The 118,987-nt window shown below is 35.3% G+C and overlaps 8 protein-coding genes across 9 annotated transcripts in view; 3 read left to right on the top strand and 5 right to left on the bottom strand.

Annotated features, from left to right (window-relative positions):
* Positions 1-2,776, bottom strand: part of LOC136802744 (E3 ubiquitin-protein ligase XIAP-like) — a gene marked incomplete in the record, with an annotated part of 7,095 nt that extends 4,319 nt beyond the window's left edge. Inside the window, 1 exon segment of the mRNA XM_067059502.1 lies at positions 2,260-2,776. Coding sequence (XP_066915603.1) covers positions 2,260-2,705 — 446 coding nt within the window.
* Positions 2,777-21,640: 18,864 nt separating this feature from the next.
* LOC136802736 (uncharacterized) lies at positions 21,641-27,346 on the top strand. The gene is made up of 4 exons (XM_067059486.1): positions 21,641-21,837; positions 24,130-24,990; positions 25,103-25,321; positions 25,716-27,346. Exons 1-4 carry the CDS (start codon positions 21,834-21,836, stop codon positions 27,344-27,346), a joined length of 2,715 nt encoding a protein of 904 aa, XP_066915587.1. The 5' UTR covers positions 21,641-21,833.
* A 28-nt stretch (positions 27,347-27,374) lies between these two features.
* On the top strand, positions 27,375-30,767 carry LOC136802737 (uncharacterized). Its single transcript, XM_067059487.1, has 4 exons — positions 27,375-28,267; positions 28,627-29,153; positions 29,795-29,985; positions 30,283-30,767. Exons 1-4 carry the CDS (start codon positions 27,375-27,377, stop codon positions 30,568-30,570), a joined length of 1,899 nt encoding a protein of 632 aa, XP_066915588.1. The 3' UTR covers positions 30,571-30,767.
* Positions 30,768-33,203: 2,436 nt separating this feature from the next.
* On the top strand, positions 33,204-36,381 carry LOC136802735 (uncharacterized). The gene has a single exon (XM_067059485.1). The coding sequence runs from the start codon at positions 33,365-33,367 to the stop codon at positions 36,089-36,091; it is 2,727 nt and encodes a 908-aa protein (XP_066915586.1). The 5' UTR covers positions 33,204-33,364; the 3' UTR covers positions 36,092-36,381.
* A 15,330-nt stretch (positions 36,382-51,711) lies between these two features.
* Positions 51,712-55,309, bottom strand: LOC136802746 (Krueppel-like factor 6). The gene is made up of 2 exons (XM_067059504.1): positions 55,125-55,309; positions 51,712-54,303 (listed from the first exon to the last, which is right to left on the bottom strand). The coding sequence occupies exons 1-2, from the start codon at positions 55,245-55,247 to the stop codon at positions 53,305-53,307; spliced, it is 1,122 nt and encodes a 373-aa protein (XP_066915605.1). The 5' UTR covers positions 55,248-55,309; the 3' UTR covers positions 51,712-53,304.
* A 2,124-nt stretch (positions 55,310-57,433) lies between these two features.
* On the bottom strand, positions 57,434-83,981 carry LOC136802734 (importin subunit beta-1-like). The gene is made up of 19 exons (XM_067059484.1): positions 83,828-83,981; positions 77,265-77,323; positions 76,583-76,765; positions 76,181-76,381; positions 75,297-75,373; positions 74,748-74,823; positions 74,408-74,467; positions 73,297-73,383; positions 72,719-73,103; positions 72,446-72,498; positions 69,701-69,892; positions 69,278-69,408; positions 68,840-69,059; positions 68,114-68,255; positions 67,696-67,886; positions 67,129-67,272; positions 66,699-66,807; positions 65,830-66,127; positions 57,434-58,081 (listed from the first exon to the last, which is right to left on the bottom strand). The coding sequence occupies exons 1-18, from the start codon at positions 83,868-83,870 to the stop codon at positions 65,853-65,855; spliced, it is 2,628 nt and encodes an 875-aa protein (XP_066915585.1). The 5' UTR covers positions 83,871-83,981; the 3' UTR covers positions 57,434-58,081; positions 65,830-65,852.
* Positions 83,982-85,159: 1,178 nt separating this feature from the next.
* LOC136802743 (catenin beta-1-like) lies at positions 85,160-117,182 on the bottom strand. 2 transcript variants are annotated; one of them, XM_067059501.1, is made up of 14 exons: positions 117,032-117,182; positions 92,611-92,657; positions 91,898-91,938; positions 91,675-91,742; positions 91,057-91,166; positions 90,628-90,844; positions 90,054-90,455; positions 89,659-89,879; positions 88,632-88,813; positions 88,211-88,438; positions 87,710-88,040; positions 87,279-87,436; positions 86,790-87,056; positions 85,160-86,344 (listed from the first exon to the last, which is right to left on the bottom strand). In XM_067059501.1, the coding sequence occupies exons 2-14, from the start codon at positions 92,624-92,626 to the stop codon at positions 86,150-86,152; spliced, it is 2,436 nt and encodes an 811-aa protein (XP_066915602.1). In that variant the 5' UTR covers positions 92,627-92,657; positions 117,032-117,182; the 3' UTR covers positions 85,160-86,149. The 2 variants fall into 2 exon arrangements, with proteins under 2 accessions (XP_066915602.1, XP_066915601.1); XM_067059500.1 differs by lacking the exon at positions 117,032-117,182 and adding an exon at positions 95,975-96,116.
* LOC136802810 (uncharacterized) lies at positions 105,012-110,033 on the bottom strand. Its single transcript, XM_067059575.1, has 9 exons — positions 109,956-110,033; positions 109,572-109,684; positions 108,772-108,813; positions 107,898-107,963; positions 107,414-107,479; positions 106,947-107,012; positions 106,151-106,231; positions 105,359-105,494; positions 105,012-105,029 (listed from the first exon to the last, which is right to left on the bottom strand). Exons 2-9 carry the CDS (start codon positions 109,586-109,588, stop codon positions 105,012-105,014), a joined length of 492 nt encoding a protein of 163 aa, XP_066915676.1. The 5' UTR covers positions 109,589-109,684; positions 109,956-110,033.
* Positions 117,183-118,987: the final 1,805 nt, after the last annotated feature.

The following is a 118,987-nucleotide window of genomic DNA, read 5'->3' as shown; positions in this document are numbered from 1 at the left end:
GATGTTTGAAATGGTTTTATATGGATGAAATTGCTTGAGAATTATGTTTTTGATAATCCTTTGTGTTTTCCAAACATTTTCCTCTGCATTGACATTGATTAGAGTTAACCTGTCATCACTGACCTGTGACCTGTGACCTGCGACCTGTGACCTGTGACCTGCGTTTTACACTAACCGCAAAAACGAAGCATTTTTAAAGTCTTTTAAAACTTTGTTTTTACCTGCTTTTTGGTTGTTGTTGTGAGCGAAAATGAATATCTGAAATGATTTAACACCATTTAATTACTTCCTATTCTATTCAAAACATAAAAAACAATTTTAAGGATATATAAGGCCTATAAACTCAACTATAACTCATCTATATTTCTTGTTTGGGGGAAGCGGACATTGCTCCACATCAGTATCTATTTTTTTACCACAAGCGGTTAATTAGCGTAAAAAGGTACTCAAAACGTGAGACAGGCGTATTCGATGAGTAAAAATTTCTCATAATTTGCAAAGTAAGAGTGCGATACAACAAAAGTGGAATATTGTATAGAATAACTCAGATAGCGATGAAATGAAAAATGATAAACGCGAGATGCAAGGAAAATAAACTTTCCAAAATCCGGACTTGTAACAACTCGGCTTCAAATTTTTGACCTACTTGGCAAAATTCCTAAATACGCCACTGTTCTCCATAAATTCTGCTAAATTTCCCTCTACGTAAGTTATAAGTTTTGGAAAAATTACTAGAATTGAGTAAAACATAAGCATGGTGAAAAAATTTAATCATTTTCAAATCTTGTAACAAGATTTTTAATATTTCATTATTTGAAAGAAAATGTTTTTTGGAGAAATTTGTTGTTTGTCAGTGCTGCTTTACCATAACTTTATTTCTGCTCAAAACTGTAATTTTATCATAGGGATAACAAAGGGATAACCAGGTAGATATTCACAAAAGTTTGTTGCACATTTTGTTGCACTTCCAATACGTACAACATTGTGTCAGTGTCGTGTAGTAGTCTCTGGTAGTGCAACATCCATATATTTTTGATAAAGAACCTTTGACTTGTGAGTCCTGGAAAATTAAAAAGTCTTATGTTTGAATGTCAGTAAATAATTGTTAGGGTACTGTACCTGGGTTATCCCTTTGATTACCACATGTAAACCTAGGAAAAAGAAAGCTGAAATGAAAGAAAAAAAAACTCACAGTCCATAGTGTTTGCGATCTGAATACTCCATTCCTAAAATTGAATGAGTTATGAATAGGAAAAGATAACAAATCAACAAGTTCTGATAACTGATGTTACAAAGATTTTCCATCTTCTCTTGCCTCTCAAATCAAAACAAAAGACAACCAAAAATGAGCCAACGAATTTTACATATGCAGAGAACCATGAAGAAAAGCCACATATATATACACAAAGAAGAGACTCATCAAATAAGAAACAAGAAACAAAACATCTATTCAAATAAAAATTTCCACTAGAAGTCAGCCATTTTTCTTCCAATCACTCACTCCTCAAAAAATCAAAACAACACGATCTGCGACTTTGACGGAAGTTTTCATTTCTCATTTCACGAATTTCTCAAAGTTCATTCATTTCTACAACGCCGAAATCTGGAGTTGTAAGATTGGGGCTTCAGCTTAGCCGTTTTTTCCTTCCTGGGGTTTCGCTCCAGTCGGGCTTTCAGCCCTTGCCGACGACAAAATTTCTTCCTACGCTTACCTAACTCCTACGCTCACTTTTCCCGCGTGATATCGTTCCAGCCCGACTGGCGTGCCAGTCTATTAAAATGCTAGATCCTATCCATCGGCACGAACTTTAAAAAGTTAAAATTTTGCTTCACTTTTTTTAGCTGGAGAAAGCTTAAAGTTGCCTATCTAGCCCTTCGGGCTTTACAGATATCTGTGGTTCGAATCCCAAGCACTTCCAGGCAAGTTGTTAGGGAAAAATGGTGATAGACTCTCTACCATCTCTCATATATCATCCTCTCTCAATCCAACTGATAATCGAAGTATCGATTGACGTCAAATGAACTTGGTAAAGCTCAAATTGCAGATGTAGTACGATAAACTCAGTATACACTTTGAAGTACTTCACTGGAATTTAAAGTGGATTGAAAATGAGATTTGAAATCACAAATTTTCATCAATTTGTCATTAGCATCATGCTTTTTCAAGTCTCACTGTTTTTGAATGATTAAATTATTAAACATTACCTTAGATTAATGCAGATATCATCCATCTTTTCAGCAAGGGCATCAACTGACTTGAGTTCAGTATTGGCAGATGATTCAGTAGTAGTGGAAACAGGCAAGGGTAGATCTGATCGACGCTGAACCAAACCACGCTCAGGAATCCAGTCATATAAAAATCCCTCTCTTTCAAAATCTTCAATTGATTTTATAGCTTTCGAATTATCCAAATCGACATCTCTATTGAATTTGGCTAAAAATGGGCAATATTTGTTTGACAAGAAATGACGGTCCCTTGGTATTTCATGATCCTCCCAATTCGATTCCATGACGCCACATTTAAAACAAAATACAAGGTCTCTTTCTCCTGTATATACAAAACCAGCCTCAACTAAGTCTTTGATGTAAAAAACTGAATCAGCTGGCCATGGTTTCTCATTGAAAGAACGTAACCGTTCTTCATATTTCTCGTAATCAGGAAGTTTCTCCTCCATTGAAATCGAAGTTTTCTCTTGGCCATCCATTATAATTTTCCTCCCTGAATAACTTTACTGTTCTTTTAAGATTGTATTCTATTTTGGATGTTATATTGCGGTTTTCTGTAAATAAAAGAGGCCGATGATATATTATAATTGACAATACATCAAAATTATTAAACAGTAAGTTAAAAAAATCGAAATGGTTCATATTGAATTGCCATGAAAAAAAACATCAGAAGTTCAATAAAATGACTTACAATCTTAAATAATCTAGTACACCTCTATTATGTGAGATCATCCAAGCCCAACCCCGATACCTTTTTACACAGAGGTATTGAATTTATATAATCCTTAGAAAATTAATTATACGGATTTTTTAAAGCAAGTTTTCAGGACAGAAGATATAAAGTTCTGTATAAAAAGTGATCAGTTTTCAGTAAAATCGACATTTTTTGAAAGTTTTCTGCTATATACTATGTCTAACAGTCTTGGGCAAATTGAAGCTTTTATTTTTAAAAAACATGAAATTTGGACGAAAGCTGCAAATTTTTTTTTCAATTCTGCTGAAATAAGCTAAAAAATTAGTGTGCGAAAAAATATTTGATGACATAAAGCACTTTATCCCTTATTTCTCAAAAAATAAATTAACTTTGTTAACACGCATTTCTGAAATCTACATCCTTATACGCTTCTTTTGACGTATAAATGACCCTGCCAAAGGCTCCCAGTCTTTCGCACCAAACTTATGTCCTTTTTGAAAATGCCAAAAGTTACACCTGCATATAGTCACACAAGCATCGAAATGACGAGCATAGTTTTAGTTTTTGCATCTTAAAATTGATTAATTTTCAATTTTTAGCCTGTAATGTAAATAATCCAAAAATGCATCGCAAATTGCAAAAACCGATACACTAATTCGATGTCTGTCAAACAATTTGTGGTAATGTTTTTGTTGCTTATTTTTTGGAGTCAAAATGGTATCTTGATTAGCAAAAGAATTTGTTAAAATATTCAAAAAAGTATTGGACATTGTAGCGAGTATTGATTTTTTATTGGAGATCCATAAATTCCAGAAAAAATTCCACCTTGTAATTCCACTGTTGTGTAATCCCCACTCTTCCATAGTTATTGGGTAGAACGTGACAGTCTTTTGAATAAGAACCGTAGATTTGCCTATTATCAACACATAGTTCTACGCTGGTCTTCAAAACAAAAAGTCAAAGACAAAGAAATACTGTAGTTTCATGTAATGTCGACATACCTTGTCCAATTCCGCCATAGCAACTATCTGGTCTGCAAAGTAGTTACAAGTAGTTAGAGTGATTTTTTATAGTTAGTTGCTATGAAGGAATTAGACTAGGTATGTCGGCATTACACAAAGTTACGGTACATACCAAAGTTACCAACCAACAGTATAGACTTAAACTCGTATATCAAGATTACGGAATTTCGAGTATGGGCCGATTTTACTTTCGTTTTGAGTGGTTTCATTATCGATTTCAAGCCAACATCTTGGCAACGAGGTGCTCGCCAATGAAGTATAAGCCCGAAGGGCTAGAAGTCAATCTCTTTGGTAGAATTTGAAGCCAACAAATCCTACCAAAGTTGCGCGGCCTTGAGCGACCCGCCTGGTTTTTACACAAATGACAGATTGAAACTAAAATTTACCGCTTAATTTCGAAAAATATATCACTCGAAAACAAAGGAATTGCTAGATTCAATCCGTCATCAAAAATACGGCGCATATTTTAAGGCTTCAATTTTTCTTGCCTGAGAAAGGTTAGAGATTGACCTCTAGCCCTTCGGGCTTGAAACTCAATGTGCTCGCCCATAGTTACATATAGGGGTTCGTGCAAAAAACTAAACATAGAAAATTTTCCAAATCCCCCATTTCGATTAATGCAATGAAGAATGAAACTTTTTATGTTTCACTTTTTTGCACCTATTTTTCAAAATGAAAATATTTAAGATTTTAAGTTCTTCTTTTATTGAATGATTTTTTACGGCACTTTGTTGGCAATCTAACTCTCGCATCAAATTCCCACTTTCTTCAGTAAATTGAAGATGAGTAAAAACCTAAGCCACAGATCAGGGATTGAAGCAAATATATGAAGGGTGGGATTTTACAGCCGCCCCGTGCAAGGCACTGAAAGGCCACAGTCATTTGGCTAGTCTTACCTCTTTTAACTTTTCCTTCACAACAATACAATGCTGACAAGTTGACACAACACATGTGTACATGTACCGTCAACTGCTCCAACTTGGGACTATCTTACGAAACATGGGACGGCCATTCCACCACCATTTCACCGAACCTCCAAAGTCATTTGATTTGAGTTTAATGAACCGCGTATTGAAAAATACACGATTTCTCTTTCGCACCGAGTAGGCTTTTAAATCGAAATATGAAAAATTTCCGTAGTGAAACAACACACGCGAATGTGAGTGTTTGACGTCACTCGCGCGGCAAGTTACACACTCGCTATTTGTTAATCCCATTGGGCGGTAGGCGGTTAGGCAGCCGGCGTTCTCTAATTCTCCATTCGGCATCCGGTCATTTTGAATGAAAACAAAAGTTAAAAAGGGCGCGCTATCAGCGAAAGTTATCGTGACATGTTATGACCGAAAGTATGATTGATAAACTTGGTGGAGTTATCAAAGCAAATTTGTTGTCAAAGAGATTTACAGTAAGTGAAAATGCAGGCCAGATAGTCCCATGTTGCGTACACTCGTCCCAAGTTGGAGCAGTTGACGGTACATTGACAAGTAATCCCTGAGAGAAATTTTTATAGAAATCTGCAACAAAAACGAAAGTGGTCTCTTCTACTGATTGCTTCCCAGCGCTCCTTCGCAGCTGTTTATCAAATTTCCACCAATGAGGTTGCTGCATTTCAAACAGCCCTTCTTTTTGGCACCCGTGGCCTCTCAGTGCCTGTTATGTTCTAACTTGACTTGATTGGCAATTACTAGCTGGATTAAAATGAATGAAAACAGTAGTCAGCCATTAGGCTTTCATGGTGCTATTGCTGTAAGTCAAAAAGCCACCGATATAAAATTACGGCGCCGATATTAAAGTTCACAAAGTTTCCGGCGACCGACTGATCAAAACAAAGATGGTAGACAAGCTACCAGTGTGGACAGGACATCTCTCCTCAAGTGCTTTTTAAGGACTCATGCAAAATGAAAAAACTAAGTGTCCACGTAAACCAGGGGAGACAAAAATGACTCAAAGAAAACCCTGAGCAAAAATGAAAGAGAATGAACGCTCACTGAAAAATATATACAATGTCAAACAAATGCTAAAAATGCAAATCCGGTTCAAACCAGTAATTCAGTTCACGTTAAAGTTCATATTGTTCTAAATGTTTTGGGATTTTGATGTTCCGTCTCGGTCTACCCTCTTCTTCCTCAAGGTCATAAGGGACAGTGGATGCTTCGGAGTCATCGGATGAATCAGATTCAGTTTCAGAGTCTGTTTGTAGATCAGGTAGAAGGGTGAATGACGGAGTTGCTACTGAGGTGATGGGCGATTCCCTGACTTTGACTTCACTTGGTGGAGCGCTTTGGACAACAGATTTCTGACGTACGGCTTGACATGGGTGATGTGACGTGTGATGGTGCGCTTTTCGTTTTGTAGCTCGACACTGAACGGGAGTGCTCTTGTGACAGTTTATGGCATTGGTTCGAAATACGGTTCAGACTTGTTTGATCGGTTGAAGACTTTTACCAGAACTTGGTCTCCTTTGTTGTAGACGTGCTTGTTGGTGGTACGTTTGTTGTCTTACGATCTCATTTTAAGCTTGTATTCTTGATCTTTGCTTCGGGCTGCTTGATTTTGAGTAGATGAGGGTGTGATGCTTGGGATGTCGTTCTTCATTTTGTGCTTAAAGAGTAGATCGGCTGGTGATGTCTGTGTTCCGCAGTGTGGTCAAGCTCTTTTCTCCTATATTTACGTTCTGCTGATGCATAGCGAAGAATCTTTCCGGTGGAGGCGTTAAAACGTTCAACTTCACCATTTGCTTGGGGCCAGTATGGTGTGACGGCGTGATGGTCGATGCCGTGCTTCTTCAGGAACTGTTTGAATTCTGTGGAGATGAATTGGCTGCCATTGTCTGAGATGATGCGTTGCGGGTAGCCAAATAACGAAAAGGTTTTGGTCAACTTCTTGATGATTTCAGCGGTTGTGGCTGATCGATTTAGGTTGAGAACTACTGGGTATCTTGAATGGTAATCGAGAAGGACAAGAAGGTTTTCACCAGATGGTAATGGACCTTTGATGTCGATACCAATGGTTTCCCATGGTTGTTTTGGCATTTTGGTTGTTTGAATGGGAGTTGAGGATTTCTTGGGTGGTGCAATGATTTGGCATGCGTGGCAGGACGAAATGAACTTCTCAATGTCGGTTGGAGTAGGCTTTTGGTTTTAACGATACCAAGATGTTGTTTGTGAGCAAGTTGAAGGATGTCGTTCCTTATGGATGATGGTATGACAATGGTGTGATCCTTCAGTAGGATGTCCTGATGGAGTGATAGATTGTGGCGCAGTTGATGAAAGGGTTTCAGATTTTTGGTCCAACTGTTGGTTTGGATGCTTTTGATAACTTGAGCAAGAATAGGGTCGTCCTTGGTTGCTTTGGCGATTTCATCAAGGCGCCTTTGGGTATTGCGTGGTTGACTTTGTTGTTTCGTGGTCGACAACCATGTTGACATACTCTGGACGATCTTCTTCGGTTGGTGACAGAGGATTTCGAGATAGGGTGTCTGCAGCGTTGTTGCAGCCAAGTTGGTAGGTGATTGTATACCGGTAGGCTTGCATACGTAGGAGCCATCTTTGAATGCGTGGTGGTGAAGATGACTTGTTTGACAACATTGAGGTTAGAGGTTTGTGATCTGTTACGATTTCAACGTCCCGATCCGCAATGTAGTAGTGGAAGTGTTGAAGTGACCATGCACAGGCAAGTGCTTTTCTCTCGGTTTGGCTATAGCGGCTTTCCACTGGTGTTAAAGAGCGAGATCCATAAGCGACAACTTTGGATTCACCATCTGGTTGGGTTTGCGATAAGATTGCTCCAATACCGACTGGACTTGCATCGACTGTGATTTGGGTATGAGCGTACATGTTTTTGAAAAGTTTCGAAGGCGCTGCTTATACCAAAAAAAAGTCTCTTGTAGTGATAGACTCCTTTGTGAATTGCAAATGCAGTGACGTGACGACTACTCTTGTGCAACCTGAGAGATGGTATCCTTCTCCGAGGTCAATTTTGGAGAAGACCTTTGCATCGTGAAGTTCGGGAAGTATTTCTTCGAATTTGGGTATGACGTGTCTTTCACGGATTATGGCTTTGTTTGCTTGCCGCATGTCTAGACATAATCTGATTTGAGATGGATCTTTCTTCGGGACAACAACATAGGGATTGAGCCAGGATGTAGGTTCATTGGTAGGTACTTCCTCGATAATGTCAGAGTCTAATAGACGTTGGATCTCTTCATCAACTCGTTGACGTGTATGCCATGGGACTCGCCGGATTGGTTGCTGCACTGGTGTCATATCTTGGTTCATATGGAGCTTGACCTGAACGTTGGTCATACATCCAAATCCTTTAAAGATATCTGAATGCTTATCAAGAATGTTTGTAGTGGGAGTGACAGGTTTGTCTACTTTATTTACTACTTCTGATGGCGGTTGCATGTGTGGAGGTGGTCCAACCCGGAGAAGGTCAAGTTGCTCTGCGGTTTGGCCGCTTAGAAGTGATCCACCACGACCTTTGACAACTACGAACATTGCTTTGACTGATGAGTTCTGACTGGGTGTTGATGCGTTTGCAGTAAACTTTCCAACTGTGTTGAGTGGGTTGCTGGCTTGAAATGTGAAGATACGAATGTTCGTCTGATCAAGATGCGACTCGGAACGCATTGCCTTGAAGGTGGGTTCATCTAGGATGTTGACTGAGGCTCCTGAGTCGATTAGGATATTTACTGTGTGTCCATCGATGTTGATTGGAAATAGTGGTGGTTTCAGTTTTGGTGGATTATCGATATGAAACACATAATCGTCATCTGAGTTGGAATCTTCCTCGTCTGGCTTGGTTGATTTTTCTCTTGGTTCGACACATCTTTTCGAAATGTCCAATCTTTCCACATGTGCTACATTTGACGTTTTTCGATCTCCTGCATTCCGACGATTTATGGTTCTTGTATCCACAACGACCACATTTGACTTGTTAATTTTTGTTGTCTTGCTGCTGACGTTGTTGTTGATTTTTTTGAGGTGGTTGTTGACTTTTGTTGAATCGAGGAGCGTTTTTCTTAGGACAGACGTAATTTGCGCTGGCGGTACCATCTTGATGCATTGTCGTTTCGATTTGTTTTGACTGGTGTGAGGCTAACTCGATTGATTGCCCAATAACTTTCTGAAGTGTGAGGTCTTTCTCTTGAAGAAACTTGGTTCGGTGTTTCGAGGATCTGCAGGATGCAATTACCTGGTTTCGGATTTGATTGTCTGTAGATTCCCCTATTCACAGTGAGTGGTAAGTTTTCTCAGTCTAGTAATATATTGTTCAATACTCTCTTGGGGCTCTTGTTTTGCATTGTGAAATACTGATCTCTCATATGGTACGTTTTTCTTTACAGAGAAATGAGAGTCAAGGGCTGCTATAGCCTGATCAAAAGTGTCACCTTGATTCGGTAGAGTTTCAAATATTTTCTGTGATGCGGTGCCCATTAGGTGGAGAAGAAGTGATTTTTTCGATTGTCGTCGTTGACTGCAGCAGCTGCTACGAAGAAGGTGAAGGATTTCTCCCATTTCTCCCATCTTGATGCAACGGTGTTCTGATTTCCCATTGGGTCGAACAGTTGAACTGCAGGAATGTTCAGACCAGCCATGTCGGAATGAACTATGAGGTTTATGATGAGTGTTTATAAAGTCAGTTTGTGTAGTTTTGGTCTTGTTTCACCATAAACTATTGATACTGTTGTGGCAGTGGAGCCTTTTTAAATTTTCGTCGCCATATGTTATGTTCAAGTTAGATACTTTTATACCGGTGGCTTTTTTACTTACAGCAATAGCACCATGAAAGCCTAATGGCTGACTACTGTTTTCATTCATTTTAATCCAGCTAGTACTTGCCAATCAAATCAAGTCAGAACATAACAGTGCCTCGCACGACAGGCAGCTGTAAAATCACACCCTTCATATATTTGTTTCAATTTGTGATCCGTGGCTTAGGTTTTTACTCATCTTCAATTTACTGAAGAAAGCGGGAATTTGATGCGAGAGTTAGATTGTCAACAAAGTGCCGTAAAAAATCATTGAACAAAAGAAGAACTTAAAATCTTAAATATTTTAATTTTGAAGAATAGGTGCAAAAAAGTGAAACAAAGAAAAGTTTCATTTTTCATTGCTTTAATCGAAATAGGGGATTTGGAAAATTTTCTATGTTTAGTTTTTTGCACAAAGCCCTGTTGCTAAGATGTTGGCTTGAAATCGAAAATGAAACCACTCAAAACAGAAGTAAAATCTGCCTGTACTCAAAATCCCGTAATCTTGATATACGAGTTTAAGTCTATACTGACGGTACATTTTCCTCTCTCGTCTTGGAAATTTTGAATTTTGTTGAAAACTTTTTCCCTTGGAAAATCCATGTCATTCGCCCCCTGTTACAGACAATTTTGGAATGGCCTCCCTGGCCACTAACCAAAACATTTAGTTTCCATCAGTGATTCTGATCTTCTTATCAGGGGATGTCAATTGAAGCGATCGAAGCGATCGAAGCAATTGAAGTCAATCGAAGTTGATTGAAGTCGATCGAAGTGATTGGTCGAATCAATTGAAGTCGATTGAAGTGATTGGTCGAATCAATCGAAGTCAATCGAAGTGATTGTCGAATCGATCAAAGTCGGTCAAACCTTTAAAAAAATGTAAATCTTCGATCGATTTCGATTGACTTCGCTCGACTACGATTGACTTCGATCGATTTCGATTGACTTCGCTTGACTACGATTGACTACGATCGACTTCGATTGACTTTGATCGACTACGATTGACTTCGATCGACTTCGATTGACTTTGATCGACTACGAATGACTTCGAGCGATCGACTGCATCGATATTAAACGATCACTTTCGATCAGAGAGAATCAAACCCACAAAAACTAAGCACTTCACGGTGCGAGGGTATGAGATTGGCGTTATTTGCAGAACTAACTTTTGCGGTTATTCCGCAAAATTCTTTCTTTTTCCCTGTTTTTCCTGGGATTTTTAAGCATTTTTAACTAACAAACACTGGTGTAAAATCCAAGAATATGACCGCAATTATTGACTGCAAACCTCTTTTCTTAGGATGCTTAGGGCTGATGGATTTAAGAAAAAATTTAAAATGAAATTTTTCCGCACCTATTTTCCTACATTCATCTCCACACTTCCACACTTTCATGAAAAGTAAATATTAATAAAAACAATCTAACAAAGATCGAAATTACAAATAAGTGAATGAATAAAATGAGTGAAATCAAAGGAAATCAATATTGAAAAATATTTTTTGGAAACATTGTGATTGTGAAAGAACTTTTCATCAATCAACTGTTACTTTGTAATCCAAGATTCAGTTTTGTGAATAAGAAAATATAATTAAAAGTTATTTTTTCTAAAGATTTTTAACAAGTTCTATCAATTCTCTTTTTCGTGCACTTTTCCTGTATTTTACGTTGTTTTCATCAAGAAAATCCTGTAGCATTTTCACAGTCATTCCACCGCCTGGACCAGCTCTCTTCGGTGCAACATATTTCTTTGGAAGTTCCCAAATTTTCCTTTCCTCTACGTTACGAGATGCTTTTTCAGAAGATAATTTTAACAACACAGATGATATCGGTACAGTATCATATTTCCTTTGTGATGTCTCATCACGATGTCGAAATATGACGATGTACGATGATTTTTTATCTTCCTTGTATGTCAATACAGCAAATGTTGATTTGATTCCATATTTCTTCATGATCCGTTCAACCTTGCCATACACGTATGGCTGTTGATCATGTTGTGCCATTGGTGGAACATATGCACAAAAATCTCTGATGGTGAAAAGCTATTGGGCTATTTTTCGCTATTTTTTGTGTGATGACAAATTTTAGCGATTTTCGTGATGCGTGATGGAGAAAATTTTTTTGCGTGATGGCGTGATTAGGGATGCTGCTGGGGGGGGGCCTCCTAAAGGTTGGTCTCCACTAGCGCGCACTGCTATCTCAACTTTGGCTTCAATCATTTTTGCTTTGAGAAAAATGCAGCGTGCGCTTGCTTTTCAAGCGAGTGATCGTTACGTCAGATCACGCCAATGGAATTGCTTCATATTTCTTTTGATCAATAGCGTGGAAGCTTTGCTCAAAGAAGAGCTATCGCAGCGCGCGCAAGTGGAGACCAACCTTAAGGCACAAAGACACAATGTGGGTGAAATTATTTGCCACATGCAAGTTACAAGTTACAAGTTAAATTTGATTGTCGAATCGATCGAAGTCAATCAAAGTCGATCATAACCAGACGGTGTCAATCTAACGAATCGAACGCCGAATCAATCGAACGCAATTGAACGCAATCGAATAATTGCAATTCGATTGTCGAACGCAATCGAATGGCAATCGAATATTACCCAGGATTTGCTGTTCGATTGCTTCGATTACGTTCGATTGTATTCGATTACGTTCGATTGATTCAATTGTATTAGATTTTATTCGCTTTAGTATGGTACTTAAGCGCTCGGCCGCCCATGCTAAGAAGCTCTAACAGAGTGATCCAATTTAATTTAATCACAATCAAACTCATCGTACATAATCGTAGTCGAACGATATCGAAGATTAATCCAATTTAATTGACAATCAATCGAACCAATCGAACATAGACAACAATCAATCGAACCAATCTAACCTTACTCGAACGCAATCGAATATTACCCAGGAATCGGCCGTTCGATTGAGATTCAATTACGTTCGACAATCGAATCGCAATTATTCGATCGCATTCGATTGCGTTCGATTGGTTCGATTGCGATTTTTGTTCGAAGTTGTTCGATTGACACCCTCTGGTCATAAAGAGGAAAAAGAATGTAAATCTTCGATCGACTTCGATCGACAATTACTTCGATCGACAATCACTTCGATCGACTTCGATTGATTCGACCGATCACTTCGATCGACTTCGATTGACTTCGATCGATTCGACAATCGAATTTTTCGTTTGACATCCCCTGGTCTTTTATTTTCCAATCTTAAAAGAGTGTATAGCAGAAATTAGAGATGAGATGAGGGATGTCGACATTCAACATTACTAATGTCATTAGACCAACTTACGGTAAACAAATTATTAGACTAAATACATTGGCATTGAAAATACTTACCTAAAATCCCTGAGATCAAAACTGGAAAAATTCTTACTTTGCTTAGATCCGAAACAGGAACTCAAAACTAAAAACGTCATCTAACCCATTTTCACGTTGTCTTTCAAAACCGAAAGTACATAAACTTGTTTTTCGATTCCGTTTTCCCCGCTTTCGAACGCGGTAAAAATCGGGAAATAACCCGGACACTAGAATAAAAATTTAGAAAAGTAGCCTGGTAACAAATGAAATGAATAAATGAATAACAAATGACAGAATGAATAAATTTAGCAGAATTAGCAGAATTAGCAAACATGGTAGAGAGAAAACAAGTTGTTATCTATTTGGCCTTGCTGATGGTTGATGTTATCTGGTTTGTATAGTAACAAAAGACGACCCTGCCGGTGCACCCGACAGTCGGGTGCTGTCGGGTGTTTTGTCGGGTGCTGAAATTTCTAAATTTGCGAAAACACCCGAAAATTAGTGCACCCGACAGTCGGGTGCTTAAATTCTTAACTTAGTGAGAACACCCGACGATCAACACCCGACACCGCCTTATTTACATTTGGCGGCTTTAACGCCCGATACTGTTTACCGCCATCTTCGGATGCCGTGGTGGGCGTCAGTCAAATTATATGTATCTGATCGGCCCTTATAGGCGCTATTTTTTCGTCACTGCTGGTGTAAATCGGATCAGTGATCAGAACTATCTGGGGTTTTGACTTTAGCAGACGATTTATGATTCTGATGGAGCTCTCTCATCCATGAAGCAATTGTATCGCGTCCATCAGTAAAGTTAAATAGTGCGAATGCATGTGACTCTGGGGACGAGTTTGGGCGCAACCTCTCGTCCCGTGTATCCTAGGTTTTTTTACGTTACTGATCGATAGAAACGCCATTTACCTGACATTAACCCTTTACCCTCGGGAGCCAACCTCTCATGTCAACTAAATATCTATCATCATTCTTTTTATTTAGAGTCACAAACAGAGAATGAATCAAATATAGCGAAACAGGTAATCAATTAGATATTTACATTTTAGTGTGGTGAACTGTAATTAGCCGTTATCGTAAAAGATTTGTCGTGTCTTTGTTTCGATTCTGTACATTGATCATATCAATGTTTCGATATTCTTAAGTTCGAGGCTGCACTCGATGGTCAATCTATTTCTCCGTGTTTAGGTTTGAGGCATGACATTCCACTCGCTTTTTCTCTCTTTCGTTTTAGTCTTACATTCTGATTACAAAACACGCTGACGTGTTCTGGTTTATCCAGGTAAGACGTATATTACCTTTAATATCATAATATAAATGGCTCGATCTCATCTGATATTTAGTTTCATGATGACGTAATTTCTATGGCGTTCTAAATGGTCTTTGTAGATACGTGATTCCGCATTAAAAGCTAGTTGTAAGTTTACTAACGACGTACGTAAGTGCGTGGAGAGAGGAATGACTTTTTTCAAATTGGTTAATCTAAGGATACTTCTAAGAATATTTTATCGGGCTTTTATAATCTCAAACATGATGGATACTAAAGCTGTGGATAGACAAGAGATTTAAAATAGAGGGCGGTAGTCTATTAGTTAATCTTTCTACTTTCTATCTCCTTCAGGAAGAAAACAGAGGAAATGCATTGTTGGATCTATTGATGATCAAATGGCCTTATAATTTATAATTTTACATATTTTTAATTGTATGTATTTCAAAGATTGTTTGTAAGACCATGTTCAGACGTTACGGTTCCGTATTGTTCCGAAAAGAAACGGTTCTGTGAGAACGTGTGAACGCCAAAATTTGAAAACGTTACATACCAAGCAAAACAGATCAAAACGGTTTTGTTCAACTGTTTTCATCGGAACGGAACTGCTCCGTTTTCTTGCTCCGAAACGTTTCGAAACCAATATGAACACTCTCAATCCGTAACGGAAACTAACTATACCGGAACGATATGACATGAAACTGTAACGTCTGAACTGGTTTGAACATGGTCTAAATTATTGTTAATCAATAAAAAAAGGTTGTTCCAGTTTCTTCTTTTGAGCAACACGCACGTTGTCCCCAGCCATCCAAACATTTTGTATGTACGCAATGGTTACTTGTACAAGAATGGTGGTGGTACACTAAATAGATTGAACAAAAAATTCGGCATATAGTGTGTCGTTACAAAACGAAAACCCAGGCAATATATAGCGTCCAGTTGACAAAGTTACTCACTCAGCTCAGACAAATTGAACGTTACTTAAAAATTTAAAGACACACGATTTTCAGGTAGGTAAAAGTGGGAAAACCTACCTAGATAACTTTAATACCCCAGAGCAGAATAGTTTTCTACTGGGCACTTTGAAAGCCTACCTTAGTGAAGTTTGCGTTGATAATGACTCATTGATGAAACATCTCTATTTGTCTTCGTCGTTTCGTCGTTTTTTACCGTCGTTTATCACCCATAAATAAAAAGAGAAAAAAGAAAAAAGCGTTAATCCGTTAACTTCTCCCAAGAACATCAAAGCCCGAGAACCGGAACTCACATTGTTTGACCCACCAAAGAATTGGTCTGACGAGAAAGGTCGGTCTCCACTTGCATGCGCATGAGTAATTAGAGTATTTCGTCAAAAATGCCGCGCACCCAACTACAGGCGGGGCGTCGGGCGGTAGCAAAAAGAACCCGTTTTTTCGCCCTCGGGAAATCGCTACCCGCCCGTTACATGTCGGGTGTTGTTAAAAGCGCCCAAGATGTAGCACCCGACAAAGTGCACCCGACTGTCGGGTGTTGAAATTTCTAACTTCGAACACCCGACAAAAGCACCCGACTGTCGGGTGCACCGGCAGGGTCGTAACAAAAGAGGAAGTGTTTTTAATGGCAGACAAATTACTCTCAAAGGAAATTTGAATGCTGTTGCAAGTTAAGTCCGTGTTGCAAGTTATGGCCGTTTACGGTACTATTCTTTTGATAGAATTATGCTACAAGTGGCAATACAGACAAATTTTGTAGGACACGTTTTTGTTGGAATACTCCTGATTTTGTGAACCTGTTCATCAAAGATCAACCGATGGGACATGATACGATGCTGTTACAAAGCTTGGCCAATTTTTGAATATAAACTAAATCTTAGACTGTGTTGTGTATAATCATCAAGATTTCGTGAATGGGCTATCCGTTGAAAAAAACATATTTTATAGACAGTCAACGATGAAAAATTATGGATTATGTACGGATAAATTTGCTCTCACAACAGCTGCGTTAAGACTTTATAAAACAAATAATTGTGGTTTTTTCTTACAATAATTTACTTCTGAATAGCATTACTCAAACTTATTCTTCCTTTTAGTTGAATTTCAAATTAATTTCAAATATATCATCAAATTTTTTACACCATTGTTCTCCTAATAAAATAGATCTTATTTTTTATATTTTTTAATGAGCTAAAAGCAGTATTTAGCAATTCATGTTAATAAAACTCTGTCCATCTACAGTAACAAAACAATAACATACTGATGTATAATTAGCAAAAATGTTCTGATATTATTTATCTTTGCTTTGATGCATGGAAATTTCCAATGGAAAATACCTAGAAAAAAGGGAATCAGAACAATTCTTTAGGAGACTCCTTTTGTTTGATTCGATCCTGTTTTCTTTGATATGATTATATAGAAAGACCCCAGTCACAGCATTGTTTTTTTAGATGTGAACAATCAGGCGATGAAGAATGGAGGACTTTTGATAAGCTAAAAAAGAGAAATATTTAGGTTTTGTGTAGTAACATCCATGATAGATTTAGTTCTAAGTGGAAAATTATATTTTGACTGTTTGAGGATGAGTTTCAATCGAATTTTTAAAGGTTTGTTTACTTTTTGTGTAGACACGACGAGGGAGTGCTGGAGGAATCACCCTAGGGGGCTTGTTTTGCTCAGTCTCAGTCGGGTACAACTCGATAAAAGTCCGAGATCGTAGCTTACGGCTTTCCGAAATGATTCTCTAGTTGAGGCCGACTGCACCCCCGCCATTAGATATGCTCCGCTTACAAAATGGCGTCGTGAACTCCGAAATGGCGTATGCTTTGCCTATTTCCAAGAATTTCCTAGATAAGTGATACCGAATTGTCAATCAAGCGGACTGCTGAAAATCCGTATAGAGTGTAAACGATGTTCTTTTTTTTTATTCAGCCCTGAAAACCTGGAAAAACTGGCCGAACATTGTACTCTAGGCGCTGGGGAAACTTTCGTATGCAAATCACTGCGTACAGTTGGAACCTTTTGATTCGTGTTATGTATGGTCTAAAGTTTCTAAAAATGTTGGTCCCGTTCCCGAGGGCGGTGGCACCAACCCTGGAAACGCCCTTTTGGGCGTAAAAATCGTTGCTTGGGTGGTTCCGCCAAAAGTGGTCATATTATATACCAATCGACGCGAAATTTTATACTAATTTAAAAAAAGGTTAACCTTATGGGCAAAAAGATCAAGTGTTCAAAAGTTATAAGCATTTGAAATATCAAAGGTAAACGTGTCAGGCAAACATGTTGTGAAAAAATATTTTATTAAAATAATAATTAAATAAGTGTTTACAAATTTTTTTCTATATACAACTTTGTTCGAACTATATACTTACTTATGTCTAATTACGTGTAGGCATATCATAGAATTCTTTTTATTAGGTCAATTTCAGTTCAAGTTAAAGCTTTTATTGGCTTTTTAGATATCCTCATTCGTGGAATTGAAAATTTCAAAATTTTGCAGTTATTAAAGAATTACATTACGAAGTTCTTATCTTAGCCTTTGAAATATTTTGTAAAAATGTTTTGAAATACTCAAAGTACTCAGTTAAGTCAATAAATAAACAAGGTAATTTTTAAATAAAGAATAATATTGGTTGACTAGTTTTCAAAAGTAAAATCACCTGACATAAGGATTTTTGCAAGAGTCAGACTTACAGTTACAGTATTTGCAACACGACAATTGATGTTTTCGGCAGGAGCAGACTGTTTCCTTTGCACACTTAACACATTTACATGGCATAGGAAAGTCTTTTGGTAAAATATCAGTGACTATTTGAGGAATAATATCCTCACAATCAACATCTTCCTCCTCCATCTTGTACCAAAAGTTTAACGGGTCGATATCCATCTCTGCCAAAAAAGGAGCATGCAACCTGATAAATGCTTGCAGGAACGTCAATTTGATGTGACAGTAGATACTGGAAGATGTTGAGGGCAGCCTTTCAAGGTTTATCTCAGTAGCCTTTTTGTAGTAAACAAAATTTCGAAGGCTATCGAACGTCTTGAAGTTAACATCTTTGGAGACACACCGAATCAGAAAATCCTCCGCGTCTTCGAGCACACGTTGATTAATAATCTCAGACTGACCGAAGGCAATTAAACCAGAGAAGTTTCCCGTTGAAGCCATGTTTAATGCAGACGTCTTAGTGCCAACTTTGCTTTGCTCTCGCAACCTGAAATCAATGAATAAAATGTTTAATAAACGTTTCATTTAGATTAGAAGACTTAAGTTTTGACGGAGAATAGCAACAAATTCAATACGAAAAAAAAACAAATTATAGTTTGCAAAATTCAAGCTAGACATACTCATTCTTTGTTGTCTGTTGTTATCATCCTCTGGTGAATGTGAAACATCATTCGGTCATCAGCTTCTTCATGATTGCACTTTAAGGACTCGATATCAAGTGACGAGTTGACGGAGATACTTTTATGTAAGCGGTGACGTTTTCTTCGCCGGCTCCACCTAAATAAACAGGTGTGTCGTTTATATAATTTTCTTGCACCCACTTGATAAAAGCTTGTTGGAACCGCATCTTATTCTCGGAAGATGACCAAAATCGATCCATGTCAACAGGGAGGTGTTGTTTCACGTTTATTATGTGGTCTTTGGAATTTTGTCAAATAGCTTCACAACTTTTTTCTGTAAACGTTCTTTGACAAATTTGCAGTATGCTGCCTCCTCGCCCTTTAATAAAAAATAAATAATGTCGTACCTGAAGGTATTATGATAGACGAAGGGTACTAGGGTATTTAAAATATTCTATAAGAGTATTTTATATGAAATGAGGCGAGGTAAAACGATTTAAAGAATAATTGATACCTTTTTGACACATGTCAACAGAAATGAAGATAACTCGGCTTCAAGAGTAGCACCGGTTGCAAGGTTTCTTATTGATTTCAACTCGAGATCAAAAGGATTGCCACGACTGTTTCACTTTTCTTGGTGGAGAACTCGTGATGTAATGAATATTCATCTTCCTCATTAACGCCGGAAAATTTTCGAAGCAAATTGGAGTGGTTGGACTTTTCGTGCTTTATCAGATCCCATTTACATACTTCATTTCGTCTCTTTATACCAATTATTCCGGATGAACTTTTGGCTTGTTTGTTGTATTGTGATTCCAACGCTTGATCCATGGGTACTGCACTGGCTTTGCGGTTTGATAGTTTTGCAACAAAACCACCCTGAACGAAATCTTCATGAATTAGTGGAACTTTGGTGGCATGAGTTAGACTGTCTTCGAAATAAATAGGCAAACAACGTTTGTAATTTGTGCGGTCGAATGCAAACACAAGTGGTATTGCACGTTATACGGCGGAAAGTTCTTCTTCCAGTGCTTTATCAGATCCCATTTACATACTTCATTTCGTCTCTTTATACCAATTATTCCGGATGAACTTTTGGCTTGTTTGTTGTATTGTGATTCCAACGCTTGATCCATGGGTACTGCACTGGCTTTGAGGTTTGATAGTTTTGCAACAAAACCACCCTGAACGAAATCTTCATGAATTAGTGGAACTTTGGTGGCATGAGTTAGACTGTCTTCGAAATAGATAGGCAAACAACGTTTGTAATTTGAACGGTCGAATGCAAACACAAGTATGGTATTGCACGTTATACGGCGGAAAGTTCTTCTTCCAGTTTCCTTCTCGATGGGATCGCTTAAGGTCACGTAAAGCTGGGTAGATGGTGCTGAGAAAGGTATTCCAAAGAGCAAACTGATGGCTACTTTGTGTACCATTGGATTGGAAGGTTTCAAACTCTTTCGAGGATGCTTCAACTTCAACTTTCCATCTTTCTTGCAAAACTAAAGTCTGTCCAGATATAATTGGCAGTGGAAACAAGAATGCCTGTAACTTTTGATAGTCAAATATAATTATGGAATTTTTATTTGCTTGTTTCAGAGAATCAAAAGCGCTATATTTGAATGTATTTTTGGTTGAAAAATTCGCGATTTTTAGCGGTTAAATTTGCGATTGTAAAAATTGAGCTTTTTTTCTACTAATGCTATAAGGTTCATTTTTACACCAGTGGTAGTTCAGCCTTAGGTTAAGAATTTTTTTAAATTTCAAGGCGAACAGAAAAGTCCTTCGGAAGATATGGGACCCGAAATACCCCTTGGTAACACTTTTCTGTGAAATATCGTATCTCCAACTTGTTACTAAAAACGGGGGTTATGTTATCTTTTTTGAACAGTGCAATTAAAAGTTGGAAAGTGTTGGTGCATTGGTATTATTGGTATCATTGATTATTTCGAAACTAAGTGAAATCACAGTATAATTGTTTTTATTGAAAAGATAAGCATGAACTTATATTGCCTTTGCTATTTTTAAGGTATTAAAGAACTTTGCTAATTCCCAAAACACTAAACACAGTTTGGCTATGAGGTCAATAAAGAGATCGTAAAATGTGTTATGATCGAACAATTGTTTTATCATGTCACTACCCCCGTATTAGTAATAAGTTGGAGATTTGATATTTCACAGAAAAGTGCTACCAAGGGGTATTTCGGGTCCCATATCTTCTGAAGGACTTTTTTGTTCGCCTTGAAATTTAACAAACTTCTAAACCTAAGGTTGAACTACCACTGGTGTAAAAATGAACGTTATAGCATAGGTAGAAAAAAAGCTTAATTTTTGCAATCGCAAATTTAACCGCTAAAAATCGCAAATTTTTCAACCAAAAATACATTCAAATATAGCGCTTTTGATTCTATGAAACAAGCAAAAAAAATTTCCATAATTATATTTGACTATCAAAAGTTACAGGCATTCTTGTTTCCACTGCCAATTATATCTGGACAGACTAGTTAATACTACACAAAATTCAAATTCCTCTTCAGCGTAAAGAGACATTTCCATTCATTAAGAAAAAGAAAATTTTAGATAAAAAGATCAATGGTTCAATTATGATTCAAATAAATAATTCAATTGTCGTGAAATAAATAGAAACAAAAAAGTGTTAAGAAAAAGGTGTTAATCTATAATATCTGCTCTTTTGAGTCATTAATGACGTTTAAATGGCTAATACGAGTAGATAATGCTATAAACTACCCTTCCACATTCAAACGTTAATAACTTTTGAGAACTTGATTTTTTTGCCCATAACGTTAACCTTTTTTTAAATCAGTATAAAATTTTGCGTCGATTGGTATATAATATGACCACTTTTGGTGGAACCACCCAAGCAACGATTCTTTACGCCCAAAAGGGCGTTTCCAGGGTTGGTGCCACCGCCCTCGGGAACGGGACCAAAATTTTTAGAAACTTTAGACCATACATAACACGAATCAAAAGGTTTCAACTGTACGCAATGATTTGCATACGAAAGTTTCCCCAGCGCCTGGAGTATTGCAAAAAACGTCTACAAATTTGATTCTGTGTAGTTGATGATGTGTTACCTTTACTGTTTCATCTCATAAATCACAAGAAAACTAAGTTAGTTTATTATCATATTAGCTACATTGATTGTATTGAAAGAGAAGTCATTTTGGAAAAATGTGATACATGATAATTGGAAATTTTGCAAGGAAAAATCAAAAATGAGTAAGTATGGATTATTTTTAAACATTTTAGACTGAAAATAATCAGAAATATAAGGAATTGCTATAAGCCATATAAGGAACTGTTCAGGCTGAGAATAAGAAACAAGTTATGAAACAGTAAGAGAGGGCCCCAAGCGGTTTTCGTGATGATATGATAGGGACTTTTTTACAGCGTGATTAGGCGGCAATCACAAATATCTTCGTTTCATGTCACCTGACCAACTTTCGAAAATTGAGTAGAATTGAGTCGATGAGTCGGTAAATTTGTCTGACTTTTTCTGTCAATGACCTTTTCTTCGTTCAAAAATTTTATTATTGCCGATTTTTTGCGAGCGACTTCTAGCGCATTCGCAGCATTTTGACTTTGTTTATCATTACATGCGCCATAGACCTTTTTTCAAAGAGGCCACCCTGTTGAATAATTATGTAGTCCAGCAGAAAAACAATGATAAAACCATGCATATTTATTACAATATGCATGATACAGTAATTATGCATGGCTCTATCATTGTTTTTATGGCTGGACTACATAATTATTCAACAGGACGTCCTCTTTGAAAAAAGGTCTATTTTGGGGTCGGAGGTCACAGTGTTCAAATGTCATAATTTTAAACCACCCATTACACGCGGTTGTTTTGGCTGCTGGCTGGCTGGCAGTTTCGTTCAAGAATGCACTCCAAAAATGGATGGAAAAATGGAAACGACCGACTGACCAACCGACCGACCTTTTTAGACCCAACAAGGACGCGAAATGAAGATATTTGTGATTGCCGCCTTATGTGATTTGGTAATTTTTTCTTCAGGATTGTGTGATGAGAGGTCAAAACGTGATTGTGATTTGAAAGATTTTTGAGCCGTGATACGCGATTTGGACTTTTTCAGAAGGATGCGTAATTGATTGTCAATTTGTTTTGCTGATTTGGGTGATCATGATTGAAGACATAGAATTGTGTCATATCGTGATCAGAGCTACCACTAGGGGGGGCTCATAAGGAACTCCAAGCTCAGAGCCAAGTTAACGCTCCTAAAATAAGGATCTAGTTTTTTTGAAAATTTCAAAATTTAATGTTTGCGAAAATCTGAAAGTAAAACCCTTGCATAAAATTTGGATTTATGTTTTTTTTGTCAAAACCACTACACGTTTTTTTTTTATATAAGGAACACGTTTATAAGGAACTCGAGGCTGAAAATGGTCCAAGAAATAAGGAATTGTTAAGGAACTGCTCAGGCTGAGAATAAGAGAACAGGTTTTAAGGAATAGTAAGAGATGTTTATCCAAACTTAGCAGCTATGTAAATAAGGAACTCTATAAGAGACTTTGAGGCTGAAATTCTCTGTTAAAATAAAGAACTCCAGGCTCAGCAGGGCTCAGAGCAAAGTTTTAAAAAAAACGTGTACTAGGAAAATGAAAGAAACTTGCTCAAAAAGAGCCTGATTTGCAAAATTTTATCCTTGCAGTTTAATTTTAATATTCTTGCAGATTCTTGTGCTCTCAAAATCAAGTCCCACAAAATTACTGTAAAGTATTTTTGAAAAATTGTAAAATAAATCAGGTGCTTCTTCGAAAATGATGAACTTATTTTTTTTTAAATGAACACCCAGCTTAAAAGGCCTTTTGCAAAAGTTTATGCTTACAATATATTCTTAACAAAATAGATATATAAATATATTTCTTCGGCTGGTTCCGTGGTTTTTACGTTTTAGTTTATTTTATATTATTGCGCGCGTTTTATACTTTCAATAAACACATCTTTTTACTATCTTTTATCTGTGGTGGTGTCTAATTAACACTGCTTGGTCTACTTCATGACTTCTTGTAAGCAAATTTTTCGTTTGTCTTGAAATTATCTTTCTTTTGATATATAATACTTGTATATTTGAACAACTTCTTTTTCGGATTGATTTTCTGTGAATGTTCATTCTAGATTTTTGTTGTATTTGTATTGTCTTTTTGTTTTGTGGGTTTTTGTCTTTATTGTTTCCATTTTGAGTAGTTGAAGGTTTTATACTTCTAGACTATATATATGTAAAACTTCTAACCTAAAAATAAAATGTAAGGTTTATGGCACTTTTTAGTCTGTAAAAGCCTTGTAACTCCTAGCTCTTACCTAAAACACTTATTTTAAGGCAAAAAGAAGTGATTGCCCCATTTGCCGCCAAAATTAGTTGCTTGAGATAATTTTACAAAATTAATGAAAATCTTAACTATTGTGGTTCACAACTATTTTTCAATTTACAATTAAAGTGAGTCTTTCAAAATGCAAAAGTTAACTTTCTTTTAATTTTCTTTTAGGTTTTATCAAGTCTTTTGAGAAACTTAGTGTCAAATCCTCAAGCAATGTTGGTACTTTTGATTTTATGAAAGTGAAAAGCACATCAAAGAACCTACTTACAAACAAAAATGAAGAAATTGTTCAGGTTAAACAGAAAATTGAGGACATCAAGGATGAAGCATTTGGAATTTCTGTACCTGTTTATAAAGCCAATGAATTGATGCAAGAAATTGAAGCTGAGAAGGCCTTGTTGAAAGAATTGCAGTCTCAATATGATGTTTATGAAAAATTCGTGGATAAAGTGTTAGATGATTGTCTGTTAACTGGAGATTTGACTGAACTTCAACAATCCTTTAAACTTGAGAGCAAACGTTTTGAAGCTTCCCTTCCAATATATGCAAAGAAAAACGAGATAATAGAAACAGTGGATAAATGGCCTGTCACAATCTTAACAGCTGAGACAGGGTCAGGCAAGAGCACTCAAGTTGTGCAGTATCTTCAACAAAGTCATCCAGATGCAACTATTGTTTGTACACAGCCAAGAAAAGTTGCTGCAATGAGTTTAGCCAATCGTGTTTCTGAAGAGCTAGAAACTGACGTAGGAGACTTGGTTGGTTATTGTGTTGGTGCAAGAGCTGATTGTGGACCAGGAACCAGAATTGTTTATATGACTGATCACATGCTACTCAACGAATGTTTAAATGATCCCAACTTGTCCAAATATGAGTATGTCATTGTGGATGAGGCGCATGAAAGAAGTATCTCAACTGATCTACTCATGGCAATGATTAAAAAAGCAATTGTCAAACGTCGTGGAAATTTAAAATTGGTCATTTCATCTGCAACTATTGATCCAACTATCTTCAGCGACTACTTTCTTGGTAAGTTGGTCATCCTTTTAACAACATAAACAAATAACATGCTCATATGGTTTTTCACTAAAGAAAGTTCCACACAACAAATAAAATTTACATTTCCTTTATGTTTAAACAGGTTTTTCCAAGAGACTTCATGTATCAGGCCGTACATACCCAGTGGAAGCCCTATATGAGAAGGTGACAATCGGTATGAATTATCTGCAAGTATCTGTCACGAAAGCAAAAGAACTTCACAAGAATGAAGATTTAGATGGAGATGTTTTGGTGTTCTTGACAACTCCAGCTGAAACTGAACGTGCTCAAGAATTAATGAATGCTGATCCCATAATGTCAGGTAAACACAATGTAGCCAAGTTTAAAACTAATGGGCTATTTTATAATATTTTGAGAGCTCTGGCGTCGAAAAGGACACTTCCTTGAAGGAGTAACAAGGGAACTGTTACTTTCAATTCCTAGTATCGTTTTGTTAAACTTTTTTAGAATTTAGACTTTGTCTCAACTTACTTTTATGTTTAAGTAGGTAGTAAGTTTGCGACTGCAGTCGAGGGCGACCCGAAGACTCCCTTTTCGCTACCTTACCCGGTATGGGAGGATGCCACTCCTTTCCCTGGATTTTTCCACTTAGCCTTGATCCGTCTGGCATGAGAATCTTTGATATGACCCAAATGGGAGTTTATTTTCGGTTTAGTTCTTTAATGGTCAATATGACAAGAATTCTTTTATTGCAGCCGGTGTACAGTGTTTGGTTTTGCATGGTCGTTTACAACCCGAGGATCAACAACTTGTTTTCAAGCCAACCCGAAAAGGAAAAAGAAAAATTGTATTTGCAACAAACAGTGCTGAAACTTCTATAACAATCCCAAACATCAAATATGTTATCGATAGTGGAATGGTGAAAGAGAAGCATTACGATCGTGAGAAAAACGCAAGTCTCCTGACAGTTAGACCTGTTAATAAAAGCTCAGCTGAGCAACGTATGGGGCGAGCTGGTAGAACACAACCAGGAAAGTGCTACAGACTTTATACTGAGGAGGAATACCGTGAAATGCAAGATGAAATGTTACCAGAAATTCTTAGAGAAAACCTTGGTCTTGCAATGTTAAAGTTATATGAATTTGATATTGGAGATCCGTTCAAATACGATTTTGTTCAAGCACCGCCAGAGCAAGCTTTGATGCTAGCAAAACAAGAGTTGAAAGATCTTGGAGCTATCAAAGGTAATCGCCTGACAAATTTTGGCAAAATGATGGCCAAATTAGATATTGAGCCCAAACTTGGCAAGTTTGTTTCACTTTGCATTGAAGAAGGTTATGGGTACGATGCAATGGTGATCGCAGCTGTTTGCTCCATCGGTGGCAGTGTATTCTTTCGCGTCGGTACTGAAGATGTTAAACAGCTTTCTGATCGTTTGAAAACAAGATTCTGTGACATTGATGGTGACCTGTATACATATTTAGAGGTGTATAAGGAATGGTCTGAAGCTCCTGAGACTCAAAAGAACTCTTGGTGCGTAGCAAACAGTATGAATGCAAAATCCCTTCGTTTCACCAGAGATCTTATCAATGATATGGTGAAAAATGTGAAACCCCTTGGTCATGCCATTGTCAAACGTTTTCACGATCTTGAAGAAGTCAAAGAGATTGTACCAAAGTATCTAACCCAATGTTTTCCAGCTTCTCTGGCATACTATTCAGGTCATCCAAGAGGGGGTTATTATATTACTGGTTACGAGCCAGAACGTTTCTACATGCATCCATCAGCTGCATTATCCTTCTTGAATCGATATCCGAAATGGATTCTCTTTACAGAGATTCTAACCACCAGTAGAACCTACTTGATCAATACAATCGATATACCAGAATGGTTGGCCAACAGAGTTAACACTAAATCTGTTCAATGCTGTAAACAATGGATTGTCGGAAGAGAAATGTCTAAAGCTCTTGGCTTTGGAAAGGTACATTGCCATATCGAAAAGAAATTGCAATCAGATATCAGTCAAAACATCTACATTGATTTTGACTCCAACAATGGCAAAGTGTCTTTATTCTGCACACCTGAATTCAAGTATGAAGCAGTTTCTGTTTTATCCAAAGTTATTGATTTCGAACGAAAATGTCTGGCTAATCGACCACTGGAGATTCCTCTTTCTGACCATAATACAACTTGCGTCGTGATTGGTCAAGGTGGTGCTTGCTCAACTCTCTTGTATTCAGGCGAATTCTCTGGTTTGCTAATCAGAGGACTTGCAGAAGATGTCGAAAGAAATCACGTTGAGGATGCTTTAAAAGTCTTTGGTAAAGTTGTCGATGTTGTGAAAATTCTTCAAGTCCTATTGGTGGGGCAAGATTATATTCGCTGAACCTCAAAGTGCTGTTAATGCTTTGAGAATGTGGAAACAAAGGTTAAATCTAGATCCAGAGTTTGACAAAGCTTACTTCAAGGCTGCGTTTAACCAGAATATCTCTCAATCAGGCTCTGGTAATCAATCGTGTGGCTTGAAAGCCACTTGGACCAGACGACCAGCAAAGGGCGATTTCGCATTCGTTCAGTTCCAGAATCAAACAATGTTTGATGAAATACGTGGAACTTCCAAATACATCGCTGGCAAACATTACACTTTCAAAAGAAGCCCACGAGAACCTCTCAGTGTCAAAATGATAGGCATAAGTCAACATGCGAGTCAAGAGGAGCTCAAATTGAGCATTGAAAACCAATTTCCTCATATTGTTGTAACTAAATGCATCATTCCAAGGCAACCACCGGTACCTGTGGAAAATCAAGCTGAAATGGATATCAAGAAACGCCAACTGATCAACCTTATCCGAAGATCTGTGGATGATGCAAAGACTTTTCGAGTGGAAATGAAGCCTGTAGCCGCTGAACAGGAGGTCGACTACGAGGCTAAAATCTGGTTTACAAATGCACGCGATTGTCATGCTGTTTTGAATAGTAATGTAGCTATGGGTTTAGCTAATGTACGGTTTACACCAGAGCTGAAATCAACACCAATACATCTGCCTGTCACAGTCTATTTTTACGTCAAAACGGAGCTTGAGGATTACTTTAAACGAATGAGAAATGTGAAGATGAAAGAAAACAACTCCAAGAGAAATAACACTGTTGAGATTGTTATCGAAGCAAAGAAAATTGAAGATTTGAGAGATGCGAGCCGATTCCTCCATACTCTTGCGAAAGGTGAACAAGTCCAATGCAGCGAACGCCAGTTCCGTTACTTCATGACACCATTGGGACGTGAATTCATTCAAGGATTAAAATTAAGGTACACTTTCTTTTTATAATATAATTAACTCCAATTCTCGGGCTGTGGTTGCTTAGTATTCTAGCTCATTTTCTAAAAAATTACTTCGACCACCCCTGATATTATACCATATTTATGCTTATTGGGACAAGGGCTATTGTTGCCATGCTTAGATTATCTAAAAAGCTTTTACTTTACGAGAATTTTCAGGGCTCGAGCCTTAGCAGCCTGGTAACCTATAAAAAAATGTGTACGTTAGTTTGTTTTAAAATGTTGAATGCGACTGCTTGTCCATTGGTCAACCTCAGCATATATATTTGCAATGTTGTCGTTGTTTAACAATATTACTTATTGAAAAAAATTAATTTCATTTTTGTCAGATACACGTGTGATATCAGAATCGAACCACGTCAACGTGCCATCGTCATCTTTGGTTTGGCCAAAGAACGAAAACAGTTGAAAGAAGAGGTCGAAAAAGAGAAGCTAGCCCACGATACAAATGATGAAATATGGATTGAAAATTTCAATCAAAAACCCATTGGATTTATCAAACATCTGATTAAAAAATACGGAATCTCCTTGGATCGACTTTACAGAGAATCAAAGATCAGCTATATCAATATCAATTTTCTTCGCCATGCAGTCGAATTCCATGGCTCCAAAGAAAGTATTATAAAATGCCAAGAAGCTGTGAGAGAGCTAACTGACAAGATACAAAGCAGAACTGTAGACAGACAGAAAGTGGACGATTCTGGTCAGTGTCCAATTTGTTTTGACGTATTGGAAACAAAAAGTCACCAATTGGAGATTTGCTCTCATTCGTATTGTATTGAATGTTTTTCTGGTATGTGTCAACATGCAATCAAGAATAAAGATTTACCATTGAGCTGTGCACATGAGGATTGTGGTGAGTGTGTAATGTATTTATTCTTTACACTTATTGCAATGTTGCCGAGAAACTTTTGGCGAATAACATGGTAAATTTGTCCTTTTTTGCCCAAAAGTGGATTATTTTAGACGAAAAAAACTCGGATGTTTATGAAAAATTAATTTTGTCGAGAAGTTATTTTTGCGAGGCAATAGTCCTTTAATTCTGGGCAACCATAAAATAAGTTCTCTCAAATATTTATTACAAATTCGTTAGGTTGCATGACTCCGTCAATTGATAAGTGTGAAGATAATTCCTGTATGTGAATAAGGTTAGGCTAGGCTGAATTCTCAGCACTCATTTTCTAAATTGTGAAATGTTTTGTATCCTTTGTATGACCAATCTCGTGTCTCATTTGTAAATGTTATACATATTATACATGTTTTTTATAAGCATTACGCTTATAAGCACATATCTAGACTTAGATATGGCAAAAATTTAAGTACATGCTAAGCATCACCTGAGCCTACGTTCTCTGATTTTGGCCGTTTTTGGCTGGGATTCTACGATTTTTAGAATTCCCCCACTTTTCAGCCTTGTCAAGCCCTCAACCTAAGCATCTCCGAGCCTGTTTTCGAATTTGTGTATGCTTATATAAAAAAAAACATTGTTCATTTCAGACGAGAAGATCAGTATTCATGACATGACAGCTTATCTTGATGCTAAAGACATTGTTCCTGTTGCTATAGAACGGTTTGTTGCAGACAACCCAAAGAAATACAAATATTGTATCACTCCAGATTGTATCAACGTGTATCGAGTTAGTGAATTCGCTGATCCTGAGGACGCATTTCATTGTCTCATGTGTCAGGTTTGTTTCCGTATTTCAGACTTCTGCGTATTATTCTGACAGTGAAACAATCTCTTTTGTTAAATTCCTGAAAAAAAGATTGAAAGGTTTAAAGTTGTTGAAGCTTTCTTTAAGCGTTACAGAGTATGTTTTTAAGTCAAGGATGATCCTTTGATCTTTCCCCATCATACCTAACAGAATTTTAACTTTAGTATTGTTAGTTCGGCAAGCAAGTAGTCATTTCTCCTTTTCACACCAGTGCTATCATTATATTGTCTCATCGTATTCTATATGGATGCATTTTCTTTGATTATTCAGGTCCAGATTTGCACATACTGCCACAAAGAATACCACGCTGGTTTGACTTGTCGTTTTGAAAGCCGACGGAAAGACGACAATTTACGAGAATGGTTAGCCGAAGATAAACAAAAACGAGGATTGTGTCCGGGTTGCTCGGCACCTATCGAGCGTTTTGATGGATGCATGCATATCCAGTGTTTGAGTTGTCGTAAGCACGTTTGCTGGAGATGCAAAACAGCTGTTTTTGCTAGTTCTAATGAATGTTATGATCACATGTCGCGTTGTGGTGCTGGAGGATTTCATTAAAGACAAGGTTGTATCTGTCATCGATAAACAATTATGGTTTTGTTTTTGTAGTCAGGGCTTCCCCTGCTTTTAGTAGACATTCGCTTTAAGAGTGCACTAATGTTTGTTTTTCTTTTCATTTTCAAATCAATTCTTCAGATCTAACAAATCATATACCGTTGAAAAGATAATTCAGAGTACTTTAATTTTCTAAAACTTTTTATCCCTGTAATGCTAGAAACTCCATTTTTGGTATAGTTTACTTTAAAGCCTCCTGAATTTTAGATGTACAATAATTTTTAACATAGATTTAATACATAGAAAGTTATAGGTCTTAGAAAGTTTCCCAAAGGAGTGAAAAAACAATGTTTTCCGACTCCAACGATCTATTTTCTAGAGACTCTAGCCTTCGGTGCAAGAATTTTAAAGGAAAAATCGGAAGCCTTTAAAGTACCTCTTTACCAAAAATGAAGTTTTTATCACGAAAGGATAAACAGTTTTTTATTATCTAATTTCATATTCATTTTCTAAAATTATTTTATTCATTTTTGTCTGAAATTAAAGTGCTCTGAATAATCTTTACAACGGTATTTAATATGGTAGGAAAATGAAGTATTTGCTGAAAATTTGCAAGTAAAACAAAGATTAGTGCACACTTAAAGCAGATGGACTTTAGTAGACTTTTTCCATATAAATTTGGGTAATTTATCAGAACGATACTCTGAATTCCCAAACGTCTTGTTTTCAAGAAAACCTTTTCAGCCATTTTCCAAGGGGTAAAAAATCACCCCCTATTTTATGTATTTTTACTAGAATCTTAACACCCAACCCCTGCTTATTTTTCCCTGAATACAGTAACATATATGGTTTTTTGTTGTAGCTTTTATTGCATTTGAATTGTGATTTTAAGGGTAGTGACAGCAGCGTAGTGGCAGGGGGAGACTTCCCTGTAACATATTTTTAAGGGGATGCCGAAAGATAAATGAGACGCTCCTTTGCCATTTAAACCCTTAAACTAGCAGTTTTCAGTATTTTTCCCTAAGTTATTTTTCCTAAATATGGGGTTACCAAGATACTAACTTGCCTCTCTAGTTTGCCCAAATTTTGCTACTGGAAAGTGGCTGAATGGTTATTTTGTGTTGCCAAGTTTTTGTGTTAACTATTAAAGTGGACTGACTTTTCTTACGCAGTGTAAGGGTATGAAAGTGGCGTTTCTTACTGAACTTATTTCGGTTGACACCCACTTTTTGCCGAGATTTTTTCATTTTTCCAATGGTTTATAAGATTATGTTCAGACGTTACGGTTTCGTATAGCTAGTTTTTGGTTTAATGATTGGTTTCGAAACGTTTTAAATCAAGAAAAGGGAACAGTTCCCTTCAAATGAAAATAGAAGAGCGCATTGTTTTGATACATTTTTCTTCGTAACGTTTTCTTTTTCGACGTTTCAAATTTTTGGTGCCCGCACAGTGTTTTGAAACCGTTTCGTTTGGAACCTTAATGTCTGAGCTAATAAGTTAAAGATTTGAATTAAAGTTACTTTTAACCTTATTTGCTAATTGCCTCAAATTGAAGTCAAGTCAAGTGGCGAAATTAAGTTTTTCTGTTCGCTAAAGTATAAAAAAGCTGCTTTGAATTCTTGTAACGTTTTGTAAATTTTATGTATTTATCAGATTTCAATTTATTTTCTTGAGATGTTCTGTATGTTTTGATAAAGTACTTTTTTGAATCAAATTGTAGTTTGATAAGGATATAATATAATTTATAAATTTAAAATCTCGAGTCATTGATCGAAACAAATGAATTCCAGTCCGGGGGAGGGTCGAGGTACATTACTCTTTACAACGTCATAAGGGTAAACCGTAGAGAACCTGGAAAATTACAAGAATTAAAATCAAAATGTTTGCGAATTGGCTGTTAGAAAGGCTGTTATGCAGAAATAATTGTATGCTAGTGGTTTAGAAATTGTTTTTCAATTTTAGATACCGACTTTTAAGCATGTTGTGATCAGCAATGTGTTTGGAATTTTTGTTCCAGGAGAAGAAAAAACAATGAACAAAAACTGACCCGCATTTCAAATGAATACAAATCGTCGTGTCATGACTATTAATTCAATATAAAGGTAAGAATCTGTTTTTCATTTTTCAACGAAACGAAGTTTTTATTTCACCTTTTTAATGGAATAAATTTTCGCGGGAATTAAATTTTGCGGACTAGGCGGATTAGGGTGTCATACGCGAAATTAAGTCCCAATGGAAATTTTGAATCCCATATGTGACTCGTACTAAGAAAAGGAATGCGTACGAAATGGTATGTATCATACTGCACTAATATTCCATTTGAAATGTCTCTTTTCAGTCGGTGAATATGTGCCATACCCTACAAAATCACAGCTTTATACATGTATGATAGGTTGAGTATGGAACATTTCTTAGTGCCCTTTTCTCTCAGTCCATGAATAGGTGACAAACTCTACAACAACTCAGCATTATATGATAGGTTGAATATGGAAGCACACGTCAATAAACATCACATCCGATTCAAATACAAGAAGATAGATATGATTTGAAGCGACAAACCTGTCAAGTAATCAATAAGATGAAGTAAATAATTGATCCCTGCATGCAACTCGGCAGGGTTTGAAGTGAAGAAATTTATTTCGATATTTATAGCGTTCATATGTTTTAAAGTGATAACAACTTTACTTTCAACCGATGTGACCTCTCATTTTGATATTTTTGAAAAAATATTTGTTAGAGGCTGTTGTTGTTGCGCGAGGAAGCAGAACTCAAATTCAATAAATTACAGATTTTAAAGATGTCTTCAAGAATGAAAATCTTACTCTGTTGTTATCTATTCATTGTAACGTCTGTTCAAGCTCAATCGAATTGGTGGGGAAACTCCAAGGAGGCGGAGAGGAACAATACAACCATACCAGTCAAAAACCCTTTCCCGTTAGCAGACTTCCTAGAAATAACTAACATATCGAGATTACTGAGTTGGAAAGGACTTCAATGTCAATCCAAGATCAATCCTTATGATTGTGAATGTCAACGAAGTTGTCAAAACACTGGATCTTGTTGTATTGATTACCTATGGAATCACAATGAAGCTCCAATAACAAATACGTCATCCTTGGAGAGTGCCAAAGCTTACCAAAAGATTTTAGATTCGTCCATCAAAGAAATGTCCTGTCTACCATTTTTTCCTTTCTCGACAGTAATCAAACAGCATTTCATAATGGTATCTGGATGTTCTGAATCCGCAACAGCTACCGATAAACAGAAATGTATCAACAGTGAGGGTAACCCACAAAACGAACAAATCCCAGTCCTTGGCAAAGACCAGTATCTCTATAAAAATGAACATTGCGCGAAATGCAATGGAATCCTGGTTTACAAATATGAAAAGATCGAAATATTTTGCGACGAGTCTCTTGTAGATACCAAATCAACGGACTTTAAAAGCAAAACAATTTTTGAACTCTTGGAACAATACCCGAAAGGGTGTTCAATTAAACCTTCTCTAGGCTTACAGAGCGATATCATAGAATGTCAACTGGATTTTTGCCCACCTGTTTATGCATCTTATTGCAGTATAATTGCCGCACGGTTCCATCCAGTTTCTGGAATTTTTAGTGACTCCGTTAAAAACGTATATTGTTTTAAATGTAATGGTGGCTTGGTAGGTCCAAACGCTGAAGTGGATGCTACCTTTGAAACATATGTTCATGGAGGAGGTTGGTCAAAAACTGTCGATATGAATGAGTTAATGAATAAGAAAAGTGACCAATGTCTATCCGATGAAGTGAGATCTAGTTATGGTGACTGTATCCCAATGCTATGTGGGTTTGGGTACGAATTACTGAATCGACAATGTGTCAAAACCATATCTGGTAGAAACATATCCAATAGCTTGATTAACATTTCTACAGCATCTAACGATACTACTTTTGTTCAAAAGTGTTTACCGCAGATCCATCAAAGCCTTGCTCTCTACATTTTCTTTAACTCAACATTCATAGAATATGTTTCAGCGGAAAGATACGTGAAAGATGTTTTTGAGAAACATCAAATTACTGGAGATACAATGTTCATACTACAAGACAGCGGATTTGTCATTCAATCTCCTGTCATCACAACAAATTTATCATTGCTTTCCATTCAAAAGGAAGTATTTACCTACTTTGGAATCTCAAAGATTGTTCTAACACCTTCGATACATAATCTCCCGTTCGTTAACACTTTAGACTTATCCAAATATTTTGAGGGCGGTTCGAAATTGTGTGCGTTCACTTCCAAGCAATCAATACCACGACCAGACACACCTTGCGAAATCCTTGGAACGGATAGTAAGCTAATTCTTGAGATATACAGGAATGGTTCGATGAAAGAAAAAATTGACAAATGTCATTTTTATTATCTTGATTCAAGCTGTTTCAGACAAGAGCTGAAGTATAAAGACTTCTCAGTAGAAAATTCATCAAAGGTACTGACAATAACGACTGAAGATGATACGGTAGTTTCTTATTCACCAGATAAATATGCTCCGAATCCCATAACAAACGGATTTGAAATATGCATTCCGAATGGCACTGAATCGTCAAAAAGCAAATACCCTTGGCAGGAAACAATCAACGATGCGAGTTACATTATATCTCTTATCGGAACCATCGCTAGTATTGTTTCACATTCGATTTTCATCAATTTATTCTATCTCGTTCGACCCCTTCGAAACACAGGTGGGTTGTATGTTTTAGTGCTAGTTATCTTCCTGCTAGCGAGTGATTTGATTTTCATTATCAGCATCAATCTAACTCTAAATACTGGAGCTTGCAAATGTTTCGGTATCTTACTGTACGAAACTTTATTACTTGTATGCTGCTGGACCATTGTTGTGGCCTTTGATATGACTTTGAAATTCACCAGCTCCTTTGGCAAAGGATCGAGTGATGACCCACAAAAGACGTTGCGAAAAAGGATTTTGATAATGTTACTTTTATGCACTGGTTTAACATTGTTAGTTGTGACCCTCAATGAGACTGATGTGTTAGACTTTGCTTTTGAACAAAATTGCTGGATCGGAAATTCGGTGTTAAGAATCGGATTTTATTTTGTACCGATCGTAATATCATACACTCTCTGCATCGTGGACCTTGCGATTCTTATCTACAGTATTTACAAGGCTAAACAAAGCTCAAAGAATGCTTTGGGAGATTCGAAATCAAGAGATATTAGTTTACTTTACATGGCAATCAAACTCATCATTATTTTGGGTATAACTGAAATTCTTGGGTTGATACAAATCAAGGACTCTGATCTGGATGAGAGTGAAGCTGTCTTTAATTCAGTTTTTGGTATATTTTACGATATCACAAGATCATTGCGTGGAGTTTTAATATTTGTCGTCTACATGCTCAACGAAAAGACATTGAAGCTGATTAAGAATGAACTGAAGAAAAGAAGAAAAAGAGAAATACCTTATAGAGTAACATATACTGCTGATACAACACATTCTAATATAACGACTGAAAGCCATTCTTAACCTTCTCAGCTTCTGGTGGTTCCAATGGATTCTGACGAAGGAAAGTCTCAAAACGAGACATTTTACGCTTTTTAAAATAATTTTAGGAAATCATAGTTTACTTATTTCTCGACAGTTAGAAAATTGTTAATCATTTTTTTTTTCGATTTGGATTGAATAAAGTTTTGCGAGAAACCTAAAATAATAGACATAACTTTGTTCCACGATTTGTCGTTTGATGAGATAATGGGTCACCTGTCCCAGAGGGTCAAAGTGATCAAAAACCGCGTAATGTGATAAGGATAGGCTTGCGGACGTTGTGAAAGTTAAATAAACGTTGAAATAACGTTGTATGCCAGCTGGGAAAACTACTTAATGGTCAAATCGTAGCTATTTTATATTATTATATACCTGTAGGCAAAAACAGCCATTGAATAATTCCTGATATACCATGGCTATTATACCACGGTAGAATTTTTTTTTCAAATTTTGCATTCAAAGTTTGATTTTTTGTCGTTTTTGTTGTATCAAAGAAATTCATTAAAATAAATCTATTGTCAATTTCATGAACACATTTTATGACTCAAAGTCATTAAAAAATTAAAAAATAAAAACATTCGAACGTTCGATTATATGGGAGTGTTTTATGTGAAACGTTTAACAATTGACATATATAATGTTTCGTTTTTGCCTCTAGGTATATAATAAAACATATATTCAATAGGTTTTCGTTGGTTATTGGATTTATTAACCCTCGGTGATGTATATTCAACTCGGCTTCGCCTCGTTGAATATTACATCACCTCGGGTTAATAAATCTCAATAACCAACTTTTACCCATTGAATATCTGCTTAATAATCCTACCAGGCCAAGTAGCCTTACGAGCCAGGTGGGGCAAGAATAATGGACTTGAGCCTAATGCACTTCGCACTTAAATAGGGGCATTAGTAACTAACTGGCAAGATTCTTTTGGAGCTTACGGACGATTTTAGCTCATCTTCTATCGATACAATTAGCTGATATAAGGCGTGCATGATATCATTATAAATCAAGCGACAGTACTAAATTGATTGGTAGAGTTACAGTACCTAGGTTACCTTCATGATTGAAATATAATAATTCTGACAAGATTTAATTTAGCGAGCCAAAAAATCGAGAAATTCTTTGGATTTATTTTCGCGAATCAGCGTTTTGAAAATTTTCACGAGTTACCCAAAAATCAGTGGAAATCGCCCTGAAAACATCGATCTTTGTCACAAATATCGGTATTTTTAGCAGAAGAATCTGATTTCAAAAATTCCCCCGAATCAGCGATTACACGCGATTTCGCGGGTTTTATTTTCGCGAAAGAGGCAGAAATTCGTGAAAACACGAAATTAACTCTCGCGCGAAAATGAATCCGAATAAAGTAGCAATCTCCGAGCAGGATTTCATTACAACGTAAACTTCGTGAAGAGGATCGGCAGGATTTATTTCATAAGTAGAAAATTCAGAAAAATGCAGATAAAATACATTTATTTGTTCCTTCTCACAAAACAGAAATAACTGTGCTTGTTGATTAGAAAGGATTTATCTGAGTAGAACTTTATACTCCCCTTTAAGTCACTCAATTTGAATGAGAATTTTTAAGCAATAATGATTGGGAAATATGCTGATTATGAATTATTCATTATATATGATTTCAAGCTATTCCATTATTTCTAATCCATAATACGAACAATGATGACGTCGTTACAAAAACATGTTTCTTTATAACTGTAAAGCTTGTCGCTATAACAAATTTGTAAAGATTAAAATCAGCAAGAGAAACTGAGATCTAGAAAAAAAACTAGAAAAAAAGCGAAAAATCGAGCTAGCATTCTCAAAGGGCTCACAAGCCATGACATCGCCTGAAACGAGACTCTCAGTTATATTTTTTCTTTTATCATACATAAGAACAAGTTAGATGGGCACCCTGGACCACGAAAATGGGGAAAAGTTCGTAAAAACACGTCAGTGTGGGGATTTTTAATCAGTAATTTTCATTCATACTTTTAGGGAAAATTAATCATTTTGGTAAATTACTTTTAAGACCTGTTTTGACAAATTATCTGGGCAGGAAAAATCCCTCCATGATGATATCACCAAGACTTCTTCAAGGTAAAACTGATCACAAATCTGAGTGAAAATCTAAATCCATGTAGGTCGATTCCGGGAGGAGCGACTGTGTACGGCCCAAAATTAGGCCTTCGAAATCAGACCCTTTCAGTGCAAAGAACATTCAGCGAAATTTGAGTAAATCTAGGCGCAAAATCGATCCTTACAGTACATTCTCTTGAAATGTTTTGTCCATTTTAAGTTGAGTCTATATAACTCGAACACACACGGAGAACACAAATTTGTTCGAGTTATGGAAATTTTGAGATTTGGAGTAAGGTTTTTGAGGCATTAGCGAGGTTAAGCACGGGTTTATTTTGACTGTAAAGTGCGATACCGTAGGCCTGTACATAACTTGCCAAAGCAAACCATGCAAGTGAAATCTTATGTACAGGCCTAGGGTATCGCATTGAACGGTCTTAATGAACACTTGCTTAACCTCGCTATTGTTAACTGAAGTGGCGAGAAAACTTGTTCGATTTGAGGAGAAATTCGAGTTATAAAGGTTCGAGTTAAAATAAAATGTCTTCACTGTATTATAATAGTCAGATCTTTTAGAAAATAGTTTGTATGTATTCTTAACTGAAGGGTCTAACAAAACATTTACACATCGAGATGGACAAACATTCCATGGGATTTGCGTGTATATTTGAACTTGCAATACGGAACCTAAACTAAACAAAAGATTTCTTTAGTTCTTTACGTTTTTGACGCCATTTTAAATTCCAGGATACACACAAAGAGAGAAGCAAGAGTAATCTAAGAGGAATTTGGCGCGACAGAATTTGTTTGTAGCATAGCAAATTTTATAGGTTGTTATCTCAATCACGCATGCAGAGCTAATTGCACCATAGTCTGAATCGCAGACCTCTACAAAACCCCAGATACTATAAGGAGCATGAATTCGTTAGTGGATGCCAGCAGCCTACTTGCACCAACGATGGACACGATACAAATCTTTCACTTTTAGCATAAAAGTGCGTTATGGTTGATGAAGACTTACAAAACGACCAGTAGCATTTAACCTGCAATAAAGTTATACTTATATCTCTGTACTCTTAGGTTCCAAATAAACGGGGGGGTTGGAAAATTTTCTAGATTTTAATAAATGGGGGGGGACCTAATTGCCGGGGGGGTTGGAAATTGTACTTCTGAAACCCAAAAATAAGGTAAAAATAGGCTAAAATCAAGCTATTTAGAGCAAAATAAGGGGCCTTCTCTTTGACAGCTGAAAATATTCTTAGAGATTAATAAGGTCCAGGGGGGTTGGAAAATTTTCGAAAAATTAACAAGCGGGGGGGGGGGGGCGTTTATTTAGAACCTAAGAGTACACGATATGCGATGAACTGTTCTTAATTTGAAAAACAATATATACACACCCCTGTTTCAGCCCCGGTGAAACTTTTCGGTCGAAAAATCCAGTGAAGATGGTTTTAGAGTGCAATTTTTTACATTGAACTTTGGATGGGGTGAAATCAAAGTCAATTTCCCAGTGGGGCTAAAATTTTAGGGTATTTTTCCCAACGGGGACGAAATTTAGGCAAAGTTTTCCAGTGATGATGGGGTATTTTACATTTTACCAGTAAAATGGGAACCGTCTTCACATTTTCTCCAACTTTATATCACTCTCATTCTTAAAACTTTGTGATTGCTACGAAGTTGGCTGATTGTTTTCTCATCAAATCCGACTTACATCAAATGGGAGGGGGCCATTCCTTGTTTGGAGAAAAAGCATTCAAAACCGCATGGACAATTTTTACAATGTTTCGGCCAATGTTTTGAAATGGTATTTCATGCCCTTTACTCTTTAAATGCGAGAAAACCATACTTTACACTACTGAGAGAGTAACCCTTGAAAATTCTCCAAAATATTTAGCAACACTTGTTATTTGAGGGGGTTAATCTAAAGAATCCTACATTTTCTAATAAAGATAAAATTAATGACAAATTCCACCGTCCATATTGCAGTCAGGCAGAGTTCGGCGGGACCGGCTAAATAGTCAGGCAAAGTTCCCCGGTGGGACCAACTGATCAGTCCATTCCCCAGTCAGGCCGATTTAGATTCATCAATTTACCTTTATTCGCTAAAAAAATACTGTTCTACATTAGACCAACAAGCGTGCTTATAAAGAGTTCTTATTAAAAGATAAATTGCCGCAGGAGAGTGGTTCGAAAAGTTGTATTCAGCGAACGTTAGTGAGCCCATTATCTATTATTCTGATGGCGTATTGGCTGCCGCCCACGAAAAAGTTCTAAAGGGGCGGACCAATTAAAATATGCCCGACTTTTAGAGTAAGGCGTGTCGTCGCATATTTCCACATCTGGTACCAGATAAGTGAGTTAATTGCAAGAATAAGTTGCAATGAAATACAACGACGTGGTTTACTAGTTTAACATTAGCAGTAACAAAAAAACATCGTGAAAGTCAGAAGGAATGCACATTCCAATAAGGACACTAATAGATAAATTGAATCACAGTATAGTAAGAAGGCAAATGTTTTGGCAAAAACTTGTATCTTTTAAACAGGACACTTTACTGATGACGTAAATCCAAATGCTGCGAATAAATATACCCTAAAAATAGAGACACGATAATAAGCTGTGTAAGTGAATACAAATACACCCCTGTGTCACAGACCCGGTGGACACCCCACCCCGGTGGAAAAATAGGCCAAAAAATCGTCCCCGGTGGAAAAAATAACCTACAATTTCAACCCCACTGCAAAATTGCTCTATGATTTTATCCCCATTGAAAACTGAATGTTAAAAATTGCACTCCAAAACCATCCCCACTAGAATTTTCGAGCTGGAAACAATAGATTTTCTATCCCCATTGGCATTTTGATAGAAATTTTCATCCCCACTGAAGGAAAAAGTTCTACCGGGGCACTGAGACAGGGGTGTACAAATGCAAGCATTCTCTCACGCAAAATCTATGCATTCACAAAAAATAGCTGGTTTATGTATCTACCCTTTTGAGGACGGCGGAGTTACTAAGACGATTGTGAACAACCCGCGATTTTTACCCACAAAATCAAGGACAGCAAAAGTGTTTATTTTACTGCCGTTCTCAGTCAGTCAAGATGCAGACAAATCAAAAACTAAACGTCGTCTCCGTCGCAGGTAAGCCCCATACATAAACTCGCTGTCCGACATTAAGAAACCAAAAGTGTAGGCCAATTCGAATACATATTTTTTTTTATAAGCATATAAAAATCCGAAAACAGGTTCAGAGATGCTTAGGTCGAAAGCTTAATAAGGCTGAAAAAATGCTTGAGGGATGCTTATATCCTAATACTTAATACTGCTTATATGCTGCTATACTACTATAATACTGATTATATCCATACTACAAAGTAACTTATACTTTTTTCATAGGCTCGAGGTGATGCTTAGCATATGCTTAATTTTTCCCCATATCTAAGCCTAGATATGCTTACAAGTGCAATGCTTATAAAAAAACATGTATCCAATCAGAAAGTTATGCCCGGTTGTCCTTTTTGATAAATATTCGTTGCGTTAGCAGGCCAAGTTCCACGAATACGAATTTGAATCTTCGGAGTGTTGAAAATCTTTCTGATTTTCAGAGTTCTAGTTTATTAAACTGACTTATCGATCAGTAGATATCAAAAGTGCTTTTATATCGACTGGAAATACTCAAAATCCTGAATGATTGTAAGAATGATCTCCTAAAGGAAACATTCTATGATAGTTTAGCTCTATCAACTATCAACAATTTTTCTAACTATTAAAGATTCACAACGGGTGAAAAGCTTAGTAGCATAGTAAACGGATTGTAGAAAAAATATCATTGATAGTAAAATTACTGGTCTACTCATAAAAAGAAAATGTTGGAAAGCTTCAAGAAGCTTGTTTGCAGAGAAAACATAATCAAGCTGAGTCATTCACACAGAAAAAATAAATCACAATTTAACCATAGTCACAAACAAAAACGTCTAGTATATTATTCTTACAGATTTTACCTGTCTACGGGCTTTTAGCTCGCTAATCCTCTTTAGTACTAGGTTGTTGTCTCGTTCTACCTTGTCGACAATGTTGCATTCTCGATGACTTGTGATATTTACTTTTTTTAAATGTTCTTTCAAGTTAAAAATCACTTTAAATTCCAACGTAGGATAATGATTTACAGGCCTTACAGCTTTAGTTTAAACTAAATTTCTACGCGCTCAGTAATATGTTTTTGTTTTTTACGTTTAGTACCAATATAACATTCCTAATATTTCATCCCGAACAATGAAATCACACTCTCATTCGGGATAAACCAAAAATTTGACTCTAATGCATTCGAAAAATTCAAAAATTGGAAAGCATAACATTTTCATCCCTGTTGAAATTCTGATATCTCGAAGTCTCATTACTCGACAAATGACGGTTTAGACTAACTTAAAAACTAAAGAATCGTGGAATTATCTAATCATAATGATTGTGTCGTTCTTTGTGAGATTGTTTGTGCTGGATAGTCGTTATTATGAAGTATGAATAATTATGAACTTATAACTGTTTGAGCCTCCATAAAGACTGGAGTCGTTTATAATACATGTAATACAGTAGTAGAATCCCGGACAATTCCCCGACCGACAATTCTCCGACCGGACAATTCCCCGACCGGACAATTCCCCGACCGGACAATTCCCCGACCGGACAATTCCCCGACAGACAACTCCCCGAACGGACAACTCCCCGAACGGACAATTCCCCGACCGGACATTTCTCCGACAGACTATTCCCCGAACGGACGATTCCCCGAACGGACAATTCCCCGGACAATTAGGCGCTATATGATAATACAATTAATTGTTACGGGATTTAGTTTGTATAAACTAAAATTTGTTCCCTCCATTACTTTTTGCTTTATTTCTACTTTGTCTGTATTAGTTGTCTAGCTTGCTAGACTAGCCTTCATAAGCCAACCCTGTCTGTGAAAATTTGGTCTAAAGTTTACGCACCTAAAAGATAAATAAGCAATCGGTATAAGGAACTTGTACGCCTTCTGATCGTTCTCGTTCTCGTTCCCGGCGTGGCGCCAACGATAAACCCCGCAGTAAGTGGCTGATAGGGGAACGTGATTTTGGAGGTGGAAAGGCCGAAATAAATGAAGCTAAGGAGTCAGTCGCCAACATAGTTTGCGATGCAGGGACATATTTCGGAGATTGACGGCCCATGATCCCCCAGGCTCTTGAATACGCAAGCTAACCGTTCTGATTTTCAAATAATCATTAAAGCAATTATGAAATGCCTATGCTTGCAACGAGATTAAAGGCAGGGTTCCACCTTCGCGCGAAAATGAGACTTTTTATCAGTCGTTTTTGCGTTTTTGCGTTTTACGTCATTTAAAAAGTTTCGAGCAAAAAAATTAAGGTTGAAAGAAGTAAAAAACCGTTACGTCAGATTTGCCCAATTGAATTGCTTCATTTTTCTACCGACCAAACCTTACAAAAACGTTAAAAGGTCTTCGCTCATTTCAGTTCACGCGACAGTGGAGACCGGCCTTAAAAGTCGATGTCGATATATATTGAAGTATGACATAAGACCACTAGTCTGGAAATCTAAGCTCTAAACCGTTAACTACTCGGCGTTAATCTGACCCTTTTTTACAAATTTTCTCAAAGGGAATAACGGAGCTTGTGCGATTAAAACATTACTTTAGCGGGATTTTGTTTGTTGAATATTTAACGAGTCAGACAGTTGTTCAGACTAAATAATCTCAATTTCAAAGAATTTTCCAAAAAAAGGAAGATTATGACTGAGATAAAGAGCGTAAAGAGTTATAGCTTTATCATTCAAAACATTTGTCATCGAACAGGACAGAAGCGTAACATTTGTACCCTAAAACAATTGTTTTTGTAAGAGCGAGTCTCATAACAGATCATCCATTCTGCGTATACCATACTCATCTAAAGTCTCTAAAGGGCCTCTAAAGGGATGAGGTGAATGTAAAGATTTGACCTGGTTGTCCAGCCAAAAACAATCGAAACCACTTATTACAAAAGTCTCAGAATAAATGAATTTTAAAGGTTTTGTTTTTAAATAAGAGTGATAACGTTCGCTTACTCATCAATTTTAATTTACAAGCTTTTTCACATTGAATCGATACGGATGTGGAGCAAGATTGATCAGAAAGAGGAAAAGAAAAACATTTTTTGCTTATTTAAGCATAATATAACAATAGGCAGACACTGTCCTGATATGAAATATGTGTCTTATATGAAACAGGAACACTTATGTAAAAATAAAACCTTTAAGAACAGTGGAATAATATTCAGCATAAAAAACGCGAAAAATATTGCGATTCCTCATAATGGGAAATTCTTTTGTGATATATTCTTTTCATCCCTCCCCTGAATTTCTGAATGGAGTTTCGGGAATTGCTCAGTTCATTGAATTATAGAGAAATCGCTCATCAGTTCATTGAATAAATAGAGTAATCGCCTGAATAAAGGGGAATTCGTGTAAAAAAAAACAACCGTCTAGCCTCTTTGTTTTTCATACGTGATAACAAACCAGTGATAAATATTTATCAGTTAACGGATTTTGATAAGCCATATTGTTTTCTTCTATACACATTCATCCCTTTCCCGTTAAAATCTTTTCTAAATCCTCGAACTCAATGGAGATCTGGATTCTCAAATGAAAAAATTCGAAAGAAGAACGTATACTCTATTTCCGTTAACAGAACACTGAAAAACTCAAATAAATATCACAGGGACGAAATTTTCGCGGAGTCTTTGACAAATCCGCGAAGTTATTCCGCGAAAGACGAAAATTTTCAGGGCATAATGGGCTTTATCGTGGACAAAAAAGGCTTAAATTATCTTAAATCGAATCTAGAGATAGTGATGCCCAAATTACTATAAACAAAAGAAAAGCCCAGCCTCACAAAATACGTCAATATTACCGTAAGTTAGTCTAATGTCGACACCCCTTTTCTAATTTCGATATTTCTTTAGAGAAGGTCAGAATCACTGGAAGATAAAATTTATTTTGTTCTCTGATCGCTAAACAAAGCAATATAATATCCATCATCAATTCTGACCTTCTATTATCCCAAACTCTAAAGAAGGGAAACTCACAAAAAATCTGGTATTTTTACTAAAAAATTAAGCTCCCACAAACGCTACCATCATCTTCTGCCACCAAGATCACCAACAATGGATGAGGATCCACCCAGTGATATATCATCCATTGAAATAACATCAACAGAGACTCCACCAAAGTGTACAACTGCAAATTGCTTCGTTCCAGACGAAGCAAACACCCTTAAATGCTCCATGGTAAAATGTTCTCGTTTAGTTCATTTCAAATGCTCTAAACTACCAGCATACCAAGTTCAAATACACTTAAACAATCAAACTCTGAAACGCAACAAAGCAACCTTCATCTGCTCAAACTGTGTAGACATCTCAAAGGATATAGAATCATTATGTATGGACAGCGACCAAGAAAATTTGAAAAATATCATAAACGAGCGTGATCGAACGATCAAAGAATACAAAAAGAAAAAGGCTGAGCTTAATCAAAAAGTGAAAACTCTTAAAACAAAGAATAAGAGCCTAGAAAACGAGTCGTACACTGTAGATGACTTCGAAAAAAAAATTAAAGAACAAATCGACACCCTAGGAGAAAGTATCAAAACTTCGATCCTTCAAGAAATCCAGTCATCACTAACGAAAGTAGAGGATCAGGTGACTGAAGTCAAAACCTATGCTAGTGCTACCAAAGCGTCCACTCCGAATGGCTTAAAAACAATCGTGAAAGAAGCTAGGTATGAAGAAATGAAAGAGAAGCGTGATCATGATAATCGATCGAAAAATATCATCATTCATGAAGTAACTGAAAACACGCCTGAACAAACAGAAATCACTGACAGAGCCTTTGTTGATACCCTAATTGAAACGATCAAAATACCAAAACCAAACATGAGGGCCATCTCAAGAATCGGTACTCAAGCCACCGATAAAAAACGACCAATTAAAGTTGTGCTTGGTACAGAAAAAGAAAAGATGACAGTTCTGCGCAACCTATCCGCACTGAAAGATAACGAGGAATATAAAGGAATCAGCATAACAGAAGACCTAACACCAACAGAAAGGTCTGTCCTTAAAGAATGGACTGAAAAAGCAAAAAATCTCAACTCCGGTTCATCTGCAGTAGTACATAGAGTCCGAGGTGATTCAAAAAACGGATACTACATCAAGAAGTTTCCAAAAAGCCAACGTCAGTAATATCTGTTGCTGCAAACAAACAATTAGATAAAAATAAAAAAACAACAAAAATACTTTAGGCGTACAAACTTTCGCGAGCAGAAACTTTCGCGAGGACGAAAAATCGCGAAATTCACGACATTTACTTTCGCGAATTTAACGGAAAAATATTTTTCGCGAGCATAAACTTTCGCGAATCAAGACGTAAAATTGAGAATTTTCACATGAAACAAGCAACATGCTGAATGGACCTACCTGATGATGAAAGTTAGTTAGCAATGCGAAAAGAAAAATGAAAAAAATCAGTCAGAAAATATAGCATTTAGCGAAAACACAACACAATAAATTCATCATTGATTGTTGATGGGGGGAGAGAGAAAGGTTGTAGGGAAAAAATAAATATGAAGTTCTGGTCGCAAAAATCAGTTTTATTGACAATTGAATCATGCTTGATGGTGAGCATTGTTATCAATAATATTTTTGTGTGAAAAACATAGAAATACAAGGAAAAAATCCAATGAAAATCTGCAAAAACGGCGATTTCCAGCAACCGGAAAAATTTTTTTTCTCAAAAATCGAATTCGGCCATTTTTTGAGCATTGCTAATACACATCTTTCTGCAAAAAATCAGAAAAAACTAAAAATGAAAATCCGAGAAAAAGTCAAAAAACCGGTTTTCCGGCATATTTCCGGCATTTTCGGCCGGAAAAAAATGTTTTTCGAAAATCGGGCTCCGTCACATTTTAAGTATTGTCATATTGCATCAGTGTGAAAATTTCATAAAAATATATAAACTACAGCTCGAGAAATTCAAGAAATACTGTCTTTCCGGCGAAAAAAGGTTGTTCCGGCGACTTTTAAAATAGTTCCGGCTTCAAAAATCAATTTTATTGAAAATTGAAACATGCTTGATGGTGGGCATTGCTATTGATAATGTTTTTGAATGAAAAAACAACCAATTATATGGAAAAGTCTAATGAAAATCTAGAAAAACGGCGATTTCCGGCATATTTCAGGCATTTTCCGCCGGAAAAATATTTTTCTTAAAAATAGGACTCGGCCATGTTTTGGGCATTGTTAATACGCATCTTTGAGCAAAAAATCAGAAAAAACTAATGATGAAATCTCGAGAAAATGGCAAAAAACCAGTTTTTCCGGCATATTTCCGGCATTTTCGGCCGGAAATGAATTTTTTCGAAAATCGGGCTCCGTCACAATTTAGGTATTGACATTTTGCATCAGTGTGCAAAATTTCATGAAAAAATGTGAAGTACAGCTCAAGAAATTCAAGAAATACCGTTTTTCCGGCGAAAATCGGCTGTTCCGGCGATTTTTAGAAAGTTCCGGCTTCAAAAATCAATTTTATTGAAAATTGAAACATGCTTGATGGTGGGCATTGCTATTGATAATCTTTTTGAATGAAAAAACAACCTATTATATGGAAAAGTCCAATGAAAATCCAGAAAAACGGCGATTTCCGGCATATTTCCGGCATTTTTTGCCGGAAAAAATTTTTTCTCAAAAATCGGACTAGTCCATGTTTTGGGCATTTTTAATACGCATCTTTGAGCAAAAAGTCAGAAAAAACTAATGATGAAATCTCGAGAAAATGCCGAAAAACCAGTTTTTCCGGCATATTTCCGCCATTTTCGGCCGGAAAAATTTTTTTTTCGAAAATCGGGCTCCGTCACATTTTGGGCATTGCCATTTTGCATCATTGTGCAAAAAATTAGAAAAAACTAATGAGCCGATCCCGAGAAAAGCTGGCAACAGACGAACGAACGAACGAACGGACGAACGAACGGACAAGGGTTAATTTAAAGGACTACCTTAGGTAGGTCCAAAAATGGCTTAGAGACACAAATACTTCTTGGGTTGGCTTGAAACATTTGTCCTTTGACTTATTAGTCTTTTAGCAGGCTAAAAAGTGCCATAAAAGTTACATTTTATTCAAAGTTTGAAGTTTTACAGATTTTCTATTTTGTCAAGAATTTTTCGCGAGCATAAACTTTCGCGAATGGCCCTTCCTAGAATTTTTAAAGACATTTACTTTCGCGAAAAGGGCCAAAATTCGCGAAAATCGCGAAAGTTTCTGCTCGCGAAAGTTTCTACGCCTAAAGTAGACGATACATTACACAAACACAAAACATCACCAACAACTGATAACATACCACAAACCAATGACAAAGAAAGCACAAACTTTGACATCACATTGACTCACCAACAAGACGGACATGAACAACAAGACGGACATGAACAACGAGACGGACAGGAACAGCGAGTCGGACAGGAACAGCAAGAAGACAACATGCACAGGTATGTAGATTCTCCAATGCTTAATAGAGAGCTGGAACTTGAAAAACTTAAAGCAAAACTGTAAGAAAGTACTTATTGGTCAACTAAATCTCAACTCAATAAGGAATAAAATTGAAAATTTATCAGCTATAGTATCAGGAAATCTAGATATACTTTTGGTTTCTGAAACCAAATTGAACGATAATTTCACAACCAATCAGTTTGAAATAGAAGGTTTTGAGGAACCGCATCGTTTGGATAGACCTAAAAACGATGGAGGTGGTGGCCTTTTGCTCCCGGGGGGGGGGGGGGGGGTACTTAGGCAAAATGGGTGCCGGGTATGTGCGAGCCATAAGGGTACCTTTTTTCGATCCTCAAAAGTCTCTCAAAGGGGTACAAATTCAAAAGTTAGTCTCTGAAAGGGTCCCAAAATCACGAAAATCAAAAATTTCTCTCTCAAAGGGTCACGATTTCCAAAAATTTTGACCAAAATTTGGTGAAAATCAAACCAAAATTTGGAAAAAATGGACCAAAATTTAGGAAAAAGTCTCTCAAAGGGTCCCAAAATCACCAAAATTTAGTCTCTCTAAGGGTCGATTTTCGATTTTTGGCTCGGACATACCCGTCACCTCGCAAACCTAGTACCCCCCCCCCGGGCTTTTGCTTTATGTAAGAATTGGATTACCATCTAAGTTAATAAGATCTGAAAATACGTATGCAGGCATGTTTGTTAAGGTAACAATTAATAAACAAAAATGGCTGATATGTTGTTCCTACAACCCACATTTAAATAACATCAACGAGCACCTAGAAAATCTGCAAATTAGCATAGATGCGATAGATATCGATTATAACAACATTCTGGTTGTAGGAGACTTAAATTGTGAAATTGAGAATCAGCCTTTGGTTGATTTTTGTGAGGGGTTGAATCTCAAAGCTATGATTAACTCACCAACATGTTTTAAAAATCCTGATAGGCCAACTTGCATTGACCATATGCTTACAAATAAGCCAAATCATTTTCAGAAAACTGCTTACACTATAACCACTAGAGATTAGATGAGGGATGTCGACATTAGAGGACAATAGACCAACATGAAATCTCCTTGTAGTAGGAGTAGGAAGATTAAGCTTAGCAATTCCAGGCGCTGGAAGCCTTTTTTTAATTTTTTTTTGAGGCTGATTGTACTTAAGGAATTGTCCTTATTAAATAATAGTATACTTCATTACCCCCGGATGATCTATAGATTCGTAACATTTTTTTAGTAAATTTTATTTACATAGTAAGAAATCTCTCCATTTCAAGTTCACACAAAATGTATTTTGAAGACCAGCTTGTTTTCATAATAACACATTGTTATGAACTTCGCAATGAAAAAAGTTCTGAAAATTTAATTTATCTAACCGATTTCTATGCTTTGACCTAGAAGAATTTTTAATGTTTGCAAAGAAGAAAATGTTAGCTATGCACAAAAGTAGAAAAACGAAAATATTGAACTTTTGCTTGGGTCACGTAACACACGTTTTTTTATAAGAACATCCAAAATTTTCGGAGACTTCGGATGCTCTTAACTTTTTTATTTTTAAGCCTCAAAATGTGCTTAATATGTTATTATTTTCACCATTTTTTTAGTATAGTTTGTTCTTATAAAAAACGTTTATCATGGCAGATCCATTCTTCGCACACCAAGATCTGATATGTTGACTGAATGAAACCATCACCTTTGGAGAGGGTACGTGCCATATGCGCGGAGTAATCAGGATCTACTCGGAGATTAACTATAAAAGGGTTTGTAAGAATCCTTGGAAAAGGAGGGCCTTCAAATTTTGTTCAGTTTTTTTTTCGGGCACCGTGTAGCACTTTGAAGAATCATTAAACCCTCGTCGAGCATGGGCATTAAAGGTTTTGTTTTTACATAAGTGTCCCCGTTTCATATCAGACACATATTTCATATCAGGACAGTGTCTTGCTATTGTTATAATATGCTGATATATAAGCCAAAAACCGTTTTTCTTTTCCTCTTTCTGACCAATCTTGCTCCATGTCCTTGTGGAGCTTAAGAATTAAAATTGACGAGTAAGCAAACGATATCACTCTCATTTAAAAACAAAATCTTTAACGAATTGCTTTTTAATCTTTATCCTTCGTCGAAGGATCGAACCAGCTATTTCCTATATCACTTCAGCTAAGTTAACGAGAAAGGAGATTAGAAAACAACCGGAAAATATGCTTAACGACCAGACAAATCTGATGAACGTTTTTTTCCTTTTATTTTCTTGACAATAAGATCATTAACAAGTTTCATTGACAAATTCCGTTCTTTACTATCATCAAAAAATTACAATAACGACATTTTACGACGTGAACAGGAGGTTTTATGCTTAGCAAATTTTTTTTATAAGAACATTGCGTTGCGGGTAATAAATCTGAAAAATTGAAAGCAACTTTGAATGACACTGCTTAATTTTCCCCATATAAGGAATGATAACAAAAGAAACACTTTCTGATATTAATTTTGAGTACCTTCTGTAACCTGTAACCGACATTGGCTTAAGTAATAAATGATCCGGATTCTTATAACGAGTGTAATATTTTGTTGCCAAATTACTGTCATTTTTGCAAAATGTGGTTTAATGCATAAAAATTGGAGTCCTTTAAGCAATCACTGAATTTGCGGTTGTTAATTGACATTTTCTAAAATTGGCCTGGATTCCAAAACGTTTTGTCATTTGCTAATACAACGATGTCATCACCAAAAAAATAATCAATTTCTGTTTTATCCTTGTCAGCACTTAAAACCTTTTGGTGTTTTTGGGCTTATTTTTCTTATATGTAGTTGACAATTGAACGAAATTTACGAAAAAAATTAATATACACGTTTTTTTATAAGAACAAACTATATAAAAACATAACGCACAAAACTACCCAAAAAATGGCGAAAATAAGAACATGTTAAGGACAAATGAAGATAGAACAAGATGATAAATGAGTTTTAATTTCTTTTTATTTCAATTTTAGATTGGATTTTTCCAACAAGAGCTCCGAAGATCTTTTTTTAATATTTTTTTACTTTACAATTCATTCATATACACTAATTAATAATATTACTAAATTTTTTTCTTCTTAAACTACCTAAATACAAATTATATACATATCGATTTACTGTAGTTGTTTTGGTTTGGCATTGCCAGCTGACACACAACGTTGTTTTAACGTTAATCTAACGTTGTATAGACGTTGTAAACGTTAGATAAACGTTGACGCAACGTCGCGTGACAGCTGGGTTAAGGTAAGTATCAAGGTGTAATATATTTAATAACAAAGCAGTTGGCAGAAGAAAATGGAGCAAAAAACACAACGAAAAAGGAAAATTCTACCCTGGCTTGACATGTAAATGAAAGCAGAGTAGAATTTTTCCTGAAACGACAAAAAAGAGAAAACACTTGGTCACTACGAGCTAACCACATAAAAAACTAAGGGTTGGTATGTGTAGGTTTGAAGTGTTTGAAGAGTTTTGTTTACTTTAAAATCCGTAGTAATTGTGAACTCAACGTTGTGAAATATTGAAAATAAGGAAACACTAGGGAATAATTTTGAACTGAAAATATATAAAAGAAATTGATAGAATAATTTGAAAAATGAAACAAAAAAAATGTGAAACAAACTTAAAAACATGTGAAGTCTGAGAGAAATGAGAGAGAGAGGTAAAAAAATAACAGTGCATTTATAAATAATTGTGTTGTTAATATAATATAATAAAGATAATTATCAATAGAAAAATAGTATTATGTGTTTTGATATTATTACTGATCCCGCCATGTTGTATGTAAGTTAAAATTTCTAACAAAAAAAATTATAACGTAACTGGTAGTGAACTGTGTAAACAAAATATTAAGAAAATAATGCCTGCTTTAGGTCTCTCTCTGCACATGTTTCGGTATAGAAAAACAACGGATTCGCACGTTCATATTCTTCTTTTTTTTCCGAGTCAATACGAAATCCATAAAATGAAAAGAAAAGGTTTTCTTATTGGTGTAAAAAATGGATGAGTTTATTCTTTATAGGAAAGGTCTTGTTACTACTAAAGACTTTGGAAAGGATTTCAAAAGGTTCTAAAATGTGTTCTCCTTATAGGAAAAGAAAGAAAGGATATTCCCTCCATCTATTCCTCTCTTTTATGACCTGTTATATCCCTTCAAATTATTTATCACAAAAAATGGGGAAAACTGAGTAAACTGAAAAAGAATAACACGAGAAACCCTATTATAATAATAAAGTGAAAAATATGCACTAAAATTTTATCGAACACTACAGATATTATGAACGAATGTAAAGAAATCCTGCATCATAATGAAATGACACAAAAAATATAATTTCCTAATGTTTTGTTTAGAAATAAAAAAAAATTTCTGAGCTACCTATCTTTTTTACTAAGTTATTTGGCAAATAATCTATATTGTACTAATTTTGTTCAAGAAGACAAAAAAAAATTATCAAAAATCAAAAGAAAGAAAACATAAAAAACTAAATCATGATCTGCTAATATGAACTATTGATTTACTAAAATTTTGATGCAAGTCTAAGCAACAGCGGCAGTCGCGGCTGCAGTTAAAGTTAATTTCGAGTGATTCATGGGAGAGGATAAGAGTTTGGTTGGATTATTCTGTGCTGTATTATTCAGAATTTGATTTTTGGTAGTATTATTCAAGTTGTTGTTGACAGAATTACTTTTGTGTTGTAGAGAATTCACGTTACCATGGCGTTTCATGTGAAGTGCTAAATGGTCTGAACGTGAAAAACATCGATCACATGCTGAACATTTAAACGGTTTGGCTCCAGTATGTTTACGATAATGTCTCGTTAATTCATCTGATCGTGCAAACCTCCAATGACAACCTTCCCAAGTACATTTATAAGGTTTTTCACCGGTATGTGTCCTTTGATGTGCTTTTAAATGCGAAGATTTGGTATATACTTTTCTGCAACCGTTAAACTGACATCTGTGAATTCGTTTCTTAGAATCCAGATTAGCTAAGTCTGCAAGATTTAAAGAATTATCAGGATTAAGTGTAATGGAGTCTAATAGTTTGGCAGCATGGTTCGGTCCACCACCACCACCACCACTACCACGTTTTTGTATCCTTTGTCCTTTGGTTGGTTTTAGTCCTCTGGGTGAAGTATTTCCGGAGCCACCGCTGGAAACGCTTTCGGGTGAACTTGGTGGTGTAAGAATGACCGGTTTAACAATAAGTGCGTGATCAGAGTATAATGAAGTTTCGATATTTTGTGTATGATTGAAAGAAAATTTAGTTGCATTGTTTCGTTTGAAAACTGGAAAATCGAGATCAGAAGTAGGTGTTTCAGGAAGAACGACTTGTACTTTATTCGTCATATTGTACATATCGAAGTAAGGAGCAAGCAGTTCTAAATCATATGACAGACCATTTACATCATTGTCCATTTCGTCGGGTACGAGAAATTCATTCCACGCTACTGTGCTGCCATCTTGTTTACCACTTAAACCATTGTTACGTGAGTTAGGTTCGTCACCAAGGTAACGGTCCATCTCCAAACGATTCTAAATAGACAAAAGATGATTGATTATATAGAGTATACCTCTCAATGATAAATGGTAGTTCAATCAAAGTCTGAATGGTCAAAATTGAACATTTCATTTCTTTCATCAATCAATGCTTTTTTGATTCATACGTAAAATGCCATGAATCGATGATAGAGAAAAAGCACCTCAACATTATATTCTTATACAAACTTTATAACATAAAACTCAATGATTACAGAGAACAAAAAAAAGCACAGTTGACTGCTAAAAAACTACGTGTGTTTTCAATAATCGAAAATCGACATGTTTAGCAGTCGTTTAGCAGATATAATTGAAAAGTTTTTCATTTTGGTCTTTCGAGAATTATCATCATCAAAAAGAGAAAAAAAAACAGTAACATTCATCCACAAAAGTAATTACATTCAAATAAGTTTGCAAAAATATATGAGATTACGCTTTTTCACATGAAAATATGAATGAAATAAGTCTAAAATGATGACGACATCAAAGTTTATTAAAATCGTTTGCTTGTCAAATCACAAGAATTTTCTCTCCCATTATTTATCAAAATACTTTCATGTTGCCCTAAGCAAAAACATCATTTCTGTTATTGCTTTATCAACGAAACACGTTTCTTGCTGTCTTCCTTTTTTGCACAATTTTCCAGCAAATATTTTTCACGAAAACACTTTTGTTTGCCTCACTGCTTCACTGTTTCCAAGTTTATAATAAACAAAGATTTTACCCGCGAAAAAGTATCAATGAAAAATGTGCGCAAAAAAACACTGAAGCAAAAGTGGTAACGTCTTCCAAGTAAAAACAAAAACATGAGTTCTTACCTGTTGAAACTTATCTTCCAGAGAATGCACAGGACTGAAGAATCCAGTATCGTGAATCCTTTGCAATTCTTGGAAGATTGATGACGACGGTAGCGCATAAGAAGCATCCATTTCTAAATACATTTTGATTTCTCTCTTATATTTCTTTTGTATTTTTTCTTACCTTGAAAAAGAAAAATGAAAAAATATATAAGCAAATTCTACACATGTCTTGTCTTGACAAGTCTAATAATATAACTCGACTACAAATTTTATATCACCGTGGAATTTATATCTTTCCAAAAGCTCCTTTCATTTTCAAGCAAATCCAGCTAGCTTTTCGATAATATTACAATTTCCTCAACACACACAAGTCTACTATAATGTTCGCTTCACATTTAAAAGTGTATGAAGAGAATATTTGTAGCCAATCAAAACACTTTGCTTTTGTTTATTAACCAATCACAAAGCGTTTAAAACGAGAACGGTAAATGTTTTTACCGTTGTTATTTGATTGTTCTCAAGAACCAATCAGAAGCCGACGTTACGAATAGAAACGATTCTGATTGGCTCTCGCGATATGTTGTCGCTGGATATCTCCTTATATGGCGGATTACTAAAAATAGAACAAGCTGGTTCATATAAAAGCTTCTCTCAAATCCTGAGTCAGCTTCGAAGCGTAGAGAAGACACAGAGATAAGAAAAGCTAGTGTAATTTGTCTATTTCAGACTTTCAAAAACAAAAATCCAAGTTTTATTTCGAGATGTAAATTAAAGGAATAGATAAGCAAAGCTAGAAGTAAAAAAGAAGGATTTCCAAGAGAAAATCCAAAAGACGACAATAAAAAAATCTCCAAAAAGCCTTTCTTTATAAACAATCCCGATTATTTAATTAAGTCTGGGAATCTAAAACAAATTAAAAATTGTTATAGGAGCTTACTAGACGGTTCCCGTCGTCCAAACGCCGGTTAAGTGTTGCTGAACGCATACAATGTTCCTATCTATTAAAATAATCTTTTCCACGGACATGCACATAACCAATTCAGGCCTTTTCCCGCACATTCACACAAACGGACATTCCTAGAGAGGCTATATTCAATTACGCAAATTGATAAATAAAACTTTACGACTAGGGATTTGCTACTATGACGATTCCTAGTACGTGCTTCGGAGGCATTCTCAGAGAAAAACGCTGAATAGTGATGAATAACTCGTAATTTTACTTTGTAGAGAACATAGCGCATATATTTCTTGTCAACTGAAATAATCTGATCAAATTCCCTCTTCTTGACGTCACCGATACCATGACAAAATATTATGACAGTGGTTTTTTGTAATTAATTGATTTTCTTGTTTAAAAAGTTCAAAGGTCGATGCCCATGTGATACGTAGCTCAATGCCTCATGCTTTTTTGGAAGATGAGGCTAAAACCAGATCCATTGTTGTAAATGTTTTCCAACCCCCTTTTGACCTTAAGACACCGTCATGTTTAGTCTATCCATGACCTAGCCGTTTTTCATTTTTCGTATTTTCATTTTCGAAGAAACTTTTAACCAAATAAGGTCATCCTTTTCCCGAAGATTTTCTGTACAAAATCTAAATCTGGATTTTCAATATGATTAATATCTAATCGTTTTCGAAAGTGAATAACAACACAGAAGAAGATAAGGTGTGATGGTAAATCGAAAATGAAAAACACTTATTCTTCAATTTTCAAGAGTAAATTTTGCTGACCCGATCACAATTTTAATGTTTTTAGATGAGTAAATTAATTCAATACTCTGACTCAAGATGTTTTCAAAAGAAAATCAATTTCCACATTCCATTATAAAGATTCATAACAACAGACGAGATATGGAATAAAAATACAGACCAGATATTAAAATCGTTAAGAGCCAATCATAGGAAAGAGGAGCCCAACCTAGAAACCCATTCCTCTAAATATACACAAATTATGATAAAGAATACTCAATTTCTAAAGAAGGAAAAACTTCTTACCTCGAAGCCCAGCGTAATCCCAATGGGTTTCAATTTTTTACACATGTTTAAACAGATAGGAGTAAACAGCATACAGTGGAAAAGGATAGTAGGAAAAACTCGAACTAACATGAAAACAGAGAAGACGCTACTGTATGAGTAATAAGCTGTATGAAATCGTAGACAGGACAGGGTAGCTCAAATAACATCAAGCTCCGACCTATCTATTTACATTGCTTAAGTGATGTTTGGCAATTTCATTCCAGAATTGCATTTTTCGAGGACATAAACAACACAATATACACCATTGACAATTAAAGGACAAATGAAACTATCAGTACACATGTACTGTGTATTTTACATAAACAATTTTTTATTTTAGCAGGTAGAAAGATTTGTGAGAAAAAGACAGACATATCTGGACAAAATACAAAATTTCTCTCCACACAAAATTTTGAAAATTTTAATACATACAATTTCAAAAAAAAAATTCTAATATTTTTTTTTCCTTTGAAGTATTATTTTTGGGCTGCATCTAAAATATCTTCACCTTATTTTGATATAACTGAACCGAATTTTTTAAAAACAAAAACTAAATATATCCTTTCGTTTTTCTACTTTTCCTGCTTGCAACCATCTCAGTAAATGGAACAGCAGCTTTCACTCCTGGATTGTTTTTGTGTCACCTCCACCAGAAGTTGTGATGGATCAATATTCCTTCGCTTTTGTTCTTTTCATGAAGGTGATTCGCAACTCCAATTAATTCAATTCTTTTAAAAGTTTATCTCTTTTCTGTTTTTTAGTTTGCATGCCATCGCACCTCGCTTCACTTGTCAACACTCACCATGTCCAATAATTAAAGTTTTTTAAGTAGAGCTCAATTCAGCATCGCTGAGTTTACAACTCGACTCGACGAGTTGGATAACTCGATCTGTTGTATCGATCGGTGTGTTTTACTCTCAGTTAAACTCGCTCTTCTCGCAGGTTCACTCGGCTTTCACCTACAAAGAGAAGAAGGTTTGCTTGCTTGAAAAGCGGTCAGGGTGCTATTAAAAAGCTCACTAAGCTGCAAGCTAAACTACGATATACAACCTATTATAACGATCTTACTAGACTAGAGTTTTCGACCTAGGATTGTATTTTCTTCTTTTTCCTTCCTTTATACCCTATTCAAAAAAGGCCCCCCTCGTACAGCCTAAAAGGTCGCCCTCTACCAAACACAAAAAAACATTTTTCGCAATCCTTAACGTGTCACAAAATAATGTATTATCAGATTCTGCAAAGTGATATTTTTGAAATTAGAAGCCCGGGGAAGTTTGACAAATTGGTTTTTTTTTCAACTTGAGTAAATGACAGAAATACCTGAAGTTTACAACTTAAATTTCAACATGTTAATTAGACAGCCTCTGTTGAAGAATTCCAGGCGAATTGTTTTAAATTGTCGCCTTCATTACTTTAAAGGTGTTCTAATTACTAACCTATTTTGAGTTGAGTGAAGAAAAACAGAATATTAGGAGAAATGATAAGTTAAAATAAACATCGCTGAAAGGTCGGTCGATATTGCAGTTTATGGCAAGAGCTGAAAATGCTTTTACCACGAAAGTGATACCAACTATAGACGAACTCTAATTATTGTTAATGACAACATATAAAAAACTAGTACGAAATTAGAGGTAAAGTGCTTTTTGAGTAGCGGAAAAAAGTGATCAATTTCTCGGTATAGAAAAGGAAAGTTCAAGTATGACAAAACATTTTTCGAGTTAACTCAAGCTATGCATGGTACGAAATACACAGCAGTAAATCACTTTACACGTTTTTTATGAGAAGAACATCCAAAATATTTGAAGCCTTTGGATGTTAAATTTTTGAGTTTTAGGCTGAAAAATGTTATTAACAATTTCCCCATTTTTTTTAGTATTCTTGTCCATTCTTCTTCTAAAAAAATCACGTGTTTTAGAGCCCCCAAAGCCTTAAAATGTTCTAAAATCGTTCTTAACATTCTAGCCATCGAAGCCTTATGTTTTTATAAAAAAACGTGTATTCATTTCCTCGGCTTTTAAACTATTTTGTTTATATCCAGATATATGGCTGACTATGAAATAGATCTGGGATTTTCAAACCGTCACTTGATAATTATGGATAATGGGCGTCTGAAATTGTTTGTTTTAACGAACTAACAAAATGTTTCAAAACAAAACAAACTCCAGAGTTCGTCCCGAATCAATCTTTAGACCTTTCAGTGCAGTCCATCAACAATGCTTTTAGGGGACAATTCAAAAATAAAAGTGTTTTTTTATTAGAAACAACTGGTTAAAAAAAACGCTCGAGATTGGAATAACAACTGAATTTTACGGAAAACTTTTATCAAAATTATTTTTTTTTGCTTTTATATTTTATCACAATATACTAGGTACGTGCAGTGAACTTATAATTTAGCTCAGATAGATCTTAAAGCCTAATTCATAAGATAAATTTTCGGAGGAAAAATAGGGTGTCGCTTTTAGATTTTTGCTTTCAGGATATGAACAACAGGGTCTCATTAAAAGTTCTTATAAAAAAAAGAGTGTAACTTTGAGTTAGTCAGATGTTTGTAAGCTGAAGGTTGTTGTTCTGATATATTTTAAAGTAATCAGAGACCGTCAACACCAAACTAATTTAAAAAAATCTTCTTCTATTCTGTCACTCAGAGTATCAAGTTATGTATACTCAAATTACTCGTGTCTTTGCGGCTTCTAAATACACGGTCTACTGGACAATTCCATTCAACTTTATTGGTGCTAATATTTTCAAGTCATTTCTTGCAGTCAATGAAAAAATGTTTACAGATAGAAAATTCCCCTTCTTGGTGACTATCTTATTTTCCCTAATATGGTATTAAAAACTAGAACGTATTGATAACGTGAGTAGAAAAATTCAAGCTTGAATCATTTTGATCATTAAAAAGAGAGACAATTTAGTCTAGGTCAAGAATAATGGCCATCGTCTACCATCTTTGTAACGTCACCCAGGGGACTAATCAGCGTAAATGCTAAGTAGTAAAAGGGGGTTGGTTAGATACTAATATACAGATAGGAAAAGATAATAGAATGACATGACATGACAATCATTTCCGGTCTAGTTAACATCCTTTGAAACAATGAGAACCTGATTAATACCAATTTGTAAGTTTGACATTGTGAGTTACAGTTGGGAAATTTATGAAGGAGAATCAATATGGTGTCTAACACTGTTTTTGAGTCTGTATTTCTTTAGTGGAATTCTTTTGAAAATCTCTACACTTTGAGCACCGATTAGTTTCCGGTGGCAGATCTGGACAGGGATCAAAAACTCGAAAATCATTAAAAATAGTTAGATTTGCCACTAGCCCGGGGTCACTAATGGCTTTGCTTGAGCACACAGCAAATCCATACCACTACTCGTACTTTAGCGAAAACTAACAGAAAATCATACCCAAATGACCATATTTTCAAAGTTTCTGTGGTTACACTATAATTCAAGAAATTTTAGTGGGGTTTTGAAGTATATTTAAAATTGCTTTTATTTTTTGATGTGATTTTGAAAATATTCGAGATACTAGAATCCTCTAGTCTACTTCACTGTTCTCAGCGCCATCTAAACCATCAGGAAGCAAAGTTCAGTCAAAAATCTGTCAACGACTTTTTAGATTAAATTGAAATATTTTCATTTCAATGTCGTTAATTCCAAGTACTAGTAAAAACGAGACTTTCTAAGTATGCTCTGCTTGATGAATGGGAAAAGTTATTAGTAGATTGACCAATCAATCAATTAAACGAGCCCATCCAATTAAAACACATTAAAAGAGCATCTGCATGAATGGTAGTTATATAGTAAGGTAATTTCTTAGATGTCAAACAGTAATAGGACATACGCGTAATCAATAATAGTTGCTTGTTTTATAACAGGAATGTATTGTAACAACGTATATAGAGTAGGATAAAACCTCACTGTTTGGAGGGTTGGATTTAGCGGTTTTTAAGACAAATATTTTGCTATAGATCTTATAACCATACTGAGAAGTTGTTTAGTTTAATCTATGTAGTCCACACAGCCAAGAAGTGACGACTTCAATGAAATTTGTTAGCCTTGAAACGCTGTTTCACTACAGTTACCTACAGTTTTTAAATCAAATTGTTCATGTTGGTTTCATATGTTATGAACAGCGATCCAAATTGGATTGAAAATACAGCTTGCAGTTAAATTATTTTCACGTCCAAGTCCCAAACTTTAAAAATTAGCTAAACTATCATAAAATAATTGGTTTTCCATGACTTTGTAATTCTTTGTCGACTAGCTTCTCAGCTACCTTATCGAACGTTCAAAGCTATGCGTTTATCATGAAATAAATTGATTTTAAAGGGCACATAACGAATGAACAGGTCTATTAATTTTAATTGTTAAACGCGGTCGAGATAAAATCAAAAGTAAAACGATAACTTGATGGTGTCGAGAATCGCAATTATTCGTGCAGCTGAGAAAGTATGCAATTCAATTCATGTAATTATGGAATTATGGGATATAGCAATGAACTATTTAAAACGATTTATAAAAGTTAGACAGTTTTATTAAGAAGATAAGACATCGACGCTTGTCTTGCATATATTAAATGTTTCTGAAAACTCAATTAAAAAGGGTACTTAAAAGCGGATTAAAGATGCTCGAGTTTAGACAAGTGATCTAGCCCCTTCTGTAATCCACCCATTGCACGATAAGGATTGTCAAAAATGTTTTACTACAAGGACAGTTATTTTTGTGACTTATAAAACCACAAAATTTTAATTGACTTGTAAAGTTAAACTCTTCTCTCTTTTTCACTTTCACCTCCTCTATTTGAAAAGCCACTCCAGACGGAGAACATAAAAACACTGAGGTTTTAGGACTACTTGACTCATCGTTAAGAATATTCGTTTTTCTCATGAATAGTGAGAGAATAAGATCACTCACAATACAGTAGAAAAGGAAAGTGATAAAAACCGAATGACATGGGATAAACCTAATGGATTTTCTTGTGATGATACACGTTTTTTCATAAGAGCAAACTATATAAGAACATAAGACTACGCTGGCCAAAATTTTAATAACAAGTTAAGAATATTTTAAGGCTTTGTGGACTCAAAAAACCCCCTATTTCTTAAAAAAATGGTTAAAAGATATTCACAAAATGGTCAAAATAAGAGCATTAATTAAAGTCTGTCCAGATATAATTGGCAGTGGAAACAAGAATGCCTGTAACTTTTGATAGTCAAATATAATTGTGGAATTTTTTTTTGCTTGTTTCAGAGAATCAAAAGCGCTATATTTGAATGTATTTTTGGTTGAAAAATTCGCGATTTTTAGCGGTTAAATTTGCGATTACAAAAATTGAACTTTTTTTCTACTTATGCTATAACGTTCATTTTTGAGCCAGTGGTAGTTCAACCTTAAGTTAAGAAGTTTGTTAAATTTCAAGGCAAACAGAAAAGTCCTTCGGAAGATATGGGACCCGAAATACCTCTTGATAGCACTTTTCTGTGAAATACCAAATCTCCAACTTATTACTAAAAACGGGGGTAGTGATATGATTAAACAGTTTTTCGATCATAACACATTTTACGATCTCTTTAATGACCTCATAGCCAAACTGTGTTTAGCAGTGTTTTGGGAATTTGCAAAGTTCTTTAATGACTTAAAAATAACAAAGGCAATATAAGTTCATACTTATCTTTTCAATAAAAACAATTATTATATACCTGTAGGCAAAAACAGCCATTGAATAATTCCTAATATACCATGGCTATTATACCACGGTAGAATTTTTTTTTCAAATTTTGCTTTCAAAGTTTAATTTTTTTGTCGTTTTTGTTGTTATATCAAAGAAATTCATTAAAATAAATCTATTGTCAATTTCATGAACACATTTTATGACTCAAAGTAATTAAGAAAATCATTAAAAAATAAAAACATTCGAACGTTCGATTATATGGGAGTGTTTTATGTGAAACGTTTAACAATTGACATATATAATGTTTCGTTTTTGCCTCTAGGTATATAATAAAACATATATTTCAATAGGTTTTCGTTGGTTATTGGATTTATTAACCCTCGGTGATGTATATTCAACTCGGCTTCGCCTCGTTGAATATTACATCACCTCGGGTTAATAAATCTCAATAACCAACTTTTACCCATTGAATATCTGCTTATTATACTGTGATTTCACTTCGTTTCGAAATAATCAATGATACCAATAATACAAATGCACCAACACTTAACACTTTCCAACTTTTAATTACACTGTTCAAAAAAGATAACATAACCCCCGTTTTTAGTAATAAGTTGGAGATTTGATATTTCACAGAAAAGTGCTACCAAGGAGTATTTCGGGTCCCATATCTTCCGAAGGACTTTTCTGTTCACCTTGAAATTTAAGAAACTTCTTAACCTAAGGTTGAACTACCACTGGTGTAAAGATGAACGTTATAGCATAAGTAGAAGAAAAGCTTAAGTTTTACAATCGCAAATTTAACCTCTAAAAATCGCGAATTTTTCAACCAAATACATTCAAATATAGCGCTTTTGATTCTCTGAAACAAGCAAAAAAAATTCCATAATTATATTTGACTATCAAAAGTTACAGGCATTCTTGTTTCCACTGCCAATTATATTTGGACAGACTTTAAGAACATTTTTAGGCTTAAAACTCAAAAAGTTACGAGCATCCGAAGGCTTCAAAAATTTTGTATGTTCTTATTTAAAAAAACGTATATTACTTCATTCTCATCATCGTTAACACCCGGTAACTAACAATTGTTTATTGTTCTTATGACAACAAACAATATTCCAGACGAAATTGGTTGTGATACAAAAATGACTTTATAAAGTCAATTGCGTTTCTTATTTTTGTTGAGTTTGATATATTGATGCAAGGAAACAAAATTATTATTTGTTAAGAGAAACCGGATTGGCAATACACAGGAAACTATGTTGATAAATTAACATCGTTTCTAAACACGACTCTACACATCGCTACTTTCAGCTATGCATCTAGACGTTGACATCTACACTCTTTTTATTTAATATAAGAACAACTTTATAAGAACAATTAGGCTCTAAAATGACAAAAAAAAAAGACTAAGAAAAATCTTCAGCCTGGAATAGCTCCATTTTTAGCATAACTCTTAAAATAGGAACCTTGAAATCAAGAACAGAATAAGAACAATTTGAGGCTTAATAAAGTGCTGAAAAATATGAACAGCTGATTCCCAACAAAGGTTTCCTGGCTCTTATGAAAAAAAGAGTGAGGACATGCTCAGACAGTATGGAAAATTTTTCTAAAGAGGCACATACCACGTCATAAAGTAACACGCCAACATACAGTTAAAGCTCTAATAGAGTTTATCCGTTTTTATTTAGTAGTTTTTTACATTGCTTTTATACGTCTATGTCACCATCTGTGGTTGAAATATTGAGGACTATAGGGTTTTATCGTGAGCTTAAAAAGAGCAATAAAATGTTCTCGAGGAAATTACATAAAGCTCGAAATAAGACCATTTATAAATATCGATATTACTCCGGTTGGATTGTGGCCGAGAAAGACAATTACAAAGTGACGCTATTGGTTATGAAATTTTAAAGCCATATCGATGATAAAAAAGTGAGTTAAAACGCTGTTAAATCAATGAGACAAGCGTCATTTTATCAGTTATAATGCCTGAATAACTGATAATAAGAAAAGAAAATTGTGGCTTATTTATTATGCAAATACATAGCTGATAAATGTTAAATAGAAAGAATAACTTCGGTGTAGTTGGACAGTCATATTTGATTTTATGCTGATTTTTGATGCCATTCATTTGAGGAGGCGAGAAGAAAAATGATATCCAAAAACCTACACTATTACAATCATATCAAAGTCATTTGATTAAACAGTAAAAAATCAAACTAATAAACCGAAAATGCATGAATAGACCAGCAACATTTTTTAAATGACTCAAAGCGAGAATCGTATTTGCAATAATAATGTTGATGCCTTTCTGGTAAAGTCAATGGCCGATTAATGAAATTATAATAGCAAAACTGAAAACTAGTTTGTTTGGACTCTTAAATAATCATTGTTACTATCATCAATATTGACGCCTGATACTATAACTACACACCTTTTCGACCGTAGTCGCGCGGTCAGACGCGTGCCACTTTATTATTTAATTTGCCACCCTAAACTCGATCCAATCCTTTTTTTACACTTTTTCTGTTGTCTTTAGGCGCGAAAAGAAGACTGGGACGGCAATTGGCTACGGTCGAAAAGGTGTGTTGTAGAAAAACTAACAAGGTTAGCAATAGTATATATACTGCATCCCATATTTGTCTCCTTCAACCTGAATTGATGTACTGATATTTTCGGCATTTTAAACTACACCAGCCAAAGACTGACGCGTTAAAAAGAGACGATGTACAAAAGTACTAATTACAGTATACTCTTGTTAATTCGAAGTCGCACGGGAGAGTCTAATTTCCTCGAACTACAGAAAGATTCGAATTAAAGAAAGCATTTTACGAGGGTTTCAATTGACAGGAACAGAGAATTAATTCGAACTATAGAAAGCATTTTACGAGGGTTTCAATTGACGGGAACAGAGAATTAATTCGAATTATAGAAAGATTCGCATAATAGAGGTTTAAATTAGCCACAGTCCACTGCACGCAGGTTGATGCTTCACTTGTAAGCAAACGAAGAAAGAAATGGAAAACTTACATCACAAATCACCCTCTCATCTCTCATCTTCTCATGTTGCGTATAGTTTTAGAGGCCCATACGGATAGCGTTCTGGTCTTGGATTCTTTCGATCGTCGTCCTTCAGAAAGAAGTTCTGAGATGACGGAGGATGATAGAGCATCTTTGAGGTTCTGAGGCAATTCAAAAGCAGTACAGATATCTCCCAAGAGACCACAACAAGCACCAACTAGAGCATCAGTTCGGTCAGGGTCTTGGCTGATCACCTCAATGAACTGGAAGATGGCAAATAGTTGAGGTGTAACAATTTGCACTTCAGCTAAAAGAGCAGTAAATTTTGAATTTCGTTAATAACATCTATTTTTCAATGGTAAGCAGGAAAATTTCATATTAAACGAAAATTGTCATGCAAAAGCTAACAAGGAACTTTCACTTAATCAGAATCAGCAATTGGTAAACGTCCGATATAATCATGGAACGACCGAGTGTGAGGAATGACACACAACGTTTGTTGTTGTCAACATTCTTTAAGTTAGTTGCATTGGTTTACCACAAGCAGAAAACTCCCGGTTATCTTTCCACCTCCCCCTAAAGGGTGTTCTTAACCAAGATTTTATCAATTATTTTTCTACAGATATATCAAAATTACATGGAATTTGATAAAGATGACTAAAACAAATAGAGAAGGAAAATCTACTCCTTGAGGAAACATTGAAATCCCATCCATATTGACAGTTTACATAATGGATAGCTGATAGAGAAATGACAGGTATTTTCATACCATATTAATGAAATTCAATAAAGAGGTACTCAAAGTAAACGAAGAATCCAACCATATTATAAAAGGGAGATTTTCTGTACTTGAAGTGAAAAGTGTCAAAAATACATACGATTGATGTTTTTGTCATCTTCTCCTTTTAATCCTTGTATAATACCAGTGTAAGCTTCTAAACAATGTTCTCGAAGCTCATTCAAGTAGTCCACTAAATCATAATCACTCTAAAAAGATGATGTTTGATACTGTCAGATTTGAGTCAAAAGTTATTAGTCAAATGCTATATTTCTTAACTTAATGTGGCATGAAAAACTCAGTATCATACTAAATGGACTAAACAGAAAATAATGATAAACTTTAAAAAATCAGTTATCACCAAAATCTCCATTTCCTGCAGACATTAAAAAAAGCCCAACAGTTCTGAGACTTTAGAACATATCTTTGTAGTCTTCTAGAATGTTATCTTGGGAAACCAGAAGGTTCTTTGTTGTGCTACTGTCTAGGTATTCAAACAATCTCTCAAGTTGTCACATTGGAATTCTCACCTTATCGACTTGAGCTCCAGAGGCTTGCACCAAGGTCGTTAAAACGATTTCGGCGTATTTCGAAAAATTCTTTCCAATGGCTAAGGCAATGTCTCCAAAAGTTGATAATACGTGAGGTTTGACTGAACGATGAACTGAGTTGTCCTAAAAGTATCAAGTATACTACAAGTTAAAAATTGACCACTATAATGTTTCGAGTCATAGTTTTTTTTAGTATGGTTTTGTTATTTTCAATTCAATGTATTTAAAATCTTAAAGTAACGTTTATCACCTGTCAACATACACTGTTATAACAACATACCTTTCCTAAAAAAATCTTACAAAGACAAACTTCATCTAATCTAGCCTACCTTTTTTGTTTAAGCATCTTGTATCGGACGAAGGAGTGAAAATTTACATTTGAAATAGAAAATTGATTTTGCATTAAAAATTAGCCCAGTTCTTTCATATATTGCGGGGATTAGCTGAATTTCAAGAAGGAAAAGCCTCTTTATGATACCGGGTATACTGAGAGAGCTTTTAAAATCTACACAATGATCTTGAAGCAAATAATGTAAAAGATCTTACAGCTAAGTTTTCCAAACAGCTTTGCATGATTTCATCACAGTAGGGAGTGATTTCTGCACCCACAGCACGACACAAGTCACCAACAACACCAATGGCAGAGATACAAACTGAATATTCCGCTCTATTTTGAAGCCCTTGGATTAAGAAGGGTTTGAATGCCTCCAAGTAGCCCATGAAATTATTTCCCAAACCTGAAGATAAAGGAATAATATGGATAAGTGAAGTGTTCATACTATTTCGGATTTCCTACTACAATTTGGCAGGTTTCTAAAAACCTTCAATAGAGAAATTAGGAAGGTACCTAGCAAGTGTTATCTTTAATGAAATTAGGGAAGGAGTTCCTTCGGCAAGGTTGAAAAATCACAAAATCTTTTACAGACTTTCACAAATTAGATGAAATTTTCTTAATATCTTTTACATTCAACCATGGTTCCAACAGCCATGAAGGCGTCTTCTTGTACACCACCCACTTTCGAGACGGTCAACATACGAAGTAGAGCTTCCATGCATTGTTTAGACGCTTTCATAACGTCTTCCGGAGTCAGTTTTCTTAATGTTGCCTAGAAACGAAGAGTTGAAGAAGAATTGAGGGCGGATGGAGTAAAAAACTTAAAAATGATGTGTAGGCATAATAACGAAATTATCCGTTAAATATATTTAAAACTTTTATCATTGGGATACATTTAACACATCCTCACTTGTTATATTGGGCGTGAAAGGCTTCACTATTCACCTTTCAATTTTGCAGAAAGAGGGATATTAGCTTCTCAAAACCAGTCATAAAACATTAAATTTGGTTAATTCTTTCTGAAATTACGAGCTTTTTAAGTTTGGCCTGGAAAGGCTTAGGATGACGTCATAAAAAAAACTCAACCTTTTTTCAAGGTATGTTTGTACTTCAATTTTCATCAGAATTTCATGCTCTTTCCGCCGGAACGTTCAGATTTTGAATATTTTGAAAAAAATGCCCACCCGACGTTGGTCAGATGACAAAATTTGATATTACTATTGTATTTAAAATTAAGTTTTAGACCCTCTTAGACAATCCTGTACCAAATTTAATACTTTTATCACCATCTGAAGTATTCTATACGTTTTTAAATTTTAACAGAGCCACTATCAGGAATTTTATCAAGGTACCAACCTGTAAAGTGGCACATAGGAGTGACTTGAAGTCATTATGTTGACTGTAGTCACCGACTTGGTTTCCTTGCTCTTCCATTTTAAGAATTGTAACCATTTTCCCTAAAATGGCTTCAAAAGTTTGGCCAATAGCCTCATATACGTCTTTTGGACTGTTCTTCACCAAATCCATTACTGCTTCGTAAGCTGAACTTCTCAAATTGCTAAGATGAGCGTCTCCTCTGAAAAAAAAAACAAAGAATAATGCCTTAACATAAACAAGTAGGGTTTCTGTAAGGATGGCTTTTAAATTTTTTGCATATCACAAAATTAGATTCTAAGTGATTCCGTTTTCAAGTGTCTTAGGTCTACTACTAGCAAGGCAAAAAATTTCAAAGATTTTTATCCATGTTTCAACTCTGAGAAAGATCCAAGGAACACAAGATGATGTTGTTTGTACCTGTCACCAGTGGCAATAATTTTCGAGATGATGAATGGGAATTTGGATGACAGAATATATGTTTTAGGTTCAGATTCGTCGTCACCGCATTGTGCACTGTCGTATGCAGCATCTGCCAATGCTGAAAAGGCCTGTCAAAAAAGGGAGATTAAACATGTTTAATAACTGTTGCTGAATAGTAGTTGATAACTCAGATTTCTTGGTTTATTTCTCATCCAAGCAGAAGGACTTGGCCAATAATGAGGCATAACTAATATATTTTCTTGGAAAAAATGTGACACGGCATTACATTAATTGAGTAGAGTGGATCGTTTTTGCAAACTTGTGTTCCTGAACCTCAGGCAAAATTTCAGGCCTTAGCCTTCACAAACTGGTCATTATAGTAATAAAACGAAACACCACAAAAGTGGAGCAATTACTTACCCAGCAGACATTGTTTGCAACACGTGGCTCACTGTCCAAATTCTTAATGAGTGCATTCAAAAAATTTTCAATATGATTTGTGTTCAATGCAGCCTCGGGGATTTGTTCACAAATCCTTGTTAATGTCCATGCAACGGAGTCACGGACTGTCATATTTGGGTCTTCCATCAAAGCAATCAAAAGACCAATACCCTGAATTTTCAAAGAGAAAAAAGGTTTCAACAAGCAACATGCTGAATGGACCTACCTAATGATTAACATCAGATGAAAATAAGAAAAAAGTGACAATAACTGTACAATAATGTAAAATGGTAAAAAGGAATTTCCCCAAATACGAAAATCACTTAAACCATTCAGGCCCAAAAAACCTTTTAAGCTGTTTTTGGCCCAAATTTGCCCAAAAAAATTTTCCTTAAAAATCTGGCTCCTTCACATTTTGGGCATTGCCATTTTGCATCATTGTGCAAAAAATCAGAAAAAAATTATGAGTCAACATTGAGAAAAGCTATATTTTCTTATTTGGTTAAAGGGAATTTCCCCAAAATACGAAAATCCATCTTTTAAGGCGAATAAGAATTTTCCAGGAAAAACAACTTCAGCCATTCTTTAGAGAATCTTGCCCTCCATCTTTGTACAAAAAATCAGAAAAAAGTAATGACAGGATTTTGCACAAAGTCCAAAAAACCCTATTTTCAGGCAGTTTTTGGCCCAAATTTGCCCAAATATATTTTTTTTCGAAAATCGGGCTCCGACACATTTTAGGCATTGCCATTTTGCATCGTTGTGCAAAAAATCAGAAAAAAATAACGAGTCAACATTGAGAAAAGCTATATTTTCTTATTTGGTTAAAGGGAATTTCCCCAAAAATACGAAAATCCGTTTTTTAAGGCGAATCAGGATTTTGCACAAAGTCCAAAAAACCCTATTTTTAGGTAGTTTTTGGCCCAAATTTGCCCAAATAAATTTTTTCTCAAAAATCGGGCTCCGTCACGTTCTGGGCATTGCGATTTTGCATCATTGTGCAAAAAATCAGAAACAACTAATGAGCCAATCCTGAGAAAAGCTGGTAACAGACGGACGGACGGACGGACGAACGAACGGACGAACGGACGGACGAACATGGGTTAATTTATAGAACCTCCACCGGGGTACCCGGAGGTAGGTCCAAAAAATCAGTCAGAAAATATAGCGTTTAGCGAAAATGCATAACGCAATAAATTCATCATTGATTGTTGATGGGGGGAGAGGGAAGGGTTTTAGGGAAAAAATAAATAGAAAGTTCTGGTCGCAAAAATCAGTTTTATTGACAATTGAATCATGCTTGATGGTGAGCATTGTTATCAATAATGTTTTTGTGTGAAAAACATAGAAATACAAGGAAAAAAATCTAATGAACATGGCGATTTCCGGCATTTTCAACCGGAAAAAAAAAATTCTCAAAAATCGAACTCAGCAATGTTTTGAGCATTGCGAATACGCATCTTTCTGAGAAAAAATCAGAAAAAAAATAAAGGTGAAAATGCGAGAAAATATAAAAAACCGTTTTTTCCGGCATATTTCCGGCATTTCCGGCCGGAAAAATGTTTTTCGAAAATCGGGCTCCATCACATTTTAGGTATTGTCATATTGCATCAATGTGCAAAATTTCATAAAAAAATATAAAGTACAGCTCGAGAAATTCAAGAAATACAGTCTTTCCGTCGAAAATAGGTTGTTCCGGCGATTTTTAGAAAGTTCCGGCTTCAAAAATCAGTTTTATTGAAAATTGAAACATGCTTGATGGTGGGCATTGCAATTAATAATGTTTTTGAATGAAAAAACAACCAATTATAAGGAAAAAGTCCGATGAAAATCTGCAAAAACGGCGATTTCCGGCATATTTCCGGCATTTTCAGCCGGAAAAGAATTTTTCTCAAAAATCGGACTCTGCCATGTTTTGGGCATTGCTAATACGGATGTTTTTGCAAAAAATCAGAAAAAACTAATGATGAAATCTCGAGAAAATGCCAAAAAACCGGTTTTTCCGGCATATTTCCGGCATTTTCGGCCGGAAATGATTTTTTTTCAAAAATCGGGCTCCGTCACATTTTGGGCATTACCATTTTGCATCATTGTGCCAAAAATCAGAAAAAACTAATGAGCCAATCTCGAGAAAAGCTGGTAACAGACGGACGGACGAACGGACGAACGGACGGACAAAGGTTAATTTATAGGACCTCCAGGTAGGTCCAAAAAGTTTTCAAAGGAAAATTATAGTGCGGAAAGGGGTCTGATCCCCCCTTCTTGGCATCCCCCCCAACCTCTAAAAATACCTATCCCCCAAGGATTTCGGGCTAAATTTTTTATGGTAAAAAGGGAAGGGAAACAGTAAAGAAAAATTAAGTCTGGCAAATATATACCACTTTTTAGTGATAATAAAGAACTTCCTTTCACGCAGACCAAATTTCATAAAAGTGCTGGAAAATAATCTACAATATATGTAAGCCCCCCTTCTTAAACAATCCAGGGGGGTCCTTTGCTATCCCCCCTTTTTAGTGAAAATTTCTGACCCCCCCCCCCCCTTCTTCACTTTTTTGGAAGGTGTCATCCCCCCCTTAAGAAAGAGGGGGGGGTTCGAACTATGAAAATCTCTCCAAGAGTATCAAATTCTTGAGAGCTGTAGATGCAAAATAACAAAGATTTGATTGAAAAATAACTAATTGTTGAAAAGTTGGTAAAAAAGTGTCTACTAATTTCCATTCATACTTCTTTGACTGGAGGTGAGATTTTTTCTGGATCAGGTCCCTCCAAAATTGAACCTAGAAAAATAACATTACATTGTAACAAGCAAGATTGATTGATTTGATGATTGGAAATTATACCAAGGGGCTAATTATCTCTTTTTATCCTGACATTTTGTCCCTTCAGTAGGTATAGTCAGAATTTAAAAAACAGCTGAATTTGCATTTCAAGGGAGTTCTCATTTTTATAAAATAAAACTTGCAACCATAAAAAAAGCAAATTGTATATTGTACATACCAAAAGCCATTACTGAGGCATCTCTCAATTTCCAATCAGTTTTTTGGATATTCTCTTTAACAAACGGTAAAACATGGTCAACAATGTCGTTTCCGCAGCATGAAGCCAACAACATGAGACAAACACCAGCGGCTTTGTGTGGAGTCCAGTCTTCCTCGTCATCATGCTCCTCTTGTCTGGTTAAGATATCCACTACAATTGGAACAATATGTTGAAGTGCATTCTTAGCATAGTATTGGCTAAACGATTTAATTTCTTGACTCATTTCTGTTGCATCTGCAGCTTCAATGGCAAGGTCAATTTCTTCGTCACAAACTGATGACCAGAATTCAACTCCTTGCAATACAACATCTTCGTCATCAGATTTCATGGCATCAACTGTGATCTATCAAAAGAAATGAAGAAAGTTAGAGCAATTTGAAAATTAGACTTCATTAAGGGGAAGAACTCTCACCAATAGAGATAACTTAATTATTCCAACTTCATTTAAGCTCAACAAAAAAAGTATTTTCATTTCAATAGAATTATTTAGGACTTATTTTGGGTCAGGCCTAACTGTAAAGGGAGTTTGTACTTACATTAAATAAGGATTGCATGTAAGGGCCCATGTATTCATAATACAGAGACATAATCTTGACACAACATTGAAGGGATGCAACTTTAATCTAAAATTTAAAAAATAAAATTTTTGCCAATAATAAAAAAAATGTCACCAAACTACCGGGTGCGCCAAAAAATGTATACAGGTTTGTCGTGATATTGTAAGCTTCAGGATTTAAATTTTTTGTTCATTCTTTTTTTATTGTATAGCGGATGCTCTTAACTTGAATTTTGAGCTATTATACATTGAATTTGAAAAAGCAGTTCGAAAGTTATTTCCAAAAAACTAACTTTTTTTCCATGTCGAAATTTCAAAAAAATCATTAAAAACAGCAATCACGCTATAAATAAGACAAAATGACAAAAAAACAATTTTATTGTTTCTTTTATTTTTTTTTCTCTTATCTTATGTTTTGGCAACAGTTTTCCCATCTTTCACATCATGAACATTTCCAACACCATCAAACTCAGACCCAAGTTCGTTGAACAACTAGTCGAGGAATGGTGATCTATTTTTTCAATAATTTTCTCACATAGCATAACATCAAAACCTTGCCTTGGTGATTTCCAAAAAAAATTTCAGCTTTTCCAAAAATATTATATTACATGGGAATGAATAGCTTGTTTTACCATATTCTTAAATTCTGTGACGAGTTTTGATGAACACAGTTGCATTTTTTGGTATTTTTATGTGTAAACAAGGTTAGTTAGTGTTAAGAGAAAAGTTTGCTTGCTTTTTTTTATGGTTTTTTGAAATTTCGACATTAAAAAAAAGTCATTTTTTTTTAAATAATTTTTGAACTACGTTTTCAAATTTAATGTATAATAGCTCAAAATTCAAGTTAGAGCATCCTCTATACAATAAAAAAAGAATGAACAAAAAATACACAATATCTGGACAAAGTTGTATACTTTTTTTTGGTGCACCCGGTAGATAGTTGTTAGTACTTAAATCATCAGCATTCAATCCAAAAAAGTTACTTGGAATTCAAACTGTTCAAAATAGAAAAGAATAAATTGACATTGTATTATTGAAAGAAATTCTTAAAAATAAAGAACTGAAAGAATGTAAGACATTGAGGTTCTTACTCTTTTCTCAGGACAAACAGTAGCATTACATAAAACAGTCATCATGAAGTTTCGATCATCCTGAAAAAAATAAATAAGATGTATTAAGAGGTTCGATTCAGTGTGATAAAAAAACAAATAATATTGAAAGGTGATGAATCAAGGAATGATGAGTGGACTCAAAAAATTGGTTGCTTATAAATTTCAAAACTCACACCTGTTGTGTTAATTAAATGTCACACTTTCATGCAATTAATTACATGACCACTTATCTAAGTATAAAAAGTTATTTCTCTTTCTAGGAATATTTCATTGTTGATGATTATAAGATAGGTCTCAATTCTTTTGTAAAAAGAAATACCTGTTTTTCGAAGTTTCCTCTGATGAATTCAAGTGAATTAAGGAAGGCATTAGCTGCTGCAAATTTGATGTTATTGCTTAAAAAAGATAACAGAAAGAAAATATCAATAGTTAAATGGAACAGTTCATGGTTAGACTGACTTGAATCTTGCAAAATTATTCATGTTTAAATCCCTTTAAACAAAACAGGCAAGTTTTCATTTGGCAGATTTACAACAATAACCTACAATCCACACTGAAATATATTGGCACTTTTTGGGCATTTTAACGTTCTTAAGAATTTAAAGCTTAGGTGAGAATTGCGATTTCAGTATTCCACTTTGTTCCATTAAGTTAATACTTTAAAGCACTTGAAAATCACTTGCAGTAAAATCGGCAAAATATAGGGTTTTTTTGTTAGATTCAGTTTCACTTTTGACTATGTTTTAGCTATTTTATTAAATGATTTGCAAAATTTCACTTAAAAACTCCAAAAATCAAATACACACTAAAGTTCATGACCCAATGAGAAAAATTTAATTAACATCAAAATGTTTCATCCTCTACTCACTTTGGTTGTTCCTTAGCTAATCCTGTCATGATTGTCCTTAGAATTGCAGCAGAGTGCTGTGTCAAAAATTGATGGTCCTGAGTAAAATCAAAATGCAAAGATTAGTTGAAAATTGAATACTATTTGCCAATTTTTTAAAGATAGTCCACCTTAAATTTTAGCCCTGTTTTGATACAAAACTTTCTGGGGGCCTGCAACTGGGTCAGACATTTTAAGTCTCCAGCCTGCCCCAAAGTTTTAAGAGGGCATACCTTATCAGGGATAAAAATGTCACGAGTTTTATTTAGTTGGGTTTTTTTTTGTCTGGGAAAAGTTTCGCCACCTAGAGGCACTTTTCCATGACCAAAACTTCAAATTTGTCACTTTTCCCCTGACGAAATTTTCACATAACTAAATTGTCCAAATGAAATGGTTTCCTTCACTAGTTCAAAAAGATTTTGTACTTTGGCGTTTAAAGCACTAGTTTTGGTTGATAAGGGTGTAAAGAATTTAGATTTTCTTGGTTAGGGATAAAAAAACCTGGTAAAAATTTTGGTAGGGTGATAAAATATTTTCAAAGTGATAAAAAATTTTCAAAATTTTTGTCACTTTCCCGACTTTTTTTCCCCTGACAAGGTACACAAAATCACACAATCTCAGTTTCTAGCTTAACTCAAGTTGAGAATAGTCAAGTCTGCACATAGGTGAAAAAATTCTGAAAAAATCCTGAAAAACTTTTTTTCCTTTTCAACTCTTCCTTGAAAATCAGCTGAAAAATATTGGACTATTTCCGACTAAGCTTTAGAGGGTCAGACCCCTGACAATTTCACCAGCCAAGTAAAAAAGGTTTTAAAGCCAATTAAAATACCATGAAGAATGAATTGTTAATTTGAAAGATTACTTACCAAATCCTGACAAATGTAACCAATAGCTTCAAGTGATGCCTCTTTCAAAGTCTCAGAGCTTCCAGGAGCAGAAGCAACCTCACACAATTGTTGCATCAATTCAGGCCATAAGTTAAGAGGTAATTCAGCAGAAGCTATGCCAGATACACATGATGCAGCAGAAGAGGGTTTGGTTGTCTCAGTTCCCAAGGATTGTAACACCTAAAAAAGGATGTTAAGATTCTGAGAGAAAAGCCATAAGCACTCAAACACACATAGCAAAAGTGAAGTTTAAATTAAATAAAAGTACTTTGAGCTGCTTTGAGCTCAAATATAAAAAATTCACAATTTAAAAGCACCATAAATTGTCCATGAAAATCAAAGAAAGATATTTCAGAGATAATGATCTCAGATGTAACTTACTTGTGCTTTGACTTTATTTCGAATCTGTTCCTCCAAATTAAACCATCTTTCGTGATATCCTTGTTTCAATGATGCTGACTTTGCAACTAGACAATTTTTCAACTGGATGCCAGCGGCTTGACGAACTTCACTAGGCTCACTTGCATTGGACAATAAGCTTGAGAGACAATCAACAAATTGTGGCTGAAAAAAAAAATATGATGAATAAAATACGATTGCTTGGCTACTTCTCCTAATGGGTAGGGCCCATTCTGGGTTATTGGAGGTCATATAAGAAATATGTTTATATCTGAGTGGATGTTTGAAGGACTGAAGGCCAACATTAAGCAATAATTTGACTGCCACTGGATCGTTCATAATACCCTATTAAAGATCAGTTTGTTAACAGTTATTTTAAATTGCTTGGGGTGTCACATTCTTCTTTCCTTCCTGTCCTTCAGCTTAAAGGAAAGACATATATATTTCATACAAATAGGTGGTTCAAAAAGAATCTTTGGATATTTTATATCAGTTCAAAAGTTAAAGCTATTTAAAGTCAAAAATTTTCAAAAAATACAAAATAATGCTAAAATTGGGCAATTAAATTTCGATTAGGTTAAATGAAGATCATGAGACAATTTGTAAGGTCCAAGGAAACTGTCAAGCACTGAAAGTTTTTTTCAAACCACCCGGTATTACTTACAAAGTTATGGGTAGCAGCATCTTCCAAGTATTTCAAAGCAGCTTGCAGCTCATTTTGATCTACAGAAAATGAAAAATATCAAGAGGTCAGAGAAAACGAGAAAAATCTTTAGGGAACAAGTTTTAAGGGGATAATTGAATGGAACCTATAGTGTAGATAATACAAGGCCAAGTAGCGTAGTGGCAGGAGGGCAGTGCCCCCCCCTCCCCAGCGGCTGTTATTTTTGGTGGGGAGGCAAAATACAAAGTGCGCAAAAAGAGACCTCTTTTTACTATTTTTGATGCCCCTTTGCTTTTTTTTTAAACCTTTACACCTGGCAGTTTTTTATCTTAAAGAGAGAAAGTACCCAAAAATGTTTTTGCTCGCTTCACTGGCATAATTTTTACAAAAACATTTATTTTTAATAGGGGGAACCAAAATCAAAACTTTCTAAAATTACTTCCCCAGTTTGACCAAATTTGGCCTGAATATCCTTTTACAACAATTTATTCCACTTGAAACAAATTTTTAAAACATTTGAGCGTCTCAAGTTAAGTTTTATCAATCTCTGACTTATACATCATCATCACTGAATCAACGTTTGGGCGCTGCACCAAGTAGTGATGTTCCAGAAAATATGATTGGAACCTGGAAGAGAACTCTTGCTGGTCTTGTGGAAAATGCTCCTACCGATGTTATCAAAGATTACTTACTGATGTACAACCCTGAACTTGCAACCAAAGACAACATCAAAGAACTTAAATCATGCCGCAAATCTCCAATAATCGAAACCCTTAACTATCTCACAACCTCTTCATCATCATTATTGCCATTCTAACAACCTTAACAAGGATGATGCAATCCACCTATTATGTTTGAAGATCAAAAGTTTTTTCCCAGATGTATGTCAGATTTGTAAAGATTCATGTTCCTGCAAACTCAATGACAAACCACTCATTAGTTGTGGTGCGTGTGGTCAGGAAGTGCACCGACCATGCTATCTTAAACTTTTATATATAAATTTTACCGGTTGCACAACTCATCCAAAGTCCACTTGAATCAACCACTTGATCAAGAAGAGTTTTACAAAGCCTTCCTCTTTTTGTGTACTTATCACAATTGAAGGCAAGCAATTTAACGGATCGATGTACAGGCATTCAAATAACGTGTTGGACATAATTTTGTTGTTTGTTACGAATAAAAGTCGACAAGTCCCACAAAGGTTATGTAGTTCTTCATTGGTGATACAATATCGATAATCATTTTCACTTTCATTTATGTATCGATAACCTCCTCGAACCATACGTCATAGAAATCCACGATAGGTAGCGTCAAGTCGATCCATTTGGTTGGTGTTAGTGTTCCAATTTTGACACGCATATGTCAGCGTGCTTCGTACAAAACTGTTCAGAAATTTTATACGCGTTTTAAGATTTATCCTCATATTTTGGAGCAAGTTGCCCATATCAGTGAATTTACTGACCGCTAACTGTATTCAATGGTTGATCTCTGGATCTCCTGTGTTAGGTTGATTGAAACGGATATATGTGCCAAGATAGGTAAAATTCTCAAAATTTTTGATAACAGTGTTCCCTAAGTTGAGAATTGACTTTGGGTATTCACCTTCCGATTGGTTTAGGATCATGGATTCAGTTTTTTGTGCATGTTTCGTTCAAGAGATTCGCCGATTTTCGAAGATCAGATTCAGTGAAAAGGAATAGAATGAGATTGTCTGCATATCCATTTCAGGGTAGTGACTTAGTACCAAATGTTGGTTGATTATTCCGTCTCATTTCCATTCTTTCGTCGCGACTGGCAGATCTGGGATTAATTCTATAGGAGTGTTCATAAAAATTGATGTTGTCGTTTTAGCATTTATTAACAAATGTATGCATTACATGATCCATATATAAATTGAAGAGGAGGGGGCTTTTGGGACCCCCTTGTCGCAAACCAGAGGTAGTCATAAAAGTTTCATCTGCTTCTGCTTTATCGTAGAGTTTTTCTAGTATTCTGATAGCGGTGGGGCATTCGTTATTGGGAAATCAAGATGTTATTGATTGAAACAGCCAAGATCAAGGAATGTGGCCATAGGCTGCAATAAGGTCTACAAACAAGAGGAATAATGGTTGCTTTTTCCTATCTGTGGTTTGTTGAATTCGTTTTAAAATAAAAATGCCGTCAGTAGTTCCTCTATTTTGTCGGAAGCCGGTACCAGGGACAGAGACGTTCAAGGATGATATTAACCAAGAACTTGCATATTGTAGAACCGATGCTCAAACCTGCTCAAACCACGATGTTTCGATGGGTCGTCTTTTGAGCCCTTCTTTTTCCATAGAGTTTTGAGACGTGAGTTGCCCCACGATTCTGGAATGTCTAAATTATTCCATACGTTGAGTGTGATTTGATGTAAAATGCGATGTGCAGCTGGTTCATCACATAATTTGATCAGTTCAGTATCAATGTCATTATTGGCTTTCTTATTTTTAAGTAGCTTGATGTGTTTTCGAATTTCGTCAAGCGAAGGCGGGTTGTCTTCGATAGGGGTTTTTCTTGATATCTCTTGTAGCTCGCGTATGAAAGTAGGTAAGTCAGTACTCAATTCACTGGGTTCAACTAACTTTGACGGATCAACAGGATTAAAGTGGGATTTGAAGTGTTCCAAGAGTTTTTGAGGCTGACAACTGCTTGGAATGGTTTTCAGAGTTGTTCCCTACCCCTAAAGAACAGTCGATGGAACAGTCATTCTAGGTTTCTGTTGACGGCCAATTGATTGATTTTTCCGCCTCCTGTTCCAGGTATTTATTTTTGAGGTGTCTGCATCGAAGTCGTATTTTCTTTCTTGCAGCTTTGATTGCCTTTTGGTCTGAGTTACGTATCATAAGTCGATCCTTCAGTTGGTATAGCTCCCGAAGTTTATCGTCATTATGCCATGGTTGGTATAGTTTAGTGTTTCTTATTGTAGGAATATTTTCCAATGCCGCTTCGTTATTAGATTTCAGTAGGTTATCGTTGAGTGCTGTATTGTCATTCTGTAAATCGATTGTATCAAGACTTTCGGTTGCGGCATTTTTGAATTTGTGAAGAATTTCTTGACCGTACAGGGAAGTATAGTCAAGGCGTTTAGTTTGGGTTTTTTTTTTTTTTTTTTCCTTTTTTCATATTGTGCTATCTTAGTGCAGGGTGTTGTTAGTGACGCAATAACCAATCGGTGATCACTATCAAAGTCGTAACTATTGTACACTCTCCAGTTTGTTATAAATTGTCTGATCCAGCTACAGCATAAGATGAAATCATAGATCTTTTTGGTAACACCGTCTGGTGAGTGCCAGGTAACTCTACGACACTCTTTATGGGTAAACCAAGTATTCATAACCGATAGTTTTTGTGTATTAAACAGTTCATGGAATCTTTCCCCGTTATTATTGGCAATAAGATTGTTGACAATCACGTGTTTAGGGGCATTTCCTGCCATATAAATCCGATATTGGGGAGAACTTGCAATCTAAAAGCTGTCAATATTATACACAAAAATATCTGGAGACCAATAAGAGATTTGACAAACTGCCCCAAAGAAGTATTCAAAAAACATATAGACACCACCTTCCTCGCAACTGTTCCGGATGAACCTCTGCTTGCCCACCATTTCAACCTTAGGCAAGCTGACTCCAACAGCCTGAAGGAAATGTTGAAGCATTGGACTCAACGAGTTCGCTGAGCTCTTCAAGCAGAAGAGGTACAAAGAGGTAGGTATTGAAAAATCTGAACCCTCTAATATCTGCTCGAAAGTAATCTCAACCGGGCCAGATCATAAGCATGCACACAGGCTTAAATTCTACAAATACAGTAGAATTTACTAACTGTGTAAATGCAGGCTTATAGCCTTGGCCTTGGGAGTCAAGCGCGTAATACACCTTTCCAGTAATTAAAACTTCTCAGAAATGGCCTGGGAAAATGTGCGCCCCATCGTTGTGTATGAAATTGTTTGGGAGGTAAACTGACACGTTTGTGCCTGCTGTGAGGGATAAGGGAAAGTGGGGTTTTTCAGCTTCTAGCTTTGGATAGCGATCTTCTTTTGGCAAAAAAAATTCAGGGTGGTATAATATCATAAATAGATTGAACATACTAAAATTTGAGGTGATTTTGATCTACAGAACTTATAAAAAAGTTCCAAAAATCAACTTTCCCTAATACCGTAAGTTGGTCTAATGTCGACATCCGTCTTCTAATTTCGACATCCTTCTTTATAGATAGGAATAATAAGAAGGTCGAAATCACTGATAGACTAAAGATTTTTCCTCACATCGCGCTAATCAAAGTCAATCAGCGATTCCGACCTTCCTCAGTTTCTATTGTTCCTATCTCTAAAGAAGGGTTTTCTCCTCCTAAACTGGCATCAATAGTCACTTTCCAGGCCCTTTTTCACAAAATTTCACTTTCCAGGGGTGTTGACTCCTAATTTCCAGGGGTGTTGACTCCTAATTTCCAGGGGATAGTTTGTTATCCAAAATTTCCAAAATTTCCCTGCGAATGGGAATCGAACCTCGGTCGCCTGTGCAGCAACCAAAGGTCAATGACCACCATACCACAGCGCCTAATTTTCTTATTTTAAAGGCAAGAACTTTCAAATGAACGAGTTAAGTTTACAAAGAATGATGGGAATATTCTACCCTGGCCTCCCTAAATGTGCTGCATCAAATGCATATTTTGCATATAAAACCAGACGTCTGCACTTGATAGGATCGATCATCGGAACGGCTCGATGACGGATCGATATGCGATCGATGGATTACTTAACGATCCGGATAGGAGATCGATGGAAGATTCAGCCATTAAAAAGTCTTGAGTATCGATCCTTGGTTGATCCATTATCGAGCTAGTATTTCAATCGAGTATACCGATTCGTCATCGATCGTTAATCGATTTGTCATCGATCGTTAATCGATTTGTTATCGATCGTAAATCGAGTATGAGTCGATAGGGTCGATAAAATTGATAAAAGTAGGGTGGTCAGAGGAAATTTCAAACTTACTTGCAGAATACCAAACCAAGTTTAATGGAAAGCCAGAACCATCAGAAGAAAAATGAGGGGTCATTTACCTTCGAATTCTTTAAAGTTCCAAAGATATTACATTTTGAAGTTCAATTTTTCAAGCATTTTCGTGCACGCATCGCCAGCCATTTTGTACCTTCATTACGGCACCAAAAGCTAAAGTGTTTTATGAAAAATTCCGCGCGAGAGGTTTGGTGCGAGTTTCATTTTCCGTAGATGTAGCTGAAACGGGGGTAATTACAACCATAACCATAATCTTTCCCTTAGCGCTTGCCACCGGAAACAGCTCGATTCTTACTTTTTTCACATTTGGAAAGAAAAAACATTGTTCTTTCTAAAAAATTCACGTTCGATAAAAAAATTTGATTTTTTCAATGAAAAAGACGCATTTTAAGTACATAATTTGACTTCCTGAAAAATATACGTTGCTCCAACCATCGAAAGTGGTACGTCTCAAAAGCTAAACTATTGCGGGGAACGATGCAAAAAATTCCAGGTCGATAGCTGTTTCGGGTGGCTAGCGCTTTGGATTTTAGAACCCCCGGATAAAAAATTTTGCAGTGCCGCGAACAAGAAGTTTGAAAAAACTCACCCGTGAGTACTCATTTTCAAATTTTGAAGGAACATGAAGACATGATGTGCTGATTTTTTCTGCAAAAGAAAGCTGAATAAATTCTCTACACTTTGGAAAAAATACTTATGTTAAAAGAGGTTTCCTTCCTTGAGATATGTAAGCTTGAATATTTTTTTTCGAAAATCTATGTTTTGTTACTGTCGCACGCGTAAGGCCCGACCTCCCTAATATAAGATTGATGATAGATCGATAAATAATCGATAACTAATCATAAGGCTGATGAAATTTATATATGAGTTTACCGTCGGCCGCCCGCATCTCTAAAAAGCACCCGCATGAAAATTTCATTATTTTCAAAATTCATAAATTTTTCATTATTTCCATATTTCTTTACAACTACAACCTCTATCTTTGTTAAAATCGTCTCTACGCATGTTTACACGGGTAAACAAAGAAGATTTATTACAGAAAATGCTGCCGCCCTCAATCCTACAACTGCCCGCCCATATATCTGCCAAACCGCCCTGACCGCCATTTTAGTTTTTTGCAAAATCTAGCGCCACTGTAGCAATCGATCTTTATTTTTCGTTCGCAAAAGATGCGAAGGGTTGAAGCGAAGCAAAATTTTTTCTTTTGAGAGAGCATGATTGGCAGAAATGGTGGATAAGGTGCTGTTGGGAAAATAATGAATAATGAATAATGAAATCATGCCGCATCTATTTTTGGGCAAGTTCACGACGGTAAACTCATATGTAAATTTCATCGGCCTAAGCTTTAAAAAATCTTGAGTATCGATCCTTTATCGATCTCCTATCCGGACCGTTAAGTAATCCATCGATCACATATCGATCCATCCTATCGAGCGCAGACGTCTGGATAAAAAAAGCACGTAGTAAGACGTACATCAACGACCGCACCCATATCATAATTTGATAGAATTTTAAAAAAAAGTTTAACCTGGTGAGACAGTTCCTTGCAAAACTCTTTTAAGCTCTTCCATTTTCAGTTGATACCACAGAACAGATTCGAAATGGTAATGACAAAGTGACGTTTGTGTTTTGGTGGTGACAAACCTAGCTTTTCCATGAACTGAAAAACTCTTAAAATTACCGCTATGCGCATGGCATAATGGCGTAATAATATTTCCCGCCACACACGTGTTTTTCCAGGAATTAACAAAAAATTGAATATTATTTAAATTTAGCTCTTTAATTTTAACTGCTACTATGTATTTATAAATATAAACTGAAATTGAGTGAAATTTATTGCATTAAAAGTATTTTTGAGTCTTATTTTGACAGTAAAACATATAAAAGAGTGGTCTGTAAATTATTTTAGAATGATGAAGCGAGCGGAAGCTTCGTTCAAGGAAAAACGGACCCCTTCACGCCGTCGACAAAAGCATATTAGTACCGACGCCAATGGACCAAACACGAAACGCGGTGGGGGACCGCATCAAACAATTTTTTTTGTATTCTTAAACTTTTTGAAGTTTTTTTGTTAGTATTAATTGAGCGAGCATTTGGTGAAATTACTGAAGAATAATGCATGATGAACGGCATTTTTATGATACTTTTGATCTTTATACGGAATGAATGAAAACGAGGAATCGCATCACAGGCGAATATTCAGTGAACAATGACACTCCCTCAAAAATTCCGTAAATATCGGGTTTACAGGGTTTAGTCAGTAAATTTTTTCGTGCTATCTTCTTCTCATGAACCGAGCTAATAACTTAACTTTAACAAATTTCCCTTTTCACTAGATGCAATATTCGCAAATATTCGGGGTAAGGCCAGCGTCAGTTTCTGAACACTCCCTTGGGTTTTGTAATCTATGACCGTTTGAAGTACGACTTTAATAGGTAATACACGGAGGGAGAACCCAAATTCGGGAGAGGCAGGATTCGAACAATTTCAAAACTTTGAGGAGATTGGGTTGAGTTTACCGGGTTATAATGATTCCAATTAACCTGATGTATGAGCGCGTCAATACAATGACTTGTTGATAGACATTTCACATGGTGAACTTTAACTCGGCTCCTTTTATGTTTTAGGGGTAAGGACTTGTACACGCTTTTTATAAGAGCAAATTATATGAGAACATAAGGTTTTGATGGCTAAAATATTAAGAATAAGTTAAGAACATTTTAAGGCTTTACAGACTCTAAAACACTCGGAAATGGATAAGAATACTCGGTAAATGATAAAATATGGTCGGTAGTTGTAATCTTGTAAAGCTTAACCATTCACGTTCACAAAGTCAAGGACCAGAAAATTGACAAAATAATTTTGCAACAACAGTGCGGATTTTTTCTTTTATAAGATAATAAAGAATAAAGGTAAGAGTAGGCAGTACAGGATCATATTTACTAAAAAATAAAACCGTCACTCATGCGTGTGATAATGGACGCAAATATTGATATGACGCAAAAATATTACAAACAAAAATGAATGAAGTGCAGATAGGACTAAAATGTAACTCTCTGCATTTCAGAAACGAAAGGGTTTGTTTATAAAACTAAAAATAGGGGAAAATTTATATCATGCTTAAAATTTTATCCAATGTGTAGATTAAACATAGACCAAGCCAAACTGATCATTTAAACCGAGTGTCTCGTGAGATTAGGCCAGGTAAAGGTAAAACCTTACAAAATGTGGCTTCAAAGAAAACGAAAGCAAACACCACTGGAGAGAAATGTAACGATTCGTACCAAGAACTTAAATACAACAAAGCTTAGACTTTACGCTAACAGATTTAGAAGTTCAATTGGTCTATTTTTGAGGAATAAAAAAAGTATAAGAAAAATAAAAGACAAAAAGCTTACTTTAAAAAAAGTTAAAATCCATAAAATATCTTAAAAACTAGACACGCACATAAAACTAAAAATTTGGGATGTATTTTGCAGAAGAAACTGTAATATAACGTGAAGCTGTGTTACAAAAATAAATATCAAAACGGCCTTCTCAATATTCCTTTATTTGAGCTCGCCAAGCGACTACCGTGCAAGAAGAGAATTGGTCTGCTCACAGGTGTAAGTGGTGAATATATCAATATTATGCCTTTTTAACTTTAAATGTAAAGGGTGGGCCATTCTTGGGGATATTATACATATAAAGTGTTCGTAAATGAGACACAACTATAATACAAACAAGCATTGGAAATCATCTGGCTTCCGCTTTGTAAATTCAAGTCAATCGTAATTAGCACCAAAAATAATGATTCCTTTGCCAACAGAAATAGTGTTATATAGTTATTGCGAAACAACACGGAGCACTATCACATTTCTTCAAACCAAGGGTGTTGACCGCCCTGTGGTTGGGGCGTGTTTTGTTGATTAAACATTTGGTGTTGAAAGGAGTTAGTGTATTGCATCGAAGTGTTTTGACTTTGTTGCGTTGTCAAATGTGGGTTGTAAAGTTCGTCTTGGTAAGATTGGCTTGTCATCAAGTCAGCCATTTCCGTATTTCCAGGCTAAAAGGAATTTAGCAATTTCTTTACAGAATCTCTAAAGTCCCGAGCCCAAGAAGTTTCAGCTGTATTTCCATTGCAGTTTTACTTTAGTATTTACGATAAAACCCGTCCATTTCAAGAGATTATCTTAAATAATCCGAGTGTTTTTCTACCCCAAAGGCGGCATGATATATAAAGGACTTTCCACAAAAAATGAGAATTTATTTCCATGGACGATTGAAAAAGACAATGATTCAGGTCGAGTAATTATTAAAAAGCAATTATCTGTTGAATGATGCAATTCATAATGAAAATAAACAAAAAAAATTAGCAATGAAGGTTAATTATAAGGCGAGTCGTCATGGTAAATGCGGATAAGGGGAGGAAATTCTACGAATTAAAAGTTACTATATAAAACAACAATAAATCATATTAAAGTTAAATAAGAAATAGACAGGAAACCTACCTCCCATGGCATATCATCGCGGAATAGTGAAGAGGTCAATTCGACGGACAGACGTTTCTTGTAATCTTGTGACTTATCTTCGGACATTCGGAAGAGTACAGCGGCCGCGTACGCAGCGATACCTTCGTTACGCGAATGGAGGAGCTCCGTCAAGATGGTTGTAGAGTTCTCACGCTCGATCGCGTCCGCCCCTTCTTTATCTTGTGCCAATTCGCACAAAACTCCAGCGGCTACTCGAACGACATTCTCAATGTCTGAGTATAACAACTAGAAGATAAAAAGAGAAAGGGAAAATTAAATCAGGCGAAAGTTACAAAGCGTTACCTTGCATTTAGATATTGTAGTCAACATTTTTGAAAACTGAAAATAACTTGGTTTTAGTCTCATGAAAGTGTGCGTGATGTACATATTTATTCATCATTTTCATCGATCAACGCTTGGTCTAAAGTTTAGCCGAAATAAAAATTAAATCCAAATATTTTATAATACCTGGACAAAAGAAGGGATGCAGTTCAGATCTCGGATGATGGTACGATTGAGTGATTCACGAGCCAAAATGTGTAAAGCGCCAACAGTTCCTTCCATGATTTCTTCCATGCGAACACCGTCTTGCATGCTTTGTGCTCCCGGACCTCGTCGTTGAATGTCTACAAGTAGTGGAAAGAAAAACAAAGTTCAAATGCTAGCCAACTTCCAATTTTCCTCATCTTTGATAACAAGCAAAGTTCTATTTTTATGGAAAAGAACTTATCTAAAGAACTACTAGACCAACATTTTAAGCTTACTTTCGGTTGATTTATCCTCAAATCTACAACTACAGACAGAAACTTGCTATATCACAAGCCATTAAGCATTTTCCCCTCTTTATAATAAAGGCTACACAAGTATACTCAGAAAAAAATGATATACAAGGCACTAACCTGTGTTAGCTTTCATGAGAAGTTGAACAAGACGTGGTAATCCTCCTTGATCACGAATCGGTGTATGATTGGACGGACACAAAGCAAGGTTGCGTACTAAACCAATAACTGCTTTGATCAAGGGCCATCGTGATGGTGGATTCAACAGCTTGATCAAGACAGGGATACCGAAATGAAGACGTACACCATTCTCAGCATTTTCAGCATCAGGATGACGGCTGGTCAAATGACGTAATGCACAAACAGCAGGTTCAGTGATCTCTTCACGATCACCAGCACTTGTAATGGTGCGCACTAAAGCTTCAATACCTCCAACTTGGCAAACAACTTGCTGTAAAGTTTGGAGAAAGGAGTCAATAATTAAAGCAGTTGTAGAATTAAAAATATTTCAAAGAGCAATTTCGCATCATTTTTTGTTTTTTTAGGACCAAATCTTTAGTATCAATTTAGGAAGCATACAAAGATACCTTTTGGCTCAAGTTAAATTGAAAGCAAACGAACCTTGTTTCGTGGATTGTTGCAAGTCAAGTTGGATAGGATACCAGCAGCACAAGTAACAACATTGATGTCTGTGGAAGCAAGCAATTGAACCAAGATTTGCAATAAGATCTCAAGACCTTCTTGTTTGGTGGCCATGTCCGAGAGGTTACGTAATGTCCACAAACAGTTTTGCACCAATCGAGAGCTTTGATGGGAAAGATGGTTAGCTAAAGCTTGCATACCACCAGCCTACAGAATAAAAAATGAAAACATTGATAAAATCATTTTTAGCTAAAATCTTTTGAAAAGAATAGAATAACCCAGTATGGATCCACTACATCCGGTTTTTAAAGTGTATATTTCTTAGAAGGAGCACTGCGCTTTTAAAGAGGATTTTGGCATTTCCTGAAAAAACAGCAACAAGACTTGAATGATAACATACCTCAACAATAGCTGGTTTATTGCTCGAGCAAACAGACAATACTTTCAATACACGGCAAGTGGTGTACAACAATTTCTCGTAGTTGTATGTTCGAATGATACGGACAAGCTCTGCTGGTCCACCAGATGCAAGAATGATCAATTTCGATTCTTGGTTTCCATAAGCCAAAATTTGTAAACAATCTAATGAAAGAATACAATGTAAATACATGAATTGTTTATTAAATCAAATGAGGTGAAATCATATTCAAAGAGTGCTCGATAAAACCAACCAGGAGTAGAGCTTCTTTAATCAAAAATATATTTCAAAACAGTTCAAAACCAAAAATTTAAAAATCCATATCTCATAATGAGAGCATGAAACTCCGAGTTATGGATTTTTAAATTTTTGGTTTTGAAATATATTTTTGATGAATTGTTTATTATCAACTTATTCAACACATGAGATTTGAGCAAAAAGAAGACAAGAGGAAGGCTTTATACTAAAGACACAGACAGATAATTAGTTATTTACCTGCAGGGCTCGAAATAACGATATTTAGGTGGTCGGACACACTGTCCGATCAAAAATTGATTTGGGTCGGACATGTCCTAAGGCTTTTAAAGTAAAATGGGTCGGACTTGTCCGATTGATTTTTATGTGGGGTATACTTCAAGTCTAATACAAGCCTCTGATAGAGTTTTACATTGATCACGAAGAAGCTAAACAAATGTCAATTAATGGTCAGAAGCCCATGATTTTTACTTGAAGCATGCTTTCATTTGTTGAGAAAAAGCATCACACAAAATGAATATCTAACACTAATGATCGCAACTTTGAGAGTTTTTGTGTGTAAATAAAGAAGTTACTAATTCTATGTGAATTACAATTTCTTTTGGAAATTTCACAACGCATCTGACAAATTTTTCGAAGGCACCAAAAGTAATTGGGTCGGACATGATGTCTGACTAGAATCGATTTGGGTTGGACATTTCAGCAATTGGGTCGGACAATGTCCGATGTCCAACCGTTATTTCGAGCCCTGTACCTGTAACAATAGCCAAGAACTTGACATTGGTTTTATGTAAGAGTTGGATCATCTTTTGTAAACCACCAGCAAGACGAACAGCCATCTTAGCACCTTCTTGATGAAGAAGCAAATTGTGAAGTGTTGTGATGGTGTAGAAAACAACAGCTTCAATGCGATATCCCAAAAGACGTACCAAAGCTGGAATACCTCCACTCTTAAAGATTCCAGATAAACCTTGCCTGAAAAAGTAACCATAATTTTCATCATTTTTGTTTAAAGAAGATGCTCAAATGAACAAAATAACTAGAGTTAGAGTTACGACATCTTTAGTAGCTACTTTTGCTTAGATTCCTACTATAAATGGGTTTGTAGTTTAACTTTTACCTCAATTAAAAACAATTAAAAGAACATACTTATGATGGGACATATTATGCATAGCACCAACAGTTGATTTGACAGTATCTGCATCTTGAGATGTTGTTGCGACACGAATCAAAGCGGTGACCATCACATTGTTGTTCATAACAGCATGGCAACTGGCTTCCTTCTTGGTAAGTTGGTTGACAGTTTGAGCAGCTTGTTGGACAGTTTGTGGGTCACCTTGAGTCAACAGTCTGATCAATTCTGGGATGGCTCTGTTGGCAAGATCAGTGTCATTTTGATAATTGCAGAGATCACCAACAGCAGATTTCATCATTTGAGCTGGTTCAGCCATACGTTGAACAGCAGTTTGATCGTGCTGATCAATTTGTGTTTGTGGGACTTCCATTCCATCATCCATAGTCTCTGGAAACATTGCATGACGAACACGAGAGCTAAAAAATGAATAAAAAAATATCATTTGCTTTTCATACTGAACATGAGTCTAATGGTAGAAAAATAAAGAAAACAAGAAACAATAGCATGAAAACTGAGTTCATTCAGACATAAGATCAGTCAAGGCATGCAAATCCTAAATCACTTAAAATAGCTCAAAACTCTTTATACCTGCGAGAGTTGTTAAACTGGTCATTCATTTGAGTGTCCATTGCATCGCCGCCTGCCATGTTTTGATCCCATTCATTAAATTGCTGGAATGAGCTGTGCGAGTGATGTGATGAAACATCATCGTCAAAATCTTTGACTGATGGTGCGGCAGTCTGTATACCAGAATCAACGTTGTAGCCTTGATTCCACATCTGAGTCTGCTGCATCTTGTTTATCACTACAAGAATAAGGAAAATTTTCTTCAACATTATTCCAAGAGAAAAAAAATTTCCAAAAGGTATGTGAAAATGAAACTATGCCATTGATTGTATCAAAATTGATTAGTCTCTATGATCTTTCCATAAAGTTAGGCTTCTCTCAACGTCCTTAAAAAAGCTTGTAACTTTTATCACTGAGTGAATTTCTAGGCTAATGAGTTTTCTTGCAAACCTTGATGTTGATGGTGTTGCTGTTGTTGATGATGCATGGTCTGTTGCTGCATGCTACGGTATTGATGCATCTGATTATCAATGTTGCGAATTTCCATCTGAATTTGTTGTCTTGGAAAAGAATATTAATGGGGTCTTTATTACTTATTGAATGTATACAACCAAAAAAGTTAAGTACTAGCCATATTAATAAAAAAAGGATTACAGAACACTTGGAAATAGTTGAACATGCTTGAACACGTGTACCACACTAAGCCTTGTTTTACTTCAGTATTTTCAAACTTTTCAGAAATTGTATCAGTAATTAAGAGCTCAACCTAGGCTACAAAAATAAAATTTTTTTGAAAACAATGAAAAAACCTTGAAGTTCAGCCAAATCCGACCATTTTTTAAGTCAAAATATTTATGACATAATACACACACACAGGCAGACATTCTCAGATCCTAGCACAACAAGGTAGAGAATAAAAAAGGACTTTTCAAGTTAATAATGAGCTATTTAGTTTTAAAGAAGAAAGAAATCAATAGAAATCTTAAAATTAAACTTAAAACTTTGATTGAACTAAGGGTTTGTGTGGTTGTTATAATTAAAGATATAGCTAATATCATATAGCCTTACTTGTTTGGAACATTGCTTTCCATCATCATCATTAGCTTTTGTTTGCGATCTTCAAGCATGCGGAAGTCCTGAAAATCGCAGTGAAACAATTTCATTATTCTGCTAAAATATTGGCTAGAAGAAATGTAAACTACAAATAGTAACCAAAAGCTCGTTTTAAGCATTTCTTAGTTTAATGACACATAAGATTATAAATATAGATATTTCTGAACTACTGACTTACCCTATTTTCCCCTCCGAACTGCTGATAGTTCATCATTCTCGCTGAAAAATAGTAAATTATTAGAAAAGAAAATGACAGGATAAATCTTCATAAAGGGATAGATACTTGTGGTAGAAAAAGTAGCTGCCTGAGATCTTATATGAAATGGTATTGGTTAAATATATATGACTTAATAAAACACAATTTTTTTTAATCATAGCTCAAAGATTCCCCTTCCAAATCAATTAAAATGACACAAATAACAAATACATGACATGTTTGTAGCAAAAGAGAACACCTCTTACTATAAAAGTTATATTTTGGTAATTATCTCCAAACAATAGATCAAAGAAGTCAGCCGTTAAATAAAAACTACATAAAACAATAACAACACTTAAAAAAGTTTCCTTTTTCTAGCACACACTGTTATTCAAGAATAAAAATAGAGAGAAAAACTTCCAGAGCATTAATAAATAAACTATGTATTACAAAAGAAAATACTGGATATAAAATCTTTTGAATTTGAAAGATGCAGCTAGAAATTTCATCATAAATACCAATTTATACTTTTCAAATTTGCTCAAGTTTTTGATTAAATTCTAGTTCATAGTTAAAGTTCATAGCTGTAATCAAGAGTCTTGCTCACTTTCAATTCTATTACAGACCTCTTTTCATTTAATTTTATAAGATGAATAAGCAAGATAAGAAAGGATACAAAAATCAATCAAACTTACTTGTTGGGTCTTCCATTGCGCCGCTGCCTTTTTAATTACTTTGGGATCTGCAGAAAAAAATAAAATATCAATGAACCAGATTTCAATTCAAGTAAAGCAAAGTGTTCATATGAAAAGGCTCAAAACTAATTTTTGTGTAACTAAACAATTAATAGTCAGACAAAATTTGTTACTATTCAATCTATTTCTGGAAATTAAATTATTTTTTCCGCTCTTACTGTATTGGCTTTAGAAAAATTAGGTAAGGGGCTTAATAAACTCAGATTTTAGTGTTCGATCTGGTCAGATAACAAAACTAGAACATGCAGTTTTAACTCATTTTCTTAATAAATAGGTTTATGGAGTATGCGAGACTCAATTAGTCAATGATAAAGTTGCGTTGACAGAATGTTTGTCTTTTAAATATATAAAAAAATCCTCTCTCTGCCAAATACCAAAGGGACATTTCAACAATTCAAAATTGATATTTTCCTGGTTTTGAATATTTGACAGTGTTATTGTAACGTTTCAATTTTAGTTTGATTTTCTACAGTGGATCAACTATTTTTACGCAAATTAAAGTTGCATAGTTGGTGAGATGGGTGCTTTTAATTTTGTGTGGGCCAAAACCTTTTGAAGTCAACAAGAAAAAGTATACCTTTTACAAATATACCTTTTACAACATGGCATGGACCAGGGGTTTAGGTACTCCCTAAGAAAATAGGTACCCCCTGAATTTTAGGTACCCCAAACAACAGACGTTAGTAGGAACCCCCTTTGACTTGAATATATGTCAAGAAATGAAAAAATTGTATATTTTTATAATTAAAAAGAATAATGATAGTTAAATAAAAGCAAGATATAAAATATAGTTCCCCAGCCCCCAGACCTTACTGTATAAAAGTTAGGTATCCCCAGAGATCATAGGTACCCCCTGAAATTAAAAAAAAATCCAGCCCCCAGCCTTTTTCAGGAAGATTTTGGTTGTAGCCCCCCCCTCCTGGGGACTGGGGGGTCCATTCCATGTACAAGTATACCATTTAAGGGTGTGGATGAAAATTGTTTCAAAATCAGGAATAACTGATGATAAAATTGAGGGAACCCCTGAAAAAACGCATTTTCAGATCTGGTTAATGAAACTATCTTTTACTTCACAGTGCAACAAGTCAAAAAAATCTGCCAAATATAACTGGAAAAATGAAGGCAACCCATTTTACTCTGGTTTTGGCATTCACGACAATTTTTAAAGGAGTTCTTGGTTGAAAATAATTATTTCTTTGAAATCAAGCTATGTAAAGTATTGGGCATCACTATGAAATACCTTTTTCTATAAAGAAATGTTTGGGTTTATTATGGTTCATCTAGGCAAAATACTATAAGAACCTGGGTAATTATCAAATCTATTGAACCAAATCAAATGCAATAAAATACTAATCTAATGTTACCCAGTGTTACCACAATTTTCAGATTTGATTGACATTTAATTGAGTTTAACTATGTTGATATGTTGATTATATTGCTGTAGGGGGCAACCTTTTAGGGTCCGCAGCATGTTTCATGGAAGCAGTCCTTATGTGATTAGTTCAAAAGTAGATAGGTTGTCAATTTGGCCAGTAAAACTTTTGCAATGCCTAATTCGCAGGACTCCTCTCAAAATGTCTCACAATATCCAATCAAATTTGGAACCAATCACATGTGGATGCATTTTCACGAAAGATGCTACGAATCCTAAAGGTTGGTCCCCTACTACCATTTGCTTTCAGTTAGTCACACTAGGAAATCAGCCATCTACAGGATGTATTTGCCAAAACAAGGATGAGAGTTACCTCAATCAAGTTCCAAAGAAAATTAAACTAAAATTGAAAGCTTGAAACAAAATAAAAGGTGCAACAGCCAGCTAATCAACCAACCAAAAAATGTAATTTAATTCCCAAGAGAGTGCTTTGTTTTGCTAGGCCTTGATTAGACACTAAAGTAAAAATAATCCCGTACATGTAGGGTCAGTGTTTGAGGTCCAGCAACATTTCTGGGAAATAGCCTATTTGCTATGTGGGTAGATCTTTTTTGTGGGAAATTTTTCTTCAAATCTGTTTTTGAGGTTGGCATGGGTCATATTTTCTCATCTATGACTCAAAATTTAGGTAATTTCTCAAAGTTTTTAAAAATGCTGATTTCAAAAAAGGAACCAGTCTATTATTTAATCCCTTTGGAAGTTGGCATCGCATTCTTTGACTTGCAAAAGTACCGTGAGATTGGGTAACTTGCATCAGTGGAGGCTAACATGCATAGCCCTCGAAAATGAAAGACCTGGCTGGTCATTAAAATACAAAATTAAATCAAAACAAAAATGGTAGAGAAGAACTGCGAGCGGAGCTGCGTAGTTGTATTTTAACTGATGCAAGTTACCCAATCTCACGGTAAGCAATAAAGCACTCTGGCAGCTTTAATCTTTAAAACATATTGAATCACTCCATTTAGTATTTGATGATGTTAATGTTTTATGATAATGTTCGACTGTTGATTCCCTTTGAGATCTTCTACAAAATATTGGCAAGTCTGAAAATAGGTCAATATAGGCCGTAACTAGATTTTCTAAAAGTTCTAAACAAATGAACTAGGCATCTCCACTCGCAGCTCTACTCTACCATTTTTGTTTTGTTTTAACTTTGTATTTTAACGACCAGCCAGGTCTTTTATTTGAGGGCCATCGATGTTAGCCTCCACTGATGCAAGTTACCCGACCTTACGGTACACTGCTTAAAGAACAGTCCAACTGCACCAGCACCATACTGTAACACCATCAAGATATGACTACAAATCTAAGTTTGAATGATTTTACTTTCTTTAAATAATGTATGTTCAAATTTTCAAATTAATTTCATGATAAAATTCTTCTGAATAGAATTCATGGACAAACCTGAATAACTGTTAACATGAAAACTTTCACGTAATGGTGAATTGAATTCTATATTTAAAGTGAATCAGTCTACAGTTTCCCTCCCCTGTTTTCCATTTGAATGGAGATATCATAAATCATGAATTATTATGAACAAAATGATGATCATAACATACCATCAAGGAAATGCTAAACATTTTGAATTGATAAGAAAAATAGTTGACATGAAAATACAAACTTCTTGAACACGATTATTTTGTATTATACAGTGGGCTTTGATAAAAACAAAATCAACACAGCTCACTCTCATAGTTTTAAGTTAAAGGGGTGAAGAAGCAACAGAGCATTACCTTCCTTTTACTGCACAAGTTTGTATAAAAGTTTATAAGACATTTTTTCAAACACAAACAACACAAACATTTTCTCTATCCTACGACAAAATAGAGAGAAGATAACTGATAAAGCACAGAAAAAGACAATTTTATTTACCTGGCGCTGACCCAAGAATCTTCAAAAATATGTCTTCTATAAAATGTAAAATCTTTAAAAACTCAAGCGTTGTTCAAAAATCGATTTTTCCTTCATTGAGTTGAGTGTTATGAACTACACTGTAAATAATGTTTTGTACGATAGATGAATCACCCCCAGCAATGTAATTACTACTATGAATAAAATGAAGAATTCCGGGGGTCCAGAAAAAAAGATTTTATTTCACAACCGCTTGTTTTATTGAAATTAATACGTTTTGATTATATAAATTCTAGAAAAAATATTTTCTAACATTTCTGAATCCAAAATTTTAATAAAAACAATTAAAAATTGTCTAAAATTTATATCTTTAGCATTTTTGAGCCCCCGTCTTAAATCAAGCGCGTTATAACGCAAGCGGGTTTTCAATAACTTGTACACAAACATCTCTCTTCTTTTTAGAAAAGTATCAAGTGACGTCATAGAGATGGGGTAAGGACCGTTGTTTTGACGTCGAGCGCTCGACGATTTCTTTTTTTTTTCCCACAGCTCAAAAACAACCCAAAAACAATTCAACGCGTCAACACATAACAGACAAAGCAGATAAAACTTGTCACACCCTAACTAATAACTGTTTGCAAAGAAATTTTCAAGGAAAAAATGTATCTTTTTGGCACTTTGAATATATTTGAATTAATTGCCTGTCGCTTTAAACAGACGTTCGAATTTGTCTGTCGCTTTTAACAGACGTTCGAATCTATCTGTCCCTTTAAATAGATGTTCGAGTCTGTCTGTCGCTTTAAATTGACGTTCGAATCTGTCTGTCGCTTTAAATAGACGTTCGAATCTGTCTGTCGCTTTAAATAGACGTTCGAGTCTGTCTGTCGCTTTAAACAGACGTTCGAGTCTGTCTGTCGCTTTAAACAGACGTTCGAGTCTGTCTATCGCTTTAAATTGACGTTCGAGTCTGAATGTAGGTTGTGGGTATGGAGTATGTTTTTATAAGATAGCAGAAATGCACTGTACAGCTAGTGAAAATTTCAGCAAATTTTTTGCTCGAAAATTATGATTTTTTGCTCTAAAAGATGCTAAAATATAAGTAGTAAGAGTGCAAATCTAAAAGCCATTTTTTCATACCGTCAGGTGATAAGATAGGCTATGTATTGATAAACCGGTATTACTATTCGCCGGAATTAGCCAGAATGAACCAGAGCCACCTGAGTCACCCAGAGCCAGCCAGAGTGACCTAGAGCCAGCCAGAGCTACCCAAGAGCTAGCCAGAGCCAGCAATCAGCCAATCAGAATCAGTCATTTTGTCCTTATAAGGACAAGTTATGCTAAGTTAAGCTCAGTTATGCTGCAGCCACCGGCGGATTTTTCCAAATATCTGTTTTTTTTTTCCAGGAGAAGAAATTTTATGAATAAATCTAGGAAACATATCCTAAAAGAACACCAAGGAGAAATCCAAGAACAGCCTAGAAATCTAGAAAATATCTGTTCAGAAAATCCAGGAGGACACATATTCAAGTAAACTACATCTAATTTTCCGGGAATTTTCCAGCAATGTTATGAAGAACACATCAAATTTCCTGGAGACCTCTTTTTGTTCCAATAGTATAACCACCTTATCTCTAGAGAACAGCTATTATTTTCCAGGAGCGTCAAATTTCTGATAGAGTTCCCTGCCCAGTTACTTTTTACTTTTTTGAAAATCCTTTTCGACCAACGGTTAGACGGGAGACGATAATTACAAGGTCTCAAAGGAAGTTCGACTTTTTATTTCTGCCTATCTTCTCTGATGCTTCTTTCTGACCCCCTGGTGACTTTTCTAACTTATTTACTACGTCAAATCCTGACCTAAGCAATTCCAAACAACAAAACCCCCGGAAAATTTTTACCTTCTTTTGAGACCTTGTAATTATCGTTTCCCCGGTTAGACAACTTTTTACATGTTCTTCGTGTTTGTTTGGATTTTTTATTTGAGGCAGGCGATCTTCTTAGAATAAAAAACTTTAGAAGCGAGCGGTACTAGTGCCTAGTTCCCGACCGACGTAGCAGTCTGCGACCGATCGCAAGAAAAAGAAAAATTGGTGGAAGGGCGGGACAAAAAAATAATGAGACGATTTGCATCCCCTATAACAAAACTAATTTTCCTTCAAAAACTTCAAACTTGAGTTTTATTTGTTATAAATCACAAAAATAATATTTTTTCCCGACCGACCGACCTAAAGTCGGGTGACGGCAAACCAACCTTTTTTAAATTCCAGCCTTAGCGTTTTTCTTTTTTAATAAGCATATTCACGTTTTTAATAAGCACATCTAAATATTGGCTGAGGCTGGATGTGCTTATTTTCTTGGCCATAGGTTACACTTGCATAAATTGCTATTTAAAATTCAGAACTCGGTATACTTGAAAAAAATAAAATAAAAACCCGGAAAACTTGGAAAAGACGAATTTAAACCATTAGTAATCTCATTTTTCACGGAATGACGTCACACGAGGGGGAGAGATCGAACATACTCAAATAAAAACAAACAATTTATCAACAAAATCATTTTAGTGAGTTAGAACACAGTGTTTGTTTTTCCCTCGAAATCCAGAAAATCTATTGGCTAAAACACAAATCACATGACTATCCGCGGCAAAGAATGGTTTTTAGGGAAATATGGGATAAAACTTCGACTTCAATTTCGAATTTTTTTGAAATTTACCGGGTGTAATGAGGGAAATTACAAATTAACGTAAGCAAAAACGTCAATCGAATTTAATCAATCATAAGATTACTATTTCTTAAGGTAGTATAAAATGCTTTACAAAATGCTATGCTATTTTTTTCAGCATATAAACAAGAAAACGGATATGATATCAAGATAAACAACTACCTTAAAGGGGAATTTTCGCGGTTTTGGGTGGAGCAGAAAAGTCAGGAAAGGCAGAAAAGAGGAATCTTTCACAGTCATCCGCCAAAATAAGTTTTCGCTAAAATTTAAAAATATGCCATTCGGCAGAAAAGTTCCCTTGAATAAAATTCGTTAGTAGAGTAATAAAAGCTTGTCTTCTCGCCGTAGAGAGCCAAACGTAAGGTTCAATTAATTTCAGTCAAACAAAAACAAAAAGTTCAGTTCAGTACAGATTAGTCAAAGTCTAATCCATCCAGCTAAGTACAGACTAGTATGCTCTGAGGAGAATGAAAAAAAAAACGTTCAAGTGGGAGAGGAGAAAAAGAAATATCAATGGAAATACAAAGTACAAACTATTATCAAAAAAGTTCCGAATACATCAAATCACGTTAACACCGAAACTTGCAAGTCTCGCGATAGCATTATCTGGAAGTTTCTTCCTAGTTTCTTCGTCGACTATAATTTTTTCGTAGGAGAAATCTGGAAAAACTTGTCGTAGACATTCTTCCTTGAAGTGAACATACACGGTTCCAGTTCGTGAGCGTACCTTCCTTTTGCTGTCAGTCCAGACGGACACTCCAGATGTTTGAATGATCAGCAAATCCTTTTCATTACTAATTTTGCGTATGCATTCTGCTGCATTGCAACTAAAAAAGTAAGAAGTAAAAAATAGTTTAGTTTACCTTGGTTAAAAAGAGTTAAAAGTGCAATATCATAAAAAAAAAAAAAGAAGTTGAAGATTTTTCGAAACTTGAAATGAAAATGATATGAATAGGAGAAAAATCAATTTCTGGTGGGATTTTATTATAATTGTCATTCTCGAAATGTCGATTTTTTGTGAGACAATATCATTCCTATAAAATTAAAAATGAATTACCTGGAAACATTTACGTGCATGCTTTTTAGACGCAAAACCATGGCTTTCTCTTCTTCTCTTCCTTGGCTTTCGGGTTTATTTTAGACAAATCGAAGTCTTTCAACACCTGTGAAGAGAACTGGTCACCAGTTTTCTTGACACAAAGCTTTGGTATTTTACTTGGCAATACACGCTCTTCAACAAAGACCGGTTCTTTAAGATTTCGTTTTCTGCTTGTCTGGCTGCCTGGCTTTCTACCAACCGCTCCAGATATTTTGTACAAATCTTTCGTTTTTGGTATGTACTTTCGAAATCGCGCCACATGATCGTCTCTTTCGTGCTGTTTCATGGCATACCAAGCCCTGCTGTCCATCTAAACACAGAAACATAAAAATCTTGAAATTTAGACCCGGACTTCCCAGCAACTTCAACCCAAAGTGAAGCTTACATATCTAATAGGAAAATAATTTTAACTGTTTTTGAAGACTTTTTAGTGTCATTAAAAAAGATCAAGAAAATTAGATAAACTGATAACCTAAAAAAGGGTGCCATGTGGCGGTGCTAAAAAATACAAAATCTTTCTGGGAAAAATTATGATGCTGAAGCATGTATGCTTAAAAGTCTCTAAACATTGCGTTTCACTGCTTTAAAGCAAGTTCTGTCTTTGAAACGGTTTTGCCTGGGGATTCAACTGTTCCTTTAAAAAGGGATGTCACCTCAGTGGGGTTTTATCAAGTTTCGACTTGTGAGCACTTATAAAAAAGAAAAGGTATGGAGTGAAATTTCAACTAAAATTAATTTTTTTCTTTGTTAATTTGCTTAACCTCGCTTTTATTTTTTCCAAACGCCACAAACTTTTTGTGAGTAGCTTGACCTGGCTTGACCCGTATCAAAATATCGATTTCCCCTGGTTACAAATAATTTACCTCAAAGCATTTGTATTCTTTTGAAAGTCTCCAGTCTCCTGATTTCGTGACAGCTCGCTCTTCTTCCAATCGTTGACGTTTAATGAGGCTTTCAATAAATGGGATCAATTCGATAACTTTTTTCTTCTCGGATATCTTTGATTTGAGAGATGAGTGAAGAGACTCGATCGCATTGTTGTAAAACAAATCCTCAATGCCACTCGATTCTCTAGCAGATTCTATGACGCATTCAATAAACTTCGAAGCTCTGTTACGTGAGAACCAATTGTGAAATCCATCTGTGAGCGAGTCCCAGATTTCCTTTAGCGAAGATAGTTTGGCTTGAAAATCGTCTTTGTCTAGCGAAGAAGCCAACCCAAGCTCTTTAGTGATACCATCATTCGAGCCATAGATGTCACGCAAAATCCTCTGGTGACCAGTTCCTCCGATCTTTGATAATTTTCTTTTTTATCGGCATCACGAATATGCTTCACACACATAGCAGACTGTTTAGTTCCGGAAAAGCGATTTTAAAGCCTTCGTACATGGCCTTCTCCATATCAGTACCTAAAAGAAAATAGGCCAGAAACGTCGCAATCGCCATAATCATAGCGTACAGCTCTCTAATTTTTTTTTGGAGGGGGGGGGGGAGTGGGTTAAACCAAAAAAAAAAAAACTCAAAAAGATGGGGATGAAATTATATACCAAGTATTTGGGTCCAGCAATTACAAAGGGAAGGTTGGGTCGAAAAACGATTTTATGGCATGATCAACCGCGACATTAAAATGCACAAAAAGTTTTTTCGACTTCGTATCCAATATACATAAAAATCATGTCTTTTTTCGGTCTTTTTGGCGTAAAAAAGCGTAATTCATCTTTCAAAGCTTCGGAACCGCGAAATTAAAATGTCGCAAAATACACTTTTTCTCTTGGACAGCGAAATGCAATTTTCGGCAAAAAAACAGCGAAATTAAAATGACCGCAAAATTTTCATGCAATAAAGTAGTCTCAAGACTGTACTGTAACAAAATCTGGCCAAACAAAGGAAAACTCGCATAATTCGAAGCTCATTAAATCGAATGAAATCCATTCGAATGAAAAAAATACATGAATAAAACTGTATGATATAAAAGAATTAACTATTTTGCAAATCAACCAAATTTTGTAAAATCGCTCGACTGTTTTGTTAGAAGCACTTGTTATACATTTTTGGAAAGCTAAGGGGTAGGGGAATCGAAATTACTATGTTTCCAATTTGACAAATATGACGGTCTCAGGAAAAAATCATAGGGTTAAAAATCAATGAAAATTTTAGCTCGAGAAAACGGAGACCTGTTGTATAATTTTGGAAAGCTCTAAAAAAATTAGGATTAGAGATATATTAAAAGTATAGGTGATTTCAGTACCTAACTAGAGATATTGAGCTTCAAAAAGCGCAAAGACTGGACAAAATAGCTGTTTCTGGCTGAAAAAACGGTTTTCAAGGGTTAATATCTCGAGTTAGGTACATAAATCACCTATACTTGCAATATATCTCTAATCTTATATTTTTGAGAGCTTTCCAAAAATATACAACAGGTCTCCGTTTTCTCTAGCTAGAATTTTCATTAATTTTTAACCCTATGATTTTTGCCTGAGACCGTCATATTTGTCCGAAAATCACACCAAAGTGTCCGAAAAAAAATTGGAAACATAGTAATTTCGATTCCCCTACCCCTTAGCTTTCCAAAAATGTATAACAAGTGCTTCTAACAAAACAGTCAAGCGATTCCAAAAAATCGAACAAAATTCCCCCTACTATTAAGGGAATAGTAGTTAGCATTTGATAAAAAGTACTTACCTAGAAAACCTAGGGTATTTTTCAACCCAGACACAACCATGTCAAGTGCAAAACGAGCAAATGTTTCAGTTGTCTTTTGCATATGCAGGAGACAAGGCCCATAAAACCAAGGGTGATCGCCCTTCGAGTTGACCAATCGCAGGTTTTGATAAGCTGTATCTGTCAGCCATAGGTCACAAACGTCAAATGTTGTGTCCATCACCAAGGGGCGCGTCTTTGTAGTGCAAAACATGTTGATATCATTGATTTGTTGGTCATCAAATGCAGTAATAAAATATTCGTTTGGAGTCAAGACGACGTTTTTTATTAGGGATTCCGGGTTCATCTTCATGTGCTTCACTATCTGAAGCATTTCATCTATGGTGACATCATCTACTTCGGTATCTCTTATATCGATCGTCTCAAATTTATTCTTCTGGGCAAGGTTGTAGATCTGAAAAGGAAAATATTACCTTGTGAATCATTTTTATGTTGGCAATTTTATTGGCATAATTTTTGGTCTTTGGGCGTAAAAAGGGTTAAAAGTGGACTGTGTTTTCCTAATTTAAAGGGCCTTAAGGTGGAGTCCTAGTAATTAGCAATTTTTGGACTAAAAATGCTCTGATTAAGCTAATTTTTAAACCTGAGGTGGGTTTTTATGAACATTGTGTAACGTCACGAATCGAAAAACCCATGTAAGGTATATGAATAAAAAGGCAATTTTCAGTTTTATGATAATGAGCATCCATTGATCTAATAATCTCCTTCGTGTATAATCACAAAATGAAGACTATTTATTTAATCAGCTCTGCCAGTATTGAAAATAAATTTGCATCACTTCTAAACATTGATAATCAATCCTTAAAGGTTCCTTGCCGCAATTTAAGTGTGTTGTGCCATTGTACTAGCTGACAAGGCACGTGCTTTTTGGTAAGTTCAAGTTTTTGTTTTGATTTAGAGAAAACGAAAGTGGTGAAATTCCTGATTCAGCCAAATGCGCATGCTTGAATACTTAAAAAAAACCAGCAAATTTTGCAAGGTCAGCATTTTTTTGTATGTCAACATATAAGGAACCTTTAATAAGGGTTCCCAACAGTCCCTCAGAATAAATTTCCCAACTTCTGCCTAAAATCATACTCGCTGACAAAGGCTAGTTTTCCCTGACTCAAGATAAAATAAAGCTTTGTTTGTGACCGAAATTTTTATATTGTAATAACAGTAATTTTCCATTTCATTTTCCAACAGTCCTATGGTAGTATATGTAAATAATATTTTTTTAATCTTTATTTTGATTATACCTGTTTCATGTTCCTTGGGAAAGAAGATACTGATGTACCATTCATAGGGCCTCCTGACGATTCAATATTATTGATGTAAATATCCTGTGGTCTTTCTCCATTTTTTAAGTTGTCTTTCATGGTATTGATTATCCTTTTTTCAGTTCTGAGAAAAGGAGTTTCTTTCTTTCTTATTTCATTATTTCAGTTTTTGCGTTGCCATGACAGGGCACAGTAAAATTGCTTTCTTCTTCTCCTGATTCCCACTCATAAATGACCAAACAGTAGCGTAGTGAAACACCATCGACATTTTTGATTCTACAAACAACATTTGTGAATCCTTTGTAAAATGTGTGTCTACGGTAAGTTCGATATAAAACATACACGTTATCTCTATTGACAAACTCATCGACATATCGTTTTCCAGTTCTTCTTTTGATAAAGTAACCATTTTCATTTTCGTTTTTGTGAGCAGTGTAACAGTATCCGTTTTCAAAATACATGTGATTAGTTGGAGAGCCCTCGTATGTGTACACTCCATTATCGTCAGCCAAGATATCATCGAAAGTATACTTGTTGTTGTCTACTAAGTATATTCCACTTGTTTTTCCTAAAACAGCAACAGAGTTACATAAATTACATAAATTTTTGAAAGAATGAAAAAAACCCTGTAGTAGGGGCCAATTTGTCGCAAAAAAGCTTGTTCAAGAAACAAGTGATAAGTTTTAGCCCCTCGATTATCTTAAAGCATAGTTTCTCCTAAAAATTAATTTCAAGGCTAAGATTAGAGGTGTTGGCAAGGTTGTCAATAGCTAAATTTAATATTTCAGGAGATAGAGCAAACTCAAATGATTTGATGAAATTAGCAATAGATGACATCTTTATGAGAAGAATATTTTTCATTTGCGGGCACCCCCGCTGCGCTGTGAAAAAGAAGTTAGAAGTAGAGTTAGGAGGAGCTGAATATTGATTTATAGAAAAATTAGACTTTTTAGAGAATCAACACCCAAAAAAACACATAAAATCAACTTGTCAACAAAAAATTGCAGATTTATTGCACTGACCTTTTGGTGGTGATGGACTACCATTAAAGAAAAGAGCCTTGTCAGGTGATGATGCAAAGATTTTGCCGAAGATATATTGGGCTGTAAACTTTCTTGTTTTCTTCTAAACATAAGGATACAATCATGGACAAAGACTGTAAGACAAAAGTCACAGGCTCGGCTAGCTCAACTTTCAGTCAAACATGATGATACATTAACTTCATTTGATATGGATTAGGAAGAATGACTTCTAAGACTCAGATAGGAAGGATCCGCTGAACAATGCAACATGAGGAAGGGGAACATATTTCTCGATAAGATAATTACTTCAAATAATTCAAATTTCATTTGAAAGAATCAAGGAATTATTGTATAAATCATCTCAAGGACCCTTGAGAGCCCGAGCACCACCGAAAGGATATTTTAAATTTTTAGAAAAAAAAATTACAGAATTTTACGCAAAAATTAGTTACTGTAAAAAATTCTCCATTAGAAGTAAAACAATGTTGAAATGCAATATTATATAAAAATGATTGAAAAGGAAACCAAGTCCATTTAGTTACAAATACTATATCGATTAGAATATTAAAGTAAAAGTTCTCACCATTTTGCCATAAGTTTCTTTAGTACTGCTACTGGTTGCTTTTTTGCAACTGGGTGCTTTTTTGCAAACGGGTGCTTTTATAGTACTGGGTAACGTCTGTTCACTGTGCGATATTTCGTTAATGCTTTGTGTGATCCTGTATAAAAAAATTGAATGAATTAAAGCTTTTCAGGCCAGTTAAACGTGCTTTTCCAATGTGCTTATAGCTAATTTAAGAATTTGGCCCAGTTCCATATATCAGGAAACATTTTAGCAACTCAAAATTTCAAACCTAAACTCAAATCTTCTGTAAAGATAAAAGGTTGGTTTCTGTAAAGAAACAATTTTATTGGCAAATAACATTTATCTCATAAGAAAAGCTCATAAACGAACAAACAAACGAACAAACAAACAAACAAACAAACGAACGAACAAACAAACGGGCAACGGTTAATTTATAGGACCTCAAGTTAGGTCCGAAAATCAATAATTCTTTTGATGGCCGCCACATGCAAAATTGGGGGCAAAGAGATTAAAGTTTAAAAAAAAAAGTTAGATTTGGTGTACACTAGCAAATTTTCAAGTCGATTGGACAAAAAAATTTCAGTTTTGTGGAGGGGTTTGACCCACCCTAGATGCAAGAAGGTTTAAGATTTGAAAAGTGCTGTTATGCCAAATTCCAACCGAGAATTGCTGGAAAATAGGACAAAAAACATTTTTTTCCACATCTCACAAAAAGTAGTAAAAATAGTAAATAAGAATATCTACTAGCCCTTTAAGCTGATTCTTTAACTTAAAATATGAGCATCTAACCTGTTGGCTGGTCTCAATATATTCTGATCCATTGGTAAGCTGCCACCACCCAGGTCACTTATCAAAGCTAACAGGTTTGTACTAGAAAATTCAAAACACAAATTTAATTTTTATAAATAAACAAAAACAAAACCATGAAAAGGCATCTCTGTACTCAATTGAAAAGGTTGGTTTAAAAGGTGGATAGGTCCTTCCCCTACAGTTAGATCAACATTTGGAAAAGAAAAATTCTCATTGGATAGCTCCGCTTTCAGGGCTCCCAGTCAACTTTTGTACTTATAAGTTAAGTAAATAGGACAGTTTTTTTTTAGTTGAAAAATAGGACAAATAAAGACCAAAATTGAATAAAAATGCTTTCAACAGAATTTTTTGACACTGTGTTGAAATTTTCAAGGACATTTTTGTGTTAAATGTTCTGTAGATATATGTTAATCGAAGCTTATTGAACACTTGGAAACAAATTGAATGTTACCCACCACCATGGTAATTTTTTTCGATTTTGAAAGATGTGAAAAGCTACATTTAAATGAATCTACTTTTCTGTCTCTAAAAGTCTTGGGGATGGAAATATTTTCAAAAACAAATTAGAATCGGGTGGGAATAAAGAAGTCCTGTGTGGAGGCTTTCAGTTTCTGAGATTTTTTCTCAGCTAAATACAAGGGTTGAAAGATGGAAAATATATTATAGATTTATTTGAACTTTTAAATTAAAGAAATCATGAAATAAAAATTAAAATACACGCAGCAATAAGATGTATACTTAAGATATTCAAAAACAGAATCTATAAAACAATTACACATCGTGTTGTTCATCTGGTTCACTGGTTAGCTGGTTTGCTGGATCATATGATTTAAAGAATGAGCTATGAGAAATAGAAAATAAGAGGTTTCATTAATGAAAAAAATGTTTCAGATTCTGAGGACTACTTTATTGCATGAAAGTTTTGCGGTTTCGTGGTCGAGGTAGAAAAACTGTGAAATTAAAATGCCGCGAAAAACGATTTTATGGTCAGCATAAAAAATCTGTTTTTTCAACTACGTATCTAAAATATATAAAAATTGTGTATTTTTCTAGTCTTTTAAGTACAAATCGGCCTATTTTCACCTTTTACTGCTTCGGAACCACAAAATCAAAATGCCGCAAAATACACTTTTCTCTTGGACCACAAAATTAAAATGACCGCAAAATTTTCATGCAATAAAGTACGTAAAGGTTTAGATGTATACTTAAGATATTCAAAAACAGAATCTATAAAACAATTACCCATCGTGTTGTTCATCCGGTTCACTGGTTAGCTGGTTTGCTGGATCATATGATTTAAAGAATGAGCTATGAGAAATAGAAAATAAGAGGTTTCATTAATGAAAAAAATGTTTCAGATTCTGAGGACTACTTTATTGCATGAAAGTTTTGCAGTTTCGTGGTCGAGGTAGAAAAACTGTGAAATTAAAATGCCGCGAAGAACGATTTTATGGTCAGCATAAAAAATCTGTTTTTTCGACTACGTATCTAAAATATATAAAAATTTTGTATTTTTCTAGTCTTTTAAGTACAAATCGGCCTATTTTCACCTTTTACTGCTTCGGAACCACAAAATCAAAATGTCGCAAAATACACTTTTCTCTTGGACCACAAAATTAAAATGACCGCAAAATTAAAATGACCGCAAAATTTTCATGCAATAAAGTACGTAAAGGTTTAGATGTATACTTAAGATATTAAAAAACAGAATCTATAAAACAATTACCCATCGTGTTGTTCATCCGGTTCACTGGTTAGCTGGTTTGCTGGATCATATGATTTAAAGAATGAGCTATGAGAAATAGAAAATAAGAGGTTTCATTAATGAAAAAAATGTTTCAGATTCTGAGGACTACTTTGTTGCATGAAAGTTTTGCAGTTTCGTGGTCGAGGTAGAAAAACTGTGAAATTAAAATGCCGCGAAAAACGATTTTATGGTCAGCATAAAAAATCTGTTTTTTTGACTACGTATCTAAAATATATAAAAATTGTGTATTTTTCTAGTCTTTTAAGTACAAATCGGCCTACGAAACCAAAATGCCGCAAAATACACGTTTCTCTTGGACCGCAAAATTAAAATGACCGCAAAATTTTCATGCAATAAAGTACGTAAAGGTTCAGAATATAAAATGTGGTGAATCTGGACAGAAAATCAAAATGCTAAGGCTTTAGTGAGTCATTTTACCAAAATTCTTTAATTATTTCCCATTTTGAATAAGAGGACGTATGGTAAGTAGAAGTGAAGTAAAGTGAACTTTGCTTAAAATACACAACCCTACTTGTTGTATACCTGTGCATAGACATGTGAAGCAGTTCATGATTTTTACAAATTCTTTTCCAAAAAATATCAGCTAATTAGAATTAGCCTCAGGCTAATTAGGACCCAGCAGCTGCAAAACTTTTTAGGTGAAGTCAAAAGTATAACAGGATCAATATTTCACTTTGGTCTCCAATTCCACTTTACCTAGATGTGTAACCAATCCCTATTCTGCATGGATTATTTAATATACACTGTAAATCTTATTCTAATGACATCTTTCAATAAAATTTCCTAAGATTGTATAATAGCAGTCCTTATTTTGTGCCTAAATTAGCCTAACCTCAAATCATCTTTAGGAAAATTTCCATCAGCTGCAGTACACCTTTAAAAGAAAAAATGCTTAGGATATAATTTTGTGCAAGTAGAATAGATAACTTAAAACACTGTAAAATTTAAACAAGTGTGACTCTCAATTTAGGCTACTACAAATAGACTACTAAATTCAAGCACATAATATACAAGTCTAGGGTTGACTACAGACTAGCACAATACAATCTATACTAACATGTTTATCTCAAAGTTCATAGTGCCTTCGCATTCTTCCCCTGTTGTTCTTTCTTCTTCTGCTTCTCTCTGTTCATCCAAATATTCAAAATAATTAGGCTGAAAAAAAGATTCTATATATAATAAAAACTGCAAGACAACGACTGTGGGAAGTTTGAGAAGTTTCAAAATCTAATCATTTAATCTAAGCCAAACAAATAAAAAACAAGGAGATAAAATTCTACCTATTCCAAAAATTTTACTCTATTTCCAGAAGAAACCACAATAACCCCTCAACAGAAAACAGCTGAATTATCTATCTACGCTAACCTTTAAAAATGCAAGAATTACACCAACCGTTTTAGCAACTCAAAATGGTATGGTAAAAAGCTTTTTTAACTCATAAGTGGGGGGGGGTGTATGGAAATTCAGTGTCACTGTGTTGATCCTATATTTCTTTGGTTTTTCAGTGAACGGCCTATTTTATTCCGGTGTTTCAGTGAACCGCCTATTTTATTCCGGTGTTTCAGTTTCCAGAAATCCTATCCTGCATCCACTTATAAGTAATTAGAAAAGACAGTTGGCAACATTTCTTACCTCATATTCTTGGACATCTTCCTCCATATAATCTAGGATCACATTCTGTACCACGACTGGTACTTCTGTGATCCCTGCATTGACCAGGCCAGCACCTTTCCTGTTCCAAATATCTGTAAGGTAAAGTACCGAAAAAGTGGACAAAGGGATGGTTTGGGCTACACATTAGCTATTCAGAGGCATCGTTATTCTTAAAAATGAATAGAGATTTGTATGTAAACGATTAAATGATTGTATGTAAAAGATTTGTGTGAACTTTTTGACTAGGCACTGAGCCAACCAGTTACTTTTCGGGATTGATCAAATAGAGGCAATTGAAATCATGAGACTACTGCCTAAAGTGAGCAAGAAAAATACAGAACAAAAATTCAGACGATTCATTACCATGTGACTCTTGCGTTGTAAAAGGTTGAACTGTAAGAGGAGGACAATGGGTCCCCATGTTTGAGGCTTGCAATTTAATCATCCTCAAATCATCGTAGTTGTCGACCAGGTACTCTTTGGAGTGCCTTCCAAGGTGTTCTTTAGGAAGAAACTTTTCAAGTGGCCCAATTGGAAGGTATTTCAACTAAAAATGAATGAGTTGTTTTGAATGGGATTTAAAAGCACTTAAGAGCAAATGCATATAGGAGAGACCCTGAGAAGGCAAAAGTTTAATCATGGGGGTCTTGAATTTTTCTTATTTTTACATATATCATAGGTTTTGGTAAGAAAAATTCACAGCCAAAGTTTAGCAGTTATGGGCTGTTAAATACACAAATTTTTAAATGCTTAATATCTCCTCCTCATCATAGAAACTACACCATATTTGACACAGTGATAGGTCCTCACAAGAGGCAACTAAAAAAACAAAAAAAACATCAAAAAAATTATGTCCATAATGGCAGAATTGCTGATTTCAACAAATACTTAATCTCCTCATTGTGCTGACTTTTCTACTATTTATTATACGCTAATTCTATTATACTTTAGGTCCTTATTTTTAATGTTTTTTGATGACAAAACACATTTAGATTGTTCAAAACATCAAATTCAACTTCAAACTTGCTCAAAAATTATGTTGGTGAAGGAAATTGATAAGCTTTATATATACCCTGTAACTAGGATGTTTCTAAGGAAAATCGGTCTAAATGGTGTATGCAGCAAATTCCTTGAATATATGATGGTTAAACATCTAAGTTGCTCAGAGTCTCATTTTATGATTAAATTCAGCTCAAAACCAAGTTAAAACGGCTCCCAATAGACTCAAATACCTCGTAACTAAGGCGTTGCTAGGGTAAACCAGTCCAAATTGACTGAAATGAGGGAAACTCCTTAACTATGGCCTATGTGATGATTATACATTTTCCAAATTGCTCAGAATTTTATTCAAGGCTTCAATCCAGCTTATGGCCAAGTGGAAAAGGCTTTCAGTAGGCTCTTGTACCCCGTAACTAAGGCGTTACTAGGGGAATTCTGTCAAAATACCGACAAAGCGGAAAGTAAATAGCCAAAATTGCCAGAAAAAGAAAAATAATGTTCCTGGGATTTTTTCTGAGAAATGAAATTAGAAAGGCTATATTTCCAGGTGCATTAAAACTGTCAAAATAGCTTAGTGCTGCTGTTTCCCAAAATTCATTTGAAACTGGACCACCAAGATAAAAGAAAAATTGACTGAAATCAGCAATTCCGCCATTATGGATCAAATTTCTTTGATGCTTTTTGTTTTTTTAGTTGTGAATACTTTTTACCACCGGACAATCACTACACCGGACACCATTGGACAAAGTCCGGTGGGTATTATTTTATGGAAACAGAAGTGTCTGGTGTATAAAAGTTCCAAAATCTCACACCGGACACACACCAGACACAAAAATGTTTGTTGAGGGTCAAAGCAAAGGAATAACTTTTGACACCGAACAAAACCAACAGACAGTATGATGGTGTTTCGATCGTTGAATCGATTACAGTAAGTAGCCCTAATGTTGCCAACAGCCAAAATATTGGATAGAATTTATTAAAAAATTTTAAGTGACAATGACATTGTGGAATTCTATTCAAAATGAATAATGGCAGAATTATTGCATTATGATTCCACTAACCAATAATCTATGAAAAAATCATAGAATAGAATTTCAAAATATCAATAACGCTTTACATTCTTCCAACATTAGGAAGGGGGTGTTTTAAATTTTTAATTGAAGATACAGAAGATATGAACATATAAAAAATTATGGCTTAGTAGGGCACACACACAGACTGACTACTGACAGAAGGGAGGGGGAGCAGACAGTTATTTTCTTTTTAAAGAAGGAAAGATTTGGACAAAGACACAAACTGAATACTGTAATTGAAGATATTAGCTTGTGTGAAATGTGTTAACACTAACCTTTCCTTTCAAAAAAGCCAGAATTTCATCCATATTCTCCTATTTTTAAAACGTCTACCACTTTGAAAAGGAACTACGCAGACGAATGTGCCGCTACAATGTTTTCATCGAGGTATATCTCTGGTCTCACTAAATTTGAAAAATTACAAGGCAAATTAACCGCGTGAAGCTGAACACAACTGTGTACCAACTGTTTTTTTTTTTTTTTTTGGTGATAAAAGAGAATTAAAAAAAAAAAAAAAACAGAAACTTTAATCTGATTGGCCGATGGCTGGCTCCGGCTGGCTCCGGCTGGCTCTGGCTGGCTCTGGCTGGCTCTGGCTGGCTCTGGCTGGCTCTGGCTGGCTCTGGGTGACTCAGGTGGCTCTGGTTCATTCTGGCTAATTCCGGTGAATAGTAAGACCGATTGATAAACCCAATTTCCCCCGGATTTGCTTCCAGTAGAAATATATGTTCAATCAGTTTACAATAGCATTTACTTTACTAAACATTTTGAAGTTATTTTCATAAACAAATCTGTTTTGCATTTTGACTAATTTTCTGGAAAATGCAGAGTATGGGGTTTGATTTAGAAGGTGTCGTACGTGTCGTGTACAGCAAAATCTCCAATTAACAGACACTCTAAAAGGCGGATATCTCTTATTAGCGGACAATTCTATTTTCCCCGGCCATTGCCTAGTCAAAAAATTAGATAGGATTGATTTATCGATTTATCCAAACTATTTATTTCTTAAACACTTCAAAGTTTCATTCTCTTATCGAGTCGGGGAGTTTGCTTACGTCAAAAAATGATAAATCAAGACTGCTATGATTCATAAAAACTATAAATTGTTGCATTTGAATAATTATTCTCTTGTTCTTCCGTGTCCAAGTGTCTCTAGAAAAGCACTTCGGACCAAGATTTCACATACTAGTACTTACATTTTGGTATAATAATTCTTATATCAAAATTAAAGGACATATTGCACAGCAGTGAGGATTGGTTTATTTGATTATTTTTCAGTGGGGACGTAAATTGGGGAATAATTTTCTACACGGGACGAGTCCCTCCTCCGTGAGTTGGGGCTGTTCTTATGAAGTTGTCATATATCTTTGGAAGGCCTTTGAAGAGGATTGGAATGTTCATGTTCATATCAAACCAAGGTCGAATGTGAACTTGCTTCCATTAGAAATTTATATTCAATTAGTTTACAATAGCATTTACTAAATACTTTGAAGTTATTTTCATAAACAAATTTGTTTTGCATTTTGACTAATTGGAATATGGAGAGTATCTGGAGTTTGGGCCAGGGGGGCACTCGATTGAAAAACGACCGTACGTTCGGCCCAAAATCAGGCCCTTGAAATCGGAGGGACCCTTCCAGTGCAGAGAAAATTAAGCCAAATTTGAGTACTTTGGCAAAAAGAGTGCCGGGTATGTGCGAGCCATAAGGGTCCGTTTTTCACACCCTCGAAAGTCCCTCAATGGGGTACAAAAACCATTAAAAAACAAATTGAGTCTTTAAGGTTCCAAAATAACGAAAGTCAAAAATCGACTCCCTCAAAGGGACATAAATTCTAGAAATTTGGACTAAAATTTGAAATTTTTTGCTGAAATTTGAGGACATAGTCTCTCTAAGGCAGGTGACAAAAACGTAAACAAGTGATACTTTTATGGACCTACCTAGTTATGCATTTAACACATATATAATTGATATCTACGTGACGTGACCATTAAACAATCATTCAGAACACAAATAGTGACGATCTATTAAAATTAGTCGTTTGTTTCTTATAAAAAAACGTTTAAAAACCAAAATTTCATGCTCTTGAAATATTCTTTCATATTCAAGACTTTGTGAGCAAAAAAAATACTTTCAATTTCATGCAAAAAATCAGAAAAAGTTAACGATCCAATTTTTCACAAAGTCCAAAAAACCCGTTTTATAGCCGTTTTTTTGTCCAAATTTGCCCCCAAATTTTTTTTTTGAAAATCGGGCTCCGTCACATTTGAGGGTTTATAGTTGCACATCTTTGTGCAAAAATTCAGATAAAAAACTAATTAGCCAATCACGAGAAAAGCTAATATCTAAGTAATTGATATTGTGCTTATGGGTTATAAATAAATATCGAATTTGGCCAGTTTTTCTATAAAAACACGCCAAGCGGCTAGTTCGAAACACGGGTCACGGGTCACGGGTCCGGGTCACGGGGCACAGGTTACGGGGCACGGGTCACGGGTCACGGGGTGACGGGGCAGCTCAGATCAAAGTAATTCAAACAGAAAATGTTTTAAAAACACTAAAAATTATCGAAAAAATCAATTTTAAGGTATTTTATCCACGTATGACTATTTAAAACGCTAAAACCTAACCACGTGCTTTCCACGTGCTTTCGAAGTTTGCGTCGTGTATAATGCAGACCAGAAAACACCGCAACATATTACATACATATAATAAGCTTATATTATCAATAATACACTTTTAGTGTTATATGCATGTTATATGTTATACGTAAGTAATATACATATTACAATTCCCATCGCCTGAAAAGCGAGCTTTCTCAAGAAAATGATAGTACGGCTATTGTTAAATCATATCTCATTATATCCCCCCATCACCTTGAGTATGAATATAATTTTAATTGATAATAACGTAGAAATGATGTTTTTTTTATAAATGTGTCAATATTTTCCACCTACCATTATGAACTTTTAATAAAAATGACGTAATTATACTCATATCTCTAAAACCACTATCTTGCAGCATTTAATCGTTTTAAAACATGTCAATCTATATCCAGTCACATGATTAGCATCCTATTGAGTATGAAAAAACATTTTGCTGTAAATTGGTTCAGAGGCCTTATATTTCATGATTTTGACAATATTTTTGTCATTCAATATCATTTTGTCAAAATTTGTGGGTGACATATTATTTAAAAATTTTCATGATAATACTATTAGTATATAATTGTTTCAGACATACTATACTAGTAGTATTAGTACTATTATATGTGTTATGTAGTACGTGTTATGAATTATACGTCATGATATCGTTATATTTTTTCCGGTCTGTAAATTGTATGCCCCGTACCCCGTGCCCCGTGACCCGTACCCCGTGCCCCGTAACCCATGACCCATGACCCGTGTTTCGAACTAGCCGCACGCCAAGCAACCAAAATTCCATGTCTAAACACACATATTCTTCAAAAGTAAGCCCTCATGAGCAAAAAAACATCTATCTCATAAAAAAATTGAGTAATTTAACTAAGAACATTGATGTATGCTTATTAATAGTGATTCTTATAGATAAACATGCGTTTTTTGAGCCAACAAAATTTTTTTGAAAAAATCTGCTTGAGTGAGCCATCTTTTACCTATGATGGTACCCTACTTTCATGCAGAAAATCAGAAAAAGTTAACGATCCAGTTTTTCACAAAGTCCAAAAAACCCGTTTTTTAGCCGTTTTTTGGCCCAAATTTGCCCGAAAATTGTTTTTCTCGAAAATCGGGCTCCGTCACATTCGAGGGTTTATAGTTACACATCTTTGTGCAAAAAATCAGAAAAAACTAATGAGCCAATCACGAGGAAAGCTAATAACGAACGAACGAACGAACGAACGGACAAAGGTTAATTTATAGGACCTCCACCCCACTGGGGTAGGTCCAAAAAATGGACATAATTTTCGAAAATCAGTCTCTTTAAGGGTCGATTTTCATTTTTGGACATGCCATAAGTTACACGAGTGCCCCCTATTAGTCGATAAAATGAGATTTTCATTATTTTAGTTAGGTTAAACAAACACATAAGATGTTTCCAAGACATCGCAAGTCAATATTTTAACTTATCTCTTACTGTACATCGCACAATTCTATTGCCATAGCAGCGAGCGCAATATATTGCACAATTGGAAAATGAGTCATTAAATTCAAATAACTCCTGAAGTAAAGAGAGAAAAAATCTATAAAAATAAGGGACCAGGCGCATTGTTCGAGGTAAAGAAGACAGAAGCGTGGGGCACGGAGACTCCTACTTTTGGGTCATCAGTGCGCAAACAAATCGGCGAACGGGCTTGATTCGCGGCACATTTTCTTGATCCCGGCCAACCAAAACTTAAGTTAACCCATTCGAGAAGTGCTACCATTAGGGTACCACAAACTCCGATCAAAATGACATTCATAGCTTAGTCTAGGGTTTGTAAATATCCGTGGGCATTACTTAACATAACTTTCTATCGCTGATCAGTGACGAACTTTCTCGTTGAACTTCTAGTAGACCCTTATAGATTACTTCTCAAATTACTGACCACAACTTTAAGTTATGATGCTTTTCGGAGGTAGGGAAAGAAAATACACGTTTTTTATAAGAACATCCAAAATTTCTTCTTAACATATTCTTATTGAATATTTTCGTTCATTTTCCTATAAGATTCGGTGTTCTAGAGTCCGCAAAGCGTTAAAATGTTCTTAACTTGTTCTTAACATTTTGGTCATCGAAACCTTATGTTCTTATATAGTTTGTTCTAATAAAAAAACGTGTAGACAGGTTTATAAGAACCTTCAAGACAGGTTCAAAAAGTCTATGAGTATTTTCTTAGATTAAAGTAAAAGAAAGCCAACTTAATTTATCGAGCAGAAGCTTCTTTCAGTATTATACCTATCACCTGTTCTAGACTTGACAAAATCCTTTAACTAAGCTTTTGCGTCTTGGAAGATTTGAAAATCAACCGAGAATCAATTTTAGGGTCAAATCATGGAGTGTGAAGAATTTGTTTATATCCCTCGGGAATAGCTGAAAAATACACCTAAAGCAGAAATATTGGAAAGAAGAATATAAATTTAAGCCAATTTTCTTTAAATATTTCTCTAATGTCGATAATTGCGAATACCCTCCAACCTGAATCTACTTAAAAATTGGATACGACTCTTAACTATAATTACTAGGCATGAGCCATTTGTTGCTGAAAAATTAATACGACAGAAGAGCCTGTAAAAGCGTTTCTAACAAAAAGATAGTAGCAAGGTGGTTTATTTTAATTCTCAGACTATGATTATTCAATTACGTTTTGCATCATTTATTTAGACACACAAAAGATAATTACTTTTAATTACCTTGTGCCGTATGTAGAATTTTTGACGTCACTTCTTTAAGAATGTTAATGTGAGTTGGACGATGATACTGTTGTATGCGTGTAAATGAACACTATACATTCTAATGCCAAGAGAAATATTTTATTTTTTGTTATTTTATTTCATTGTTTCTAAAGTAAATAAACAAAAGATGTAGAGTACAAATTTGTTGATTTTGTATGAAATTCCCATTTACTCAGTAAATGTAACTTACTCTCAGGCAGCTAATAGCCGGGGGGAGGGGGTTGGAATAAGTAAGTAAGCAAGCAGTAATATCGGAAAAATAAGCTCAAAATTTTATGGATATACATGTTTTTTTTTTATAAGCATTGCACTTATAAGCATATCTAGGCTCTCGTCTAGGCTCAGATATGGGGAAAAATTAAGCATATGGCAAGCATTACTTGAGCCTACGAAAAATGTTTTTTTCTCCTAATTTTGGCTTTTTTTGGCTGGAATTTTACGGATTTTTAGTATTTCCCTAAATTTATGCTTTAGATTTAAGCATCCCCTCAAGCATTTTTCAGCCTTATTAAGCTTTCGACCTAAGCATATCTGAGCCTGTTTTCGGATTTTTGTATGCTTATAAAAAAAACATGTATTTAGATATCTGGCTAATTGGAAAATCTGTTCATTAAGAACAAAGTTTTCGCAACCGTGAAATGTTAAAATGAAATAAAACAACTTCGCTTTTTTATTTATATTCAAACTTCAAACTTCAAAATGCAATTCTTCAAAAATAACCTAACTATAAAGGGGCCTTCACAAACATACTGATGTTCCCTGGCACGTTGAGAAATTTTAGCTTCTTGAAAAAACACATACAAATATAATCATTAACATGGTTGCAAAGAGTGACTTGGGACTGGGAAAAGTCTCTCTTGTATAGGAAACATCAGCTTGTCAGATTTGTCCCCAAATTCATTTAGTTACACAACATGAAAAAAAATTATTTTCTCGAAAAATATTACAATAAATACAAACATTAATATATTAACCTTTCCAGCGCGCAACTTTTTAAATTTTCACGCTGTCAGCGCGCAACATTTTTTCAGAAAATTGACATGTTCAGTTATTTGATCATAACTCAAGAACTAGGAATCTTTAGAAAAAAAGTAAGGTATCCCTGAAAAGCTACATAAATTCTACAACTTTTAGACCAAGTACCAATCCAAATAAAATATTCCTACAAAAATGGTAGCATCACGTAAACCACAGTTTTTTTTCACGTTTTGCGGTAATGTCACTTTTTTTGCATTTTTCACTTCTAGAGCAAAAAAAAGTGGGGGGAAGTTAATTAAAAAATCTGTCTTTGGCTATTTATCAATCTATATATACATCATTTTGAAGTAATATACCAAAAATCAGCATCCAGAAAAATCTGTATGTGTCACACCAGCCTCCCAAATATCGGTCACTTTTGCCAAAAATCACGATTTTTCGGCTAAAAAAAAAAAAAATCCAATATATACAATTTTGAAGTATTTTGATGATAATGTGTTTCCAGAAGCAGCTACAACATCAAAAATGGTGTAAAAGTATTTCCCAACTATCTAAACAACACTTTCAGTCAGTATTCTTAGCTCCTGAAGCTTTTGAAGGGTATCGGCTACCGTGAAACTAGATGGCATAGTCGGCGACAGTTGCAAAGTTTCCAAAAACCGTAAGCCTTTTGAGGCAAACTCATTGCTATCAAATCTGATCTCTTTTGCCCATAAGGAATGCTAAATGTCATCATAATAATTCCATGTGGCTGTTATGTGGTTCCTGCCATCATTTTGATCCATATAAGCTGTAATCAGGACATCGTTATGAGCCAAGAATTTCGGGGATCGATCGACAGTTGCTGGTGGAGCGGAATAAGTAGTGCAATTCAACATAAATCCAGGCTTTTCAAATTCTTTGGTGCTCCTTTGAAATAAATGAGGTGTAGAAAAC

The sequence above is a fragment of the Clytia hemisphaerica genome, unplaced genomic scaffold (genome assembly GCF_902728285.1).
Source record: "Clytia hemisphaerica strain Z4C2 unplaced genomic scaffold, Clytia hemisphaerica genome assembly, whole genome shotgun sequence".
Classification (NCBI taxonomy): Eukaryota; Metazoa; Cnidaria; class Hydrozoa; order Leptothecata; family Clytiidae; genus Clytia; species Clytia hemisphaerica.
Note: the sequence above shows the minus strand (reverse complement) of the source record. Positions and strands in the feature narration are given on the sequence as shown.

What these genes read in the sequence shown, in the direction of transcription:
- LOC136802734 (XM_067059484.1), bottom strand. Translation starts at nt 83,870, where the DNA reads ATGGAAGAGCTTAAAAGAGTTTTGCAAGGAACTGTCTCACCAG. An exon ending in TTAGCTAAGGAACAACCAAA is followed by an intron (nt 74,824 to 75,296) that starts GTGAGTAGAGGA and finishes ATCTTTTTTAAG; the next exon opens with CAATAACATCAAATTTGCAG. An exon ending in ACATGCAATCCTTATTTAAT is followed by an intron (nt 73,104 to 73,296) that starts GTAAGTACAAAC and finishes TTCTTTTGATAG; the next exon opens with ATCACAGTTGATGCCATGAA.
- LOC136802735 (XM_067059485.1), top strand. Translation starts at nt 33,365, where the DNA reads ATGTCTTCAAGAATGAAAATCTTACTCTGTTGTTATCTATTCATTGTA.
- LOC136802746 (XM_067059504.1), bottom strand. Translation starts at nt 55,247, where the DNA reads ATGTATTTAGAAATGGATGCTTCTTATGCGCTACCGTCGTCATCAATC. An exon ending in TGGAAGATAAGTTTCAACAG is followed by an intron (nt 54,304 to 55,124) that starts GTAAGAACTCAT and finishes TTGTCTATTTAG; the next exon opens with AATCGTTTGGAGATGGACCG.
- LOC136802810 (XM_067059575.1), bottom strand. An exon ending in CCAGATGAACAACACGATGT is followed by an intron (nt 106,232 to 106,946) that starts GTAATTGTTTTA and finishes TGAATTTTCTAG; the next exon opens with TACAAACCTGTTAGCTTTGA. An exon ending in ATATTGAGACCAGCCAACAG is followed by an intron (nt 105,495 to 106,150) that starts GTTAGATGCTCA and finishes TTTTTTATACAG; the next exon opens with GATCACACAAAGCATTAACG.
- LOC136802737 (XM_067059487.1), top strand. Translation starts at nt 27,375, where the DNA reads ATGTGGAAACAAAGGTTAAATCTAGATCCAGAGTTTGACAAAGCTTAC. An exon ending in CTGTGCACATGAGGATTGTG is followed by an intron (nt 29,154 to 29,794) that starts GTGAGTGTGTAA and finishes TGTTCATTTCAG; the next exon opens with ACGAGAAGATCAGTATTCAT. An exon ending in TTCATTGTCTCATGTGTCAG is followed by an intron (nt 29,986 to 30,282) that starts GTTTGTTTCCGT and finishes TTGATTATTCAG; the next exon opens with GTCCAGATTTGCACATACTG.
- LOC136802743 (XM_067059501.1), bottom strand. An exon ending in ATAAACCAGCTATTGTTGAG is followed by an intron (nt 88,439 to 88,631) that starts GTATGTTATCAT and finishes TTTATTCTGTAG; the next exon opens with GCTGGTGGTATGCAAGCTTT. An exon ending in TCTCATGAAAGCTAACACAG is followed by an intron (nt 87,437 to 87,709) that starts GTTAGTGCCTTG and finishes CACTACTTGTAG; the next exon opens with ACATTCAACGACGAGGTCCG.
- LOC136802736 (XM_067059486.1), top strand. An exon ending in CTTCAGCGACTACTTTCTTG is followed by an intron (nt 24,991 to 25,102) that starts GTAAGTTGGTCA and finishes ATGTTTAAACAG; the next exon opens with GTTTTTCCAAGAGACTTCAT. An exon ending in TGCTGATCCCATAATGTCAG is followed by an intron (nt 25,322 to 25,715) that starts GTAAACACAATG and finishes CTTTTATTGCAG; the next exon opens with CCGGTGTACAGTGTTTGGTT.